A 144,179-nucleotide genomic window follows, 5' to 3' on the forward strand; every position below is an offset into this window, starting at 1 on the left:
TGTGCTGCGTCCACAGCCAGCCTGATTAAATCTGGGTCCCTCGCTGGCTCTCTCCATGGTGCTAAAAGAACCCTCTATCAGATTACAGGCAGCCAGAATAGGACCTCAGCTAATCCATTACAATAATTGATTGACAATGCATTGAAGGTGGCTATGTAGTGAGCACCAATTACAGTCATGTCCTGTTGCACTGTCAAATTGGCAAAGCACATGGAGCCAATCATTCATCTGGGAAGTACAGGAGCTTTCTGAACATGTATGGCGAGAATAGAGCTAATCCAATCTTTGGGAAACAACCAAATCCCTGGGTAACCTTATTAATGTTTGACAGAAGCATGGTGGGATGCCTGCAAAGAGAACTGAGTGAAATGCATTGAATACTGAAGGTTAACTTTTCGGTCTTTTCTCAGAATTCATGTTTCTTCCTGTAGGTGGTGCAATAAAGTAAGAACAAGACTCTAAAGCCAGAAGCTCAGAAACTGATCAGTCTTTAACATAAACTTCTACTGTTACAGTTTATCCATGCACTCAGGTTTAAATAATCATATCCGGGCTAGAATACCTTAGGAATCTTTTTTAAAGTTACTGTGGAGAAAGTAAAAAAAACAAATAGCACCATAACACATAATTTTACATAAAATGAAAAAACAATACCTATTATTTTAAACTTTAATCATATAATCTAGCAGCTATTATATTAAGAGTATTGGCTACATGCAGGAGGAATATGAGAGGAATATTATAAACGGTGCAGCAGCATGCCATAAGGTTTATGAGGCAGAAGTTGAAAGCGGCTGCAGCTGTATGCTAATGAGGCGCCTATGCTTCCCGTCCGCCAGGGCAGCACGCGCCACTGATCAAACATGCGCATGCGCCTTTATAGCCGAGACCAGCACACCGGCCCACGCGCCCCACAGAAATTATCATGGGGGAAAGAGGAACTCGTTAAAATGCCATCAAAGCTTGTAGTCCCAACAAACCACGACTAATAGATGTAGGCTACAGAGAGAAAGAAAAACAAGTAACAGCAGAGGAGGCGAACACACTCACGGAAAAAGTTTGGAGTTATATGTTAAAGTAAATTTAATTAAGTCACTGCAGCCATAAAATAAATTAAAGTGTTACAACACGTAGCAACAACTAACTACACAAAATGTTTTTTCTATACAAAAAAATGTGTTTAACTTGAATCAAAACAATGAAAAGTTGATATCTAGTTTTACGTCTATCTTTAAAACAATTTAAAAGTATTTGTTCTACTTTGTCATTTTACCTCTCCAAAATAACGGTGTGCGTTTAGGCAGGTGAGAAGGCACGGGCACACAGAGGCCTATTGAAAGAAGGCGCAGGCCTGCGGCTCAGAGCCGATTGTGTAATTATTTGACTTGGTCATACTGCAGCTTTATGCAAATGAGGGGAACAATGTACGACGATGGAGATTAATTCCTCCCTGGTCTGTGGAGTGAAAGGAAAAAGAATGCACTCTCTGCCAAGTGGCGCACTGCAGCCTACATTTAGCCATTATAACGAGAGAGAGAAAAGACAAATACACAATATATGAGGTATGCACAGAAACCATGGGGGAACTGGTAAAGAAATAGGCCACATTTGTCGAAAAAAAAGTTGTCTTTGTTAGGCAAACAGCAGACTGCATAATGAGAGCATTTTATTGAAACGGAGATTTGTTTTAATAAATTGGGAGTATAACAAACGTTTACTTTTGTATTGGATTCAATGCAAACTTTAATATTGGATCGCTTCTTTCAGCAGAAATAAGATTTCAAATCAGCAATTAACGTCCTCAAGACAGCACATATTTGCTCAAACAACAGTTCCCTCCAGCAGCAACAGCAGCTTCCCTTATGTTATGTGCAGCATTTTGCAGCACAAGCCTCGGATGCGGCCTTCTTTGTCTGCAGCTCTGATTCCGCCCAGCACGCGTCTAGCTGTTGGCCAGATTGGTCGTGAGTCCTGTTTCACAGTTAAGAGGTCAATTTGCCTTTCAAACGAAAAAAAGGAGAGACGGGGAAATCCAAGTACGGGCAGACGTGGCTATTGTGCACAGACCAGAGGGCCTTCTTATTACTTATGTATGCAGTGAGATGTCTGATTTATATATCGAGTTAAACTACGGAGACAGACACGTGCCCTAAAATAAAAGAAACACTCCGTCCATAGTGTTTATTTAAGGCATAATAAAATAAAGGTCTATAAAATCTGGCTTATCTGGTGTGTTGGAAGGCCTGCAACGTGTGCAAATGTTTTGCGCAAAAGAGGAGCATGGGTGTAACAAAAAAACAACAACAGCGAACCGAGTGGAGGTAAAAGCAACATGACATTGGGAGAATCTGGTGTTACAGTTGTGTCCATTACGTGAGTTGCGTCTTTGAAACACATCACAGCAGAAATTGAAACAACTTTTGGTTTGCATTTAACCAAGCTTGTCTTATCCCCGTCTTAATTCTAAATTGTGATGATTGTGGTAGTGACGGACATTTCCTTTTGGCAGCTCCGGGGCCCTCAAAGGAGAGCCACAAAGCCGTGGCACGTGTGCATTTGTATAGGGGCCCATCAGACCGTAAAAGGAGGAGGGTCCCGGCGTGTGCCTCTGTCGGGGAGGGGCTGAGCGCACACATTAATGTAATAAACCGCCAGTACATCTGCTAAGCTATCTGCACATCCTCCAACGAAATCCACCAAACCCAGGCTGTAAGCCCTCCCACATCAAATCCACTGGGATGTTGGTTTCATCCGATTGGTCGGGGATGCTGCAACAGGGGGGGCGAGAACAATAGCATCATTCCGGCATAAAAAGAGTGGAGCTATGCCTTGGAGACGAAAACATTTCAGCAACAGAAGAATCGATATACAGGGGAGATAAAGTCCCAGAAGCTTCTAGTGTTGCCATATTTTTAACAAACCTGGATACTCGAGACTTCACCCACCTCCCCGAAGTGCCTTTCCTCTCATACTCGCCAAGATGCCCAAAGGATTCCTGGTAAAAAGAAACAAGAAATCTGCACATGTTTCCTACAGGACTCGGTCGGACGAAGATGACATACAGGAGCATCCCACCCCAGCTGCCTTGCCGAGTTATGTGGACCCCTCCCCGCCTATGTCCGTGGCGTCCAGTCCGGACCGCGCGGCAGCCTCTCCGGATTTCACAGCAGCTTTCGCACCGGTGCCAAGACTGGAGAAGCCGGTGCAGTTCGGCAACCCAGAGGCGGTGTGCCAAGCGATCTACAGCCCCACCCGGCCCATCAGCAAGGAGCACGACAGGGGATATTTCGAGCGAAGTTTCAATCTCGGCTCGCCTATTTCTGCCGAGTCATTCCCTACACCTGCCTCCCTCTCCGGCCTGGACCAGCTCATGTTCGCCCCGGTCGACTTGAAGATCGGTACCAGCAACAGCAGCCGCATCGGCACAACCAGCAGCCTCCCGGCACCAAGCAACCGTGTCGCCACCAAAAGACCCGCAGCTGACGGTACCGAACGTAAATCTAAACCCGCCTCCAAGAAACCCAAAGCCATCAGAAAACTCAACTTCGAAGACGAGATGACGACTTCTCCCGTGCTTGGTCTCAAAATCAAAGAGGGGCCGTTGGAGATTAAGCCGAGGGCGCAGTCTGCCGGGGGGAACAAGCCTCTGGGGGAGTTTGTGTGTCAGCTGTGCAAGGAGGCGTACGCGGATCCATTCTCTCTTGCTCAGCACAAGTGCTCCCGCATCGTCAGGGTCGAGTACCGGTGTCCCGAGTGCGATAAGATGTTCAGCTGCCCGGCTAACCTCGCCTCTCACCGCCGCTGGCACAAACCCCGGACCACCGGCGCACCTGCGATGCCACAGGGACAAGCCACCAAACATGAAACGGCCAAAATGCCACCAATGGGTGTCAAGTCAGTCTCCGACGAAGCCAAAGACATGAGTGACAGAGACACCCCGAGTCCAGGTCTGTCCGAGTCGGGCTCTGAAGATGGTACATATGACTGCCAGTACTGCGGGAAGAGGTTTAAGCGACAGGCATACCTAAGAAAACACATCTTGGCACATCAGGCCTTGCAAAAGACAGTGCTGGAGGAGCACGGGTTTCAAACCGGCGACCGCCCGGCAGAGCAAGCTCCGGTCTTATCCTCCTCTTCAGCATCATCATCATTATCATCATCATCCTCATCCTCATCATCATCCTCAGAGGAAGCCTCAAACCAAAGCCCCCTCAACCTGAGCCCGGTGGACTGCCTGCTGTGCCCGGTGTGCGGGGAGAGTTTCACCAGCAGAGCCGGCCAGGAGAGACACCTGCGCCTCATGCACTCCTCCCAGATTTACCCGTGCAAATACTGCCCCGCCACTCTCTACAGCTCGCCGGGGCTCACCAGGCACATAAACAAGTGCCACCCCTCGGAGAACAGACAGGTGATCCTGCTCCAAATGCCGGTGCGCCCTGCCTGTTAGAGACAACACTAAACTTGTGCCTTTGATGGGGGGGATAACTTAAAAAAGGAGAAACAAAAAAAAAGTGGCTTTGGGGTTAAAAAAGTAAGAGTTTGTGACACTCACTGCCATAACTTTAGGCCAATGAAAGGCAGCCGATTTGATGTTTAAGTGGTGTTTAATGAGGTGTCTTTTCCATGCCAATCAGTGATTGTTGAATGCTTCTCTCTATATTTGAACTACATATAGGCCTATTTTGAGATTTTCTTTCTCAACTTAGTTTATCAAGAAGAAAAAAAAGAATACAAAGCGTTAGTTTGACTGTTAAAGGGTATTTTTCTAGGACAGCACATGTGTTCAATTATAGCTTATAGACCTAAGAAATGTCTTACAATTCTCAGAAATCCTTTTTCCCCATCAAAGCCTTTTGAATTCACTATCAATGTAGCTTTACGCTAGTTTGTGAATTACTTAGTATTGGTGGGAAAAAGAGAGTGACTGAGGCATTCCCTGTTTAGTAGAACCACAAATGCCTTTAGTAAACCTAGTCCGACATAGCCTACATACACATCCAAATCCCGCTGTATAACTGCCTTAAAAAAAAGTCAACATAGACTGATTTAATTTTGAATGCTGGCACATATTTTATTATTATTATTATGGAAGATTGTTGCAATATTTTTCATCATATGTTTATTTATTTATTTATTCTAATTATTTTATGTAACTTATTATTGTGTTTGTTGTGATCTCTTCTGTGAATCGTTCTGGCAGTTTACATGTCGTATAGCCAAAATGTTTTTGTTTTTTTGTTTGTTTTTGTTTTTGGGGTCAAATTCATGAGTTGTGATAATTGTCGTGGGTCGGGTTTTAATCCTCAATCCCCACAGCTCTTGTAAAAAAAACAAAAAAAAACGTAAAGCTCTTACCTTAGATGCAATCTTTTTTAAGGACAAGTTATTTTTCTTAAATGTTGGCTTTTATAGCGCTTTGATTGTATGTGTACATCGTTGTTGTCTATCGAAATAAAATATTTTCAAAAGGACACGTGTCTCAAGGTGGTTGAACTTTTTCAAATAGAGTTGAAATAAGTATACGCTGGTAATTAACTTTAACGAATACTCAACACTTCTGGAGGGAATTTGGTTTTGCTAATATAATGAGTTGTGTGATCTTATAATAGTTTTAAGTCTGTTTGATTCTAGTGTTGGTTGGGTTTCTTTTTTCCGGAAGTCCGGAAATGATTTCTCAATTCTAAGATTATTATGGATATGAATACAGGTAGAAAAGATAAACGTATTAAACGAAACGTACTTTTCTGAGATGTTGTAAAAAGCCTTTCTGATTTTCTGGAGATTTTTCGAGAAATGCACAAATTATTCTGCTTATATGGCCGATCAGGTGGTTAAAGAGGATTTCCAAAGCAGGGTGCCAAAAGTTATGAAGCAAGATAATTACCAGTATAATTTGACATCCTAAAACTTTTAACAATGTCACGGTTTAAATTCTCATTTCTTTTCTGCAACATCCCTCTCACATCGGGTCCCACTCCGAGACGGTGCGATCGTGCTTACTCGTCCCTAACAAGGAAACCAAACCTCAGGAGCCCCTCTGCCAAACCTTTGCCTTCGATTCCCCGTTTATCATCCTGATTCGCAGTAAATCATAGCTCCAGTGGCTCAATAGATGCCGTTTCGCTGCCACAGAGAAGCACTTAGGGCCTAATCATAAATCCCCTCCTTAATACCATGTCAGAACATGACAGGAGGACAAAGACGTGGCGGATTAAACTCACCTCTGGAGCAGTAAAACATCTGTCTTCTCTGGAAGACTCATATGCAGCTCGATGTGTGCTGATTTAGGGACACATCCGGGCTCAGTGGGCTTCATATCTGACCTCCAGAACCTGTAAGGCATTAATTCAGTGGTAATTTAGCACAAAGCCTCCTCTTCAGACGTACAGAGACATACTGCCAGCATGGAGTTCACCTCAGAGCATCATGGCATAACTTTTCTAATTTGTTTAAAAGACACAACATAAATAAAATTACAAAAAAGTTTTTCCTACTCATTAAAACTCTACAGCCATCTAAGGCTAAACAGGAATAAAAGCCTTTTTAAATGACTGTCACCCCCCCTTAGGGTATCAGTGACAATATGTCCAGACAGAAATATACTGTATTTGAAGTGTGAAAATAGACTACAGTCAGCAGTGTAACACATGAAATAAGACAATCTAGTAGTAATAATCAGCCTGGGACACCTAGACCCTGCTTCATAAACTCTCTCGGGGTCAATGACTGAGGCAAACAGCGCTGAGCATGGTGAAAATGAGCTAACATTATCAGCTTCTTTCTCACCCTTTCACTCACACAGTTTTAGGGCTCCAATTACGGTCAAGTGCTTTTCTGGAGTCTTAATGTGACCCAGGCGAGGCAGGGCTCCAGTCTAGGTGCTGCAACCGATGCACCTGTACCTCCTGGTGAGCCTCCATTATGCCGGCCTGGCTGAGCAGCAGGGGAGACAGATGGGAGGAGGGTCAGGTTACCCCTGCTGCTGCTAGCACGCCTGGGCCAGGGTCAGAGAGCCCATGGTAACAGCACCATCATGTCAGCACACATACACACTCTGGCCCACTTCACAAAATCCGAGGTTATCCCATTATTTGACGTGTTGTTGAGAGGGGGAAAAATGAACAAAGATACGTAGAATTTCAAATTGATTTAATGAAATGTTTCAATTTTCACATTTCTAATAAAGATAGCAGGACTTCGGTCGTTAAAAACAGTTTGATATGTTGACAAGTAATGATGAAATCTTCAAGCTTTTTTTCCTCTTTCTCTTATACAAAGATTATATTACAGGCATTCATATATTTATATTCAGAAGGCGCTCAAGCCTTCAAATTTGACACAATGTACAAGGATTTTTCTAAAACGAGAAGAAAGAGAGAAAAAAACGTACTAGGGCTAACACTAGTTCATTTTCTTCACGTATATAAGACACACAATCCTTATCTTGGTCCAAAACTAACATCTCCAGCCAACTAAGCCACCAAAGGGGGAGCACAGACCCCTTTCTAAAGACATCTGCTAATAAACTACAATCTTTAAGATCAGCATTCTGGGCGGTTCCTTCAAGTGTGGAGGGGGGGGGGGGGGGGAAATAACAAAAAGATAGATGTGATCCAGGCCTATATTTATACATTCTTCCAAAAAAACGATTTAATACAAACAAAAGGAGGCGACGTGTGAGGTTAGGAAGGACAACAGACAGGAGAGCGATGGGGTCGGGGGGTAAGGCATAGTAGTGCAACAGATGGGGATAGTGTTACAGCTTGGGTGGAGCCCTCTGAGGGTGTGAGTGTGTGTGTGTATGTGGAACACCTGGCTGCCATGACTACCCCGAGCATGCAGGTTGGAGAAGTGAGCGTCGGCCCGGCTGTTGCTAGGAAGGCTGCTAGAGTTCAGCTCAGGCATGCCACCTAAACCCAGAGCACCCACCCCTCTCTCAGGAGGTGACGTTAGGGGCGAGGCTCATGGGAAAGAGGAGGTGCCTACTTGATTCCTTTTCAGGGACGGAGCATTGCACCACCTGCAATGAAGACTAAAAGAGAGAACCCCACAGATCCATCTGCTGTTGTTTTTGTTGTGGGAAGCACAAGACGTTGACCTTTAGAGACACATAGAGGGAGGGGTTGGGGGGCTTTGTTTAAGACTGATAACTAACGATGGAGAAGTGATGCAGGGTGTCTATGGGTTGTGTCACACTATGAAGAAGAGAAACCAAAATGTGATTACGGGGAGGAGAGCTGGTGTCGGACAGCATGTTAGAGGACAGACATAACACAGGCACTGTGAGAAGCGCTCTCTCACACACACACACACACACACACACACACACACACACACACACACACACACACACACACACACACACACACACACACACACACACACACACACACACACACACACACACACACACACACACACACACACACACACACACACACACACACACACACACACACACACACACACCAGTGCATGGACTTAAGATTCACCTGAGGCTCTGGCGGCATATATCCTCTACAACAGCACATGAATAGATAATACAATACAACATCAAATAGTCCTTTTCTAATATTAATCTAGCGAATAAAATTTAAAGCAATTTACATCCAAGAACGAAGAGAAACATTCAAATGCTAGGGAAATCAATGACAGTGCAAAAAAACAAACGTTGGAATGTCGATGCCTTAGTTTCACAGGACAGGGGAAACTGATAGCGGAGGAAAGAGACAGGAGGAACTTATTCAATTACCGGACATGAGCCCAAGTTAACGACATCAGAAAACAATTACAAACGCAGTCTTTTCTCGTTTCAGCAGAGTTGCATAAATCAAATCATGACACAATCCATCGGAATTCATTTAAAAATGAAAATTAGACGAGTAAAAAAAACAACACAACCCCAAACAAATTTCTATTAAGCTCCAGTTAGAAAAGACGTCATTGATTGTCCACTCTGGGTTGAAGACAATTAAAAATCGTCCTGACTGCACGTACTGCAGGGACTCAGGGGCCCAGAAAGTATGTGTAGTAGTGCAGGGAGTACGGATAGGGCTGGGGAGGTTGTCCCCATGCATCATTTTCCTTTTTCAGTGTATGGAAGTCCATGAACATGGTCCAAACCGGTGCTAAAGAGCAACTTCCTGTCCCCAGTGGCTATCTTTGACACAGCAGAGAGGTTGCGGCAGGAGGTAAAAAAAGAAATTTATAAATGGATCCCAACATCTGTGCAGTTTTAGCATGATTTACAGCGGTGTCCTTCAGTGCTTTGTCACCTTAAGTGTCGAGACAGTTGAGATGCAGAAACAGGGTGAAGCGGTCTCCCTTTCCCTTACTATAGTAAGAACTCTCCAGTGCATAGAGACAACACTAGAAACATGAGAATAAAAATGACATTTCTTTTCATCACAGGTTCCTTTCAAGACTTCTCAGTCAAGTCTTCCTATGCCGCTGATCCTTATGCTGAAACCACCAGGGTGAACATAAATAGCTTCACATGTCCATCTCGATTAAGCAGTCAAACACCACAACAAATAGAAATGTATCAGTGAAAATCAATGATTGCCACTTAAATTAAAAAATTGCAATATGCTCCAGTTACATGTTCATATGACACAAAATAAAACAAAGAAAAACAGTACACGCCAAGAGAAAACTTGCAGTCACGGCTGGGTGTGCGAGGTTCTTTGAGAGAAAGATTAAAGGCTGCACTCGGGTGGGGAAAAGAGGACGGAATGAAGAGCTCAGTTGGAGGATTTGCTTATAGCGCTGGCTGATCTGCGGAGCTTTCCGGACACTCGGTTCTTCGTGGCGCGGGGCATTGTGGGAGAAACCTGGTCGACAGGGTCCGTAGTTCCTGCGTTGTTTCCGGATTCTGTGCTCGTGCTGCCGGTGAAGGAGCCTGGGAGAGGGATGGAGGGAGGGTTTGTGGAAGGAAAGAAAATAGAAGGAGAGTTAGACATGGCAGTGGGGTTCATCAGTTTTTGTGTGATTGCCGTTTATCCCAGCATGCTTTGTCATGCATTTTGGCTGCTCCCACAAACAAGATCACCTAGCATTTTTCACCGACATTCACAAAAACGTACAATTAAAAATGTCAGAGTGCTGAGATTTGAGTTTTCACCCCTTAAGCCATTAGAATTAAGATACGAGAGAGTGAAATTGAAAATATTTCAGAGATAACATGCTTCTTTCACATGCTGTGGAAAAGCAAAGCTTGTTAAAAGAGAAGCCGCCTTTCTTCCAAATACAGAGCTTCCAGATGCTTAAATGATGTAAAACCTTTGTAACCAAGGGTAAAAAAAAAAAAAGTATTCAGTTCACAGTATGACAGCAAAATGCTTTGAATGGAAATAAAATTGCACATTATGCTCTTGTTGTGAACATGTGGAGCCTTCCCTTTGTTAAGTATTGTCCTTTTTATAGAAAACTTCACAGAGAAGGGGACAGCAAGAAGTAATAGGCCGGGAGGTGGGCATGGAACGCTGGTGGGGACAATCAAGTATTGTGAACGTCACCAGGACTTCTTCAGTGTGCCCCTGACCAAACCCAGACCTGCTGCCTCCCCCCCCCCCCGCCCTCCTCCTCGGCCCCCATGCCTCGAGTTTAAACAACTTTTCTGCTTTGTCGAGGTGGCATCTGGTTGCCTATTTTCTTTCCTATCCTTTTATTTCCTGCCATTTTTCAGGGGCATCTCAAGTTGCAGCGGCTAAAAGGAATGGCAGATGGCTGGAGTAACAGACACTCAGCAGCACAGTGGCCACCGGCAGCATCCAGGGCCGCGGCTCACTGGGAGAGGAGGGCTGGGCTATGGATGAAACATAGGGTGTGTGTATTGTGAAGGGCTAGAGGGGAGGCGAGGGGGGTCCGAACATGGATTCTCAAATCTGCATATGAATATAAAAAAAGGGACTGGCTTGGCAGGAAAAAAGAAACAAAGTAGGCTGGCCTGATGGACAGAATAATTCCTGCATTCCCGTATTCTTCCACTCATTCCTACAGTAAACACTTTGCTTTGTGGGCTTAACTCCATCTGCATGTGCTGCGAGTACATATGATAGACAGGAGGAAGGCCACCACCTATTACAGCTAATACACACTGACAATAGTGCGGTACAGTTCACCACCCACTCAACAGACTTCCCTTTTCGTTTAGCGGCCATTAAAACATGCTGCACTAAACAGTCATCACTCCCACTGTGGCACTTAATGACTGTGGCTGCATCAGTTTTTAATTGATGTTCTTCACTGTATGGCTTTATGTAAGAATTCATTTCATAAGATACCGCTTAAAAAAAACAACCCAGATAAAGAAGAGGCTAATGTATCATTATCGTCATTTTAACTCAGCATTTCCGCTCCTTGCTCAGCCCAATCTGCCTTACAGTGAGGTGAGTTTCACATGGGAGGAACAAGGGAGAGAGAGAGAAAGAAAACAAAGAGGGTCTTTAAATGGCCCTACTATCCCATTGGTCCCCTCTGCAGCAGTTCAAACAAGGCTTTGGATGACAAAGACATCTTCCAGTGCAGCAGGTGTTAGTCTCAGAGTCTGCCCCAGGCAAACAGGCACACTCCAGCAGGAGGAAATAAGGGAGGTGGAGGGATTGGGGGTAAAGAAAGGAAAGAGAAAATTGTTTGCTGGGGGAAGAGATAAAGGCGCGCCACATGCAGAAGCGAGGGCCAGAAGTGTAGCCATATTGTTCATGCTGCTACTTAGTCAGGTGCTAATTGTCCCCACCGTGCATCACTTTCAATTACCAGCCTGGCCTTAGCAGTAGGACACCCCCCAAAAAAACAGCCTGGTTTCTCTGTCCCTTTACCCCTTTGTCAGAGCACTCAGTAAATAAAGCTTGGTTAGTGCTGGATGAAAAAAAAGAAGAGTGGGAGGGGAGAAACAGCCAGGATGAGTGATCGAGCGAAGGAGTAGGTAGGCCGCTGGACGGAAACGAGCTTCAGGTCTGACTCGTTGCTTACCTGCGCCATAAACAGTTTTTGGACCTTTATATTTTTAATCTAAAAGGAAAAACAGAGTAAAGCATCATGTGAGACACCATACCACAGTGCAGCAGAACACAACACAACGCTGCTGAGAGTCAGTGATCTGAGGGACACTCAGACAGCTTGTGTGGCGTTGAGGTTAGTCGTCACTGGAAGGTTTAAACAGTCAGACAAGGTTAAAGGTTTTTACGACGATTAGTTCATCAACAAGTTTTTCTGAAGACACCTTCAAGGACATTTTCTGCTGGTGCCTGTTAAATCTGTCCAATTCACATATTTCAAAATCAAGATAATTTTGAAATAAAAAACATGAATGGTGGGCAGTTCACATGGCAACAACGGAAACAATAAGCACCACTGTTACTGTTAAAGACGGTTAGTAGGGAGTGTAAAAATTGCTAGGGATTTTAAAGATCCAGTAGAGAGACATGTTTCTTTCTCATGTGCTCATAAAGGAAAACATGTCAAGGTTAAAACACACACAACATCACAAAACAACACGAAATGGAGCAAAGCAGTGCAGGTGGTACACAACAAGGGCAGAGCACTGTGGATAAAGTTAGTATGGCGGATGGACTAGCTCATGCAGAAAGCCATGATGCTGGTCTGAAGTTGCAGGGTAAGAGTGAGGTTGCATTCTGGGTCATGGGAAAACTGACAGGCCAAAAATGTTACGAGATGAGTAAAGGCTGGATGTTAAAATGTTTCAAATACAGCTACATTTAGCCATTAGCATGCAGATTCTGAACTTGGGCCCATCTTTCTTTCAAAAATTGGCTAAATCAAGCGCAACCCACACAGTTATTTGCGGATGGTGGGGTTCAGGATCATTTTAATGAATTAATGGATGGATGTTAGGGGGCTGTGGCTGGGCGTCATGCCTAGTGAGGAGGAAGCAGGCAGAGTCTTACAGTCCAGTTTGGCCCAGGGGTACTCCATGTCCCAAACCATCCCCGGCCAACGCCTGCACGCTGTCATGGAGCATGGATGACATGTTAGTGGCAGCAATGGGAGCAAGAGCAGGATGGACTCACAGACAGATGGATAGACACACACACACACACACACACACACACACACACACACACACACACACACACACACACACACACACACACACACACACACACACACACACACACACACACACACACACACACACACACACACACACACACACACACACACACACACACACACAGGACGGCAGTGCAGCACATTTAAGAAGAATGAGGATGAGGAGCAGTGGAAGCCAGCCATCAACTGCTACATCAAAGCTTGATCGGACACAGAGGTTGCGGTCGAATAGTCAGTTTAGCTTAGGAAGGTTCCTAACGGAGCGAAATGACCCAGAAGTACCTCAGTGGCTGTCAAGATAAGAGCTGTTCGAATACTCTAGATGAACGGAAAGGAGCTTTGAAACTTCCTTTAGCTTAGGAAACACTGGACCTCCCTTTTTGAAAGGAAAGGAGAAAATGCCGTCCCACAATGCCTTGCGGCTGCAACATTTACCGTGACACAGCATCCGGTCATTCACGGAAACAACCATGAATCGTGACGGAGAAATGCGTTTCAAGTCCCGGTGCTTATTAAGCAATTTAAAACGTATGCCGTAACTTGCTTTAGTGCTTTGTTTTGAACGTTCAGCACTGTATTAATCAAAAGGAGAAATATTAATGTTCCTTTTTTTACTGAAATGATCAAATAAAGTCCACATTCCACAGTGTTTACTGAGCTGTGTGGGGTTTCTGAAACGTTTAAAAACACATTTGAATTGTGATATACAAATTGATAGGTTAAGGCATATCTAGTATATAATAAATACATTTGTATTTATTTTTAAATATCTCATAAAATCATATGTATTGGGATTCATGTGGATTAATGTGTGCACTGGAGGGTGAGGGTGACAAGCATAAGTTTCACTTTCCTTTTTTATTTAAATTCCAACCTAGGTAATGAAGAATATATGTCTCTGTTGTCCACGTTCATAAGGCATAAAACAACACCATCAGAGAGCACGGTGCAAAGTAGATTCACTTTCAGTAGTCCGCTTTATATAAACTGTAGTTCCCCCCAGCAGATGCACATTAATAACGTCCGCTGGCGCATCATACATTTACGTGGGATAGTGCAAGTGCAGTCGGATTCTAAAAGCACCGAAGTCTCTTTTCCTAAATCCTTTTGAATTCTCCTATCCACTATTCCGTAACGTTTCACGCAAAGACCAAAGCGCTTTACAATACATATTACACATATTAGACATGTAACACATCAATACTGTGGACAATAGAAGTGCTGTGAGTTTTACTTACTGATGTCACTATGTCATGTCGAGGCATTTCAGACCAGGGGATTTTAGCCTTTGCAGACCATTTACATGCACACAAAACTATATTACAGCCAACAGGAAAGGAACAGAATACCAGCAAAAGCATTATAGGGCCTTTTTAACACCTTTGGGGTGAAAATAATAAATGATTCGGTACAGCCTTTGTAGTCACGCTTGGTATGTTTGTATTTTTTTTTACAAACATACAAAGTTTAACTTAAATGCTTGATTTGTTTTTGGTCAAAGTGGCCACATACACATTCTCTACCTTTATCCCCCATAGTGTCCCCATTTCATTCAGATAAAATCTAGGAATGTTATATTGTAATTAATTTTCAGTGCTTAGAATAATAACAGTTCACAGCTCTTCTCCCAACAGCACAGGGTATTCCAAAACAAGCAAGTTGACAATACGTAAACAACTGTTTGACGTCAAAATGTGACTTTAGGAACTACTGCTAGCTAATTTCGTTACAAAAAAAGATGGCACAATGCCCAGGACCCACTGCATTTGGTCTTGTTTGTTTGCAGTGTGGTCTTCAATATTGAGAGATCATAACTGTTGGCAGATAGGACTACATCATTTAAAGTGAGGCTTATAGAGAACCAATCTAAATACAGATGGTAAAGCAAACTTAATATCGATCATTTAAAAAAAAAGTCTAAAGGCACTTTAAATGTTGTTTCATTTAAAATAAAGTGACTGTTACATTATTTTCTGAAGTAAGACTCTTGAATAAAATATGAATGGACAGACACACACACCCTGACATTAATCTAGTAATCTATTTACACACGTTGATTCCGGAGAAAAACAAATGGCCGTTCAGAACGAGTTTCCGCAGCAGCGAGGGTGACACATCAGCCTTACGGACCTCATTATGTCATGGCCTCTCACATTAGCCACAGCATCTAAGTGTATGTCCCATGCTGTGAACGTTTATTCCCAAGCCTGGCTAACATCACTAACCTCTCTCTGGCCAGACACAAAGGAACCCATGGTCAGCTAGATTTTCTTCCACTCACACACTTGCTCTCCCTGCCTCTATATTCCTCTGAATCTAAATTATATTTTCCCTCCGTCCTTCCCTTTAGAGTGGTGGGGATGAGACGAGGTGACAAGAGGTCAGTCGGGGAGATTTTACACCTCTCCCAGAAAGATGGGCAAATTCTATGATAATATAGCTGACTACATTTTGCCTGCTTTCAACAGCCTGAATATCACACTTGCCGTCTCAGAATCTGAAGTCCTACACACACAGACAGGCACACAGTCTCGGAAATCCAGAAATGTAATTCTCACATGCCAGCATACAGGGTAAAAATATTACGTACACGTTGAACAACCCTTGAAACTGAGAAAATGTGAAAATGACACGACATCTATGGTGTGGTACTGTGGAGTGCTTTCCTTGTCAAAACAGAATGTGTGTTGGGATCCGATAGAGTGGAAAAGTGCAATCCCGTATTGATTTCAGTGCTGTGGCAGATCGATCATAGCTGGCACAAGTAGGAAGAACAAGATAAGACACGTTTTCCATTCTATTCATCACGGACTGATAAGGGCGCTGTGCTGACATCCGCGGGCTGCTGTTTGCCGGTCGGCTCTTCTAAGTGTTGGTGAATGAGCTCATGAAGACGCAAACACACACACATACACACACACACATACAAGCATGCACTTTGCGGTCGCCATTTAACAAGGCTGCTTATATTCATAGGAAAGTAATTGCACGGAAAAGATGCAGTTTGGAAACAAGAAGGGATGAAAAAAGTAGTGTGAGTGGGGCTTGAGGAAGTGGAGAAAGCGGAGTGTTTGAAGTCAGTCGGATGGCATGAAGAGGCCGGGCCCGTCGTTTGATATTCATCAGCGCGCGTAGGCGAGGAGGAACATTGGAGAGAATGAGGGGAGGGTGGAGGAGGCAAGGGTGGAAAACAGGTGTGTAGTGGAGGAGAAAATAAAAGAGATAATGAAGAAAGGCAAAAGAAGGGATAACGCACAAATGTGGGATGGAGAACCTGATGGAAGGGGGCAAAAAACATGAGGAAAAGATTTAAGGAAAGACAAAGGTACAGAATGGGTAGTTTCTCACCTGTCCCACTCATTGGATAGCCAGGCGACGGGGAGAAGACCTGTGAGGCATAATCTTCAAAGGTCATGACCTCTCTATGGTTCTGAACAATGGCCTCCAGGTAGAGCGCCCGCTCCTCATAGCTGGTTAGTTCTCGTTAAGGATCAAAACATGATGGCATGTTGGAGAAGAAAAAGCTAGCAATGTAGAGATAGCAATTCAAAGTATTCAAACATCACATTTCAGAACATCATTCTGTACATTGCACATCTTTTCAGTTATCATAGCCACGGTTACACATCATATATTTTTAGTGGAGCGCTGCATATACATGTGCTGTGAGAGTGGGAGGCAGGGCAGCTCCACCATCAACAACCCAGCCAGAAGCAAAGAGGGAACAATCAGCCATGCCACACAGCCCCAAATGAGAATGCAGTCTCCAAAATAATCATAAAAAAAGAAAGAAAGAATACATGACTGCTGGCCCGATGCTCCAAACCTCTCCTCTCCCCCCTCTCGTGCCTCTTCTCTCTAATAGAACCCCTGCTGCAGGCAGCATGTCTAGGACCTCCCTCCCCGATGTGCTGCCTGCCACTTCTCCGTGCCATCAGGGGGAAAATTGGAGCCATTTGAAATTCAGAGTGACAAGCAGTGACTGGAGCCTGGGCAGCCAGCATGCAGGATGGATGACCGGATTTGAAATGGGAAAGCTTAAATTAATAAATAAATAAATATAGGCCTTCAAAATGCCTGCCGGATGAGGGTGGAAAACATTCGGATGGCCATTATCATATCATTATCATAGATTAATCGTAATTCTGTTGTGGAATGGAGGCAAGTGCTGGGTAAAATATGTTGCAGGGAACTACTGGAGGGAAAAGGTCTGTTTGATGGCATAATGATAGTAAGCACATATTGTGTGTGTGTGTGTGTGTTTGACAATGAGTCGGATTACTCTCACGGCTGTCTGTTGTGTACGTTTTTCTTTGATAGAAGACACCTCACAAATTGCTTGTCAATCACATGCATACTCAGTCTCACACATCTCAAGTCGCTCTACACAGAGGCCCCCTCCCCCTCATCTCATTACCACTGCCAGGGTGGAGTGGCACTGGGCGGTTGCTGACGCCAAGGCTGAACCAGGCTGAGCTGAGATAGGCTGGACTGGGCCGAGGGGCTCTGGTCTGGGTTAGATAGATAGGACGCGACAGTGACTGGGCGAGGGGCCTGCTGTGGGCACATGCCGCCACAGCAGGGGCCAAAGCAGCCATGACCAATGGCTTTGAGGGAACCGTGGCAAAGGCAGGATGACGGGCACCTGAGCCGGGAGGCACCAGAGGGGACGCTGGCCAAGCTGCTCACAGGGACAGACAGGGATGGACAGAGGGCAGTCCGAGACAAAGGATGGGGAAAATAGGGAGCAGGATGAATTTGTACTCGTGTAAATGAAAGTGATGTCCCGCACCACATCCTATGAACCGAATAATTACCAATATCCAAAAACTGATAGATGCATATCAAATTTTTGGTGTCGATAACGCTAGGTCTTTGATTGTTGTATGAGCAGTCTTGACCAATCCAATCTAGTTGAAAAGAGCAGGATGCATTGTCCAAGGTTTGGGAACACGATTAAAAATGTACTGAAAGTAAACTGCCAACAATTTCTTTTGTAAGCGTCGTCTTTCAACTTGACCCCCGGAACCTAACCAGAAACATTGTTTGTTGCCCAAGAAGCTTAATCAGCATAAGATAAACAGCCGAGGGGTCCCAAGGTAAGAATAAGTAAATAAATCTTTTTAAAACTAATATAGTCTTTTTATTGTCCTTTTCTTTTAAATGGGAAAAACAAGCATTTTTTACCAAAGAAAGTAAACGGAGACAAATACAAGCGAGGGTAAGAAAACAGAAAGTGAAGTATTTCAGTTTTTCCTTTCCATGTTGAAGCTTTGTGGAACTATACTCTTTTTTTCAAATTCAGATTTTATGGATTAAAGAAAAACATTTGGATGCTTGTCAGGACAGAACTCCAAAAAATCCATTAAAATAAAAAGCTCATATTTCATGCCTTAAGTAGGGAGAAGAGGAATGGAAAGACCTGGCCAGGATCTCCATTTAAGAGGTGTAGAGCAGCATGATTTTGAGTAAAAGCCTTTTCGAGCTCTATATCTGGCTTCCGGTCACAGCCAGACAAGCAACGTCACTGTTTTCTGTCACTTGCTGGAAACAGTATTGGACAAGAGTGGGCATCCCGGTCTCTGCTGCCATGGTAACTTGGGTCAAAGCTGTGTGGTGGGTCATATTCAGGCTTTTATGGATGACAGACGCAGAGAAGAGATGTTTGTAAAAAAATAACAAAATGTGCCCAAATAGGCGATGAATGGAAGACAAAATATAGTAAGACTTAATGAAAAGAAATGACAAGTTAGAAGTTAGTGGGTAAATGAAAGACAAGGGAGGACGAGGAGAGAGAGAGAGAGAAAGAGAGAGAACCTCGGCACAGCGTGGGTCAACATGGCCATATGGCTGTCCATTATCAGAGATGCAGATGACTGGAGGCCTGTTATTGAGATTCCTAAAGCAAATATTGACTCCAGCTGGAGCAGACGCTCTCGCTGACTCTGACACACGCCTCTCCTCCACTACTTCCTTCCGCTGCCCTCCATCCAAGTCAGACAAATAGATTATAGTGGGTGAGAAATAATACAAAAAACGTCATAGAATAAAATCAAGGGAGAAAGTGTAGAATTATGAAGAGACGAGAGAAAATATAGGACAGGCTGCTGGGAAGAGAAAGACAGGCGGTTAGGGAGACTAATAAAAGGTATTTTGGAGACGAGTGAAAGAGAGAGCCATAATCAGCTCACTTAAGTAAATGTACGGAGCTATCTGTGAGTAAAAGAAAAAAATTGCTGCACAGAAATCAGAGCTGATGCACAGTGAGGGGTAATCTTGCCTCCCGCACTCCCTCACCTTTCTGCTCATCTCTAATTACTAAGCCACAGGCACAGTTTGTTCCCCTGCATATGCACAGATGCGGCTGCCTCTGCGCAGTAACTTAATCAACAGACAGTCCAGAACAGTGACGCAAAGACTATGCCCATGTCATGGACACCAAACCTGCTGACACTGACCTAGTTTTGGGGGGAAAAAGCTGCAGCTATAATGGTGGTCAGCTTCATGTTGGACACAAGCTTCTCTGAAAATCACAAAATACAAAATGTTAGCCTTTTTTGGATCGCACTATTCACTATATCGCATCAAGCTGTATTTGTGCTATAAAAATCCTCATAAAGCTGGGGATGAAATGTATAAAGAGGAGAATGCAGACAGTTCTACATTTCCACAGATGGACTGCAACTCAAGTCACCCGTGACATAACTGTCATTTACAGCTGAACTGGGCGGACAAGCAAGACAAGCCTGAGTGTTGGAGGAGAGCGTGTTGCACCACTTTGGGAATTTCCAAGGAACCCCTACGTTCCAAGTCGCTGCATTCCTATTAGGGAGAAGAGAGGGAAACCAATGTAATGCCTATGGAGCGTGGCAAACATTGGGATAGTAACAAGAAAAATACCCCATCAGAGTTAATGTGAAACAACTTTAGTTAGGGGATTTAGGTCTAGAGACATGGAGGATGAGGATATGGCTTTGAGAGTAGGGAGGGGGGTGTTAAGCGTTTAAAGAAAAGCACAAACCTACTGTTTTAGCAACAACATTTACAGAATTTGGATACTTTGTTTTAGTGGTCATTTGACGCCATTTCCCCTGCTTGCCCTCTCTTTTTTCGCATGTTGTTCTTTAGTGTAGATGTGTATGAGTTATGCACAAACACACACAAGGCAGTTTAAAATGGTGTAAAATAAAAAGGTGTTATATTGCTGAACAAGCACCAACAGAATCAGAATCCAACAACATGAAACCTGTGAAAGCATATGTGCACGTGTATCTGAGTTAGCCTACGTGTACATGCATATGTATCTGTGGGTGTGTGCACGTATGTATACATATGCATGCATGCTATCCAGATGGCAAGGCGTTGGGGGGGTTCTTTTGGGGAAGGGTGGGGGTCAAGCATCTTTGTGGATCAAAGCCAAGGTCAGGGCAGCTGCAATGGCCCATGTTCAAGGTGAATGGAGGCCTCAGATGGCTCTTCATTAGCAGGCTGCTCCATCCCTGCTGGACCATCATGCAACGCACGAGCCATCATCATGCTCCTTTTTCTCTCCGTCCACAGGACCTCCTGAAAACAATGGCTAACTGGAATCACATGTGTAGTTGTAAACCCGACATGCCGCGTGGAATGTAACCATGCTCACACTAGCATGAGATTTTTGATACAATACCATGATATCTTTATCCCTCAACAGGTATAAATAGTAAATTGTATGCTTATGTTTAGACCTCATCAATAAAATAATGTATGAATATGTACCAGCAGCAACTCCTCCATCCAACTGTCTGTCTTGTAGAAACTTCCTGACTATGCTCTTCATCTGTTTCTGACACAGTTCAGGGTTGCTGTACATAAAGGCTGGGTTCAGACAAGTTAATTGTCTAACAATCGGAAACTTCAAAGGGCTCCTCTCCTGAATCTTCTGGACCATTTTGGATAGACACTCCATGCATTGGTTTTGAAAATGTAGGATGGAAAGTTCCTCTGAGGATTTACTCCGCTGTTGGAGTTCCTAAGGATGAATAAGGACTAGCTGAAGTGAACTGTCCCTGATTACAACACAACTGTTTACAACACAACTCTCCTTGCTCTTTCCCTTTAACCACCAAATTGCAATTTTGTGAAACGCCTACTTGTCGGCCATGATTATTTCCAGAATACCTTTATGGCAGTCTCTGCACCAATGCCGATGTCCACTGCCTTTGGATGCACCCTCGACTGCTTGTCAGTGACATCAAGCCGTACCAAGTGCTGAGGTGTGACATCAGTCAGTAGCTCTCGCTTGATGAATCGCCTCAGCAAATTCTACAAAACAGGGAAAACATATCCGAGAATGAAAATGTCTTTGGGACACAGTAGCATCATTGTCACAATACACTTGAGCTATTTGAAATTGATTATATAGATGTAGTCTGTGGTCACATATTGGCCCAAATCAACCAGCAGTAGTCTTATTGTAATGAAAAGAGATGATGTTAAATAAAAAGACATATATTCACACAGATTCACTTAAAAGATTCAGCTTACCTTCAGTAATTCAGCCAAGTCATTGGCAAAGAATGGAAGCATAGGTTCATCCGTTTGATACTTTGTCAAGAAGGGTGTCACACTTCGTGAAACTGCCATGAAAAAATGCAGCTTTGCCAAAATAAGAGGGTCTTTGGTTGCCACCTCGATGGTGTCATAAGAAGACGTTCCAGGGTTTGGGAGCTTCTTGGTTGTAACAGCATCAACATATTTCTTCATGTCAGGCCAGATCTCAATGGCTCTCTGCACTACTGGGAGGTTCTCGATCCAGCGGTGACCACAGAAAGGCAAAGCAAAGGTTTTGGACTTTGTAAGATTGCAAAAATCCTCCCTTCTTGCTGGCACATTGTGAAAAATAGTATGAAGAGCTCTTAAGAACTTCTCCATATGCCACTCAGTGAATCCACATTTGACAGCATTATGTAGAGTGTGTAGCCCACAACTTCCCACTACAACCAACTGGGCACCCCCAAAATGCTCAGCATGCTCCGTCTGCAGCATCTCAAGAAAACGCCAATTGACGTTGGGTCCGTCCATGGACAAAGAGACCATCCTCCTCAAATCAAGGTCACGTAAACACTCCTACAAGAAATATCAGAAACAAAATTCAAACACCTTTGCAGTATTCTGTCATACAATATAAAAGTGCTCTATAACCATTTGTATCATGCTTTGGGTAGGGGAATATTGGATTGAACAAGTTGCTGATATAACAGTTTACACTATATACATTTTCATATGAAAGGGCAACAGATTTTTTTATTTGTTTTACATTTTGTCAGTCTTAACAGTAATAGACTACATATTACTGTGTAAGATTATAGAAGGCCTATTCATTATTCCACAGTACTGCTATTCCTGCAGTTTGTTGCCAGACTGTGTGAAAAGTTACTAACAAAACTATACTAGACAAATTGCTAATAACTTGTTCAGCTCAGTTGTTTTAAGAATCGCAATTCTTATCTAGGTAATGCACGGTAAGCAACTAAGAAAACGTGATGACTCAATATTGACAAAAACGATTTCCTCTAGATGGCAGTAGCGCATTAGCGCGGGCTCTGAAGTTAGCATGGGAATAATTGAACAGCCCTGTTTACATTTCATAAAGTAGCCTAGCTTATCTCTTGTGCAGAGCCTCACTGTAGCACGGATATGCTCTGCCTATATGGACTTTAATTTCAAAACATCCCTGTTTTACCTTTAGATTACATATTGAATTATCTTTTATTAAGTATTCTTCAGAAATGTTATCTGTAGCAACTTACCTTGAAATTACTGAGAAGGTCCACCGCCTTTGCATGGCCCATGAACTGCGAGCCAAAATATCGTGATCGAACACGGTCACCGTCCCAGTAGCGGAGATGGATGTCAAGCTGTTTGGTTTTTGTGCTTTTGTTGAGGCTTTCGTCCAACATTGGCACAAAACCAACAGCCTGGTTTACCTGCTCGGTGAGCTCCTTACTGATAAAAGGGACGAGACCGAACTTCGTAAGATACGCTGTCTTGTTGCTCCCGCATGAAAATGTTGCCGCGATTTGAGAGTCAGGGAACATGCATTTGAATACATCGGTGATGCCCTCATTGGAGGAGTAGGAGTGGTGTTCGTATACTGTCCTAAGAGTCCATATTACCTCTGCCTGCAGAGTTGGTGTTGACCCGCACAGTAACCCTGACAGTGGTACCTGCTGCAGTGGTGTAGCGCTAGCCACGGAGGTAGACTGCACTGAAGGTGGCACACAGAAAGTTGCTATCGGTGCCTGGCTCGAACGCACTTCAACCAATTTTGTGTGCTTAGCACTCTTCATATGGGAGTTCAAGGCTATATGCCCCATGGTCCCAAGTTTGAAGGTTTTTCTGCATAAAGTACACTGTGCCTCCCACACATTCCCTGGCACAGGCTGAACCCAGTTATACTTAGGGTCGTGTACCCACGACGGATTGAACCGACATTTGCCCATCTCTAGCAAATAGAGTAGCCTACTTTAATGTCAACACATTTTTTTCGGATTTCACTTCGCGCGAACTCAAAGACTGTACCAAAGAGAACACAATGCAATGCAGAGGGGGGTGTCAGCGTCTCAATCAGTTTACAATGAATCGGTACAGGTTGCCTGATATTTAGGATGTAACCTACTAAAATGCAACGTTTGGGTGTTCTAAGATTCGCTGTAACAACGAACAAAAAAATACATGTTGTGGCGCCGTATCAAATAAGGAGGTGGATGAAAATTAAGACTTTTTGAACAAAATTTAAGACCTGTGAACAAAATTCAATACCTTTTCAAGGCCTTAATTTACGAATACTAAATTTAAGACTTTTTCACGTTTTTAAGACCTCGCGGGTACCCTGAAGATAAGTAAATAAATCTTTTAAAAACTAATATAGTCTTTTTATTGTCCTTTTCTTTTAAATGGGAAAAACAAGCATTTTTTACCAAAGAAAGTAAACGGAGACAAATACAAGCGAGGGTAAGAAAACAGAAAGTGAAGTATTTCAGTTTTTCCTTTCCATGTTGAAGCTTTGTGGAACTATACTCTTTTTTTCAAATTCAGATTTTATGGATTAAAGAAAAACATTTGGATGCTTGTCAGGACAGAACTCCAAAAAATCCATTAAAATAAAAAGCTCATATTTCATGCCTTAAGTAGGGAGAAGAGGAATGGAAAGACCTGGCCAGGATCTCCATTTAAGAGGTGTAGAGCAGCATGATTTTGAGTAAAAGCCTTTTCGAGCTCTATATCTGGCTTCCGGTCACAGCCAGACAAGCAACGTCACTGTTTTCTGTCACTTGCTGGAAACAGTATTGGACAAGAGTGGGCATCCCGGTCTCTGCTGCCATGGTAACTTGGGTCAAAGCTCTGTGTGGTGGGTCATATTCAGGCTTTTATGGATGACAGACGCAGAGAAGAGATGTTTGTAAAAAAATAACAAAATGTGCCCAAATAGGCGATAAATGGAAGACAAAATATAGTAAGACTTAATGAAAAGAAATGACAAGTTAGAAGTTAGTGGGTAAATGAAAGACAAGGGAGGACGAGGAGAGAGAGAGAGAGAAAGAGAGAGAACCTCGGCACAGCGTGGGTCAACATGGCCATATGGCTGTCCATTATCAGAGATGCAGATGACTGGAGGCCTGTTATTGAGATTCCTAAAGCAAATATTGACTCCAGCTGGAGCAGACGCTCTCGCTGACTCTGACACACGCCTCTCCTCCACTACTTCCTTCCGCTGCCCTCCATCCAAGTCAGACAAATAGATTATAGTGGGTGAGAAATAATACAAAAAACGTCATAGAATAAAATCAAGGGAGAAAGTGTAGAATTATGAAGAGACGAGAGAAAATATAGGACAGGCTGCTGGGAAGAGAAAGACAGGCGGTTAGGGAGACTAATAAAAGGTATTTTGGAGACGAGTGAAAGAGAGAGCCATAATCAGCTCACTTAAGTAAATGTACGGAGCTATCTGTGAGTAAAAGAAAAAAATTGCTGCACAGAAATCAGAGCTGATGCACAGTGAGGGGTAATCTTGCCTCCCGCACTCCCTCACCTTTCTGCTCATCTCTAATTACTAAGCCACAGGCACAGTTTGTTCCCCTGCATATGCACAGATGCGGCTGCCTCTGCGCAGTAACTTAATCAACAGACAGTCCAGAACAGTGACGCAAAGACTATGCCCATGTCATGGACACCAAACCTGCTGACACTGACCTAGTTTTGGGGGGAAAAAGCTGCAGCTATAATGGTGGTCAGCTTCATGTTGGACACAAGCTTCTCTGAAAATCACAAAATACAAAATGTTAGACTGCCTTTTTTGGATCGCACTATTTCACTATATCGCATCAAGCTGTATTTTGTGCTATAAAAATCCTCATAAAGCTGGGGATGAAATGTATAAAGAGGAGAATGCAGACAGTTCTACATTTCCACAGATGGACTGCAACTCAAGTCACCCGTGACATAACTGTCATTTACAGCTGAACTGGGCAGACAAGCAAGACAAGCCTGAGTGTTGGAGGAGAGCGTGTTGCACCACTTTGGGAATTTCCAAGGAACCCCTACGTTCCAAGTCGCTGCATTCCTATTAGGGAGAAGAGAGGGAAACCAATGTAATGCCTATGGAGCGTGGCAAACATTGGGATAGTAACAAGAAAAATACCCCATCAGAGTTAATGTGAAACAACTTTAGTTAGGGGATTTTAGGTCTAGAGACATGGAGGATGAGGATATGGCTTTGAGAGTAGGGAGGGGGTGTTAAGCGTTTAAAGAAAAGCACAAACCTACTGTTTTAGCAACAACATTTACAGAATTTGGATACTTTGTTTTAGTGGTCATTTGACGCCATTTCCCCTGCTTGCCCTCTCTTTTTTCGCATGTTGTTCTTTAGTGTAGATGTGTATGAGTTATGCACAAACACACACAAGGCAGTTAAAATGGTGTAAAATAAAAAGGTGTTATATTGCTGAACAAGCACCAACAGAATCAGAATCCAACAACATGAAACCTGTGAAAGCATATGTGCACGTGTATCTGAGTTAGCCTACGTGTACATGCATATGTATCTGTGGGTGTGTGCACGTATGTATACATATGCATGCATGCTATCCAGATGGCAAGGCGTTGGGGGGGTTCTTTTGGGGAAGGGTGGGGGTCAAGCATCTTTGTGGATCAAAGCCAAGGTCAGGGCAGCTGCAATGGCCCATGTTCAAGGTGAATGGAGGCCTCAGATGGCTCTTCATTAGCAGGCTGCTCCATCCCTGCTGGACCCCATCAGCCAACCGCCACCGAGCCTCATCATCATCTGCCTCCCTTTTTCTCCCTCCGTCCACAGGGACCCGTCCTGAAAACATCCGTCCACTGGGATCCATATTGTGACGTGTGTAACCCCGCCCAGGCCGCGTGGACATGAACACATGCTCACACAGAGGCGTTTGTGCATAAGCAGGTACAACACACACTGACACTCCTCACCCCCACACACTGTTCCCCCAAAAGAGCCAATGTTGACCTCTGAACTGGAGTCTCTCTGGAGAGCAGCATCCTCCTGACCATCCAGCCTCCGTCTTTGTGTTGCTCAATCCCCCTGCTGACAAAAGGCCTCACGCCACTACTGGCCTCTGACACACACTCAACATCCCACCGAACACACACAGCCTTTAAACACACACAGCAAGCAGGGAAGTCAGTGGCTTCCTAAAAGTAAACCTTTCAGTTCATATCCAATGTTTTCTTGCCATTTTCTCCCACCACCAGCACATTGTGCGTATACTGGAGGCCAAAAAACATATGAATGTATTGTGTTTCTTACTAAAAATGTAGCTTTAAATCTGCTTTGTTAACATCCATGTAAACAAGTGTTTGAAGTCTTCTATTCCAAAAAAAATCCAAAGCGTTGCAACTCCTATTGTAACTTCCTTTACCTGCCATTCAACAGAAATGCATGAATCACCAGCAGAAATGTAATTATTTTATAAAAACAAAGTTACCTATGTTTACTATCAAACTACATCATGATTCCTTTAAACGTTATCAAGTCTAGTCTATGTCCAGTAAAAAAAAAGCGTGAACAGCAAGCAATGATACTCAAAGAGCTTCAGGCAGGCGGATAACATAGCAGACAGATTCTGGAAAACGCTTAAAAGGTCTAATTAAGAGTGAAATTGTGTTTTTAGGTACCCAAAAAGTGCTTACCACCATATATTTTGAACTAAAGATTTTTTCTAGGCTCAACACGTGGTCAGTCTCAGCAAAGGTTATGTGGGGAGGTCTCGGTCAAGAGAAGTCAAACCCACTGACTACAGCTTGACAGTCCATCTGGAGTTTGCCAAGGGGAAGTTCATGGATTCTGAGAGCATGGTGGGACAAAAGATTATTCGGTCTGGCACGTGAAGAGCAGTGCTATATCCAGTGGGGACAAGATAATGAATACCATACCCACAGTGAATTACACTGGTTGCAGCATCATGCTGTAGGGATGGCTGTCAGCAGCAGAGAATGGGAGACTGGTAGAGACTCGAGTAGGTTCATTTTGACTAGCCCAGTCAAAATCCAACTCCGGAACCCTGTTAAATGTTTTTTTCTAAATAATATTAGATTGTGTGTAGAGATGTTTGTCTATAGTATAAACCCTCACTTTCAATAATAGCAGACATGAGAAGAATGAATTAAACCGAAGCATACACACAGCTAATCTGTTGATAAGGCGGAGCAGAGGGTGAAGGTCCAGATTAGGCAATAGAGCATTAGAAGGGGTCTTAAGACGCTCTTTCCAGACATTTCACTACTTAAGCTCTGTTTCGATCTACTTGTGCAGGGGGGGGGGGGCTGTCCTTTGGTCAAATAAGTCCTTGAAGTTTTGAATAATCAATCCCTGGCAGGCCTGCTTAGAGCAGGTAAACCAGTTTACAATTGCATCTTATGATTCTGGCAGTTTTACTTGAAGAACATGTAATAAACTCAAAATGAGCTTTTCCATTCATGGGGAGGAAACAGTCGCATGCTCCTAGGGCTTCCACGGAAGCAGCCAAGGTTAATCCTGTTTATAGAAGCGCTGGAGGTAAAAGGGGCTCTTGTAGTGAAGAGGGACAGTTAAGAGATGAGGTGGAGGGTGCCTCTAGGTGCTTGACCCCCTCCTCTTTAGCCCAACATCTGCCCATTAACCTGGGCCAATCAGCTTGACCTTGGTGAGGAGCGGAGCTCAGGAGTAGCTCACAGAGCCATTGACTCCCAGCAGCCACATAATTGGCCTGTTAAGAGGAAGGGATGGGGGGGTGCTTAGTTGTGCCTGGGTGCCACTGCAAGCAGGGTAACAAAAAGGGAGATGTGGTCATTATTTTTTCTTGAATGGCATAGTGTGTCACGCCCTTATTCCACATGCTCACTCAGAGCGGAGTTGTCTGATTTGACAAAAATACTTTCCATACATAGGAGTACATTTAGGAGTTAAGTTTTCTGCTTAGATGTCGAACTAAAAGGGAAAAAAGTGTCAGACTTGAAAAAAAGACTGGTGGAAAAGACACACCTTTAAATGGAATATAGGCTGTTGTTGCCAATCATTTACAAGGGCTAACATAGGAGGTAATAGGAGCAGACCGGTGTCACATGAACGTGTTTAAATCAACAGGGGATAACAGAGTCATCTCCAGGAGGAGACTGCATACGAAGGAACTGTTACTCATTATGGAAAAGGGGGTAAGAGGCAGGAAATGGCTGGAAAATGTAAGAAGGTAATACACAGGCAAAGAGAAATGGTGGTCGCCGGAAAACAAGGGATACAGCTATGGAGAAACAAGGTGGAGTTGGAGAGGTTGGAGAGAAGGGAGAGAGTCGGGGGGAAAGAAGGATAAAGCCGGGCAGGTGTTGATTGGAGAGAGGCCAGGCGGTGAGTGCCAGCGGTACCTGTTGTCACAGCGAGGGCTGAGGTGTGAAGCCCGTCTCAGCAGAGGCCCTCAGAGGTGTGAGGTGATTATGGGAAAACGGGGAGGAAGACAGAGAGATTTAGACAGGAGGGACGCGGAGAGAAAGAAAGATAGAGACAGAGAGAGTGAATGTGGCGATAAAGCGGGCTGCTGGAATAATGGCAGAGTGGGAAGGAACAACAGATTGAGATGGATAAAGTGAGAGCGTGCATGACATAAACTAGCCAGTAGGTGATTGTATAGTGTGTGTTTGTGTTCCTGTGCATGTGTGTCCCAATCTATTTTATATGGCAGCTACTCAAACCTTGGTGTCTCATTAAACAGCTTTTTGCTGTAGACACAGCAGCAGGACAGAGGAAAAACGTCTGAATGTGTCACAGATGCATTATGATGAGTGGAGGTGTTTGTGTGTTCATTTTCTGGGTGTGCATAGACATACACAAGATCAGATGCTCCAGAGGGATAGCTGCTTTCAGAAGAGTCCTTAACAAGTAGCCTAATTAGGAGCTGGTCCAGGAAAACCGAAGCTCGGGAGTCCCTGAGGAGCCGGGTCACACAGTAAGCCCAGGTTAATGACACCTCCTGAGGGGTGAGTTTCCCCACAGCGAGAGCTTTCTAAAGCTTCAACCTCCCCACCTCTCTGCCGTCCATCTGGCATTCAGACGGCGGGATTCAAAGTTATGGCTGTGACATCACTCCTAACCTGTGACATCATCACTGCCCATCAGTGATTTCACACAGGTTTGCCAGAGTTGCAGACTAAATCTGATGTCTGCTAGCTGGCATGAGCAGGTTATTTATGATCTGATTGGAGAAAGTAGTCACCCATTTTCTCAAGTCTCTGGCGGACCACCATTCCTCTGGGAGACACTAAAAATCGATTTCTGCTCCACGACAAATCACAAGACAAGCAGCTACACCTAAGTCTATGTTGACCTCTAAACTATGTTTGGACAGACCATTGGGGGCCCCAGAATATAAATGATAATGCAACAAGTCAGCCTTTCACCACAGAGATCCACAAGACAACTGGTGACATCATAATTTGTCGTGGCGCTGTTCAGCACAACATGACTGCCATCAAAGCCCACTGGGGCTTGTGTATTCAGATGAGCTGAGTCTGTAACCAATCTCGTTTTCAAAAGGACTCTGGTCTCCATTGATGAGTCCTAACGCAGCAGCCTTAGATGTGAAACACAATGGATCGACATGATTAATCAAACACAGGCCCATTACAGGCAGACAGTCACGCAGGCCTCCAGCATGCATTAACAGAAAGTCATAATAAGATGAGCAGAGGCTCACAGGGAGGAAGATGAACAGATACAGTTCTGTGACTGGCCGGGTGAGAGTTCTCTCTGAAGGTCTCCTTTGTCAGTGACGATGGCCAGAGTGGCATGAATGCCTTCTGGAAACCTTATTAGGTCAGTACAAAGGTGTGGATCTTATTAGTTATCTGAGGTGAATGTGCGTCATATTTTATTTCCTAATATATGAATTGTTCAGAATCGAGGCAGGACAACACAACGTCCCCTATCTGATCTCAATTTGAACTTTTAATAAAAAGTCAAACATGAAAAAGAGAAGGGCATGCTGGGGCGAGACTTCCATTGAAATCCATCTGATTACTTTCATGTGGAAATTTATAGCATGATAATTATTTCCATCAGGCTACAGATTCAAACTCTACCCACCTGTATCCAGCTCAAAAACATGGCAGCAATCAAAGTAATCTGACGTTCTATAATCTGTTTGACACGTCTAGAAAAACAGTCTGACACTTAAATTGCACGAGGAGTGTGCCAACCTCTGGGTCACGCCAAATGGGCTCTGATTTTAACCCTGCGATAACACTGTTCAGACAAGCACTGATGAAATATTAAAACTCAAATGAACCGAGGCTCTTACAATTTTAATGATGCTTGTGGCATGTGCGTCCGAATAACTGTGATGCCTTAACGCCAAGCACCTCCGTCTACTTCCCCTCCAAGACGCGCCGCTCATGAAGTCTCTTGTTCCTCCATTGCCCCCTCTGAAAAAGGTTCATCGGGCCAATTAGGCTGCTTGGCCTTATGCAAAATGCCAGGCATTTAGCGGGGAATGATAATGATTAGCGCCGGGATACAGCTGTGGTGAATGCACAGGGCAGAGAGGGTTGGTTACTGGAGCCAAGAGTGATTTCATTTGCCCTCATATTTGCATTTTGGACATTTTTCAATGAATTCTATTGTGATTACAACAAGGAGTCTTATCTTTAGTACCATATGAAGACCAGTCAGGCCAAATCTAACATACTTCTAAAATAGTTCTAAGGTCTTCTTGTTGGTGTTAATGTGCTATGTAGCTAAGGGCCTCAATGACAGTCAGGAAAAAGGGCCCCAGCCTGAATTGGGAGATGTATATATGTATAGACACATAAGCATTGACACACAGAGAAACCCACACACTAAACCTTGGGCAAAGAAAGAAAATGGACTTCTGTGTTGGCAACAGCTTTTTCCTAATCCTCGCCCCTGGGCTATATTGTGCAGTCAAGCAGGCTATTACATGGCAACAATTAGGGGGGCTGGAGCCCAACACCTGGTCGTCTCCTATTCGGGCCCTTCAGTGGCAGCTGACTGTACAGTCTCACAGCCAGGTGGCCCTCCTTCAATGACATTAGCTAGTCACTCCAGGGTTAATCAGGAGCCTGCCATCATCCAGTGGGCATGCATAGAGCTCCATTCACACTGGGAACTTTTATAGGGGGGAAAGGGATGATGCAGACAATGTTGTTATAAAAACTTCAACTGAAGAACTCTGAGAGCGCCAGATAATCAAAATTAACTTGAGGGAGGGGTTGGGGCCTCTTGGATTTGTGGCCTAACTTCAGCGCACTGCCTTGATTGGCTCAAGCGGAGCTCGCCGCACATCAACTGCGCATCCTGCGGATTATAATGGACCTTTTCATGGGTGGACAAAAACAGATGGAGGAGCGGGAAGTGCTATACATCCATGCAGACGGGTGATGATGTGGGGGGAGGGAAACTGGATTTTGTCAATGTCGGCAGATACAAAAACAAGTGGGTGTAGCTGCAGCAGCCCGGTCTCTATCTGCCTGCACAAAGCCCCATTCCGAAGCCCCCTGGCTTGGAGATCTGAGGGTAAATAACACTCATTAGAATAACAAAAGCTATAGATTTGTACCCAAATCAGCTAGAGTCTCATCAATAGTAATTAGAGGCTATACATAACTAATGAAGATGTGTACACTAGATGAAACAAAGGTACCGAGAGCTGTTGTGTATCTAACCATAGAGTGTTGGATAAGTGGATGTCTGTAGCACAAAGCTTTTCTTACATTCTATAACAACCATGGCTACTATCAGTAGCTAATGTTACTAATGTTATGCCGTGTGACAAAGATGTGATTTTGCTGTTAAGATAAGGGGATCCCACTATTAGAATGTGTGCCTGTGTCTGCAACAAACAATACCTTCTCTTTGTTCGAAAACCCCCTCAATATTATCTCAGCCTGTTGCAGTGCAGGGACACATGAAGATGTGGCCACTATTACGCAGCGCTTCTCTTTCTGCCACATCCACCACTTGACAATGAATTTCAGAATATCAGTATTAACACATCAAAGGCTGCTCTGTGTAAGAAGAAGCAGACAATGCACAGCGATACATACTTAATTGTTTTGTTTGTGTGTTATTGCTTTTGTTTGCCTTGCCTTGGCTGTCAATGCAGAAAATTCCATTTAGTGCTAAAATGCAAATCCTGCGAGGCACAAGGACATCCTCAAAGAGAGAACAATGGCCAGAGGCCAGCAGAGGAGCAGACACTGCCTTTGAACCAAATAAGGAGGCATTAATGTGCAACTTATAAATAATCAACTAATTCCTTCTTATAAAACAGCCAATTAGGTCTGTGACATTAAAAGCGACGCAGCCTTATGAAGAAAGAAAAAGAGCAAACCAAGAGAATCAAAAATGTGACGGCCATTTAGGGACAAAGACACCCAATAATGTCACAAGGTGTCCTCACAGGAGTCCTTAAAAACCCAGGACCACACCAGAGACAGAGATTCCAGCGAAGAACGATGAGTGACATTTCAGTGACATTTCCCTGCAGCATTCATTGCAAGGCTGTATCAAGACGGCGTCAGAAATATCTATGGATGTGCTTGCGTGTGACACAGGCGTTAAGGGATGCGGGTTCTTTCAGGGGACGCCTGAGCTCTGGGGCCGGTGATGAGGAGCCTGGACCCTGGGAGATTGAATGGTAATCACTGGAGCACAGATAATGGATGATTGAAGGCTCTTTCTACGCCGCTGTTGGATTTCAATATCAGAGAGGCCCTAGAATTGGGATTCTTATCAGGGGCGGTGTGTCAAACAAAGGAGAGCGGAGCGTGAAATATGGGGTCCAACTCAGGCACACGACCATGGCGATTAGCACAAGGATAAAAAAGGCCGCACAAACAAAAGAGGGCAGCTTTAGCTGGACAAAGGGCTGTCCACTGCCTTGTAACAAGAGACACGGAAGGAAGAAGGGACATAAAAGAAGGGAGAGAGTACTTGGTGGTAAAAGGAGGACAGGACAAGAGTTTTGCTGAGATGGCTGAAAGATGAATAGTGACGCACACAACTGTTAAAGAGTGTTCCAGATTCTCTGCTTCAGAGGAGGAATAATGGAACAGCGGGGATGAAATGCAATGCACCCCGGCCTCAGAGCCATTTATACACATCCAAACAAACACACATCCTCATTCACGTACACACTCCTGACACACAAACACACATGGTGGCACGAGGCTTCACATCCCTGCCAAGCCCCATCACAAAAAAAACACAAAACAAAAAAAAAACAACAAAATTATTCCCATTTATCCCTGGATTCCAAGCGCTACAGCTTGCCAGGAAAGCTCATTAACCCTCCCTTCAAGAACCCTGAGACAAAAGAGGGGGAAAACAAAACATAACTAATCAATGAGAACGCACCCATTGAGGAGGGGTGGGGGGGAGAGGGGACAAGAACACGCATCCATTTGGATAACCTGAGAGGGCTAACAGCTTTTGCTTTAGTGTTGCGCTGGCTGGCAACGGGGCGGAGAAAGAAAGTTCATTAATTAAACAGGGCTAGGGGGAACAGATGGAATGGCTAGCTGGATGCTTATCACTTAAAGCAGACGGACAGGTTTTTACACCCGCGCAAGAAGCCGCTCCACACATCAATCACAATGAACATGGATCTGCAGTCCGTACCAGTCCAACGGCGATACTGGGGTCAGGCTTTTGTGGCTGAGGGACACTGACCTATCAGCACGACAGTCATTAAAGCAGTTTCATTTTTGGTTGATATTTAGCGATGACATTGGAAGACTTTTTGGCAGTCTTTGCAAGGGTATGGTCTCGATGTGTGTTAACATGCAAACCCACACCGCCAGTCATTCCTTTACACATTAGGAGCCAATTTCAGATGATTACTCACTTTGAAGCTTCATGTTCAAGTGTATGCAAAATATAATAAAAGCAATGGAAGTCATGCCTTCCTCTTTACCCGTTCAATCTGTGGGAATTTACTCTATTGAGCCTGAAATTAGCAGAACTAGGAGGCCTTTTTTAAGCAGCAGCACTGTTACACCACAGTAACTTTAATATGTAAAATCAAACCAAATTTAAAATGGTTGTCATTTCTCAGATTTGATCAGTTACATTAAAAAAAAAAAAATACATTCAATTTTCATTCAATAACATATGTGTAGTACATTCATTTCTTGTGTTGCCATGCTTCGAAACTTTCTTTGAAATATAAGACGAAAAAAGACAACTAGTTGTAATTTCTATAACAAATGTTTTTTTCCTATTTAATTGTAAACATACTAAAATGCCCTTATATTGAAACAGGGCAAACCGTTGTCAAATATACGTAAATCATTTTCATAAATTGTGATTTTCTTGTTTATTTTTTTCTTCCTGATACCCTAAGCCTGGGTTGGGACAGGGATACGACCCCACAAAAAACTGGCAGTGTTGCTGGCTTTCACTTTGCCGCTCACAAACACACAGATGTCAGACATGAATGCATAACAGACGGAGAGAGAAGGGGAGGGGCGCTAGGGTGGGGGGTTCAAGTTTAAAAATACACAGAGCATGACACTTTTTGTGTTACACTAGGCAATGCAGTTTCTACAAGTGCCAGTTTAAAAGTAATATTATTTTATTCGTTATATAAAATAATGTTATTTTGTCTGCTGAAAGCTGCCTGGCACTACAACACGGATCATTTTTAGCAAGTCGAGGAAAAAAAATCTAAATGTGGAAGAAGTTAAATTAACCCCCTGGACTCAAATGATTTGAAATTAGTATGTTTAAAAAAAACAAAAAAACAACTCTTCTTTGTCATACAGGTTGCATTTAGAAAACTAAAGGACACATGGTGCTTCAATATGCATAACCACAGAAAGCCGGATGGTTTTAGAATACTAGAGGCGTTACAAAATAAAAAGCAGATAGCGTAAAGGTACAAACACAAACGAACTACCAGGCACAACAGTTTGACACCAGCAGTGTGTGTACGCTACCCGAGGCGGGGCTCTGGGTCCCTGCTGTTGGCCGTCTGGTTCCACGCCTGTTCTACCTGTCTTTAAAAGGGGCGGGCCCCATGAAGCCTCAGCAGAGTGCAGGCTGGGCTGGGCTGGGCCCCCAGGGCTTTCAGGGTGTGGGTGCCATGTATCGGACGCCTTTTGTTACAGGCTGGGTGGCAAGAGGAGGAGGAACTAATGTGGGGGGAACGGAGGGAGAAAGAAAAAAAAAAAGAGTAATGCTATGAGTCATTCTGCATTAGCAGCAGGGGAGGGAGACAGGGAGAGGGGGGGCTGGATGAGGGGGGGCTGGATGAGGGGAGGGGGCAAAAGGAGAGAATACTTTTGCATGTTGTATGAAGCTAGACGCCATATGCCATCCGAGCCGGGCTGCCTCCTGAGTCAGGGCTCTTGGTTTGACAGGCCTGTGCTTGCCCCCTCCTCACCCCAAAGCTTCCCCCTTCTCCCCTAACTAACACCCTCCTCCCTCTAGGCCTTCCTGGGCTCCAGCAATGGGCTAGCCAATTGCTTCGGTTGTGCATGGACTGCGTCGTGTGTATGTGTTTGTGTGTGTGTGATGGAGGAGTTGAGGGTGGGTGGGTGGGGGGGTACTCAGTGATCTGAACACATCGGACATTGTCGTGAGTCCCGGCAGGAACAGCTGGTCAGCTGGAGAGAAGGGTGGGAGGGGGCAGGGATAAGGAGGGGGAAGAGATGGGAGGCAGTGCGCTACACTGATAATGGGATTAGGTTAAAACATTCAGTGGGGGAGAGACCCCTCCTCTCGGTGTAGCCCCCCAAATACTGCATAAACTCTCAACCGCTCTATCAAAGCCAATGCCAGCCTCTGCCCAAACTGCCCGTGCCAGTTCCAAGCAGGGACACTTCAACTCAGAAATGGACCCCACTACCCAACCAACAACAGCCAACTGACTCCAAATATAGGCTTGCATCCAGTAATACCTGATATACAATGCACGACAAGTCAAGCTCATTTCTAATTTTACTGTACATCACAAATTACTTCCGGCAACTTGAAAAAGCTTTTAGTTGGTTAGCCTTGTTTTCCATAAACAGGAAGTTGGCTGGTTACACTCACTTCAGCCCAGACGATGACATGAACCCAGCAAGTAATGACTAGCCCGGCGTCTCACTGTGCCCAGTCAAGCACTGTGTTCCACAGCGATATAGACTGCTGAGTATTATCTATGAGACTGCCGACAGTTATGGCACAACAGCTGGCAAATTAGACCTATCAACGATGCTAAATAATTCATGTGAGACAACACTAACATGGCAGATCCTATTCATGACATCCCATCATGCATACAGGCGCACTTTCATCTCCGCTAGGTGAGGAATCTTAAAGTATACAAAAGAACGCACTGCCGTTGGACAAAGACACAGCGAGAGTGGGACAATAACTTGCTCAGAAGGGGTGTGAGAATATGTCATTGCCAATGCATCGACTGTAGTAATTATGATGGCACCTTGGGGGGTGCAGCAACAGCACACAAAGAAGTGCGTACGGGATATCATATCCATTATGTTTTCAGTATACATCCATTGAAATGATGTACATCTCGTTTTGGCTTTCAGGGAGCTGGAGGACTGTAGATATGCTCACAGGAGCCAGTGGGGGAACATGACAGACTCCAGCAGCATTCTGGGATCAAGCCTCCCTCTCTGCACACAGATAAACACACACACACCCCAGCTAAAAGCCTGGCTCGCATGACTGACGATGGGCAGAAACAGATTATGGTTATTGATCGCTGCCTGGATATGGATCTGTGTGTATGTGTGTGTTTGTGAGTGTGTGTTTGTCAGAGCAGAGGATGGGGACTAAGGGCAGTGTGCAAAAACTATTGATTCAGTCCAGTAGGGAGGCTATGTCTCTGAATCAAGGTCAGTTCAGCACTGTCTCACCTATTAGAAACTTGCCGTTTCCTCAAAACACACACACACACACACACACACACACACACACACACACACACACACACACACACACACACACACACACACACACACACACACACACACACACACACACACACACACACACACACACACACACACACACACACACACACACACACACACACACACACACACACACACACACACACACACACACACACACACACACACACACACACACACACACACACACACACACACACACACACACACACACACACACACAAAGAGTGATGGACGGCACATCAAACTCAAGTGCTTGTTGAAGAGGGAAATGAATCCCAGCTCCTGGATGGAGACATTATTCCACAGTGACAGTATGAAGGATCTTCACCAAACAGACAATGGCAGCAGACAGCAAAACCATTCAGAGAAAGCCTGAGTCCATGTGACGCAAACACACTTATCGCATCTTCTATTCCGGTCCGTCATACACTGTACCATTAATGCAGGAACAGAATTACATCTACATGTTCTACTCTACTACCCCAAAAACTGTTAGTTTTCTAAAAAGTTAGGCCCATTTTGTGTTGTCAATTTCAAATGTGGAGTGTAGACTAGTTGCAGACAATACACTTAGAACACACAAAGCCAGACCAGCTGCATTTTCCATCAGGCGTATAAATAATAGATGATACATTATGAGTTGTCTGTGAGAGGCTTGTGATATGGTGTCTATGAGGCCAAGGTTTTGTCTTGACTGAAGAAATTGACACATATTGTAACTGACAATGGGAGAGTACAAAAAAACAACTACACAGATTTCACAAATCCTCACAGCTCAGCGCTGGAGGAAAGGGATGCGATGAGGAAGTAAGGAAGACAGCAAGGGGGGAGTATTTGAAAAACGCTCTGACAGACTGTCTGTGTATTTTCTGAAAATGTTGCTGGTGGTCATTTTTTTAACATCAAATCCTATTAGCCTGAGAGATCCTGTGAGCGTTGCGGCAGACTGCTGGAGTCCTCTCGAATCCTTGTGACAGAGCGAGAGAGGGGGCCGCAGCGCCACACTGGCCTTTTATCTGGACACACAGGGGTCATATAGCTTCTCTTTGAAGAAATATTCAACTAATTACCTTGGAGAGTGGCCTCACAGGCAGAGAGCAGACTGTGCATTGTTAAGGCATTGTGAAGGGGTAAATCAAGGATGAGGATTTTCCATCTTGTACCAAAAAAAGGAAAAACACAACCGAGACAAAAAAAATAAAGGGAGGGTCATTGTTCCGACCTGCGGTAGATAAAGAGACGCATAACCCGAGAAGATGGAAGAGGGACGGCTGGAGAGGGAGAAGTGCAAAAGGTTGGTGTAATACAACAGCACATCCAGTGATGGAAGCATTTTAAAGATTAGCTGGTTATCGCTTTTTGTTGTTCAGGACTTAACAATCTCAAACTTGGACATCACATTCTGGCTGTGCTTTGCCTCTGTCCTCACAAGTTCTCAGGCTATGCATTCAAACAGCAGTACAAACAGACATGCAGATACTCGTGCTGGCAGTGTGTGTTGCCTGGCACATCCATTCATCTCCTCTGTCGGAGTGTGTGAGGCCTGGCAGCCGATCAGTGCCAGAGCTCCAGAGGCAGCGCTTATCTCCTCTCATAGATGACGCTGCCTGCTCCTCTGCTAAGGAATGCCAGGTAAAGCTTTTGTGGCCCAGCTCAGGCCCGGTACTGTCCCCCCTACCCCCCACACACCCCTTGAGGCTCGCAGAGGCCTGTGGCTGCCCACCCCCTGGCACTGAGTGTCACACTGGGCTAATTTACTTGGCGTCGGGTAACAGACATCTGTCACTCAGGATTCCCCCGGGGACACACAGACAAGGCCTGATAAAGGGGTGGGGTAGGGGGGAGGCCAGGGGATGTGATGCACTGTGAAATGCATACAGGCAGACGCATACTTACACACACCCGACTGTAAACAACACACGCAGCTGCGTTGTAGGGAAGACAAAACGTCTTTTTTTTGTAAATGACTGTGATACAATGACTTCAGAATAATTAAAAAAAGCAGCAAATACGTCAATGTCTAAAAAACAAAAGAAAGTAGTCTTCCACCCACATGAAACATCCTCAGGGGAGGTTTCTATAGCAACCGCCAGAGGGGCAGCGTGGTTCTGGTGAGGCGGTGCTGTACATGCTGTCCGAGGAGGAGCGGGGTGTTGAGGGAGATCAGGTTTCCCCCTCCAGGGGCCATCCCGACTCTGCTCCCCGTCTCACCCCCCAACTCTGTGCTGCTGGCATTCACATGCTAATTCATCTCCATTGGTGATTACACTCCCTTTAAACCAACTGACAACTACAGCTGGAGTCAGGCTCTTAACGGCACACTGTTGGCTGGATGGGTGGAGGGATGACAGCGAGTGTGAGTGTGTGTGTGTGTGTGTGTGTCATTTGCTGAGGGTGCTCTTATTTCGGCTCTCCTCGTGCTCCATAAAACGGTAGTGAAAGATGATGACACATTATCTGAGCTCCTGCCCAAAACAACCCCAAACAACCTCCCATGCTGCTCCAGGCTGCGAAACAGCCCTGGCCTAATAGCTGTATGTAAATCAGCCAGCCCATAAAGATCAGTGTCAGCACTCAGCTGTGTACGTTAGCTGACGTGACAAGCACGCCACATGTCTCAATGAATTTACCCAAATGGGCCACTGGTGGTGTCATGAAATCATTCTAAAAAGCAATAGCTGCTCACAACCGTCGATATCTTGGCTGTATGGGTCATCAACAGCTCTGTTCTTAGGAATTGTTGGATTTCTCTGTGAAGAATAAATGAAGCACACGAGGAGTCAAGGATACAAGCTCTGGTAGAGAGTCAGCCGGGACTTGACAGCTCTGCTGGCATTGATACATGTGGCCCGCACCAAGCTGGGCAGAAGCGTCCCTGTGATGATGGCGCCATTGAACAAAGGCCCAAAGAAAGGAACCTGGGGGAGTAAAGAAAGAAAAAGAGACATCAAACGCTCAACAATAATCCAAACTTAACTCACCCGGCATTCTCTCCTTAAATAAGTGATCTCCCAAAATGTAGGAAAAGGTTAATTAAACCTCTTTTTGTTCTTCTCTTTTTAACCGTTTCTCCATCTGTTTAGGGCAAGGGTTCAAGTTGAAATTGGATTTTTTACCTAACTTTGCATGACAACCACACATATCTAATGCGAATCAATGTTAGGCAAATGAAATTAAAATGACAATCAATACTAAACAAAGGCCTCATATTGAGCTACTGAGCAAATACAAAGGGGCAATATGCATTTTAGGGGCAGCGTGTGAGTGTGTGGGTACACGCGTCTGTTCATGCATATTGGAAGGGGGCCCTTAATCACTGAAGCTCAATGGTCGTTGACCTGGAAGTTGACGTGAATGTCAAAGTCTCCAAAAGGTCCTGCTGTCTTCAATTTGGTAGTTCAGCACATATAATAACCCAACAAATTATACAATAAATGGATTTTAACATGAAATTAGACAGACTAATTAACCTAATACTCACATGCAAGAAAACTGGGGTGACATTTGGTGAGCTAAAATCAGAAACCTGAGTAGATTACTTTACAGGTTCTTGGAGTCGGGGCAGTTTAAATGAGAGAATTTTAGAGAACTTTTACAGCCTCTCACAGGTCTTAATGAATGCAGATGTTGTACTATTTAGATCATATTGATCATCACAAAGATTTATATTGGCAATAAAGAAAGAGATATTTAAAAGAGTTAATAACTGATAAATATTTGAGAAGAAAAAATGGTAACACAGAAATACAGCCCCGGAAAAAATGAAGAGACCACTTCAGCATTATCATTTTCTCCTGTTTTATTATTTATAGGTTTGGGTTTGAGTTAAATTATATATATATATATATGTTTTGATTATATTCTATAAATTACTGACAATTTTTCTCTGTGTTTAATTTCAACAACTGCAATGGCTGCCATACATGTAGCGATAAAGATTGAAAAATTTGGAGTGGTCTCTTATTTTTTTCCGGAGCTGTATATAACAGAACATTCTCAAGATGGCTGAGCTATGACTGTCAAACCCAAGCCCCATTTAAAGCTAATGTTTGTAGTGGCCAAACAGCAGTACTACAACATCCAAGTCAGTCTGTGATGTCAATGGGGCCAAAAAGACTTTTTCCTGTTGACTAACATTGGGAAAGAAATGTCTCTAAATAAGCAAATATAAAAAAAACCAACTAAATCAACCTCCCAGTAAGAACACTTTTATAGCCCATAATTAAATCATTAGGTTCCAAAAGTTGTGAAATGCGATAAAAACTGAATCCAGATTCCTTTTCTCTCTTTATTCATTTGGCTGAACTGAGAGCAGGAGACCGGAGGCGGAGATTAAGCAAAGCGCAAGCGTGTACTCTGGAAATTAAACATTGTTTAATAATACAGGCAGATGAACCTATTATTGAATAAGTCCTAAAGTGCTTCCAATGTTTTCACATCTATAGGATACTATACAGTGTATCTGGTACTTGTTGGAACAAATGAATCATATTAACATATGTTTAGCTTGGAATCAGAAACTTCCTATATGAAATTAACTTTTAAGGTCCAACAATACAGTGCAGTCTTCAGACCAAAAATAGCTGTAGCAAAATTGGGTGCACCCTCAGAAGACATACCCAATGTAGTAATTAATGCCCTATGCTGCATAAAACGGCCTGTAGAACCATACCTGACCAAACAATCCTTGCAAGCCCGGAAGGGGTATTAGGGCGCATTTTCCCAAGCAGAAATTCAGTATCAGTCAGGTTTTTCCTAGTTTGGCTGGACATTTCTTTCAAAAAAAAAAGCATTTTAAATGTTAAAAACGATCATTCCCATTTACCTGCCTCTTGAATTACCTGCGTGGATTTTGTGGTTTCTTCATTGATCTGGAAAAATACATGGGTCTTCACTTGTGACTGATAGATCATTCCGTTCCAAAATCCTCGGTACCAGAGGAATTCCTGTGGCCCCTCAACTTTACACAAGTTTCCCAGGTACCGTAGCTGCCACAACACCAAACATTAATAGATCCTCCACCAAATTTTATACAAGTGGAACAAGATACTTCATTGAATGCTGTAGTATTTTAGCATGTACCGGCTACAGTATGACACAAACCAATCGTCCATTGAGTCAATGAGATTTGTGTTCAAAAATGCTTTCGCTGACAGATAGATGTGCCTTTTGCTTTACACGTCATCAGAATCATTATTTGATTTAATCAGATGGACTTTTTGTGACATCACGCTTAAAGCATATTCCAGGGTGGAAGTAAGGGGGACTAAAAACACAATCTAGCGCAGATTTAGATTGTATTTCTATAGTTCATGTGACTTAATCAGGACCATTTCTCAAAGCAATCATTCACCTGTGCCTTCCCCTAGATTATTTGTTCCCTTACCACATTATTACCCTCAACGCGGACAGTTACCGATGCTTCAATTTACAATAATTCGACTGTGAGAGGAAAGACAGCTTTCCCTTCCAAATAATTAGATCAACAGCCCTTATTCTCTACAAGTGTAGATCACTATTCTTAGCTTTTCGGGTATCATGGACGAGTATGCTTTGAGGATCCCATCTTGCCACTTCCTAAGAAAGAACTAGCCAGGCACACCAGCTATTACCTATGTTAATAGCCTTTTCATGATTGGTTCCACCTGTCTTTGTAATTGAAGTCTAATGAGCTAATCAAAGCAATTTTGTGCAGCAACCTGTCAGCTATAAATCCGTACAGGTGTTGAAATGAATGCTATTTATAAGGGTGCCCAAACTTTTGCACATCCCATTTTTTGCATTTTATTTATTATAATAAAACTATGTAATGCTACCCTAAGAATTTTGGTCTGGAAAACACTAAAACGTCTACATCTTTGTAGGAAAACAAATGTTGTTGCTGTGATCTTCTATTATAAAGGAAAAGCAAATTGTCATGAAATCTCAGAGGGGTGCCCAAACTTTTGCATACCACTGTATGTCCTCTGGAGCTGTTGTTATTCTGTCATTATAAAGCTAAAACTAGATGATATTATTTCTTGCATTAGGTCATGGATCTCGGAAATGGTACTTGTTTGAAAGAAACAAGTGATGAATCATATTCATATAGAAAATGTTGTGGATGCATCTGAACATCAGAAGGCAGCCCTTCCCTGAAAGAGACATTTCACTATCCTCTGGAAGGCCACACATCGAGTGCAGTACTTCAGAGTGGCCAAGATGAAAGCTAGGCAGGAAAGGAGTGCAACCATCTCCGAGAGCACATACCCACAGTGTGGGTAATAATGCACAGCTGGAGTATGAAGAACTGAGAGCCTTCAGATAGAAACCATAACAGGGGAAATAGGACCGAAAAATTCATGGCAAAGTCTGAGAAGGAAGCGGAGCAGGGACTGCTTTAACTCAAAGCATGGAAATTAGTGCAGTGATGAAAATAGCCAGAGTGCTTTTCTAGCTTTTTGTGGCTGGCACTTTGTCATGTTAGCATAAAAGGAAAAAAGGCATATTTTAAAAATGTTAAAAAGTAATTTCCCATTTCTGACGACTCTTAATAAAAACCTGCAGTGGTTTACCTGTGGTTTCTTCATGATCTGGATGAAATACATGTGGTTCTTCATGGGGTAGATGATGATCAGCACGTCTCCAAAGTCAGTCGGGATGATGCCACGCCGGTAGTCCCTGCTGTGCTCCGACCACACTATGTGCACCTCATCGTTTCCCAGGTGACGTAGCTGCCAACAAACAAAATCAGTCTAATCAAGTGCCTGGCAAGTGCACGTAATTTTCATCCCTAAGGTGATGATGACAAGAACACACATTTAGCGAGATTTAGAGCATGTCACCGGGCTCAGCCAGCACGTAGCTGCAGGGCAACACCTCGTACAGGGTGAGGAGTGCAATGAGATTTAAGGGGTGTGTAGAAGGGGATAATAAAACTAAATTCACCGCTGACAGATCAGCAAATGTGCCTTTACTGGCTTTTATCACTGTATACAGTAATACATTATTGAATGTGTTATTCTGTTGTACTTTTGTTGGATCTTAAAGATAAAGCATAATTCCAGCAGGTGTGAGAGTAAGGTTACTATAAAAACAATGGCTTAAGCGGGAGTCTTAGATTTGCCTCTTTTTATAGCTTTTTTCATTACAAATTTAAATTGCCAACACAAAATTGAGCATTTCAAAAGCAAATAATTCAAATCCAATTGACCTTCCCCCATCAGAGATTAAATTGCTTCCCATTTCCACTTATTCACGAAGCCAAATCAAACTGGGCAGGACAAGAACGTATGCTTAAATGACAGGAAATTGACTGATGCTAGATGGAAATAGGTAAACAGCTTTCCTCTTTCCCAAAGTTAAATAGAAGCACACAGCCTCATTATGTTCTCTGACAAGTGTAGATCACTTATTAGCCGGTAGCCCAGTGATGTTTTCTGGGGTGGGGAATCATGGACACTGAAAAGTGAGCCTTTGCTCAGAAGAAAACATCTGCCAATGTACTGTGGGCCTAATGAGCCATTAAGAAACATGCCCTCCCCACCAAAAATGCAATTAGCACATTCTATGATAAGCCCTTAATTATGGTAATACGGTAATCTTAAACAAATCCACGGCATGCTGATTACTGGAGCTCGCCAGTTCAGTCTGTCTGTCCAAGGATCAGCAGGTACCAACCAGGTCAGTCACTGGGACAATTTCAGAGAAAATGTTGAATATGCATTTGCGGCAGACAATTAACACTGGGATGTTAATTTGGGTTAAGATATTAGCATTTGGATGAGCTTAATCACAAGTTTAATGAGGATGCTTATGCTCTAGTCAATCATCTGCTGCACCATCCTATTTACTCCCTAGTTAATCACATCCAAATGTTTGAGACTTCTTTTTATAAAAATGTAATTCAAGTCAAAGGCTCTTGTCCAATTAGCCTTCTTTGACCTTCCACTCAGCCAATGGGCTTCACACACATGGATACAGCAGACCAGAGGACCCCAGAACACAAGAGGCTCCTTATAAAAACAACCTGCAGCAGCCCGGTTAAGCTGCTGTGCCTAGGGGTGAATGTGATAGCTATGGCACTTGTCTATTTCCCTCTATCTCACAGACACACACACATATACACACACGCGGTCTACATGGCCTGACCCCAACCCTGCAGGTCGCTCTTCTAACCGCATTACTGAAGCCAGCTGCTACTGCTGCAGTGTGCACTGCCCCAAAACCCACAATTGGATTGAGGAATTCATGGTCTTCCCTCTTTTCTTTTTGGTTTAGCTGGGGGTTTTTTTCTCCCCTCAACGTTCTTCAAACAGGCAATCTGCCCAGCGAGAGCTCCCCCATCCGTCACTCCCCTACAGTATGCCTCTATGGTTGCAGGCAGTAAAGCGAGTGACTGCTGGACTAAAAGTGTTATTTTTAAATTGACAGGGAAACATCCTACTTGGACACAGACTAAGCGCTTTCCTCATTCCAATTCTTCGTACCACTTCCTCTTCTCCCTGCCATCTTTTTCCCCGACACATCCATGCAAGCGGCCAGCCTGCCAATTTCTGTGCAGCCCGTAGCTGGTGTTGAGATCTTTGCAAGGTGAGCGTGAGCAATTACAGAGGTTTCCCGTGAAATGAATGGAAGAAGAGGGGTAGCACACTCCGCTCTGGGCCCGGCCGCCCCTGTAGCGCCTCACTCTGGCCAACCAAAGTCAAAATCTTTACTCAGGCTAATTAATTGTTTGTGGTCACTAAGCACAGGTTCAGGACGGTTTTGTATAAGTAGGGGGTCATTGGTGAAACAGAGAGGGGGAAGGTCTGTGGAGGACTATAGGGAGGTGGACATAAGGAGAGCCTGATGAATTTCCCTTCTCAGCAGGGTACTGTATGAGAAGATTGGCAGCACGGGCAGGGGCCTTGCGGCTCATTTCTTCGTGCTAACTGCAACTGGTGCACTACAGCTCAGAATCCCACTGCAGAACCCAATCGATTGCTCCTGTGGCGGCAGCAGGAATTGGATAAAAGGATCCTGCCGGCATCCGGCCGGCGCCTGCCCTAGCAGGGAGAGCTAATGGCTGAATCCAGGCCCTGGTCACAGCACACAGGGAGGGGGGCAGGGGCTAGCAGAATCATAGTCATTACCGCAGCGGCACATGCCCTCTCTTCACTCACGCGCCTGCGACTCTCTACTCCTCAGGCCTGCCTGGCCAGGGTCGCTAATCAATGCCCGCACTCTGGAGTCACACCTCCTGATCACAGCTTAACACAGAGCTGAAGGCTACAACAACATACTGCTATGGGCAGGCAGGCCTGTGTAGCCATTTCACATCAAACAGGCAAGCATTTTCTCCTTTTCCCTACATACTCTTGGCTTGAGGAGTGCAAAAATGACAATGATCAAACATCAAACAATGATAAAATACATTAATCCAAATGTCACAGACAGGAAGGACCTGTCAAAGTTGATCATTACACAGGTTAAAAAAAGATAATTAACACAAACAAGACACTAATTTTACCTTTTTGGTAAGGCAGTCAGAGTCAGACGGCATGCGAGTGGAGACGTGGAAGATGGCTTCCACGGTGGAGGTAGCATAATAAGGAGCTGTTAGACCCGTGCTGCCATTCCTCTGGAGGCCTCCCATAAAGCCGCAGTGCGTGGCCAGGTCCACCTGGGGGAACCATGTACAATTTAGAGTGAGTGTGTGCATATTCAGGCAGTGTGCGTGGATACATAAGATGTGTTGATTTGAGTGTGTGGTTTTTGGCACCTCCCATCCCAGTCCTGACACAAAGTCCTCGTAGGCCTGGCTGCCCGCGCTGTTAGACAGGATGGAGCACTTGTCCTCTTGGCCCTCTCCGATGTAGAACACAGCGATCTTGTGTGTTTCTCGACTACAAAACAGAACGTGGATAATAAAAGAACAACCACAACACAACAGAGATTTTTTTCTACAACAGAACTTGAAAAGCTTCTCACTCCTGCGGCCACTTCAGATGATTGATGCTTTGTAAGTAAAAAAAAAGGACTTATTGAGGTAAATTGTGTGCAAGTCTAATTGAGTATAAAATCAGTAGAGCAGAATGAGCATTTCTTTCCCACTATCTCTGCAGCTCTAACCTGATTTTTAAAACAGGATGGCAGCAGAGGCCCCCTTTCCCTACTTTCCCTGTTGCCATGGCAGTACATCATGCTGGGGTAGATTTAGGGCACTTTGCATGCTTGCGCACAGGTTGTTATTGCCCAACCAAGGCTGGCCATCTGGGAGAATAAAGTCCAGTCCAGAGGGAAATCTTTAATAAGCTCTTGTCATTAGCAAAGTGTGGTGTACTTAATGATCAGTCTAAGAGAGACAGAGTTATTGTGGGAGACTTCCAGGGCTGTGATCAACAGGAGATGGTACAAATTAGAAAGATCTTTGGGGAGGAAGTGAGGGAGTGAAGGGAAGGGGAAATATATGCAGCTCGGAGCAACTGTAATATTTCTCATTTGCGTTAATTTCACTTATGTGCACACAGGCTTACCGTAGGACTATATCATGATTAGCAGAGATATATGAATACAAACGATATATATTATGTCAGACTAAATATATACAAGTATTACCATTGCCTGGAATCCAAGTTCTTCAATTCCCTTAAAAGTTTGGAGTTTTTCTTCAGCAAATGGAAACTTTTCCTGTTTGATAAAAAAAAGAGTCTTGATTGAATGTTCAATTCTGAATATAAAACTCTGGTAACAACAATTAACCGCTGTTGGATAAAGGGGCATAATCTATTAGAAAATTGTGAAAAGAATGGAGTTTTGTTTTGTAGACAAGATTAACAGAGGGGACCAAAAAAGGCACAGGTGCGAACAGCAATCTCCTTCTTGCTGTGGACACGTTGCACCGTCACCATTAAGAGGTGTAAGCTTTTAATTTACGGGAAAGCACGTCAAAGATGTGGCTCTGCGAGGTGGACCTTAGTGAAAACAGCTGGGCACTTTCACCCTGTAGAGAGGAGATTAAGACTCTCTAGACTCCGCAGTGCTTTTAACTGTGCTCTTTCTCTCCCTGAGTAACAAGCCAGCAGCCGAGTTAGTTAAGGGAAGTAGTCCAACTAGTTAAGGATGAAGGAAGTAACTCTGGTTCGTTCTGCTTTAATTTGATATGAGAGCAGAGAGAATCCAAATGAGTTACATCAAAACAAATAATCAACAGGCTATAGAATGTCTTCCTACAACCCTGCCTCATGTTTGCGTCTTTCTTCTTCTACAGTGCAAACCTGGTAGCCAGTTTCAGTTGGTAGCGTACCTGCGGTCCCAAGAGTTCATGCCAAGGTCATTAAGCAGCAGCCGGCAGAAGTAGAAAGGCGCTTTTGATTCCTGGTGGGCCGGTTCACTCTGGCAGGCGGCTTTAAAGCTCAAGTCAGCATCCCACCTCCTGACCTGCTCCTCCTCCTGCTGCATCTGGCGTAGGATTGCCTCCATGATGGCGCTCTCTTGTTCTAAGTTCATGCCATGCGGTGAGGGTGCTGGCTGGTTTAGCCTGAGCTGTGGTCCGGGCAGGCATTCTGGGCTGCTGTGGCCCAGGTCCTCCAAAAGCATGTCCAATATATCTACCTGTTCCTCCTCGCAACAGTCTGATAGCGAGTCCGAGACGGAGCAATGATTTTTGTACGGCCCATTTGTCGGAGTGTTGGGCTGGTTTCTGTTGTGAAGGACATGAGAGGTGGTGGAAAGAGGGCGATCCACTGCATTAAAAACACCTGCATCATCACAGTCGTCCTGGTTGGTGCAGTAGAGGATTGCACCATCCCACGAGTACTTCCCCGAGATGTCCCGGACGATGACACGCACTTGGGATGAAGATTTTGGGGGCTGTCCGACGGCGGGGGTCTCGGCGGGGATCTGCAGGTAGGACACCAGCGTGCTGTCGTTGAACACAAACAGCTGGAGGTTGGGGCTTTTGAAAACCTCCGACGACAGCTCGGATGACTCCACATACGGGTTGTCGTGGTTCTCGCTCACGAGGCTGTGGAGGAGGGCCGGGCCGCCGCTCAGTGGATGGTGGCCCAGATGGTTCACCAGGTGGGTCATGACCATCCGTGCTGTCAGGGGAATCAGCTCCATGTTCCGACGACGCTTTTCTGGGGGGGTGGGGGAATTATGGCAGGAAGATAAAAATACTTAGACAGTGTCTGAAGGAAAACAAACGTAACAAATTGTGGTTGACTTTAGTTACTGACTCCGCTGCGAATATTCCATGCCAAAACTATTTGTACCAACGGTGATGCTAATTTGGGACAGAAGCATTATTGGTTTGGATCGACGCAGTGAGAAGAAAAACCAACCATCATATTTGCCCAGAATAGTTGATAGCCGAAGCTACTATAATGTTAAGTTAATTTGCTTCCCCCTGGCAAACAGTTATACAGTAAATCACAGCTTTTGTTATTGTGAAAGGTGAGAACAACAGGAAAGGATCTGCTATATGCTACCTTCGTCAAAGTGGACATGAGTAATAAAGTTACCTGTCATGATTTGGACAATGTAATTGGTCAAAGCCTTTATTCGGAATCTTAAATCTACAATCTTTATTTGTCTCATACTGTCTGTGCTGCAGCACCTCTTTTCACCCTCTGTCTGAAACCAGAGCCCAGTCTGCTCTGATTGGTAAGCTGACCAGCTCTGTTATGATTGGTCAACCGCTTCCAGATGTCCTGCCCCTTAGCCTATCACGTAGAATGCGTTGGAGCGTTAGACAATAAAAGCGTGAGAATTACAGAGTGATGTCAATATGTTACGGATGTTAACAACTGGAGTCCAATGGAGGTGTTTCAGGCAGGGGGGGAAACTCTCTTTGGAGGGAACTTCGGGAGTTTAGCTTTGCAGACCATTTACATGCACAAAAACCTACAGTATATGAACACAATACTGGATAGGAAAGACTCCAAAGAGCATGAAAGGGACCCTTTAAAGTACTAATGACAATTCGAGCACTAATTAAATCGCCTATTAAATAATGAAATGCACACTTTGCTAACCGTATCCCAAAAGCCTCACGTTTGTGTGTAGACAAGCTATCATCTCAGTTAGCTCGTTTTTACACAAAGCCAAATCTCATTTATGATTACTAATAGGTTTACTTTATTCATTTCTCACAATAGCGTGGCCGGCACACCTCTAAGTAGGTAGCATCTAATCATAAGAGACAACTTTGAAAAGCCCATTGAGTCTTCTTAGAATGGACAAGCGTTGAGACTGGCTGAGTGCTAATGAGAACCACCATCTTTGCAGGCTGCTCAATAGGACTCTACTTAGTGAATTGCATTTATGTAAATGCCCAGGTTTTACTCCCAAGCGAAAGGCATGCGGTGTTTTATTCTGCAGTGATGTGGGAAAAAACAAGGAGATGCACTCTTACATTGTGACAGTGCTATCAATACCATCATCCCCCATCAAAGTGGAGAAAGCTCTTTAGAGAGCAGGCCAAGCTGCATTAGAGATGCACTGGCCCTTTGATGTGACTTGATCAATATGAGGTGGGGGACATGAATATAACCAGGCCGGCTCTCTTTGGTTTGCCCTTTTGATAGTGTTTTGTTATTTCTACTAAGAACCTGGGGTGCCAGAAACAGAGAGGTGTGGTGACATTTTTTCAGGCAAAAGCTCCTGTTCAAAATTCTTACATTGTTTCAGTACACTGCATTTTGTATTTGAGCTCTAAATACTTTTCAGAAGTTGAGGACGTAGGGCAGAAAGGAATACATTGCCTAATGGAATCACAAGGTCACAAAAAAAGAAGAAAAAAACCCATAATGGGTCTTCTCTCTAGGGCTGAGTACTAATGTGAACATTCCCTGTGATGGTTGATTTCCTTTTGATACTTTTAATAAGATATTGACATTTAATGGAGAGGCTCCAAATGGATGGGCTTTTCAGAGTTTGCTTTTCCCTCGAATCCTTTTTGGGGGATTTTTTTTCTGTGGTCACAAGCACAGTATTAGGAATGGAAATGAACGAGTGTGTCCAAAACATTTACCAGAGATAGTCCTCTAAGCAACGCTGTGACAGATCACACACACACACACACACACACACACACACACACACACACACACACACACACACACACACACACACACACACACACACACACACACACACACACACACACACACACACACACACACACACACACACACACACACACACACACACACACACACACACACACACACACACACACACACACACACACACACACACACACACACACACACACACACACACACACACAATAAACTGTCATTGTCGTTTTATCTGCCGGCCCAATGCAATCTCGTGTAACAGCGGGGAGGTAAAAAGGGGGAATCAGGAAGGCTCCATTTCCTTACCCTCAGCTACTGTGAGCAGGTTGCCGAAGTCCGCTGCGTTTGTCTGGGAGGGTGGTGGCTCGAAGCTCTTAACCTGACCCAACATGAGGTCATAGTCGGGCGACAGGTCTGACAGACTGAGGAGATAGTGGCTCTGCTGGGTGTGCAGGGTGGAGCCGGACACACAGCAGTGCAGTACCTGAGGAAGAGCAGAAAAGGGGTAAGGATTCTGATGGAGTTCGCTAACATCTCTCATCTCCTGCTACATTATAAACCACCCAGAACCCTCGGGTCTTCTGGGAGAGGTCTGCTTTCTGTCCCCAGAATCAGAACTAAAGATTTCCAAAGGAGTTCCAAATATCTGGAACAAACTCCAACAAACCTGCAGGTCTGCTGCTATTTTTAAATCCAGGTTCAGGCTGAGACTTTACTTTTTGCTGCTGCTTTTTATTGAACTATTCATAGGTTACTGTAACTTTATGTATGTATTTTATGCCTGTGTTATTCTATATTAGCTTGCTGTATGTTCATTTTTTTCTCTTTTCTTTTCAACAACAGTTTTTAAATGCCATTTTATAATGTGTTTCCGCTGCACATTTCTTAATGCTTTTCATTTTTGTAAATTGCCTTCTGTTGAAAGGTGCTATATAAATAACCTTGCCTTGCCTGGGTAGTTTTTCTACAGTGGGACAGTGATACGCGATGACTGAACTTGAACTTAGATGTGTAAAGACACCGAAATTGAGTGTGTGTGTGTGTGTGTGTTGTGAGACGATGCACAGTGACACTCCTGCAGGCCTGCTCCAGAGTGACATGATCCAGGAGCATGAAAGGGGAATATAAGGTGCATTTACATCATAAGGCGACGGAAGGAGGGACGAAGGGAGGGGGGGAAAAGAGAGAAGAGAGGGGTCTTTATTGCCACTAATCCATTTCTCCTGTGATGTGTGAGTGTATCGATCTACATAACAGATGGCAGAGCATCCGTTGGCAGGGCTAGATAAGGCGCACTGGGGCAGTTGATTACAGCCATTGGACAGGTTTACACTGTTTGATTTAATTAAGACTTTATCCCTGTGCTCAGCTCCCACCACAAACATGCACACACACACACAAACACACCTGTATACTGTATAATCCGAGTGGAGGTGAGGTGCCGCGTATGAGAGGGTGAAACATATGCCTAGTGTATGTAAATGAGGGGGGCCTCTCATTCAGAGTAGAGCAACCTGGGTAAAGCCATGCAAGGGCTAATCCCATTCAGAACACACATACGCTCCATCTTGGCTGAGAGACGCTGTGAGAGGCTGCCTGGCCCTGCCATCTGAAACAGTATTGTGTGGGGCAATGTAGACAGTATGTGGATGATTCTGCCGAACAGACCTCTGGGTGCATGGGCGGGAGGGGGGAGAGGGATTGTGAGGCTTGAGGCTGAAAAGACCTGAACCAAACAGCTGCTACACCAAAGCCCCAAAGAGCTTCCTCTGTGGAGAGGCAGAGAGACAGAAAAGGGAGGAGGTTGGTGAGGGTGGGGGGGAACCCACAGCTGTGCTTGACAACTAAGTGACTGCACTTTCGCATAGCAACAGTTCCTGGAAAGTAACGTGCGCAGTGCATTCTGTAGCTGAGGAGGCACGTATGGATGCACGAGTATACGCCACACATACATCCAATCATAAAAATGCAGAGACATACAGGTGTGCACGTGGACAAATGGACCTGTTCTTTACACACACACACACACACACGTAGTGCAGCTGGCTGCCGGGGAAGCTAAAAGAGCAGATGGAGAAGCTAGAGCAGAACTCCAATGAGTTCTAATGCAATGTTGCTTTTCACACAGTTCTGCATGTTGTTCAAAACATTTTCTCACTTCATCTCAGAACCAATAGCCTGACAACCTTTTCATTAGCTGGTCTTGTGCTTGATGCGTTTGGTATTTAACAAAAGGGTTTTTTTTTCTTTTATTTATCTGAAATTGTAATTAAAGGAAGGTGAAGCATGAAAAGCCCTCCCTGCTCCTTCTCAGTGACACTAGCCAGTGATGCAATAAAAGGGAGATGTTTCCAATTAGGGAAGCTATTCTTCGCTCGCTAAAGAGAATAATCAGCAGCCGAGGTATCTGCGGAGAAGTATAGATTTCAGTCCTGACATTGCATTAATATTGTCACACCTTGCCATGCCCTTGCCTAATATATTATTTCCAATGAAACCCAGAGGGGGCCGTTGTCTTTTGTGCTGCTGATAGACAACCAATCACGCCTAATTGTCTTTGCTTTCATAGCAGCTGCAGTCGCTCTCATATTAAGACATATTCCATTCAAATCTCCAGGACAAGCGTTTATAGCCCGAGCTTATCAACTGGACAATGGGTCCTGTTTGAATAATTGGACCATTTCTTATCAGGGGTGACATCCTTACAAAGATCTGCCGTTGACCGCATCTGCCCAGACAGGAGGGAATGAATAATACCTCCTTCATTTGTGCCTGAAGCTTGGCCCCTTCTTCCTCAGGGTCAGACCATAAAATAAAAGGCTAGTGGGACAGATACACTAGAGTAACTACAGTAGATACTGCATATTTTTAAATTCATAATATAACTCAGATTTGTAAATGCAGTATGTATTACAACAAAGCCAGTTGGAAGGGTTTCCTGCTTATGATAAATGCAGACAGCGTGTGTCGGCTATGGCGGTTGCTCTTATGCTGTTGTGCCACTATAATGTTAAATGAGGCATAATCATGTGGAGGTGAGTCTAATTAAAGTGGCGAGCCCATTTGATGGGTGGGTGGGTAGGTGGGTTTCAAAGCTGGAGTTATTGTGTTTGCGGATGAAGACTATGTATTATTCAGAAGTTATCAGAAATCAGCAACAAGCTAAAGTGGCCGTTCTTCAGGTTTGCAAAATGTTTTTTCCCAGCTGACAGGGAGGCAACCCACCCTGTAGATGTAGTCCAGCAGCGGGGCCTTGTGGGATGTGCGGTCCTCCGGCGAAGGCATGGTGATGGGTTCCAGCAGCAGACTCAAAGGAACAGCCATGCACCAGTCCAAGAGGCAGAGCAGCAAGGAAACCATCAACTGAGGAAGTGAGAATCCCATTTTGGTCATCAAACTAAACAAAAACAAGTGTATATAGCAGAAAAGGAGCTGTGCAGTTACTGACAAACACAAGGTAATAGAGGAGAGCGGCAACAAAATAAAGAGCTAGAGAGATATAAAGAAACATTCCTCTGCAAATGCTCCATTCCAACATGATTGATCAATGGCCTTTAGATCTCAGCTGTGTCCCTTTTTTCAAACATGTACCTTTTTGTCTGCCTCCACTGTTGAGTGCTCTGCGCTCGGCAACAAAAAGGCTATTGTGGCCACAAAGATCTGTGTTGGGACAAAACACGGAGGAAGATAATTGGATGACACACTCCTATTCATCAGCTGAGTTAGGGCTGTCTGCCGAAATGGATGTGAAGCCCAGGGATGTGGAGCATGCATATGTTTTAGAAAGACTTTTGAATCCTATGTGACGTGATAGGAATGTATTACTTATGAATATACATGTCCTCACAGGCCTCTAATGGATACTGACGATTACACTGGGTGTGTGTGTGTGTGTTACCTCAATGATTTTCTTAGGTAGAGTGGGCTCCAACCTCTGGAGATGTTCCCAGTGAGAGATGAGCAGCTGGAACACGTCACAGGCTACTTGAGCCACTGCTTTGTTTCCAAACTGCACAAACAAACAAGTAACGGACATGACACAAACTGGTCAACGATCCACAGCTCATTTTATAATAAGCAGCATTAACACATGGAACAGTTTTGATGTTTAACAAGTCTTTCTATGCCATACATGTACATTCTCAGGACAGGGGAATGCTTGTTTTTGCAACGGCCTTGACATTTTTGCCCTGGCACTATATACATTCAAAATAAATCATAGATTTCTATCAGATTTCATATACAAGTAAGCATAACGTGTGTGTCCAAAATATATACTAAATAAAAAACACTGGAACCTCTTACAATGCTCATAATCTGTAAAATCAGATTCAAATCATCTAAACAGAAAAAGCTACTTTAAAAAGCTCAAATTGCTTAAATTTGACTGGCAAGTTCAATTAGAAATCATTTTCAGTCATTTCTTATATGTACGTTAAGCTATTAATAAGTCAAAGTTAGTAAATACATTTTATGACATCTCTGTCATATCATACAGGGAAAACATTTTTGAAACTGGACAGACCTTCATATTTACGCATAAGCACAAAGTCAAAGGGGCCCTATTATGGATTTTAACAGTTTTTTATTTCCTGTAGTGTGTTATATAGGTTTCTGTGCATGTAAATGGTCTGCAAAGACTAAAATCCCAAAGTTCCCTTTGAGAGTTTCTCTCCCACACCCAAAAGTTGTAAATAGGAAAAGAAATTGGTTGGACATGGCTGGTTGAAGAAGGTAAAAGTTTTAGGCACACACTGACTGTGACAACAATCTGAGTAATGTACCTTCTATGTAATTTTTCACTTACATGTTTATACTTAGCATAATTGAATTTCCCCTCCAATCTATGACTTATTTTCTTCTGACTGATTGCAGTAAAGAATTGAGCTGTTGACAATTTTCTTTTAAAATGTGAATTTCTTCAGTGATTTGAAATTCTTTGTGGAGAAATATGATTTCCCATTTCTTCCGGCTGAATGCCTTTCAACATGTAACAAGGGCAGACAATGTGGGGAGTGCAGAAATGGCCAAACACAAAAAGGGGGCCCTGAGAGTTCAGCACCTGCTTTTAGAAAAGAGACTCTCAGTGCCACTCTTCCCCATAGATCCCCCACCCAGCCTATACCCTCTATTTTGGGGCTGGCGGAGTCTGTGTGTCAAGTTGTACAAGGGAGTGATTACTGCTCCATTAGAGAAGGGGGGGAGGGGGTTGCTCGAGCAGGAAGCTGGGAGATGTAGCTGCTTAAATTGGCCCACATCTACTGAGAGCGAGCAGCCTGGAAATTACACCACCGCCCAAAACACTATTCCATGCAGGAAAAAAGACCAGCCACGAGTGATTCTGTGCATCTCTTGATGCGTCACATCACTGAACATGTTCTATTCTCACACTTTCTGTCCACTCACTATGTTGAAATTGTTTTGCAGTCCTTTTATGTAATCAACTATCATTTCTGCTAGAGCTAAACACTCCAGGACTTCTGTGGTAAAGCGAAAAAATACTGAGATGAAATCAGGGCTTTGTGCATCAACTTGTTTAAAGACACTGCAGCAGGAAGTGATTCATCCTACTTAGGATTTCTGCCACGGTTAAAACTGTCAACAGTGCGCATGTATGTTAGAAATCCAACTGGACACATAAGTTACACGATGGAATGAATACATGACGTGATGTGGACTGACCTTTAGTGTTACTCCCAGGACATTGATGGCGTCTTTGACCTGGTGGTGGATGTTCTTCTGTGTCAGCTCCTCACATACCCACAGACCCAGACTGCACACAGCAATGCACCTGAATGACAGAAGATAGAGACAGAGTAAAAAAAACTAAAACGATTCAACTTCTAAAAACTCAAATTTGTGTTTGTTTTTATCTGACTTTGTCAGGCAACAGTACACTGCCTCACACCAGAGTGTCATACTGTTGCATTACTTCAACCAACATAGCCTCAATTCCCATTGCGTTGCTTCATTTGACATTGCAATTAGAAAGCGATTTAATAGACACTTAGTTACAACTATTACTATTACTATATATACTAAGGACACAAATGATGTTTTTGTTAAATAGGCTTGAAAATCCCTTTTCCGTATTGTTTATGATGCAAGTCAATAATCTGAATTAATGCGCATTTGAATAGTAAACGTAAGTAAAAACACATCGCCCTTCGCTAACAAAATAAAAAGTCAATGTCATCTTATATAAAATATTGCATTGCCAATATTTCTGATCATACCTGGCCCCTTCACAGTGTTCCTTTGTTGCCATCTCTAGAAGGATGTTGACCAGGTAATCCTGAACAGTAGAGAAAACATGCTACGTTGACATATTCTCAAAAGGAATGACCTTAATTAACGTATTAATTGTGAAGATCTGATATAGGAAACAAACAGTATCATGCTTAATGTTCGCATTTTAGGAGAAATGCATGAGACTAATCCTTTAGCAGTTATGTCTGTAAATATCATTACCACATGTTGAACACTAACCTTTATATCCTCATTTCCTACGATGATGTCATCAGAGCCAGGCACACGTTGCAGTACAGGAATCTGGAGGTAGAGGTTGGGGAAACACACCAGGGAGCCCAGGATTGTCTGAGCCTCCATCCTCGGAGCCTGGAAGGGATGGGGAAGAAAAAAACAAAACAACAGGCTATCATTCATTCCCTAAAGCTACAAGAAAAGAACCCAGTTCCAGGAAGCACAAAGGTGGCTATCCGGGGAAAAAAGATTGGAGGGATCCTGGAGAATTAATTGCGTCTTTATTCATGATTCTGCTGAAGCTCAACAGAGTCTCTTGACACATGGTAGGCGTTGGACAACAAAATGACTGATTAAATGCGCGAAGGATGCTGCCCGTAAGCAGATTCAGCTTCTTTTTGTTTATTTCTGGCAGCCAAAACAGAAGCAAACAACATATAACTGTCTGGAAATCATTGAGAGACGTAAGAGATAGTCAACAATCTGGCAATTTTATCTAATTTGTCTGTCAATAAAGCACCCTTTCAAATCTTCCTTGTACTTTTCTGAATGATCTGAATCAAAAGTAAAAGCTAGAAACCTCCCAGACAAAAACAGGTGGTCAATTATTTTGGGATGTTAAGAACTTTTTGACCTTCATAAGAAGTTCTGGCAGGCTATTGACCGTTTCCCCCCAAAAAGAAAGAACGAAACAACAGTATTCTTTGGTAGAACTAGGGAAAAGGAGGAGACCTTATGCTTATTTGAAAATTGGAACAATTACCAACAGTACCTACCTAACAGTCAGATTGAAAAAAAATGGTACAATATTAATTCCAACATTTTCAACTATTTTACGAGAACATAAAAGGCAGCGGATGGGAGAGCAATGCCACGTTAAACTCAACAAAGTGCAGCCTTTTTGTCTTCTGTGTTTTGGTCGTGATTGTTTACTTTGCTGTTGCTTGCTTCATGTTGTTTGTTAGTTCTTTGGAGTTGCATGGAAACTATTGCTGTTCTGTATGATATTCGTTTGGATTGCAAACACATAATCAATACAATACAAAAAGAATACAAATAATTCAAGGGGTTAAAACAAAGAAATGCAGTGGCAGCAGTATAGGCTATAAAGGCATTTGTTTTTGTTTAATATGTATAGTACAATCAGAAATGTCCTTTGCAATATAGGTCAACTGATGAATACTATATTTCAATATAAAGCAAGTTATATTTTTGGTATTCATTTTAGTCAAAGTTGCAAATTCCAACAAATAAGAAGAAGGGAAGATTACGTTTTTATCCAATTTATAATTACTAAGATTCACTTTGTCAAAAAGCTGCACAATTCAAGAAAATGATTACAGACCCATCAGACACAAGAGACTGGATGAATCAATGACACATTTATCCAAGACCACCATGTATGAGGAGGAATTCTGGTTTCCTTTTTTTCCCCTGAAAACATTTACCTAGACATAATATTTAACATTTTCTCTTCTTGGTTCCTGAAAACATTTGTAAGGTTGCATTTGAATGCATGTGTGTACCTCTGCGGAGTCAGATCTGAGGACGCGGGCAGCGGCAGAGATGAAATCTCCCACGAGCATGGTGAAGCCTGGCAGGCCGAGGAAGAAGAATCGTGGAGAGCAGGAACGGATGATGGTGTTCAAAACATCCTGATGATATGCATACACAAATACTATTAATATGAGGCACACTATATTCTGGTATGAATATTTATGATAATACCCATCCAAAATTGACTTAACATGCTACAGGAATAAACAGCTATCGGCACGTTTTTTTACAGTCAACAGGATTTTGTGAATTTGGTATGAGCACATGGTCTTCTTTCTGTGGGGGAGGGAAGCAGAAATATTTGGCAAATGGGCCACCGTGTGAGAGGGAGAAAGCTTTTTCCTCCGACAGGTAGGATAAGCATTTTAAATGTGTTGAGGAGAGTAAGGTACTCAGCAGCACATGTCTGTAAAGGACAGAAGGAAAAAAAACAGAGAGCGAGGGGCAGCAGATGGATCGTTCACAGAGGATAAGAGAAAGAACAAAAGAAGGCAACTTTGGTCAGTCCTATGTATATACACACAGGCAAACCTGTAATTAAAGCAGGAGACAAGGTATTGTTTCGCAGAGGTACATGCGGCTCTGTGGCAGATGGGTGCTCTTACGACACTTACATATGTTGCGCTGCAGAGGGCTCTGCACAAAGTGCACAAGTATGTACAGTGCAATACCATGCCGGAGTGCGGAGAGCTCTTAACAGGTTTTCCATGATATATATATAGAACGGGAATGGTTCTCTTTACTCTGCATTGACACTCTACAACACAAAAACATATTGGTATCAGAATGCACCTTATCAGAGAGGCAGAGAGATTGTTCCCTCTCTTATCTGAGACGTGTGCATGTGTGTACAAAGGCAAGGTCCAGGCTGGAAACACCTGCTGTCTTGGCCATAAAGTTGTGTAAATCGGACAGTTCAAACATCAGCCTGTTTCTCGCTGAACCCTAGGGCACCTTAGCAAACACAGTCTCTTGCACACACACACTGTACCAGCTCTATCTGGGACATTAATCACCTGAAGCTTTGGTAAACAGGGAATGCAGGTGAACAAAAGAGGAAAAGAATAAAAACGCAGAGGCAATCCAACATGGTGCACCGCATGTGGAAAATTGGTGGGTAGAGCTTTAGGAATTGAGGGCCCATTTTCCCCTTATTTTGTTGGTAATTGACCTTTGAAACATAATGTGCACTGCAGACAGATGTAATTAGCATGCAACAAACTGATGCTTGATTGCCTGAAATGAGCATTTTAGGAGGAAGCCACAGAGGCAGAATGCAAAGTGTTTTCTATTGTATGTGTAAGTAGGGGGAACCTGATTTGAGGTGTGTGTATAGAAATGGGATTTTGAGTCCCACATGTAGCCCTGTGCTGGCAGCAGGAACGTCCCCTTGTGTCAACAAAAGGTGCATTAACATGACTCTGAATAGAGCCACCTCAGGCCTTTTCATTTGGTCTTCATCCTCTAAGAAAATCACGCTCTGTCCACCTGCCCGCCCTTGAGGTGACGGGGTTCAATCCGGTATCTAGTATGTAAGGTTTGCTGAAATACAAGACACTTCCAGTAAAGTATGGGCCAGATTCCCTGTTGCAATTGCTATCATCAGTATGAATATGGGGGGTTTCCCTACGCAAGCTGTTAGGAAGGGATATATAACCCACCTGCAACTACAAGGCTAGCGGTTTAATCAACAACCACTTTGTGGCTAACGGGGTCAACTGGCACATTTTAATCTCCCAGTGTTTTAACGATACAGAACCTCTTTAAATCGCTTTAAAAAGGCCCTTTTATGCTTTCTGGGGTTTTCTTTTTCCTTTCCTGTAGTGTGTTATATAGGTTGTGTGCATGTAAATAGTCTGAAAAGGACCCCCTGACTGAAACACCTCCATTGGATCCCTTTGTTCACATCTCCTTCTATTAACTAGTGCTAATGTGATAGGCTAAGGGGCGATACATCTTTAAGCGTTTGAACCATCGCAACAGAGCGGCCAGCTGACCAATCAGAGCAGACTGGGCTCTGGTTTCAGACAGAGGGTGAAAGAGGGGCTGCAGCACAGGGGCACAAGAATAAAGAGCTTTTTAAACATTAAAGCATGGAGACATGTCCCAGTAGAGGAACTAAATATAAATATGAACATGACAATATGCAATATATGGTCGCTTTAAGAACATTTGGTCTGAAAACCCAGGTGAGGAAGTAATTGCTTCAACTAATACCTGGCGTTTGGTTCGAGTTAGATTACCTGGTGTTTTCAGTACATATCAATATGATTTCTTTCATATAATTTTTGATTGGATACGACCACACCTCACACAAAAAGCTGTTGACTATTGCAGTCCAGACAGTAGACCTATTAGATAGATTACTGCCTTTGTGCTATGGCCATGCTTTTGTGAGCCCCTGACCAGAGGATGACAGCCAGGACAATAGCCCTGACCTTGGCACTCTGTCAGATGGAGGCAGAATCCCTCCAAAGGAAGCTGTCATCTCTCTCTAAGCTTAGGTGAATTTAATGTTGAGGATTGACACTGGGCTTCCCCCTGTTGTCTGTAAAACAAAGGCTGTTTAAAGCACCTTTTGATTTCTTGATAGACAGGTACACTCAAAATGATACTGGAGCCGTAAGCTGTATTTTAAAACAAACATGTACAGAACCCACTGGAGATTTTCTGTTTATTTGCGGTATCATACAAGGTGATGTCCAGAGCAGTCCGTACTGCTGGCTACTTTTATGCAAGCTAATTAAAATAAGAGTGCATGAAAAATAAATATTATTACGTGTATGAAGGATTTGGAAATGTATATGTTTTTTTTCCTGCTTTTTTTTTATTTGGGTGGGGGGGTTTCGGGTGAAGGCGGAGAGGAAAGAGGAGGGGGAGAGTAAGAGCCACTTTCTTATGTTAAGCAGGCGTGCGGCTGTCCTCTATTGTGTGGCGTGAGGACTCTTTTCTCCGGCCAATTTGAGCATGCTTCAGTGGCCAGCCTGGCTCTGGCCCCCCCGACGCATTATACAGAGCCACAACAAAAGCTGGAGAATGTAGCCTCGTCCCTCAATGTGGCCCCCTCATTGCTCTACTCTGCACTACGTTCCCTAGGCTCTCCCCTCCCGCTCCTTCACACACATGCGTACACACAGGCAGGCAGGCAGGCCGGCCTACTCCGGGCCCCTGGCCGACGTGTCAGTCCAACGGAGCGCGACAGACGTCAATCCTTAATTAATCACGTATACGCGGCAGGGGCTCAAAACATTATTTAACGACATGGAAAACATTCTAATAAGCTTGTCGCACTGCCAAGGCGCAACAGAAACCAAGCCAGGAGGGCATTTATACTCAAACACACTTGCATCCAAAATACCCCCCCACCCACACACACTTTTATCCCCATCCTTTGTTTAGGGGGGGGGGGGGGGGGGGGGGGGACGACACTCCATTCATCTCCACTCAGCTTCGTCTGGGAGGAATGGAGCAGCGCCAGATTTAAATACAAGGAAGGGTGTGGCTAGAGGAGGAGGAAGATGCCAAAACACTGAAGCATTCTTCATCACCACTGGTTGGCACGCTGTTTTCAAAATCAACTGCTGAACAGTAGTTTAATTGCAGAGGACCTATATGACCCCTCAATCCTGTGAGGTACAGTCTGGCACAAGTCATATATTTTTTGTGGATGGTAATCTGAGGGCTACCTGATTTACACCAACAAATAACAGAGCATAGGGAGTCATTCCACACAGGAAAAAGTAAAGAGCAAATTGGGACTTTAAACCTTAATTGTACAGTTTTTAAAAACAGGAGCAATGCACATTTTGTTTGACTGGTGTGCCATCTTGTGGTGAATTAAAGCACAACTGGCAGCCATACTGTGGGCCCCCCCCTGGTGGCGTTACCTGGTCGTGGCTGGTGATGCCTTTATGCATGGTGTGGTAGAGGTGCACCAAGAAGTCACTGTTGGGGAGAACATCCTGGTGCCGGGTCATCATCTCACAGATCAGCTTGTACGCCTGCAGCTTCCCGGGCGTGTACTCAGCTGGCAGCATGGTGGCCTGTAGAGGGGGGTAATGAGGTCAGTGTTATCATGGGGAGCTGAAAACTGTTAAATGTATCTGATGGAGGGTTCGAGATGTTAATCAATTTTGTTCAATTATTTAAACACTGCAGTCACTTTTCTCCATTAATGTGGCAACACTTTTGCTTGAATATCACATAACATTTCTGTTTGTTTTGTTTCTAAGGAAACAGAACGATAAGTTAACCCTAATTAAAACATTTGCAGTCAGTGTCTGTCCCGTCCTGTTTATAACTTGTTGCTGCTAATCAAATCGCCTTCTGAGCATTTGAGCACTTTCCCCAACAACACACACATCAGCACACATGCAGCATATTGTACTTAAATGATAAAGACATATTAATAAGGTTAGAAAACATGTAATAACTATAGCCATCAATGAGAATACTTGGGATTATGGACATGACAATCTGGATCTGGCTATCTGGTAATATCAAAACGTTCTCTAAACTTTTTTGCAATTGTTTTTCTTTATGCCTCAAAGTATTCCACTATTGTCGTCATATTTGTTGTTTTGTGAATACTGTCTGCTGTGCCTGTGTGTTGTTGATACCCTAAAGAGCCAGGAAGCCAGCATTCGAAGAGGAGGAATGTAGTCGGGCTGGGGAGGAGACGACTGGTTGTCCACACTAATCCCGAGGTTGTCCCGGATCTGTAAGCACACAGTCACTTTCAGTCAATTAATCCAACCAGTGGGAGCACTCTTTGTGTGAGAAAGTAAGTGTTAAAATCTAATTTCAACATTATTACATCAAATAAAAAGGCACCATATCATCAACATAATCTTTTGTTATTGGAAATGTTTATTTCCCTTTGCGACAGCTGACAGGAAGTAAAAAAGAAAACCAAGCATGGCTTAACGTTTGTTGTCCTCTCTGCTTTACCTTGGCCAGCTTATGCCACAGCTCATAAAGGCAGTAGAAGACCTTGGCATGGATTTTTGGGCAGCGGATGCAGTTGACATCTCCAAGGATACCCAAAATCCTCCTCCACAGGACAAAGGCCGAGTCAGCATGCCATCCAGTCAGGGTCCCACCCGCAATTATGCTGACGTCATCAGCCAGACACTCACTACTGTCTGCATGGTCAGAGAGAGTTCGGGGTGGAAATACATTATTAGGTAACATTTGCAGCTGACAGTAACTAATACAAAGTTACTCACAATACATTTTAAAGAGGTAATGGGATTCACTCTATATTTGCACAGCACCTTTTATGAAAGCATTTTAAATTGAGATACTTGTCTGTAATACATAAAAGAATTGAACGTTCAAAGGCGTCCTGTTATTGTTTGGGGAAGTTGTTGACAAAATCCTCTCTCCCTCAGCAAAAATACTCAGTTATTTGCCCAATGAAACAGATTCAAGGACTGAAACACTTCTGGGAAACAGACAGGAGTCACATGCATCATCCAAGTGAAGTCAGGTTGAATTGTGTGAAGACAGCGCCACCAAGTGGGCAACAGAAGACCGATGGGAAGGGAAGGGGAGTACAGGCCAGGAAGGAGACACAACAAGTGAAAGTGTGTGTAGAATACCTGAAGTGATTATTAAACGAAAGCTGTCAACTCTTTGAGGCCCAATCAAAGTTGGACTTTGAAAAGTGCAAAAAAAGTAGTTTTGTGCATTCAAAGTGAACAAAACCACATGGATAAGTAAGTGTAATGTAAGTGAAGGAAGTAAAGGTAAGGCTGGAACAAATGTAGTGCATGGTGAGTCAATGGTTAATGAGTCTATATGATGAGTAGCAGCTAGGAAGCAGTACCCAGGTGGTGTGGCATGTGTAAGACAGACTGATGCATGGTGTCGTCCATGGGGCAGTCCCGCGGGCACTCTGTGTGCACCAGCAGGGCCGGGGAGGCGGGCGGGTGCTGGGGATTTTGGTAGTGGTTGTGGAAGGACGGGGGTGCAGAGTGGGGAGGGAGGAGACACTCGGGACCTAAAAAGGACAAGGGGGAAGGGATCAAATTGGGTGCGGAGCACAGGGAGAAATGAAGAGTGACAACTTCATGATGATCACAATGTGGGACAACACAGACACTTGTTCACATGCAAGGGGGAGGGCGGAGGGGCAAACACAATCTCAACACCAATAAGGATGGAGGGGTGGGTAAATAGAAAATGAAAGAGTTTCAGGGATTTCATTATTGTCCGATCAAAATAAAACAAAAATACTTCAGTAAGCCGCTGACCACTGAGCCTTCACAAGTGTCACAATACACACTCTGTCAGCAGCTCTGAAAGATTAAATGACGCAGCCAGAGAGGCACTGCAGCAGATACTGATGATCAAGTTTCCTCCGCGGGTCACTCTACCTGGCTAATGCTAATCCATTGTCGCCTCCAGTGAGGTAACTGGAGGCAGCTGGATGGGACACACCTCAGATGAACTCGCAGAACTGCTGAACTCTTTCAACTAATTTTTCATTATTGAACATGCATGGCTAACAGCTAATCCGGGGTTTGGTTGTTTAAATTCTAAACAGGGTAACTCTACAGCTGTAATGCTAACCCTGTTTTCACCTCTTCCACAGCCAAACTTACTGTCCTTGTAGCAGTTTCAGTTTTAAAGCTAGGGTTAGGGTATCTAAAACTAAATAACCCAAGTAATTCATTAGTACCAATCCTGTCACGCTAGCTTGTCTGGATAGAGACTCAATATTGCTCCTAAGAGAGGGACACATCGTCATTGCTATATTTGCATCAAAATACATATCTGATGGAAAATGGTTTCTCTGGATAACCACAATTAAATGCCCAATTACGTGAATTCCATGCAATTTGGGGCAAAAACCCTGCCTTTTATTTGCGTTCCGTACGATGTGTTTACAATGGTTTCTGAGTGTTACTAAAGTTTTGGAATTACATAAATTGGGTATGTCTGGAAATCTGACAGTTTTGTGAATCTACTAATCTCAGTTGTATTTATGTTTGATGATGTTACTCCCCACTGAAGCTATTTCATTGTAGTGATTTTTGGTATTTTAAACTTACTGTATAATCACAACTATATGTAACTTTATAACCACAAACTAAATATTGAGGGAATTCAAGTAAATTAACAAGAGGGGGGTTTACCAGCAGTTTCCAGAACACATTTGCGTGCAATCCAAATGCCCAAAAGAAATTCTTGCAGAAATCTAAACATTTAAAAGTTTGCAGCTCAAATTTAAGTGTGTGGTTTCCAGGTGTTGGTTTCTTAAAGTGGTATTTTGAAGGGATTATTGCTCCTTTTATGAAAATGTTTTCAAAAATTGATAAAAAGTAGCAACGAATCTATGAAAGCGTCAACCAAAAGATTGCCACAACAACTTACGGCACATAATAGAGACTGAGAGGGCCATCGTAATATCCTAAGCCTTTATGAACTCAACATTTTAAATATTTGAATAGAACCAAATTGGTTTATGGTTTATGGTACAGAGAGATGGAGTGAAATAGGTTAACCTTGCTCTCTATCATTGTCATTTTATTCAAACAGATTGTAGTTGATGAACATCGAGAATAAATTCAAGACACAAATCTGTTCTCTTTGCACTCAAGGTGAGTTCTTATCCGTCCCAATACCTGCTAGAGCCTCATTATGGCTGAGCAGCAGACTCCCCTGGCTCTGTGGATCGGCTGTCACATCCATGTGTGCCGACTGTGTGGACTGAGTGTCCGCTTCCTCATCAAACGCCTGCCAGGTGACCTCAACTTCATTGAGATAGCCGTTGGACGTCTCACTGCTCACACTCTCACCTTTGTGGGGTAGGAGAATGAGGTGGATAAAGGACATAAATAAGTTTAACAGGGAGCAGAAGGAAGGCATTGGCTGTGTGAGGACTAACTCATTAGTACATGCAAAGAAGGCCTCCGTTTGATAATTTCATGTTTGATTTGACTGATTAAAACACAGCGATTATCATATTAGAGCAATAATTAATTATCTAATCTCTCACTTTTCTCTCTGAGCTTGTGTCTTGCTTGATTTGTTTGTCCCTCAGCGTTGACCTCTGTCTCCGTTGGACTGCTGCTGCGCTGGATGAGGATCTAGGAAAACGGGATGAGGAAGAGATGCTTTTATTGATAAAAGTGATTTCCTTACTTTAACCAAAGCCTGAGGTACAGGATGATTCTTCTCACCACTGGTGGCTCGTTGCCCTCTCTCTTCCCCTCAGACGTCCTGCTATCAGAGCCACAGGAAGTAGGGGAGCTTTCTCTCTTCTGGGCTGGAGTATGACAGGGTTATTTATAAATAGGCGCAATAATACACAATTAAGTTATCTTAAAAGTTTATATTGCTTTACTACTATCTTTATGTCCTCGACTTTAATTTGATAGTCAAAAATGTGATCCTTTTAACATCCAGGGATGGACTATGAATGGTAATGGTTTTACTCAATTTATCATTAATACATTAATTGAATTAGTTCCTTTTTACAAAAACCCCTACATGGTACACTTCTATATCAGGGTATTGTCTAAACCGGGTAACAGGGGTGCTGCAACCTCATACCAAAATGCAAAAATTATCCCAGAAAACAGTATTTCTGTTGGTCAAAAAGGTATAGTAACTCCAATATTTTGACAATCATGTCAAATCGACCGTCAGACGGCAGAGACAGCTTTGTTTTTACAGAGCTCCCAATAATTGGGTGATCGATGAGCGGTCGGTCTGCCGGTGGACGAGTGGCAGGCAGCAGGCTTACACTGAAACTATGATTTCTGAATTAGATTGTTTCTTTTCATGTCCTTTTTCCTAGAGGAACTAAAGAAACCATAACTTGGGATTTATTTTGTTGTTTGAGGCGCATTATATGACTCAGCAGCTTTAAGACATGAAGAAACTATATTTTCCACTTCGCTCCGATGCATTCTTTTTTGCCGGAAAGTGGGTGGGGCCATAATTTTGGCTGGAATTGACGTGAGCGCCCTCATGCTATATTTTTCTAGAAAAAACCCTGTATCTGATGTCATGCAGTACTTACCAGTAGTAGAACAGTAAAAAGCAATCGCAGCAACACTAACTGCCTTATTGTACACTGTGAAATGGGCCAGTAATAATAATAATAATAAAGTACTTTTTTTTAACATTAGCTACATCTTGCTGATAAATTATTAATTTTAATTTCTGTACTTTAACTTAAGTAACATTTTGATCTCATGACTTTTACTTGTAAAAAAGTAATTTCAGACTGTTATCTTTTTAGGTTTAGTTGGGTTAAGGATCTGAGTTTCTTAACAACTGCGGAAATATACTTAACATTAAAGGCTTAACAACTATTCATTTAAGTCAACAGATTGGATTGAATTAAATGTAAGGGGTTGTAATTAATTATAGAGCAACTTCACTGGCAAATGACTTTTTCCCTTTAAGTTAACCAATGGCTTGCAGGTAGTTCAGCTAAATCACTTCTTAATCCAATCCCAGTCCGAGGCCAAAGTTTTCATTTCAGAGGTGAAACGTGTAGGGAATCCAAATCAAGTGAGCTTTTGTATGTACCTGGTAAAGTGTCAGAGAGCTGTTGGGTGATGTCGGAGGTGCTACTGCTGCGTGGCAGAGGGCTTTCCCCGCCTCCCAGCTCATCCTCTCCCCCACACTCTGACAGCTGACCCTCATCCACGTCTGACACACAGGGGAACAGAAGAAAGGAAGTTAGGCAGAGCTAAGAGAACCAAACAGCATGCACAACACACACCTTCACATGTAATTGTTTGTCGTTAAGGATTTAAAACACAGTAAAGAAGAACATTTAACACATTCATGAAAACATTGGATAGTAATTATGACATGCGATCATGCAGTGGTGACGCAGACTGTATTTCTACTTCGATACTAGAGGTTTTACACACTTGAGATAAGTAAGCACCAGGGAAGTTCCTGTTCAAACATAAACCTCTCAGTTACAGCTGACGTGGAAACTGACAGCGTATAACAGATAGTGACAGATGGATTGAAAGGAAGGGCGGACGTCACACACACATCAACACATGCAGCTCTCAGAACACACTTTACCTGAGAGTCTGTGAGAGCAAGCAGAGTTACCAGAAGAGATACCAGGCAAGAAAGAGCTCACAGTGTGAAGAAGCATGGGAACACTTTTAGCATTGGGCAAAGCCTCGTACAGATGAACACAGTTGCTGATGGACTGGCTTCGCTTAGCTTCCATCACGGAAAAAGAAAAGGAGAGGAAGAAGAAAGGCAGTGGAAACAGAAAAAAGGTGAAGGGAAGGAGACAGAATTCAATAACAGCAGAGTAAAGAGCGAGTAAATAAAGCACAGCAGATACAGACTTTGACCTACATACTGTATGGTCATACACAGAAATACATTACTGTTTATGGAGGTAAATTATAAATAAGATTCATACCAAAAGGAAAATAAATGGAGTTACTGTTGTTGTCCAAGTCATTTTTTTTAATGCATTTTCATTCTAAGCATATTAACTCTTGAGCAATGGGCAAACATGTCTTAGTTTCATGTCCCTATGGAATAAAAATAATTAAATTCAATGTAATAAGAACAACAAAATGAATAATTTATCTGAATATAACATATATATATACATTTTATAATTCACAATTGAGCTCAAGGTAAACATGATAACCACCCCCACGCTGGCAGATCGAGAATGGGTTTAACTGGGTCATTGTAACAGTGGCAGCATAATGAGGTCCATAATGAAATGACCAGCCCTCTCCCTATTATCAAGACACGATCTCTGAACAATATTAGTTTGAATTTGCATGCAGAAGTAGAGCCAAGTTTTGACAGTTGTCAATGCTGAGGCATTGCCCTTGTGTGTGGATAGCACTTCAGGCTTTATCTCAAAGAGAGCAATGAAAGAGGACAGCTCTATTCTCCGCTTTCAGCACACTTTAATTACGCCTTTCAGTAAGAGAGATACATCGTCTCCGCTGCAGCCCGCTACTGCTTCCCATTTATGCATATTAATGAGCATTAATTACACTCTTAATGAAACTATCAAAAACTGCCATGCAATTGATGTGTGGGCCCTCTCTTGAGGAGTGGGGAGGAGGGCTGCGGGCCTTTGAAGATCAATGTGGGAGAAATCCAATTAGGCCGAAGAAAGGGAAGGGAATTTGAAGCGGTAGTGTTTAATGTCCATCTTTGCGAGATACAAATAAACAGAATAGGTGCATAAACATGCACATGAGACACATAATAGATGTGTCAGCACACACACAAACACACACACAACACCCTTCTAAGACTTCATCCTTCAGGCACAAATACATCTGCTCCTAGCTCAACAAGCTCGTCAATTTAGAACGCCGGTGGTAATTGGGAAGGCGGAAGGCCAAGAAAGGAAAAGGCATCGTCTCCGTCTTTTATCCTCCAAATTAAGATTCTGTCTAGACAAAATTAAGACGAGCAAGACAGGCACTGCAGCTAGTTACTACTCTACTGCCTCCCAGCTCAACTTATAATTAGCCTGCCACACTCCCATCAGATAAGAAGTGTTTGCTGTGTCTGAATTGAGGTAATGACAATAAGTGTCCAAAGCTGGCCTTTGACATGCTGTTGGGGGGGTGCTGTACACTCGCAATCGAGCTGACATGGAAACATGTTGACATTGGCCGGTGACATGTGATGGGGAACAATGGGGGCCATCTGCTGGCCTCTTTGTCTTTGTTGTTGCGCCTTTCAGCGACACCTGGGCCACGTATACACGGACCTGTCTGAAGTCTTTCACACGCAGTCAATACGTCAGATAAAACCTGACACTGCGCTTCGGAGGCTTATCAGTGCTGCTGTAGGCCCACACAAAGCCAGAGGACTCAAACAGAATCATACGTACAGAGGCTTTTATAAAAGCTTTCATGGTGTATCATATAACACAATACTAAGGCTATCACTAATATCCCAGGTACTTACCGGAGGCCTTCTGTCGGACGTTGTAAAGGGCTTTCTCTACACCGGGGGCTCCTGATGTAGTTGCGGAGCGAATCCTCATGGGCTCCTGGCCCCCCGGCACACCCTGCTCCCCTTGGTTTCTCCGACTCAGGGAAAAGGAACGCGCCACTGCTGCGGCCTTCTGGGAGTCCTGGAGCACACCTGCAGGCAGAGAACAACACTTGCTGAGTTCTGAGGAGTCAGTGTACATTCTTTAAATGTATATTCAGCTTGTAGTTGGATGTAGCACCAACAACATCTACTGGCATGCAAAACAAAGGACTATAGTGATTATGGTTTCATAGATAAATAAAACACTTGAGTAATAACACCCCACACTATGATGTAGTAGCTGATGTCTGTTTGCCCATTTTCCTAGAGTTCTTGTAGCTGTATCTGGAATAGCATGAGCTCATTGTCAAATCCACACTTTGCAACATTAATGACTTTGGTATCCTGTTGTAACTTGTGTATTCATGTGTTTAAATATGCTTTTTGTGTCTGAAGCTGTGTGTCTAAGTCTCTGTATGTTCTACCTGGCTTCAAGACAAACTTCCCGTGGAAGAGGAAAGGCCACATCCATCTGAACCTTTTATATACATATAGATATGTAGCATGTTCAGTGCACTTTATTCTAAAGATGTCATAAGGGGATTTTTGACAAACTTGGGAAATTTAACCCTTTCTTTTCATTGTAATAGAACATTGTGACAATACTTAACAGACATTTTTCCTGTTGAAATTGTGGAATAAAAACAACCACCCTAATGTGAATTGTATGACAAAACAGAGCTGTAAAGTAACCAGCATTACCTTCCCAAAAGTCAGTTTTCAAAACAAATTCTACCACTCCCAATTCCCATTCCCCCACCCCTCACCACGTCCTCTCTGCTTCTTCTCCTTCTGCTCGCTGAGTTTGTCCAGAGGCAGGCTGGCCATGTCCAGGCCGTAAACAGAGCGCGCCAGCACAGCCGTCAGCGAGTCCATGATGCTGGCCCACTCCGTCACCAGCTCCTCCCAGCAGGTGAGAGAGGACAGCACTGCCAGCAGCTCGTCCCACAGCTCCCGGGAGATAAATACGCACAGGTTGGCCCGCACCCACGCCACGATGATGGTCTGAGTGTGAGACGAGGACAGATGTATTAGCATGGTCAGACAGCTCTGAATCCAATCCCCTGTTAAGATGTGACAGCAGAGTCATTACACCGATGCATCTAATTTGGTAAAGTGCCTCTTTGGCTTTTTGTCAATCCAACCAGGAGACAACCAGTGCATATAGGTTTTTGAGTAGCAAATCATAATCGAAAAGGAAATAGCATAGAATTATGTACATTCAATGTTCTATATATTGAACTACAGTGAGGGAGTACTCACTGTAGCAAGAACAAATACATTACCACACTAAGACTCATCCATTTGTGAACATACCCTAAAAAGTATAGATGCCAAACTTTCAGCAAAGTTGTCTTTTCTTTGGTTTTCCTGTGGCCTCTTCATCACTGCCTCTGTGATCCTCAGCAGTACCTGCAGCATCTGCTCCCTGTAGAACAAAGTCAATCAACACCCAAAGGTAAATTGATCATGAAAATAACATTCAAGAATCACAAAGGGACAACTGTATCAGAGTATCTCACTGACCAAGTTTGTGTGTTCATCGTGTGCTCCATGATCATGTGCCGGTAGATACTGAGAACACCCTTGCACACCTCCACCTGGTTATCCAGTAGTTTTGCTACATCTTGGCATGGCTCCAGCAGGAAAACATTGGAGGAGTTGGTCAGGAACACCTACACACATAGAGGTTAAGCAAAAGGCAAGATGATGTAGGTCAAAGTGGAAAAAGAATGAACATTTCAGATTCCAGTTCCCTAATGCTGGTGTCTTCAGGGAGACGGACCTGTAGTGTGGGCTGGATGCCAGCCTTGACGTCCCTATTCTGCGCCTCAGTGAAGAAGCCCCGGCTGATAGCGCTGCTGAAAGAGTAAGTCCTCCCCCAGCTGGACGAGCGCCTGTGGCCGTGACTCTCCGCCGACTAGTTTAAGAGAAAGAAGACCAGACAATTGGTCAGAAGGCAGAGGTAAAGACGTTTTCAGAGCTTGAACTTAAGCTAAAGTAACAAAACAACAGTTAAAAAAGTAAAAGCAAACTTCTCATTTAGCTGATGCATAATTTCAAAATCATATACATTACATTACTGGATATTTATTCATTTATGTTTTCCTCTTTCTGATGTTTAAACTGGGAAAGGTTGGGCTGATTTAAATTCCTCTATTAACTGCTGGATATTTAAATCTGCATTATATCGCACATTGTTCATTGGTATATTTTGATATGGAAATATCTTTGTTATATTATTATAAATAATCTCAATCTGCAAAGTGTTAAAAGATCCATTTAGAGAAGTGCAATTCTACTCTGAAATGTGATGGAGTAGAAATATACAGTAGTAAAAAGTAACACACATTGTACTAGGGTAAAGTATTGGAGTAAATAAACTTAGTTACTTTCACAACTGTCAGTAGGCATTAAATAATATATTAAGAGAAATCCTTTACTAGATAGTAAAGACCTCGGATGTTTGTTGGTATAAATATCTTATGGTCATAGCTTGGTTATCTATGCTGCTTTGAGACCACCGTAGTGTGTTTTATTTTAAGCTTTTATCAGTCAAATGGAAGCAAAATCACACATGGCATCACTACCAATCCTTTTGGAGCTTTGTAACAATATAATAACCCATCACAAGTATACCCATATGGGATGCTACGTTATTTTATTTGGCTTTCTGTACCTGTACGTGCATGCTGTTAGCCTCTGAGCTGAGTATCTGTTCAGGTCGACCATCAATCTCTTCTCCTGGAGTCGGTACCTCAGGCTCCGTCATGAAGCTGGGCTTATCCTGCAGGATCCACTTCCTGTACACTTTAATCACCTTCCTGGTTGCTGATGCCTCACAAGACGGCAGCAGGAAGGCCTTAGGGGAAAAACATAGACTTTTAATTTGAACCGTTAAAGAATTATGAATGGTTTTGAAAAAGGTTGTTAGTAGTACAAGGGATCTTTTAGCTATGCTATCAAGTGGCCAGCAGAGGGCGACATAGTACATGTAATCACCGTGTCTGACCCAAAACAATATCTGCAATTTTATTCATTATGCAACATCAAATCAGGACATATTTCTTGTTGAACCTGTACCTGGTGGAAGACCTCGTTGACAAAATTCACATTGTCCCTGGTGGATAGAAGGATGGCGTGCACCATGTCATAGACATAGCGGTGCTCCTCCTCGATGCTACACAAACTGGAGTCGCTGTGCCGGCGGTCTGACAGCGTGCTGCTGTTCGAGTGGCTCTTTTCTGGCTCCCCCGCTGGCCCGTTAGTATCCCCGTCTGACATCTTATCCTTCTCCTTCTCCTGGCTGCTACTGCCCGCAGTGACAGTCTGGGCACCACAGAGACAAAGGGAGAAATTAGAGTCCCTCAGCTTGCTGCTGCTGCTGCTGCTTCTGAACGGTTCAGTAATTGGACGCTAGACTCTCATTGACTAAAATTCCCTTTGTCTATTAAAAGTGTTCTATGGTCTTTTCTGAGAATGAGCTACTGTATTGGTCATTACTGTTAAAAGGTCTCTCACCTTCATGCATATCAAATAATAAATGTTGGATTTAATTCCTCTCTTTCCTTCCCCATAAAACTGTAACTCAATTTAATGTGTAAAGGCATAATGCCAATATCACCGTCAACGTGTACACATTTGACTTATGTTCAATTTGAGCACATTTTGAGATGTTTATATTTACAGTTCATGTTTGTTTATTTTTTACTCTTTCATTTTCACATTGTGTACAATGTCTTGTTTACATGCTGCTGCGACAAAAACATTTACTAAACTGGGATCAAATGTAGTAAATCGTATCTTATTTTACGTTCTAAAAAGTATTTTACTTAAATCACACAGTATTATTCTAATACTTGTCAGGACTTCAAGGAGTTATGGGCAGTAATGCTACCACTGTGTGTGTTGTTTCATTTTTAGATCCTTGCTTTTGTGAGGGCTAAAAAATATTTAACAAAAGAAATTCAGCAAGCAATTATTCTAGAAGTTTGCCACTGTCATTACATACATTCACAAATTAATATAAACGCAAAAGAAACCTTTTTGGTGTTGTATAGTATCTTAAAAGGCGTTTGCAACTCTTGAAACTATTTTCTTTGTGATTTCTTTGAGTCTTTGTGCCCAGGTGTCATGCAGCTCGTGCTCAGGGGTTTTGCTACAACAACACCTTTATAACGGCCTCCCTCCTCAGTGACAGGATGAGAAATAAACAGGATGTTACTCTGGTGCTCACCTGGATGAGTTTGGGAATGACCTCGGTGCCGTTCTTGGCGCTCTGCGCCGCAGCAGCACTGCTCACATACTTCTTCTCCAGGAAGAAGGTGACCAGCCAGGTGATGAAGGCCACGCGGGGGGACAGGTACTGGTCCCTGGTGCAGAAGGTGCTCTCATTGTTCCGCGTCACTGGCACATACAAGGGTTTGGGTCTGTGGTGGGGGAGGTCTAATCGAGCAATAAGGTAGAGTGAAGAGTGAGGGATGGTAACAGAGGGAGGGGAAAGACAAGGACAAAATGAGAAGAGCAAAAGAGTTTTACTTGTTTAATACAAATTATAATACTATTAATAACAACACCACTACTACCACTACCACTAATACTAATATTAATAATAGAAACAGTGGAATTGAACAAGAAGCATTTTAAATAGGTTAATCACAACCCAACATACTATATTTATCATTATTTTCAAATGAGTCCTAAATTAGTCTTCCATATTGTTATGTGTTCCTGCATGTAATGATCTAATAACATAATGGTAAAGATACAAATATATAACAGTGTTAATATTATGATAAAGATTTCATGCTACATATGTCTGTCATTTTACACTTACTGTTTCCATGTGCTACAGTTCCTTTTCTACTTTTACTAATGCTCATTGAACTAGACACAATATAAATGGCTGCTCTTGAGTTTAACTACAGTGTGTATTTTGCAGTGATTACATATTAACTTTAAGCAGGCTTCAGCACAAACACAGTGTACAGCATGTGAACTGTATGGCAGCTTACCTAATAAAGGCTTGTAGAGATTTGTGAGCTTGGTGAAGGAGGGGAAGAGATGTGGAAGGTAGTACTTCTTGAACAGGCTGAAGAGAAACCTGAAGCCCGTGTCCTGGTTCTCTTTGTTCCTCCATTCTAAACTGGATGCCTGGCAGACAGAGCACAGAAGGCACACAAGGTCAGGCTACAAGGAGAGGAGAGGAGATGGCTCCAGCATCACTCAGAGAGCCGCAGTGCATTGTTTGCAACACAATACTGTGAAGGTTCCTCTGACAAACAGTACACAGAAGGGAAAATGGTTTGACCGAGGCACAACATTCAGAGACTTGAACTTAACGCACTTAACAACTGATATCATATTTAGCTTTTTAATCTTATTGTACAAGAAAGGGATGACAAACAACCTCGCATTACTCCATGCTCATGACGACACACACTGTGTAAGCATAGTAAACAGGTGATGTTTTATTTGACATATGCAGGTGCAATACAGATGCATTATTGTAAGGCTTATTTTTCCATGTAAGTCCTTGCTTGCTGGAAACAATGTAGGAGACCCATCCAACCAGGGTACTTTACAATTTAAATGGTAGTGCCCTTAAATCATGTAAACTATGTCACAACATAAGTACATAATGTGGAAACTCAAAATAAAAGCTGTCAAAGATTTAAGGCTTTTTTGACATATGCACAGTAGCTAAAGTACAGCAGTCTAAACTCCATATGCAAGCCCTTTTCCCTCTAAATTCCTGAAATGATCATGCTGGTATGATCATCTGCATCCAACAGTTATTGTAGTAATATAAAGATATATTGTGTATCACAAAAAAATGATCTAAAAAGATAAATCCAACTTATGTAGGCCCATTATGCATCACGCCTATACCTGACAACCTAAGCGCTGATCAAATAGAACCATGAGCCACAAACGTATGTCCCTCCCATGGTATACGCAGCCCTTCACTACAATATTACCTGTGCCACTGAAGTCACCCTGCTGTGACAACAATATTTAAGAAACACACACCGATAGTCTGGCAAAAAGAGATACAGAGAAGGAAATCAGTGTTTGATCCCCTGTCGATTTTGTAAGTCTGTACTTTTCAAAGTAGGTTTGTTTTAACAGTGAGAGACAGAATATCAAAAAGAAAATCTAGAAATGTACATAAAAAAAAAGATATACATTTATTTGCATTTAATTGGGGGAAATAAGTATTTGATCCCCTTATAACCAACAAGAATTCTGGCTCCCACAGACCGGTTGCATAAGTCTTCTCGCTTTAAGAAAGTACTCCTGATGTCAACTCGTTACCTGGATAAAAGACACCTGTCCACAGTCAATAAATCAGATTACAACCTCTCCATCGAGGGCAAGACCACAGACAGGTCTTGTGATCATGGTGGAACTAATGTCTAAGGACATCAGGGACAAGATTGTAGACCTGCACAAGGCTAGAATAGACTACAAGATCATCAGCCAGCAGCTTGGTGAGAAAGAGACAACTGGTTTGATTATGAGAAGAAGGAAGAAGCACAAAATGACCAATCGCCCTCAATCTTGGGCTCAACGATCTAAGATCTCGCCTCTTGGGTCTCAGTCTCCGGACCTAGAAAATCTGTGGATAGAGCTGAAGCTTCCAGTTACCAAGCATCAGCCTCCAAACCTTAAGGATTCTGAGAGAATCTGCAGAGAGGAGAGGACCAAAATCCCTCCTGAGATGTCAGCAAATCTGGTGACCAACTACACGAAACATCTGACCTCTGTGCTGTCCAACTAGGCGTTCTCCACCAAGAACTAAGGCATGTTTTGCAAGGAGATCAAATACTTATTTCCCTAAATGCAAATTAATTTGTATGTTTTTTTTTAATGTACATTTCTGGATTGTTTTTGTTGATATTCTGTCTCTGAAAGTATAGAGAGTTCAGGTCTTTGTAAGAGGGCAAACTAACACAATCGGCAGGGGATCAAATACTTATTTCCTTTACTGTCTTTTCCTAGCATAATTAGTTCTTACCTGGATGACCATGTACTTGAGCAGAGTCTCAAGGATATAACAGGTCTGATCATCTGCAACTTTTTCTCCAACCACAGCCGGAACCAGCGGAGTAATCTCCTCAGGAACCACTTTGGCTGCTCAGATGGACACATTCAAAGACATGACTTAAGTGTAGGAAACAGGAGTTAGCAATTAAAAGGAACATGCACGATCCAATATCAGTTAGTATCTCATTATTAATTCAAACATGTAGGAATACTCATATACGTACCATCAGCGGGGTTGGAGAAGGGGTTGTAAATGATGGTGTCAAGGGTGCAGGGCCCTCTAGAGGAGGGCACAGCGGGGAATCCCGGCACCAGACAGGCGAAGATAAGGAACTGCTCCTCGGCACAGTTGTCCCTCAGGGCCTGCAGCCACAGCAGGAAGAGCCGGATCCCCTCGCAGCGGATCTACACGGAAGAAGGTTGGGACGTATTAACTGATACACGAAAGAGAAGTGGAGTAGGGCATCATGTGGAGATGAAAACAGCACTTACCTTGAAGGAATTTCCAGTGTGTAGAAGCTTTTTCAGAATAGAACCTGGAAGAAAGAGAAATAAACATGAATTGTACGGCCTGTGCATGTTCCTGTGTGTCCGTCCCTTGTTACTGAGCCTTTAAGTCCAGGACTCTTTAGCACTACAGCAGCCTTGGTGCCATTAATGACTCATTTCCTAATTTTTACTGTTGTTATACTGACATTTTTCTTATTGTCCCCCCTTTCTTTCTTTCTTTCTTTTCCATATTATAATGTATTCTTTTTTGCAACAAATTGAATTTGTATTTAAATCATTTCTTTTTTTATTACCTTTACTACAGAACGATCATTTTATTTCTTGTGGAAGGGGCCTGCGGGATGGGGTGTAACCATGGTGGATAATGTTGTTTAAAGAAACTAATAAACTGATTGCACAAAAGTCTACACGCCATCAGAAACACAACAACCAGTACAAAGCTTATGGAGGACCCGCTTGTAATCTCCACTGTGGCAAATTGACCTTGATGGCTGATCCTGACAAACCAGAGAGAGTGGCAAGGCTTCAGATTTCCCTGATGAAAATTAACATCAGTTGGCAGCGACATGCATTCATGAAGGCAATCTGGTTCCACTGTAATCACATGAGACACTGCTCTGATTGCTAAATACCTTGAGCGGAAGAGGTTTCTGTGTGTGTGAGTAATGACATGCTCTTGACAGCCTGCAGACAGCCCTGTACATGAGGTCTCTGTACGCTGTGGAGATTTCACTAAAGGACTAAATGGCTTTATGTTAGGGCAGTGGTGTGTTCAAACGCACAGTATGTTATTTCTGACTTTGATGCAATGTAAAGAAGCGTGGGATCATGGGAAAAATAAATACCAGCATTGCCATGAAATCTGATTTTACTCAAGAAAATGTCATGTTTAGGGACAAGTGTAGGTATAAACATTTTGATTCTCAACAAGTAGTCGTTTCATTCTAAGGATTAAGCCGCAAGTAACATTAGCTAAAGTAACGTTGCATTGCTAACTAACCATTGGAAAGATGGCCACACATACAGCTAATGTATCTAGCATTATGTGGCCAATTCAAGCATCCACGAAAGCAGCTCAGAGCTGATATCCACGCTAGCTGACACTGGATATAGATTTCTGTGCGTTTCTCCTACTGGAAATGTTTTGGGCTCTTGTTAGGCATTTGTCCCTGAAATTGAAATATTGTAGCATAAAAAAGTATCTTCTGGATATTCAACTTCCTTCCTCGCTCTCTGGTGTTTCCCTCCTTTCCCATGACCAACTATAGGAGGGGGGGGGGCAAGGGGATGTGACTGTTATTTCCAAATAAAACTCAACGTTACCTTGATAAAATGACAGCCATATCTGGAAGTGTTGGGATAATGCAATTGCACAAACCCTGTATAAGTAGGTTGGGTCCTTTTCATTGCAGAAATGTTACATCTTATACCTTTAAGTCTTGTTCAAGAAGGTCTTCAATTGAGGGATTTGACGCCGACATGAACAAGTGGTGGAGTTATTTTAAAAGCATAGCAATGCCTATTGAGGGTGTTTGTCTGGTGCTTTTATTGTTCCCCTCTCATCTGAATCAATAACTAACATTTCTCTGGTGGCCACATAAAGACAACACTGGGCTCAGGAGAGAAGGAACTAGACGTAAGAATGATGGTAAAAGGTGTCTTCTAATGGTCTGTGTCAAACATCTGCGACCTTGGAAATCCTCGGATAAAAGGACAAAGTCATTAATGTCATTCCTCACCTACCACAAGGAGTTTGTACAAGAGCTCTGAAATACTTTCAGCAGTGCGAGTGGATGTATAAAGTGATTAAAAACATGATGTGGGAAAAAAAAAATCAATTCTAATCAAACTCAGGTATGGCAGGAAGCTATCCAGCCTCCATTGCTGAAGTACACAATAAAAGAAGAGCATCTTGACCAGTGACCCCTGAAAATATTCTATGCGAGTTCATGAAAAACCCAAGAGGCAGCTTTACACCTGTGATAATTTGCTGTCCAATGACTGACAAGGGGGTGAATTTGTCGGGGGCATCAGACCTCAGATGAGTCTTGATCTTTGGAATTAAAGCCTGAAGGGGAAGGCCGATCTACAACGGTTAGATGCCGGCGGCTTAAAAACAACAGTTATAATTGGGGTTATCGCTCCTTGCAAGGATTTTCTTTTTCTTTTTTGTAAGGGACTGAAATCACGGCGGCATAATTCAATTACCTATTTGCATTTCAAATGAAGTGCTCATTTGCATTTCCCATTTACATCTCCTCCTAAGACTGATTATTTTCTCTTTACTATGAAAGGCTTAGGCATGGCTGTGGGGAGGTAACATAAGAAGGAGCAAAGAAGCACACACAGTAGCATCTATCGGTCAGGTGTAACAGAGAGACAAAGATGCAAAAAGAAAAAATGCCAGCAATACATACCTATACTGTGAAACTGCCATCTGTTGTAGATCTTCTCGGGCAGATGTTGCAGAATTTTCTGATGAACAAGAAAAAGAAAGTTAGGATTACGGTTTGTGAGTAGAGTTTGGCACATCACTAGCACAAAGGCTGCTTTAGGTCACACTGTAGGGTCTTTTTCCTTAACTATTCAATTACTACACAAAGATTTTCTTTCAGGGATGAAACTCTTACTGTTAGTTAATTAATATTCAATGAATTTATTAACAGAGAATGTGTTATTTCATGCAAAAACAGCAAAGATCCACTGTTAAACGGGTCTAAAATGAAACTATTTTTTGTTCTTATGTTATAGTATATTTTATATCTTTGGATTTTGGACGGTTGGTCCAACAAAGACAAGTCATGTCTCCATGGGAACATGTGATGGATAACCGTACTTTTTACTAAGGATGTAAGAAATTATAAATACTTTAAAGTATGCTGTTTAGGACAGGCTAAAGGGTGGAATATCTCTCAGTGGTTGACCAATCACAACAGAGCCGGCCAGCTAACCAATCAGAGCAGACTGGGCTCTGGTTTCAGAAAGAGGGTGAAAAGAGGTGCTGCAGCACAGGCAGTATGAGACAAATATAGAGCTTTCCGAACATTAAAGCATGGAGATATGTTACCGTAGGTACAAAAAACAAATATGAACCTGAAATTAGCTTAACAGGGCCCTTTTAATATTGGTATTTTTTTATGTATGACATTCAATGGACCAGGTACTTAATACATTCTTCAAGAAGATAATCGACAGATTACGAAATAAAGGAAACAAGTGTTAGCGGCAGCCATATTTTCAGAATTTGATTCCAAACTATAGAGAGGACACAACAACGGCCTTTGTTTTGCCAAAGCAGGATTACACTTAAGGAATGGCGTCCTCGCCCTTTCCGTCCACTCTGCCCAGCGTGTGTCAGATCCCTGTGACACAGAGAAATGTCATCACCTCGCCAACAACCGCTTTACAACTCAATTAGAGCTCCCTAACCTTTCAGCAGCCTATCATTATTCTTAAATGCAGCGACAGGTTAACTGGGTCCCTCAGGAGAGAAGAAAAAGAGGGGCAGGGGTTGCAGGAGAGTGTGTGTGTGTGTGTGTGTGTGTGTGTGTGTGTGTGTACGTGGTTAGTTAATAGTCGGTGCACTGTGAGCAACTGATGCCCCGATGGCTCACTTCTCATCAAATCCTAATCGCTGACCCAATAAGACTTCATGATTGCACCGAGGAGGTCAAGTCTATCCTTTACTGCTTTACGTATGCAGCTCTGACCCACTCAACCACACAAGCAACTGTGGCCGGCATGATAAAAAGCTCTTCTGCCTGGAGAGGGACACGCAGGAACGCAACGGAGACAGAGCGTGACACAAGATGAGAATGGAGTCCTTTACCAGACACAAATGCTAAGTGCTACAGCAGCAGCAAAAAGAAGGATGAAGAAGTACGGGAGGAAGCTTATGTGACTAATACAGCTTCATATTATAGTACTTGAGACCATGAAAATGTCAAGCGACGGCTACTATAAGCACAATATATATACATTTTTTTAGTGTGATACACTTATTTAAATTAGTGAAACTTAGTGAGTACAAGTGTTCGGTCTTCTTAAAATAAGACATTTGTCATTTTCAAATGAAACTCCTTAAAATGGGCCTCAAGCAGCAACATTTGTTGACACAAAATGCCTCATAAAAATAAAAATGCAACAACAAATTCAAAGCATTTCAATCAGGTACTGTAAAATAAACTACAATAAAGTAAACATGTTATTTTCTAGAGCATCATCTTCCAAGGAGACATCACTCTTAACTTAACTGGGATCGAAGGACCAATTGCATTTCTCTAATAATCCAATCTTTACAATTCCTCTTAAGCATATAGTAAGCTTACTTTAACCAAATTATTACTCTATTCTCTTTAAGGTTCCTCACATTTAAAACATGCAGTATGTTTCTTTGCATTACACGAACAAATGTTGTACTATGAAAACTATCATGTTTTTCTTAGCTTGGTAGGCGTGCTCTCTGGTAAGATTTTTCTCTGAAGACAATGGGTTATAAGCTTATAACAAAATAAAGTCGTAGATCGGAACAAAAACAATGCATTTTTTATTGCTTCTGGCATGTTGTCATTTTTTACATGATAAGATGTAAGTATGAGCGTGTTTCTACTGTTTTAGACGACCCAATGATCATCACCTGTTGTAAAGTCTTAATATAGAATGCAATAGAACGCTCTGAAAGACAGTATGTGGATAGTTTTCGCCCTGTGCTTTGTTACATATCGTTGAGAGCGGTGGTGGTCCAGCAGACATCTCATGTTTGAGTGTCTGAGTTTGTCTACAGCGTCCTCCTTCTCTCATCATCCTCCATCTCTAACTTTCCCTTCTTGTCCTCTGAGTAAATCCCTGTCATTATCAGAGACAGCGGAGATGTTGAAAGACACACATCGCTCAAAGGAGGCGCTGGATGTCTATCTGTGCTGTTCAATTTCTCTCTGATCCACGGACGTGATGGTATGCGTGTACAGGCGTGTTGATGCACCTCACGCTTGATCCCGTATGGGATTACTACATCTCCGTGAAGGCTTCGTAGCGGCCTCCTTCACTCGTCTCCTTGGGGCAGCACATGCATTATGCTAGGCGCTAACACAGCAGGGTAGCCTGCTTAAGCCCTTCCCTGTGTGTGTGTCTGTGTGTGCAAGCAGACACAATAACAGAGTCTTTCTCTCTCCTTACAGAGCAACCAGGATGGGAGAGTGGGAATGAGATGGAGAAGCCAGCTCAGAAAGACTCCCTGCGGAGCGGGAATGGTGGCCGCCACAATGAGGACTTTACTGGCTGATATGAGGCGAATGGAGAGTCTGCCGGCCTGAAGGTTGGTGGAGTTACTCTAATCTGCAGCCGTACTCCAGCATAAAGATGGGGGCATTACTGCGGAACAACTACAGCTTTAACACATTTACATGATCCGCACTTAGATTTCCAGTCGCAGGCCCTGAACATGACGCAGAATACACTTCTGTGAGAGGTGGCCTGCAAGGGCTTTCTGATGGCATAAACAGACCTGCAGTACTTCAGGTCAAATGCCTTCTAGGTATTGTTTTTTGAAGCAACTTGTGTGTTATTATACCATATAAGAACAATGAACTCTCCGCGGAGACACAAAGAAAAAACCTACTAATCAAAAATAAGCACTGTATTAATCACATAACAAAAGCTAGGCAGCTCCGGATTGATAAACACAGTAAACAGTGTAGGGATTAAAGTAAAACATCCCTAATAAATATAATCTTTGCATGATACAATACACATTTTATATTTTAGCCTATGATAGAAACTTGTTATTTACACTTTAAGGCCTCATGCATGTGGAAGGAAAGACCTCAGATTGTTGATAAAGGTCTGGGCACATTCAAGCTGATGTATCCCATATGAACCTAAAATATAATAAAGTCTAAAAGCCTGAAGCATTTTTTCCCCGAGTTTTATAATGGAACAATTTACAAAAATACAATGAACTACGAGCAGCCTTTTTAAAATAGATGCCATTCTCCTGTATGACCAGTAGGTGGCAGCAGCAGCGTGCAGTCACACAGCTCCGTGTTTCCTCTTTGCTCTATTTGAACCAACAGCACCCTTCCTCTAGGACCAATTTCAAACAGTTTTATGGAGGAAGAAATCTAAATACCATGTCTACAAAGCCACACATTTATAAACATGCATGCACAAAATGTTCATAAATCAGTGCTTACATGTGACAACAATCATCAGCTGACATGCCAATAAATTAAATTAAATCTTTGCATCTTGAATCTCAGTAGCTATCTGTGAAATGTGTGGCTGAACCTTAAATCGCTTTCTGTTTGAAGGGTAAGCACAGGTTAAAATCAGTGCTTCATCAAGATTCATTTACTCAGTCTGCTCCGAGTGCAGAGGCAAGCTACACTTAGTGAATTACCATTTATGCATTAACCAATAACCCCCTGCTGGTGGACTGTCAGTCAGAGCTGGGTCTACATAAAGAGGAAACCGGGAGTAAAAGGAATCACTTAGCTCAATGGCCCTGGGTTAATTTTCAGCAACATGTAGGAGAGTTTCATTGATTTATGGCTTTTCTTCAACTAAAGGAATTCTCAGTCAACTAACACTAAGATCATTTAGTTGATTATTCCATTAGTAATCGAAAGATCAAGCCCCAATCTTGTATTTCCTAGAAATATAATCTTAAGTTTATTCGTAGAAAAGTAATGCAGCATTAAAACAGACTTATAAAAAGGCTCATAAACTAAAGAAATCTTTGTCTAATTGGACAAAACTGACATATTAGTCTACAAACGTACTATGACTTGGCAGCTCTGGAGTTATTAAACATATAACGTGCATAAAGACAGATATGAAGCCATTCCACCTGACACAAAAAGAGGCTTGATGGGTTGCTCTGTATTACTAATTACTTCCCATTTACATACGCAGTGGTTAATTGGTTGATTAAGGTTTGGTAATCAATCCTCTGTTTCCGAAAGGACAACGGTATGCTTCATTGCTCCTTTATTGGTCTATATTTGTGAAACTTCAACTTATTTGGGCAAATGCAATTGTTTTGATTAGTTTAGGGCTTCTTTTGTTTTTATTCTCATAAAAAAAGCTACATATAATAATCAGAAATACCCATAAAAGGCAACTCAACAAGTTAAGTATCAAGCCTGGATGAGGGGCTTTTACAGAGGATGACGAGGGAATTCAGAATGCTGAGTCAGGTCCGGAGAACGGACGACGGGTCATGTTGAGGTCACATCCTGGAGAGAAAGTGGGTATGAACAGACTTCCCTCTGAGTTTTGTTGGTCCCACGGCGCTCCTTTAACCTGTCTCACAACCTCAAATGAACCAGGCTCTGCTTTCAGACGGTAAGAGGTCATTTTTAGTCATACAACAGCGTAAACAAAGTGCAGTCCCTTAAGCCATTAAGCAAGGTCTGGTTTTAAAAATCTGGTTTCATTCCTGGAATTAGACGTAAATACACCTGCTGCATGCATAATTGATGCCAGCTTTTCAGTGCCTTTCTCACTACCTACTTGCATTTGCACTTATCTGCACAGCAGCAAGAGAAGACATGAGATAAGATAACAGCAATGCGTTTTGACTCCAAACTGTATTATATGAATGGCTGCCAAAGCAAGACAGACATTATCCAACTGACAAGGACGTTGTCTCACACACCTGCCGAAGACGACACTCCAAAACTTTGCAAACAAAGACCTGAATAGCAAGCTCAAGCATCAAGCCCTGACAAGCTTCATGGGACAAAGGCCTGACACATTTTCAATCAGGCTGAAGTCTAAAAGAAAAAGAAAAAACAAATCAAGTATTTTGTTTAACATTTAGCATTTCTAAGTTATCTCTACCTTTACAAGCTCCCTGTTGCTATTGGTGGCTCCCTGTTATTATCCATCCTTCACTGACACTCAGTTTCCCAAAAGACAATATCATAGTCTGAGGATCATGCCTTGATCAGTTTCTTTTAAATGTTCTTTTGATTAGCATAGTAGCTGAATGTGTTTTATTTTCTACCGTATTCAACGGTAGCTATTGGGAAGTGAGTGCCCAGCAGTTCCATGTACAATGGTATTTAAAAAACATACAGTTATGTCACACCTTCTTTACACACTGCTCTCCACTGAACTGGTTGTGCGGCTTATTAAAACAATTAGCAGCATTAGCAACGATTTAGGTGTGTCACAGTAAAGGGGGGTACATACTTTAGCCATGCAGTATTCTCACATCGGGTCATTGAGACAGAAGATCTTTTTAAAGAGGTCCTGTTATGCTTTTGGGGTTTTGTCTTTTCCTGTAGTGTTCTATATAAGTTTCTGTGCATGTAAACTGTCCAAATAGGAAGTAGTTTCTCTACATTTTATTGGACATTTCTTATTGTTATATATTTAAATCCATCTTTCATTGCAAATTTTTACTTCTTATCTTTATATCTGTCACAAATAATTTTTTTCTCAGGGATAATTGAACTATTTCTGATTCTGATTGCTGTCTCTCCTCTCTGTCAGGTCTGGTGCTGCATCTCAAACTGCCACGGTGGATGCCTTCTTAGCACGAGACACAAAGGACCCTGGACAGAAATGGCAATGGCGGCTGGTGGCGGTGGGGGTGGGGTGTTCCAGCAGAGTTTAAGGTGGCGAGACAAAAGATTACCCCCTCTAGATGTCCATTACTCAAACAAGAGGGATCATGCACCCCCACAGCAAACCAAGAAAAAAAAGGGGTCACCACATAGCCAGCTCAATGCAGGCACACACACACCGGAGACGTGTACTGTATAGGTCAGCCACATTGGCATGCAAGAGGGACTCAGGTGATGAGGAGCACATGGGACTGCATTTCCTTTGTTCCTGGAGAAATGACGACATAACTGCAGCTTTCCAGGAAAACTCTTACACAGGTAGAGATCGTACAGCATTAAGTGGCGAAGCACAGAGCCACAAAACAGCTTTGTCTCAGCTGTTGTCTATTCAAAACCCTACACTCTGAGGCTTTCTGGACAAAGACCAAAGACCAAAGACCACTGTGACCAAAACATGTGATATACATTTAGACCAACTGGGTTTAAGAGTTAAAAACAAATCCATACATCCATAAATGAGCATAAGCGGTCCGGATGCACCGCCTCAAAACACTGTTAATCTTTCACCGCATATGTCCCGTCTCTGTGTTACGCAATATAACCTCTGTGACAACATGGGACATTAGTAGGGCATGCTTGTCAGCAAAACGTATGCATTTATATGATATTCACCAGCACATAGATCCAACATGCATAATCTAATGTGGCGTCAGGAGGAAGTATGCAGAGTGCTGCAGAGCTCCGGATCAAAGCCACCCTGTATCTGTCCTGTACACACCACTCACAGCAGGCTTATCTGCTCAGGGCACGGGTGGAAGCACACGTTGTCTCAGGCAGGGGCTAAAAGGGGACAAATGAGGGTTAAGCTGCTTTCAATATTAGTTTTTTTCCCTAGTACTATTAATACGTATTAGGCATGAATCCGGGCTTTATTTACAGGTTGGGTGATTGGATGTGTGCGAACAGAAAGTCATGCTGAGCGGAGCAGAAACCGGAGGGCCATCTTGTGAGTCCTTTATTTTAAAGAGATGGGAAGCTCGGATCTTAATGATCATTTTCATCAATAATTAAAAACTCCTTCCAAACAGAGAGCTAGGCAAGCCATAAACTACAAACCTGAACACTCGAGTTTTACATCAGCATAAAAAAGAATAAGTAATCATATCCATAACATGAAAACACATGTTGTTGTACTAGAGGCCTGACAAGCAAACTAGGAATCCATATCTAAAGACTGACAACAGACAAATAGTCAGTGGGCCTGAATCCAAAGCTAAAAACCCTCTGTGCTATTCTGAACTGGAATTGCTTGGTCTTTGTTAGACTTTTACAAGAAACTCTGCCACACAGTGCTCCCAGGTGATCAGAAAAACTAGGACAACGACGTACTGTACAAAGAGGGACACACCATTATTATTTTCTCATCTGCTGCCATCCTACCGGCCCTGCCCTGAGCAAATGTAACTGGAGAGCTGGCTGTTTGTGTTGGAAACTCGAGCTGCCTTTGCAGTCAGGTGGGAAAACAAGGTAGGGGACTTTAACCTGCATGGGCAACATAAGAGTGTTCAGAAAACAGGGGGAGGGGCACGTAAAAACCAACAATGCCTTGCACACTCGGACACAAAACATACCTCCTCTGATTTGCATACACAACTTGAAAACAAGAAATAGACTGAAAGCTCAAACTTTGCAATTGATTGATTTTTTTTTTTTTATCTGTACAATCTTAAAATTATTTCCAGGTTATTTGAGGAAAATTCAGGAAGTAGCCAGAGTTGCATGGCACCATGGAAACAATGGTCCCGCCCCTGAGTTGAACAGTAAACAGGTTGAGGCTGTAGCAGTGAAAATCCGACGGGGAGACAGTAACAAAGAAAAACATGGATGACTTACTTCAAAAATAAAGAGGATAGAGTCCAGCTCCTCCCTTTGTGATTTGTTCCCTGGAAAACAAGGAAAGTACTTAGGATTTTAAACACATAGCCGGGAGGTAGACAGCATTAGCCTCATCAATAATGCATCGATAACGCAGGCCAAGTTGTGTTAACATGAGGGCGTACTCCCAGTGGGAATTAACCCCATTACTCCCAATAGAGTGTAGAGTTTAGTAGAATTAGTTTAGCTGGACATAACCAGACAGTGCTTCCCTATGCTAATTTCTCTGTAAATGTAGGGCAGAGCAACACAAACCCTTGTTGTAATGCATACCATAAAGAGCAGGGAGGGTGTTCATTATTGAACCATCATCCAGGGTGTTGGTCAACTCGTGAGTGTGCAGTAAACAATAACAGAAAAAGGAAAAAATGTGCAATTACCTTTTAGTTTTAAGTTGCTTTCCAGTGTAATGAAATTTTCATAGAAGATAAAATATATCTGAGAACAGTTGCTTTCGAAGAACGGCTTCAGTTCACTCTTGTCAATGATGTCTGTGGAGAAAAGGAAAACAACGTCAAGAACATCTTCAATTAAGAGAGAAATTTGAACTCTAGCGTTATACATTGATCCTTAAATGTGGATGTGGGCATAACTTGATGCACCTTCAAATGAGTTAAGTGCAGAATTAATACTATTGGGGGATTCCTTTCATTTGTATTCATGGCAGCAATAGAGTAAATTATACCATACAATAATCCAAACTGAATTAAATGATGCTACCTCAGGTTTTTTTTCAAGAAATATAGTATCAGGGCAGTAACGTCACTTCTGGGCACAATTATTGCCCCGCCCACTTCCGGAAAAAACCGGCATCAGACCAAAGTGGAAAATAATAGTTTCTTCATGTCTTAAAGCTGCTGAGTCATAAATTGCACATCAAACAACAAATAGATCCAGAGTTTCTTTACTTCCTCTACAGAAAAAAGGACAAAAAAGAAACCACTCATCTAAGAAATCACAGTTTCAGTGTAAGCCTCGTCCACCGGCAGACCGACCGGTCATCCATCCCCTAAATATTCGGAGCTCTGTAAAAACACAGCCGTCTCTGCCGTCTGATCGTTGATTTGACACGATTTTCATATTTTTGGCTAAGAAATGTTATTGTCTGGCATCTCTTTGTAAACTCTTGTTTGGTCACAATAAACATTTTCACTTGATTCAGAATTTATGGATTATCTTCTGAACCAACAGTAATAGAAAACGTTATGTCGCGTTGAGGCTCATTTAGAGACCAATGTTTGATTTTGTCAGCATTTCTCAAGGTTAAACCAAACTGCCGCCACAGATCTGTTTCCAACCGATTTTCAGAGTACTTCAGAGCCGTCATGTGAGAGTATTTCTCTTATTTCAAGGTGTTCTGCGACCTGCTGTCTCTTTAATTCAAAAGTGACACGGTCAAACATCACTTCTGCACACGTGACTTTCTAATGGAACTGCAGACTAGAACTGTTTTACATGAAGGCAAATTACTTCACTTCCTTATCCTGCTCAACTTCAACCTCCCCTAACCTGGTACCATTAGAGAAATTGCGACAGGCTTTTTGGAGGTGTTAGGAAATAACTTTGCCTCCTAAGGTGATCATTTTGCATTCCCTGAATAAGTGCCTATATATCCAACATTTCTGCAGATGATGCAAACTAGGGATGTCCCGATCCAGGTTTTTGCACTTCCGATCCGATACCGATATTGTATTTGCATTTCCGATCCGATACCGATACCGGCCGATACCGATACCGGCCTATCCAAGCATGTATTAAAGTTTAAAGTTATTTAGCCTACTAACTTAGTTGTCAGACTCATGTTGAAAAGAGTTTTCCTGTTTATTCAGGGATAAACACAACATTGACAAAATTATAAATAACAAACAGAAATGGCATCAATTAACAGTAAAAAGTGCAAATAATACTGTAAACTGTACACAGTTCACTCACACTCTTAGAGTACAGTATACAAACACCCGCACCCTGCAACACTCAAACACAAACTCAAACACAAACAGTCACACAGACGTGCACTTCCAGTGTAAAGTGCAAATGCACGTTCACAAATACAGTGAAAGACATGTACGTTGGGTGCCTGTACTTATGTGACGAGATAAATGATCTCAGAGAGGTACACAGGCTGAACTCACAAAAGGGACAGCACATACAAATACAAGCATACACCAAAGGGACAGAGCACAGACACACACATTTGCTGTCCCTGTACATAAAATGTGTGATGTAGTGACACTGTAATGACAGGTTTGGGTCTGAAAGAGTGTGGGCACCAATTAGCCAAATCAGTGAATTAGTGTGGAGACAGAGAGAGAAAAGGGACATAAAAGAGGCTCATTAGCAGTCTCCATTTACATTACAAATAATACTGTAAACTGTATTAAGAAAGCAAATCACACAAACAACCTGAGTAGAAAATAGTCTAGTAACTCAGCATCAGTACTCTGCTCTTGAACAAGTGTAAACCAAGGCTTTAAAAACAATCAGTGCAAATAATATTGTGAACTATTTAAAAACAAAAATGACTTCTACTCCCCAATCTCCTCCACACTTTGCTGCTCCATCTCAATCTACACACTCCCTTCAACTGTATGCCCTGGCTGCAGTCCGAGCATGATGGGGAGATTCTTTTTTACAAAGACGTTGCCTTTTTCATATTGGCCGCGTTATCTCTTTGAATTACATGGACCTTCTTTTTGTCAATCTTCCAAGCACGTAGCATATGTTCCATTGCGTCTGTGATGGCATTCGCTGTGTGTGAGCCTCTAAACTCGCGCGCATGTAAAACAGCTCTCTTTGGGGTGAAATCCGGCCCAATCCAATGTGCAGTTAAACTTAATAAAGACAAAGGACGGTGATCACAGCTCCATATATCAGTTGTGAAACTCAAATAATTTGCACTCTCTATCTGTTTGGTAATGTAATCTGTAACATCTTTGTGAATCAGGGGGATCGTTTTTTCAAGGATGTAATGACGGCTGGGCATGTTGTACCGTGGTTCCAGGTGCTGGATGGTGCGTCTAAATCCCACTTTACTCACGAGAGATAATGGCTCGTCATCCAGAATGATTTCCTCGGCAATGACTCGTGTTATTCCCTGGGCTTTAGCACTGTTCAGTGGCAGTATGTCACGCTTTGCAAACGTTTGTGCAAGAGTAAGTTGTGTTGGACCTTTCTTTTTCTTTTCTTCTGTTTTCTTTAAAAACTCCTCATGCTGTTTATGGTGGTATTTCGCCAAATGCTTAATAAGATTAGTTGTATTAAAATGCCTTACAACTCTACCACCACGCTTGACTTTATTGTGGCAAGTTTTGCACTCCACCTCTTCATCTTTTTCGTCTTTTAGGGTAAAGTAATCCCACACAGCCGACATCTTTACCGGTAACTTCAAATGGCCGTCTTAATGGTTAGGACACCTGTGCATAGACATAATATTATTATTATGTCTATGCACCTGTGGGTTAGGAGATGCGCTCGTGTGTTGGTGTGCTGGAAAATGCGGAGCGGATATTAGGGAACAACACAGAAAAAAGTGGAATGGATTATTTAAATCGGTGCGCTGGAAAACACGGACCGGACTTTTTAAAAAAAAAACTGGATCGGCATTTTTCCATGCCGGCCGATACGCATTTTTTTGCAAATATCGGCGGCCGATCCGATCCAAATATCGGATCGGGACAACCCTAATGCAAACACAATATAAATAGATTTCACCTAAATGTTTACTGATTTAGGTGAAAACCGGACGGTCGCACTTTCAGGACATGTACAAATATGAGCATTGTTGAACAGGATCTCACATTAATGTGCTACTAAACTTATTTTCATCTCTCATATTTGGGTTATTTTGCTTTCTGGAGCAGATGTATAGGCTCTACAATATGTTCACCAGTGATGAGGAGTGTGTCACATTACAAGGATTCTCTTCACTTTTAGCCGAAAGCCAAAGCATGACTGAAGATACACATTTGCAGGACAACTTTTTCTCAAAACGCTTTGCATCACCATTTAGTGAGTAAGTTTACCATCTCAGTGTGGAATATTTCATGTGCTCTGGATAGAGGCCAGGCTAAGATATGTAGATGGCCACACGAGCTCCGGCTGCAACAGTTAATGAGGCAAATAGGTGGTACAGTCACAAACAGACTGGCACAGACTAAACCCCCAATTCTCCATGAAATGAAGCCCTATCTTTTGCCATGCTTATTCAACTGTGGTAATGAGATAGGCCTGGTCTGAATAATCAAATATAGGCCAGGAGGAGTGCTGGCACAATAACAGCAATTAAGGTTCACCTTCTGTTGCGATTCTCGCTCAACCACATGGCAAACTGGAAGACTCCCAGAAGCAGTCAGGCTCGTGGGGAGTGCTGGAATTATGCAGTGTGTGACAAAGACTGAGATGACTAATCTTTGCCCTGAGATTAAAGAGAAGGTAATGTAGACGCATGATGGGAAGATCAAGTCAAAGGCATTGCATTTCTGCCTTGATGTAGAAAAAGCAAGGCATTATCCGAGGATGCCAAGAAGGCGACTGGCTCTTGATCTAATACGAAACTAGGAGCCGGATAAAAGCAATCAATACCATCTTAAAAGTGTTCTTACTGTACATTCACAGTTAGCCAAAGACAGATTCTACATAAAAAATACTACTAAAACGCATTTTTTCATCTGTCATTTCAACATCTCAATGTTCAAACCTCAGCAACACCTCTTTAAATGCTCCTTGTTCCTAGCATTAGCGAATCACATCTGCTAAATTGAAGCATAATCACCTACACACATCAGTACACACTCAAGCACACACTTAGGAACTTTAAGCACAACAGTGGGAGTAATTATCGTCCATGTAATGGCTTAATCTTAGACCCAGGTAAACGTGCACACAGCATTTTTCCCAGGCTCTTGAACTGCAAAAGCCAACAACAGAGGCTGTGGGTGTAGGCTATGTGTTTGTCCGTGGTGAAGCAACACCGCTGCTGGGACTAATATTTTGTACCTCGCAGACAAATACGCAATGCATACTCCATTTATATGGTGTTTTGTTACAGTAACATTTCCTATAACTGGTTTCTTCTCACTGCTGTTAGTTTTATTGCTGGTTTCTTTGTGTGTATCTTTGAGCTGGCAGCATCAGCTTACCTAGCTAGCTTTTGCTAGGCTAGCTGGAGGGTTGCAGTAATTTGTGGAGACTATATGGCACATACCCTAACAAACACCTAAAAGACATAAATGCTACTTAAATGTTTACCTTGGCTAAGAAGATTGGAACTTTGAAAAAAGGTACAATTAGATTTTTTTGCTGCTATATATATTTCCCCATCACATGGTTCAATATTTTAACACTGTTTATTCTGTTTTGGTTTCCTGTCGAAAGCATTCTAGTATGCAAGCTTGGGAAAACAGCGCAGGGGAAGCACAGGAAGGTTTGGAGGGCGCGAGGGTCAGTGTGTGTTGTTGAGACAGCATTAGCATGTTTATCATGCGTGTCAGAGAGTGGGCTGCTTTTGAGCCAAATTACAGCTGACTTGGTTAATACTTTCACATTCATCAGCAAAATCCCTCAGACAACAGACCGAGAGTTCATTTGGCCCATGTTCTCTAGTTAGACCCGTCTGTCTCGAAGGAAAACCAGACAGCACTATTATCAATCAAGATTTGTTTAATTAAACATTTTTTGACATCTTATGGGTCGTATTTGGGCAAATGGTGTACCTGTGTGCTCAAAAAAGATAGAGAAAGCACAGAGAGGAAGTCTGTATTATAATAGTGCAGCTCTAATTTGAATATTGTTGCATACGTGAGGAGTTGCTGGGCGTGGGTCAATTTCATTTGTCAAGCTGCATGTCATGGGGCCATCATGTTGAGCTCTCCAGCCTTCAGACTCCCTGCTACCCATCTGCTCAAATAGCCCTAACCAGCCAGCAGAGCATGACGGATGGAGGGAAAGCCCTTAAGGGGAAAAAAGGAAATGTTAAGCGAGCAAGAATCTGAGATGGAAGCTAACCATGTTTGAAAAGGCTGACAGCCGATCAACCTCCCAGTAGTGCCCTTTCGACAAAGATGGTCAGACACGTTAAAATTCAAGCAGGATGTGCATTGACAGGTTTCTGTCCACGCTGCATAAAGTATGTCAGAGAGTCAAAGGTGAGCATTAATCCTCATGCATAAGCAAAGCTATCGGCTTGTGTTTATACAGGCAATATACCAAACAAGACCAAGTTAAAACAACCTCTTCCTCCTTTGTAACCAATTGCTTCAAAATGTCAAATATTTCAGAGTTCTTGTATTCATTGTGTATGCTCAAATATTGGATAACAACATAAAAAATACACTATCCCTGCAAATAAGTTAGTCGTTAGCTCGGATTCACAGAAGATGTCCAAACAAGTGCCATGCGACCTCTTCAGCTAATTCCGAAAGCAGCAGCTTGTCTGGTTTTAAACCTACCTAAAGGTCTCTCACACTACACCACTCCATTGCTACCTTGACTGGCTGCCAGTGGCTGCCCAAATCTGCTTCAAGAGACTGTGTCTGGTCTACCGTGCTGTGAAGGGAATGAATACAGTCCTGCCTACATCCAGGACATGGTTAAACCATACACTCAACCTCATGCAATTCTCTCTGCATCGGCCTATGGGCTTGCTACTCCCTCACGGCAAGATGGACCCAGGTAACCCTAAACAAAAACACGCCTGTTTGCTCTCCGGGTTTCAAAATGTTGGAAAAAGCTCACAATTGATATTACGACCGCAGAAAGTCTAAACATCTTCCGTTGCAGACTGACAACCCGCCTGTAATGCTTGTACCTTGGCCATTAATAATAATAATTGACCTACTTTAAGGATTTTGTCGTTTGAAATTAATGGACCAGCACTTGCAATGGTTTTGCTTTTTTGAACTCACTGTACTTGCATGTTTCCTGTTGTTCTGACTTTGTATCTTCATGATTTTTGTACCAATTGTAAGTGGCTTTGGATAGAAGGGTCCGCTGAATGGAGTGTAATGGGTAATGTGAAAGCATTAACTGTCACAACCTTACGCCAGCAAGAACCAAAGGACTAAACTGTCTGTTAGTAATGACATGCTGTGGCAGTACATAAACACATTTCAATGCATCCCCAGCTATCTCTGGTTGAAGTCAATGTTTTTGTGAAACGAAACATTTGGCTGGAAGGATGAAGTTGTCAACATTGTTAACTGTATCCATCCAGGCCCTTTGCTCAATGGGCTTCAACATCTTCTCAGGTAACAGCATGGGGGACCGAGAGGGACAAAACCTGTTCTCTGGGCTCTGGGAATGCAGGGGATGACACTGTATCCTCTGAGACCAATAAGATAACTGTGTCCTTCTATTGACACCCCTCCTGTGTCTGCAGGACTCATATGTCAAAGAGGAGAGGAGGGTGCTGGATGACCAGCAGCTGTGGAGAGCTGTGATCACACAGGGCTGTTACGGAGGGAGGAAACTGTGTGTCTTCTTAACACAGAGGACTGGAGCTGGATGAGCGGATGGCTTGTGTTTGAGGAAGCTAATGCCAACACTCAGTGATGTGATTCACGCTTAATAGCACTTATTTTAGAAAGAAGAGTGCTGAAGAACAATAAAAAGGGAAGAGGGATGCTGAAAAAAGGAAAAAAGCCAAGATCGGAAACAATCTAAGGGTTCATTGACGCCACAAATGCTATACTTTTATTGACACGAGCTAAATAGTCTACTTCCCATCAGCTGCCAAAATGACAGTAAACTGAAAGGACTATTCGACAAGGGGATTATTAAGTCAGTCTTATTATTAACCGACCAAAGACTGTACGATATAACAATGGCCTAGATATTGCTGACAGTGATGACTTAATGATGCACAGACCTGCAATCTTCTCTAGTGGGATTAATAAACACATGCCAAACAGGGCAGCCATGGCAGCTCTGAGTTGGCTGACACTGTTCTCCATTGTGATACGTTTCCTGTTAACTGTCAGCGACGGGCAGATGTTCCAACCCCTGTGTTAGAGGACCAGCTGGAAAATAATAGCGTGCAGCGGAGGGCAAACATTTGATATTGTGATGGGCACACCAGCACAGCATCTTCTCCAAAAGTTCTATGAAAGGAGATATTAAAAATGAAATCCATGGAAAGATATCCCACTCAGTGCCAAGATTATGACTTTATTTTTCAACCCCTGGATTGATAAACAGAATTAAGATATTTTAGATGTCACCACGTCATTACGGGCCTCACTGTGACTCCTGGGGCCAAGGGTGGATTGAACTGCTGATTCAAAAAATACAATTTAATGGCATGCCTTTAGTGCAAAATAATTTCCACATGGTAAGAAGGATAAATTATTCTGGTGGGCAGCATAGGCTTAAGCTTTAACTGAATAATTAGTGTCTCTATTTCTACTTTAATGAACTCATGCTAAACTGGGTTTGCCCAGCAAGCAGCGAGGGAGTGCACACAGCAGTGTACACATCGGGCCAGTGAGCCAAACGGGTGAAGGTCATTCGTCAGCTGAAGCCTATGGTATATTTACACAAAACCAAACTCTGCCCACAGCTCCCTGTTCAAACTTGATCAGCATACAACACATATCATATTAAGTGCTCACATTAACTGTTCAAAAGGTAGTGTCAAACCATATTTAACCCCCTGGGCAACTTACAATGTATGCCATTTATACCACTGAAGCGGATCATTTATATGCCACATGAGACAACTCTCAAACTACTCCCAACCTTTGATCAGTCATGCACTCATTTGCATTAGCTCTGGGCTAGCTTACACTGCAGGTGCACCGTATTCCTGCCAGAGAGGAGATGAGGAGAGAGAGAAGATTGATATGTGTCTTTGGCAGTGCGCTCAGATCAGACACAGAGGACTCTTTAAGAGTCTGGACAGAGGGGGGCCTGGAGGCTGCCAACACATAGTAGAAGAGACACGGGGGAGGTAGCTAATATGGAAGCTGAAGGATGCACCATAGATGGCACTTTCCTCTTTAGATAGTCCTCTAGAAACAAAGAAGGACCAACTTTAAAGGGACTTCTAGAGCTTGATCAATCCAAAGATTATAGAGCAGTGTTCTTTTGGGGTTTTCTTTTTGGCAATCCTACATTGTATTCTTCATAATTTCTGTCGCCTCTTTTTATGAAAGAGGAGGAACACATTAAGAAGCTTCTCAAACTAAATACATAGTTGTAGCTACATGCTATCCTTTAGAGTTTTATCATTTTTACCTTAACATGTTCAAATACAGTGAATAAATTAAATGTGTATTATAAGATAACATGTACTTTACTGATCCCAAATTGGGAAATGTTTTCATTGCAGCAGCATACAAAACAAGGCTTTGCACATAAGTAGAAATAAAAGAGTAGAAATAAACAATTATAAAATGTAAAAAACATTACTAAATAGAAATAAAACAGCATTACAATTTGACCTTGAAGATAAACATTTTTTTAAGTATCAGACAAATAAAACACTATTGAAGGCCAATTTTCAGTAAACATTACATAGAGCATGATACTATTTACATTGAGTATGCAAAGAGTGCAATATTAAATGAAATACAAATGTACACTGTGAAGTTGAAGTCCAGTTAACCAAAGAGAAGCTATGTTATGGACACTATATTGTATATGTGCTTTTAGAGGCCACAATAGGAAACAGATCAGCTTCATACAGCGCTTTATGACCGTTGGCAAGGTGGTTGACATCTGACCGTAGTAAAAGAAGTTTAATCATAAACCTTTCAAAACCAGCTGAGGGTGGCAAGTCTGTCACATGGTTCCGTTTACAGAGTTACTACAGTTAGCACGCTGTACGAGCCTCGTTTGTGATAATAAACAGCTGCTCCTGATGATGTTAAGCATGCTGCAGGCTGTGCCAGTCTGGAGATGTCGATCATAATTCAGCCCTCACTGGGACAAATTGATGATCCCTATCAGGGGGTCGATTGGAGCTCATTCATTTTTATTTTTTTTATCAGTGTTCACAACAGACTCATCTGCCAGAGAATGGTCTACAGTGATGTGGATAGCTTTTCCATGTAGTGAGTTCCCCAGACCCACAGCTGGTCACATGAGAGGGTACCGTAGGAAATCTAGTGGGTTTGCAATTAAATGTTGTTTTATTCACAAACTGTGGTGTCAGCCTGGGTGTTATATTAGTAGAATAAGGCTATATTGATGTATGTTAAAATGTATCTGAAATTTAGAAAGAATGAACATTTAAAGCTGTTTTTTTCTCAAATAATGTGAATACATATGAAATTACTTGAAAAATGTATTAAAAACATGAAACTTGAAAACATGAAAGCCTTTTAGTCGAAAAAGAAGCCCCCAACAGTAGAAAAACAACTACAATGCCACAAGAAAGCTTGTATGTTGGCAGTACTACCATGTGACTATACACACAAACACACACCTTTGATATGAATCGGTGCATGATTATCAGGATGAATAGGGTGTGATGGTGAGGTATCTGCGTCCTCTGTGGATTTAATGCGTCAGACAGGCAGGATGAGTACCTATCTACACCGCTGTGTTTAGCTTCTAAAGCTTTCAGTTAGCTGCATAGCTGATTTGTTGATTCTGACAAACAGCCATGTGAGACTGTAGTGGTCTCGCTGCTTTAGAGGCGCCATAGCTGGTCAGGAGAAAATATTTATAACTGGCTGGTCCATGCAATGCATCATCCTCCCTGACAAATGTATCCACAGAGAGTGATTTACATGCTGCCAGGCTAAAGTAACGGAGCAAAGCACGCAGCTCTCTCCGAGTTGAACGAGTCACAGCATGGGTTATAACTCAACAGAAGTATGACAGGTGGTAATACTTTATTTAAAATGAATAACAGACTGCTCTAAAGCAGGAATAACAACCTGAGGATAAATGCTACAGCAGAGCAGCTTCATCAGAGGTTTTTGACTCAGGGTTCAGAATGTTTACAAAGGGCATTTCTCACGATCACAACACTTATGCTGCTCATAATGAAATGATGATGCCACTGTGCCAAACTCTCCATGAAGGCCTCTCCACTTGCAGCCTGTCTCGCTGTGTGACAGATTGGGGACTTTGGGTGTGCACTGAGCACAGTGTGAAGGAGTCATGGTAGAACTGGCAAAGCCTGACCTTCTCCCAGTCTGATCTCACACAGCAGAGAGGGGCTTATCTCCAGCGCTTAGCACTGAAGAGCTGCTGAACTGACAACTTTCACTCTTCCTCTTCAGGTAGCACTGAAACCCTTATCTTGAACAACAACAGGGGTTACATTTGTTACACTGTGAAATGAGCCCTTTGATCATTGCTCTTACTCAAATTGAGGTGGGAAATCACTAGTTAAAGATGGACACTAACCAATTTGGTTTCAATGTACACAGGAGAAATATCTTCCTTGTTCCCTTATTTATCTTCCATTCCAGCAAAGGTGAAATTCAAAATTCACCATAAGGCAAGGTCACATGGACACAAAGAAATCCACCTACATATTATTCTGATGTTTAATTTTGAACATAAACATTACAGTAGCTGAATCTTGCTTGTGTTAAAAAGCAAACAGGTGATCGTTAAAGTAAGTGGGGCCTGAAGCATTAAACATCTAAACTCTGTTATTGATGGCATAGCTCAGTAATAAGTCCTTTTTCTCAGGAAACATTATGCTTTACTATCATGAATGATTTCCAACTGTCCGGAGAAACATTTAAATCATGGAAGACCAAGTCGTAATGCACAAATGAAAGACATTTTTTATGAGTCTTGATGGCCATTCAACTTCAGCCAATCCCTCACTTTTAAAAGGCCTCATATAGTTACTAGAGGCTGACAGAAAGGAAACATTAACGAAAGACAGAATTGTTCACTGGAAAAATGTTTCAAAAGACTATAATTTTTTCATCAGCCAGTATTCGACTAGCCGTCCTGAATTTTGCCCTTTAACATCTGCGTAGCATTCTCCTAACACTATAAACTATAAGCCAAAGCTAAGTGTTTATTTATTTTTTTGGCTCTAAACCTGGAAATCCGTAACAGATTAGCAGAAGCTTGGACATTCAGAAAGGCAACATGAAATAAAATCCACTTTGAGATCAAATCTTGATAACAGTGGTCTCGGGCTAGACTTGGCTATTATAAAAGCAGGACAGGTAAACAGAGAACCAGACAAACTGGTTTCCATGTAAAATCGCACAGATCCTCCGCAGCGGAACACAGAGGGCTGGTGTTCTCCTATCTCTAGCTCTCTGGCAGGCAAGCAGATAAAAGAAAAAAGCCATTCATTCAACACCATGTGATAAAATCATATCTGAAAAGTGTTTTAAGGAAGCTCTGGAACACATAACAGTACAACCACAGACTGAAAACAGAAACCTCTTCTAAAGCTTTTTAGAAATACAAAAACGTCCTTAGGTTAACTAAATGTTTTTAAGTCATGTGCCTAGCAGCCAAAATAAATCTTTAACTATTTAGCTACAAACCCCCCTTTCGAAATAGTGGTTTGCAGGAAGAAAGAAATATAGGTAAAACTATTTATGAGTTAACTAATAGGTAATGATTACTTAACACACATTAAGTAGAAAATGAGGATATAAACGAGGCATTTAAATAGACTTCATATTTATGTCATGCAAGCTCCAGAACATTACAGTCTGCTTTTTGATGGAGGCTGGTAATAATAGGCCCTCTCTTGCTTTCATAACAAATACCAAAGGAACCCATAACTCAAAGTGACAAACCTGCAAGACGTGTTAACTAATCAGATCTTTTACTCATTTGATAAATAGCCATCACTGTTACAGGAACACGCTGCAGCTTTTACGCAACACCAGTCACATACCAGCAGACACAGTGAGGTGGGGGAAGTTAGCACTAATAGTTAAATGTACTATGCTATAACTTCTTCTTTGTTTTGATCATGGCAGTTTGCTATTGTTATGGCCCATGAATTGCAGCAGAGGACTTTTACACTGCATGATGCTTATCTTGACAGTGGCCCCATGAGGAAGCTTCACATATGCTTCCTCAGTAGCAGGCCTCATAAAAGGAGGAGAGGAATTGAACTTAGATATAAAACCGTTAGTGTTGCCTTTTCGTTCCAAACACCTTGCCGAACCAGTTATCCAAACAGGTTTATTAATCTGATTGAAAAAAGTCATAAAAAACGCCCTAATGTCCAAGACTACATTTACCGTACCTACTTTTAAACTCGATCAAATCCACTTTCATGACAAGTTTATGTAGCAAATATCACCTGTTTTCTGACAAGAATACACAACAGAGGTGCCTGGCAACTGTCCATTTACAATACTTTTCTCATAAAAGGGATCTCTATCATCCGAGGCTTTTAATTTTGAGCAGCAGACTTATTTTGTGAACAACAAACACCACAAAAATGTGCCATGTGTAAAAGGTTCATGAGCTGTAGGTGTGAATGTTGAAAAATACATCCTGAGTTTCTTTATCCAATGTCTCATTTCAGGCTGAGTAGGAGAAATCAAGCTTTGTATTTAGGAACTTTGTGTCTAATTTATTGTGTTCAGTCGTTTTTATTTCTTCCAACTCATTTTAAGCCGTCTGAAAAAACTGAAAGAACAATTAAGGAGCGTATTCAATATTAAGGTGCAAGTAGAGGTTCACTGACATAGGCAGTAGTATATTACCAGTGTATCACAGTTTGGGACTGGGTGGTACACTTGGTAAGGGAAATATTTCTCTATAGTTAATTACAATCCAAGCTAAACTTGTGCAACCTTCATTACTCTGTTATTCAACAGCTGATTCTGCGGCTCATAGGTGATTTTCCTTTTTCAAATCTCCTTCGTAAGCAGCTCTACAGACCTCGTAGGACAACGAGCTAAGATGCTAAAAGCCTGGGCGCCAATGACAGAAACTGTTATGGTGATAGACAAACACCTGGTAATGGCTGTCTAGTGCTGCCATCAACAGCCAACAATCTCACCTCAATAGCTTTCAACAGTGTCATAACAAATGTCTTAATTATAACTGTTTTGCCCTCACAACAATATAACACTGCTTCAAATTATGTTTATGAGCAGAATGTATTTCTATGCCACCCAATGGTGTAGTTTGGTTGTCCTAATGATAAATAGGTTTTATAGGCCCTGTACTTGTTTTGTGAAAAAGAACACTAGAACCCAAACTTCAGTTATCTGATAGCTTGTAATGAAAAAGAGAAAAAAGGTAATAAAAGCCATTTGTGATTGCCTAGTCTGGTGGTTATAACACTTAAGAGTTGACACCATGTCTACAAAGTGTTGGATAAAAGACCATAAGAGGCTGAAGTCGTTCACAAGTCTAACCTGAGTGGGTTACAAAAGGGGAGAATCAGAAGTCGAGTGATCTCAGCCTTTACTTCAGCCACACAGAGGACCTTGTTGAGAGCACTTCCAGTGTTGTGCTCATTGTTTCCTCAGATGCTTCACCTTGTGATTTCCTTCTATGCGAGCAGCACTGTTGGTTCACCTAGACCTCAGCAACAATTGGAGTAATGACACTATATTTATTTCCATCTAAAAATGAGTGCAGCACTTCCTTTAAAAAAACCCATTAACTTTGGCAACTAACTCACACACATACACTCTTAGACAAACACGCCTGACTGTTATCACTGACAACACTTGCACACATGCACTGTTGTTCCCATGCAGATCAACAACAGGTCTGAGGTGAGCTTGTTTACAGCAGTTGAAGAGAACAAAGGGACACAAACAATACCCCCTTAGGATATAGCTTGTTCTATTGTGTTGATCAGGGGTGGAAGTTATTTGTCCTACAAACAGAGGGCTAATGCACAACAATCATGATAGTAAAGCACACAGACTCTACTTTCTCCAGCAGCACGGACTAGTTGCTGACCTGGCACTCTGACCTCTCTCTAAAAGTTAAATATCCTCCTGGAATCAATGGGAATTCCCCCAGACAAACCCTCCTGTGTACAATCAAATTAATAGGAATTTTTTAGGGTAATTGGGGTAGGCGTATGCAATAACGAATGCAGAATGAGTTTTGGGACTGAGTTTGAGAGTGACTTGCAGCAGTAAACATTCAGAGGAATAGCAGTTTGGGCCTCCGTTGAGAGCAGCAGTGAGAGATCAGGTGGTTTGCTGCGCGGCTGTAATTAACAACCTCAGCCAAATCCAGCCAAGCATGACCGGCAAATTAACATGCAGCAGCTTTCACACTCTATTCCACAGATCTGCTCAGTGAGCAGAAAACCAATACAGGCCAGCTCTGAAAATAGCCCAGACCATGGATTGCCCTTTAAACTCCAATACCACTATGACTGGTCTCCACAAGCTGGTTGAACAGCTTTCTGCTAATGTTGGTACAAAACGCCACAATAAGGACACAACTTTCACAATATTTGAAGAGAAATGTGTGTAGCCTAACGGACGCTGAATGTGGAGTGTCTACTGCCAATAACTCGAGTTTTGTAAAAATATTGGTGCACAATTTCAGAGCCCCTATACATTTACCCTGGCAGCAGTGCCATATAAAGCCTTTTTTGTGCCTGTAGCAGGAGAATAAGTTGTGGTTTATTGTTACTGAAACACACTATAGCTGTTGACAGTTTACAATCATAATATGGGGGATGTCAGACAGCTTTCCTTTTCATCTGGTGTAAATGCTTCTCTTACATATATGGAAATAGCAAAATACCAAACACTGCGTGCAACTAAGTGGGGTCAGCTATATTTCCTCAAGTCCCTGTCGTGTCTTCCACAGCAGTCCCATCTCTCATCACTGTTTCCTGTTCACACAGGAAGCAGCAGCACCAGGAGGAAGTCCTTCCTTAGCTGAAAGCACGTGAAATCAGGGAGGCAGGGTGACATTAACACGTTGGCCCTTCTATCAGCTACTGGACAAACAGACCCGCTTTATCTTTAACTGCACATGAGGGAAAGAAAAACAGAGAGGACATGCAGCGCTCGGTATTGACCTCTACTCTGGTTGTACTAGTCTTGACATTGAAGGTGTGATATGATAGCAAAGAGATCTTCCTATGTCAACTTCAAAAATGTTGATACTGGCTGTCACAGCTGTGCCACTTTGCAGGAAAATCAATAAAACAGCAAACACAACACTATGACTGATGCATGCTGGTCTAGTGCTAGCATGCATCAGTCAAAACAAATGGTTTAAACCCTAAACTTTTAAAAAGGTACCATATTGCAAGAGTGATTCTTAGTTTCCGCAGACTTCCCCTGCAAACATACCTTCAATGTCACAATTTGAAGATAAATTTAAGTTAAATGTTATCAAAATCCATCACAGTGAGGAATATTAAAGGGTAAGGATGAATATTTAGTTAATAACAGTGAACAATGCTGTTCCTGAATAAATATATATAAAACAAAGTCACAAGTTAGTTTAATAGTTACAGAGCATTATTTTTCCAAGCTATACTCCATTATTGTTTATGTACAAATATATAAAAGGTGTTTAAATCTACATATCAAACTGCATTACCTAGACTATGAACCTTACGAGATAGAAACTCTACGGTACAAAACCTGACCTACAACAGATAGAAAGCACTTTATACAAACAGTGGGTTGCACTTATAAAGAAACTATATCTCACAATTCCCCCCTGACAACTTTTTTTCCTCTCCACACTTTTCCAAAGTACCCTGACCCAGTTTTATCTGTGGGACAATGAGAATAGCAGAAGTGTGTACATACAAATGCTGCAGTACAGTACTATAAATGTGCTGTTTGTAACAGTCTTACTATGCAATGAAACATAAACATCTTCAGTCCTCACAGACAACAACTGTTATGCTTTAGAGTTCTAGATACCTCTCTGAATTGTCTATACTCTTTTTGATTTCATGTTGACTTATTTCAGCAAAGAATGGACTTATTTCAGCATGGCTTCTGCCCTCTACTTAGATGTTTTGCAAAGTGGATTTGGCATTGAGACTCATAGTAGTATAGTAATACTCTACATGGACTCTAGGAGCATCATGATCATAGATCAATGAATGAAACCATGAAGGTGGATGGGAAATTGTCTCCATTATGTGTAACAGAAAACTCTGATGGCAGCACTAGAGAGCACATTCATGTCTCTTTCCATTATAATAGTGAAGGATGACAGGGTTGGAACAAGAGCCACACATCAGTCTGTTTTATGACTGTCATAACATACTGCACTTCCTTGTCTAATGAAAAAAGCATTTGACATTTCCAGTTTGCTTTCTTTACATTACATTTTTACAAATTAAATACCTACAGGATGGGTAACTTCCCAGCAGCTTAGGAATACAGCTAGCGAAAAGCTATATGGTCATTTAATTCTAAAGTATAACACGTGTAATGTGTTTGTGATGTGTGGAGCCACACAGGGTCACTTACTACGTTTTTAAATCAACAAGAGAGACATTGGACTAAAATGACAACAAAGACTGTAGTGGGTATCTGCTTCTAAATGATGCCCTGACAAGGCAGCGTTAGCATTGGCTGGCTAGTTAGCAGCTAGCTCACAGCAGCTAGCATCCATGCCTTATCACAGTGCGACTTGCGCAATATTAGTACGTAAGAAAATCAATGAAAACATGTGGTGAGTGGCAAACACTTCAAATTGGGACGGTTGTTTTTGCTGCCAGTTGAAATTAAATGTCAGGTAGCCTCCATTAGTAACCGTAGTGACAGCCAGTCAGCTAACCTGACGCCTTGTTTGACGTTAGCTGTCGGCTAGCTAGCACGACTAGCTAAGCCTCGGCGATGCAGCATCAAAAGCACGGTGACATTTCGCTCACCTAACAGTGACCGCAGGTGTTTGAGCCGGGTCAGTACATCCTTCTTTGGGTCCAGAACTTTCTGTGTAGATTTCTTGACGTCTCCATGCCCCCTTCGAGTGAACATTCCGCTGTAAAATGCAACCGTGAAGGCTGAAATCACCTGTGCTTCACCATACACCGAGCCTCCAGTGTGACTGTCACTTTCCTCACCACCACTCTATGCCTGCTCGGTAAACATTCGTCCGACGGCCGCTAGTGTCCTGTTTTCTGTGGGTGTGTAAACACGGAAGAGCAGCCTGACAGAGAGGAGTGGTCACATTATATAAATACGCCTCCTTGTTTATACCCGTTGCACCTTGCACTAGGGGGGGCTTGTTCTTGTGCATTTTAAGAAGTCATTTCACCTTTCAATTTAGGCTGCTTTACATATAGTTTCGGTTTATTCTCAAGCTATTGCATTGTTAAATGCATTGCGTGACACACTATTGCCTCTTGAAAAATAAGCTTGCACTGTCATGCAGTTAACTTTAGGTTGAACACTGGCGCCCATCTTTAGTCTTAAACCGGGACATCGATTCCAATTTCTTCCTTGATAAGAGGATGTTGGGGTCTAGTTGTAAATATAGATCCCAAGCGCCCTCTGGTGTTTGACATAGTAAAACACAAATCGCACGGAACAACCATATTTAAATGCATGGAAAGGACACTTGCAAAGATGACTTTCAATGGAAATTGCCTTGCACACATGTTTTTTTTTAATACTAGGAATAGCTCTGCACAATATTATTTTCATTATTGACTAATGTGCATATTATTTTTTTCTTTTTGGGGGGTCAAATATTATACTTTTTATTTCAACTTTATTTGACAGGACTTTTTTTTTTTTACAAACCAAACAACTGAACAAATAATGGAGGAAATACTTAGCTTTTTAATTCATATTGAAACTAGTTATACGATTATTTTAGAGCATCACAATATTAAAATGGCTTTTGATTTTGAATGCAATATTTCAACTTGAAGTGTAGTATTAGTGTGGTATCAAAACGTTTCATGAAGTAAAGGATGTGAATACTCTCTCCACCAGTGGTGTGTATAACTAGGCACTATTAAAGTTATATTAATAGTAGGTCTAGGTGTTCTATCTGATACAATATTCTGTAGTGTGAGGGTAGAACGATCACTTAGGTCATGCTGTTTTTCATGCAGTATAAATGCACATCAATGTCTATGTATTCACTACACCTTACTGTATTTAACTCTAGTCAAAGCCTTTATTAAACTGACTGAGTGTGTGGGACTATTATCCAAAGCTGAAAGCACCAATTGCTACAATGCACTTATGAATGAACCAGGAACCTAACTACCAGATGAAAGAAAACTGTAGTTTTTGATATCACCACTCCACTATGGTGACTCTTACAAAGAGAAAAAAGGTAGAACAGCTTCACTGCTCACTCAAGCCGCTGCCACTTGACACTTTAAACTGGAGGTTTTGATGAATTAAAACAAGAATACAAGCTCTTCTTTTACATAGCAGAGCTCTCCTGAAGTTATAGTAAACGTGGAGCTTTGGGAAATTGAACAGAGTTCAGTATGCTCATGACTTTAATGGATTTTCAAATTAATTTGTTTTACATGGTTGTGCAGACAGCAAATTCCATCTTGGGAATGGAAAAAGGCATTTACGTTCTGAGATGAATCTTAAAATTGAAGAAATTGGATGCATCTGTTAATCAACCCCAAACAAGCTGACATTTGGTGCAATCTCACACTCTCGCTTGTCTGAACCTATCTGTCTTATTTTAGAGGCAATTAATTTTGAAGCTAAGCTGGGGAAAATCATTTTATTTACACATTATACACACATCCCATTAAAGACAGAGCTTAGACTACAGAGTTGAACTTCGTGACTGAGAAATATTTTCAGACTTAAACTAATACAGAGAAATAAACATATACTTTTAACCCCCTATCAAATATCACATTATGCAATCCAGTATTTTTTTAAATACTTCATTTACTTCCTTTAAAATATAATACACTGTAGTTTGCCATTTATTGTCATAGATTCATTGTCCTGAGTTTCATTTCATTCATTTGTTTAAGCTTTTAAGGTTCTTTCATATTTAAATTTGGTGTAAATACTTGTCTTTATTCTTTTTTAGTGCTAAATATTTTCTTTAAAATAATTATTTGTATTATCTTTATATATTTGACCTACTATTGCAACTTATTTTCTTGTAATTTTTAAACCAAAGCAAATTCCTTGTACTGTATGTGTAAACGTAGCTGGCAATTAACCTGATTCTGATTCTGATAAGATAAGATAACGTCTTTATATATAAAGGAATAGCTATTTTATGTAATGTTCTCACAAAAACTCAACTTGGGGTTCTGGGATGTCCAAATCTACCAGGAGATGGCGCCTAAACCATTGATTATATGAGGCAGATAAACATACCATTAAAAGCTTTGAGCATTGAGTGTCTGAATATTTGTATTATTAAAAAATGCATATGCAGGCCTGAAAAAACGGGTATGAAAGTGAATTCAAATGGCAATAAAATAAAATATCATCAGACATCTAAGGATAATAAAGATGTAGGGTTTGTTTGAATAAGTCAACTGTGAAAGTTAAATAAAAGCAACAATGTCAGTGTTTAGTAGTCGTAGAAAGTTATACCCTCAACAAAGAAGCCAGACTGTATTTTATTCCATTTACCACCCCCACGTATTGAGACACTGACAATGTTGTGTGTCTCTTCCTTTTTCAAGGTTCTGCACAATGTTTGTCTTGAATGATAGGAGAGCGAACAGAGGGTAGTGAGAACGGAGGCCAAAGAGGAGGAGTAAAAAGAGGAGTTAAAATCAGCCTTTGCCCTGCAGTTTGGTATGACACTCATTATCTGAAGTGGGCCATTCTGAGAAAGGAGGAGGTTGCCTGTCACAACAGATGTTGATTACACAAAACAGGGTAGTTTGGAAGGATGCATGAATAAAACACAAGCCGCCCCCCCCCACAACACACACACACAAACACACAGACACAGGGTTATTGTTGGTGCTTTGTCATGAGTCTTAATTGATTGTTATAACCGTTCCTTCTTGGCAAAAGCTCCCCTGTTCTTGAAATGCAGGTTATTGCTCATTATCTAAAATGGCATAGACCTACGATAATCTATCAACAATAACAATGGAAGTACGTTTTTTTCTCCTCTCTCTAATCCTGCACCTGGAAGTATTTTCAGGGTTCAGCCCATTTCTGAAATAATACACCATAAGCTGCGACAATTCAACTTTATAGCTCACCGTAGAGGCCATACGCTGCTTTCTCTAAGATACTTCAGTGCCCAATAAGACAATTACGGTGCCAACTGTGACATTATTTCTGAATGAGATCATTTAATTCAAAATGGGATTTCAAGTGTAAGAACCAGTATAATTCATTCTTTTTTTTTCATGCAGGCCTAGAATTGCCCAATTCCAGGGCCTGGCAGATAAGAGAAGCCCTCATCATGACCAAATGGTGGCACTGCAGCCTCACAAATGCAGACCCTCTTTCTCATGGCCAGGCTGTCGGACTGATTCCAATCCAAGGTTTGAAAAGCACTTGTCTGCTCTAAATTGTTCTTATAAAGAGCTTGGAAATACTTGACTTTTCTCCTTATGTGGTTATGGATTTCCTTTTTGTGCAATTAAGTGCCATTAAAAGCTAATGTATCCTGTTAAACCACATTAAGGTGTTGGGGTGGACAGTGGCACAGTTCCGAATATTGTGAATAGGAGCCCCACTCTCTGAGAATTAAAAAAAAAGAAATCTATATTGGACCATTCAGAAACTGCAGGATGAAAAGGATCAAAAGGGGAAATGTCCACAGGGATGCTGATTTTCCTGGCTGTGAGGCCACCCACAGCTGCTTGACATAGATGAGTTACAGAGCAATGAAACAGTGAAACAAAACCAATCTGTGTTTGACTCAACCGGGCACACAGGCGTATAGCATCTAACACGGCAAGCTATATTATTACGTTCACAATTATTTGTACGAGTTTAAAAATTCGAAATATATATTGATTGATTACAATAAATTAACGCCATTAATGATATATATTTTGGCCCCATTGTAATGTAACGGTAAAAAAATATTAATTAAAAATAAATAAATCCCATTTATTTAAAGCGTTTTCCACAAATACAACACAAACAAGAGGCTGCCATTTGATTTACGCTCCCACCAGGGGTCGTCATGGTGCCCTTAGCCACCAAGGTTATCTCACAATTAACAAGTTCAAAGCACTATATTTTTTATTTTGGAGCCGAAAACAGTGCATGTTTTTCCAAACAGCAAAGTGAGAAAATACTATTGTGTTCTTGAACAAAATTCTTGCCTTTTATTTTTTCAAACGCTACAATTATAAAGCTCTGTATATGGATACAAGTGATTTCTGAATCTAGTGTTTGTAATGCACACTGTAGTTTGGAGCACATCTCCATGGAGGTTAATGAGGGGGCACTCTGAAGTAATTAAAACAAGAGCATTATAAGGCAGCAGTTTCACATAAGGCACTCATGGCAGCATAACCCATACTTAATTAAAACTTTGCTGACAGCATTCTGTATCTTCTCAGGTAATCTGCTGTGAAATTAATAAGGAGGGAGAATTAAATGGCTAATGTTGGCAAAGAAAAGGCAATTTTTTTCTTCTTCCAGCAGTATGCATGACAGGGGTCTCTATCTGGAATGCGTGATCCTTATTGTGCTAGAAAATACTTCTTCAGGTTCTCGCCGTAATCTGATTCCAATTTCACTTGTAGTGTGACACTGTAGCGACAAGCCAGGGGGACGTTTAATTGAAATGTCCGTGCTTTTAATTGGATTCTGTTAAGATGTGAAATTACCTCCTAAATTACAGTCTTGTACCTTTAAATGCTGATACAGAACGGTTTCCAGCGGTGATCAGTTAAGGAGCTGAAATAATGCCTCCATTCAGCGGGGCGCGTCGCTGTGCCGAGGCAAAGGAACATTCTTGAGTTTAGAGACAACCTGCATTTCAAAGGCAGACATTTATCTTGTGAAATTAATTGTTTTTCTAACAGGGTAGCGCTCGAAAGACAATGCAATACTTGAGCATGCTTCTGTAGACTGGGATTGAAGGTTTTCTTTCTGGTGTGAATTTTGTATCAAACTCCAGCACTCTGCAGTCATGGTATACACTGCTTTCTGATACTGTATTTAGACCCACTAACGCCTATTACCAATCGTACAGTGGCTGCCAGATATCCATTTCAAGGCGAGTGAACCGGGCATTCATGATATCATAGTTAAGCTGAAGGTGTTCAGGTGATGTGTGGGTGGTAGGCAGCACAGCTTCCTTTACCTCCTCGAGGGTTGTGCTCTCCCAACCTCCTACATTGAGATTGGTGAATTTACCCATTCTGGGACCCATGTCACCCCGCTGTGGCTGCGCAAAACATCCCTGCCGCCCCCACCTACATCCATGACCCCCTCCGATAAGCTTGGAGTTCATCCCTTTCACTGATTAGTTTGCTGGCGGATTGAATGTCCATGTCTACAGCACCGTGTCACCCGGCTGGCTCTACCTGTGTGTGGCTGGATCAGCAGGTGGCTGGCACACTGTCCAGCGTGATACTGAAACCATTATTTATACAGAACAGTTCCCTGTCTGTGTGCTCAGCAAAGCCATGTTTCCCCTTCCTTGGGAAACAACCACCTTTTCATAATTCCAGAAAAATAATAGATTATGACTAGATTTTTGCTAGAAATGCAGCGTCTTTGGAATAACTTGCAAAAATGTTCTTTGGATTTATAAAATGTCAGGTCATTAGTATCTTATCTGCCCAAATCCCCTCTTTTCAGTATGCTGTGTGTGTGGTTGGGTTTGCGTGAATTCACAAGTGTTTGTTTGTTTACCGTGCCACGGCTTGCCCAAGTCGGAGCCACAGGAGTGTGAAATAACAAGCACAAGAGGGATTTCACGCCTTTACAGAGCTGAAAAGGTGTGTTTTTTTGTCAGACAACACAGTCCATTTCCATCCCTGACAAACTTTGTTTACTTCCCACTAGTCACTGCCTATCTATGTCCTTTAAAAAAAACCATACAATTAAGCATTATATATGGGTTCCCACGGGTCTAGTGTGTCCAGGTTTGCTTATTCTACACCTCTGGCCTGTTTTATCGCTGTTATCAGAGGCACACGGTGCATCATTAGAAAAAGACAAACAGCCCAGTTTCTTTTTGGGGGGAAGACAAGCTGACGGAAAATCAATGCTCGGTTTCCCATGAGCACCTAATTAGCCGGACACTTGTGCACTGTTGAAACACGGGCCGGATCTCTTTGTCTGCCGAGTCGATCAGGTGAAATGCATGAGAGACACCTTCACAGCTGATAAAGTGTCAGAGAGCTGAGGAGTAAACACATAAGTGACACTTATGGTCTAGCATGCCTCACACCCACTATATGCTTTGGCAGGCTGGATCTGAACTTTATCATCCACGATGCCACCGAAGCATTTCACACCAAGGGGGGGATATTTGTTTATCAAGCAAGCTTCCTTATCTCAAAAAGTCCTCCAATGATATTTGTAAAAGTCAGTTGGCTATGACACAGGGTCAGGAAACAAGTGCTGAGCACAGAATAAAAATAGAGTACCATGCAGAAGGCAGTGTTCCTGCATGGCTTCTACTCAATTGGTCTCTCACTGGAAATTCTAAACATTCAATAAAAAAGGGAAGAGGCAGGTAAAAAAAAAAAGCAGTCCAATCCATTCTATAACCTGTCAGAGTGACACTTGCAAATTTCCACTATGGACGAGGTGGCAGTACAAACGCAGATAGACGAAGGGGAATAAAAGGGCCTTCTCATGACAAACTTTCTGGAAATGTCAGCCTTTCATGCTTTTGAGAAGACCTATTTCATATCTATTACAGCAGGCATTCTGTGTCCGATATTTCAGATTTCAGTCCTCCCCGCGCTGCAAATCCTCTGCCAATCTTCCGCCCTTAAGAATCTCTGCCAGCCCCGATGCATTATTCCCCCCGCCTCCTCTCTCCCCCCTTTTGATGTGACAGAACAAACCGCGACCTATTAGGATTAAGGCTTTGAAAAGATCTTTGAAGCCGCTCAAGGTTCCTTTAAACTGGGGAATGACAATATGAGCTGTGTGGCAGCAGATGCTGAATGGAGTGATTGCTAGTCCTCCTCAGCGAGGTCTGCTGTCACACACGTACAAACACTCACACATACGCACGCACAAGAGTGCACGCACACACAAACAACGTGCAGCATCCACCCTCTACCCAAAGCTCTGCAGTTGCAGTATTGTGCTCACAAATGCAGATTTGTTTCAGCACTTTCCCTTTTTTTTGTGAATTGTCAGAGCTGAGTTTGGCTGCGAGCCTTTGCTGTATCTGAACTCCTGCCCAAGATGAAAACAAACAAACGTGACAAAACCTTGCATTTTCTCCTTTAATGATCTGTAGGACACATTCATGTCAAAAACATCAGCAGGATGCAGAAATGTGAAGGATGGAGGGTAGACAGGGAATGGGATGCTGGAAACAGACATAAAAGAGAAAAGCCGTAACCCACTTGTGTGTGCTAATGACGTCTGTACAAGTGCATGCGAATGACAGTTTTGTGTCTACTTAAAAACATAATGTCGTGCTGTGGAAGTCTTTGTCTGGCTGAAAATTACAGGAGTTCAAGGTGTCCAGCTTTTCAGCGCGAAGATTCTCAAAAGCAAAGAAGCCTCAACACTGACAGTGCATCTGATGAAGCTGGAATGATGGAATGCCGCACTGATGCAAAGGAGAGCAAATTAAGTAAAAATGACATCCTCAATGCTACCTGTACACTTTACTTCAGTCACACAGACATGGCAGAGTGCAAATACCATCTACCGCAATCAAAAAAAAGAATTTAGCCTTTTTTTTATCTAATCACTTCTCTAAATATCCCTTATCATACCTGCCTCGCCCCCTGAGGTAGCAAAGGACAGATGCTATATAAAATATTCAAAATTCCTGTAGAGATTAATCGAGGAACATTTCACGGGTGATCCTATTTAGATATTCACTGCCTGTTCTGCGTGGTGTCTGAGGTTAAACATGCCCCGGTGTGGGATGTCACTGAGAGACAGTCACTACAGATAGCTGGTCTGTGCTGAAATGAAGCCATGGGACACAGAGGGTAAAGGCTTCTCAGTGCAACAGTCAGGGAGACAAGTTCTCAGGGAGCTGCCACCATAGAGCACATATTGATCTGCCATTGCATCTTATCTGTGTGACTCTAGATTAAAATGCTCAACATTGGCTCTCCCTCTCTCTCTGCCAGGCTGAAGGCCTTTCTATATCCCTGAGTGGAGGAGCTCTAATCTCCCCATGAAGTAGTGGGAGCCTATCACTGGCAGAAAAACGCGCAGTTCTCACTGCAGAAAAAGGGGAGCTCAGAAATTAACCGGCTTAAAATACTCCTATCTAAAGACTAACTTGAATGACAATCGGGTTTGATCTGCGCCTTTTTTATGCCGCTGGTTGTTTTTCTTTAACACATTTTTTTTTTGTTTGAGATTCCTGACTTTTCTCCTCCCCCTTCACTCCTTTTCTGCTCTTTCTTCTTCTCCAGGCGCTGTTATCATAATCCAAACAATTGGCAGTTGTAACTGTATGTATTCCTCTTGTGGGAAATGGCTGGGAATCAGATCCTCTTGGGTCTTGTTTAATGTCCTGTCCAAATGAGCGGGATGGAAGCCCTGACAAAAAACAGGCAGGAATAAAGGGCAGAAAGCCTGGGCAGACAGACGGATGAGCCCCAGTCTCCAGGGCTTTGACTTTGGCCAAACAAACGTTTGTTTTTCAAAGTGTTTTTATAGTAGGATGGATTAAGGCGGATGTAGACCAAAAACCCCCACCTCCCCTGCCCATCTTCTTGTCAAACGGTGCATTGAGAAGAGGGGGCGCACCTGTTAGGGCAGCCCAGAGGAGCAGGACCAGGATGATATTGAGCAGGGCTTTGTTGGTATCAGAGTCAAAACAAAGCGGTCAGCCAGGGCTCATTCATCTTTGATGTTCATTGATGAGGAAACTGGTGGGCCTCAACACGGCATTGTTTCCTCTAAGTGGTGCCCATTGATAGCCAGAAAGCCACGTTTGTTTTTACTCTCTGACGGGTGGAGCTCATTTTAAAAGGCTTAATGGTGCATTTAACCAGTCCAAAACATTGTGCTTTGGAGCCCTCCTTGCACCATTGGCTCGATGCTGTCTTCCTGCTTCCTAAATGGCCCATAAACAATAATAGAATGCTAATCACGTGTGAATAGCCAACACCGGTGGGCATGCATGTATTGTCAAGCCCCAGGCTCTTCTAAAGGCCTGCTGTGACAAATCAAGATCCAGAATCGAGGGGCATTTCACTGCCATCGTGTCTGCTTCCTGGCCCATTCTCCAACCTCTCCACTCTCTTTGTCGTAAAAACCTGGATAGCCTTCATAAAGTGCATTTCTCATGCTATTGTTCAGCTAATCATATCCTCTCCAACAATTTCAGGATGTGACAAGATAAGATAGGGAATATTAATGCCATATCGCCTCATCTCAAATTATGAAAATGTGTGGATGGGGGAGAGCATCTTTGGGGGAAATAGAAATCAATTTGTGGCGCTTCCATTTTGTATATTGCCTTGAAAAGAAAACAGTAATTTTCCATGTTATCTACCTCAAATCCTATTAGAACCAGGTTAATTTGGTGCCAGCAATTTCAGGATGTTATCACGTCGTCCTATCGGATGATGTCTTTGAGTGCTCTCTGTTTGTTAGGTGTATCTGTTCAAATTGAATATAATGTCAGATACCGTATCTGACTGATGCATGATCTTGGTTATCACTTGCTGAATGGTGAATGCAGGAACACCATATTAATTAAATTCTCAATAGCAATAAGCTATTGGGTCCACCTTTGAATGAAGTGAATGTACCTGCACTGCAGATCCAAACCCTTTCCTTCCGCTATGATAAAATGTTTATCGCTCACCTCTTTGCTTGACCCCAAATGCCTTGTTTTTATCTTTCTTGGTATTCACATTTCTCTATTCTACATCTTTCTATAAGGGCACATCCCATTTAATAAATGAGAAATCTCACCTTGCCCATTCTATAAATCTCCGATATAACATGTATTCTTTGTATTACTGTTACCAGCATGAATACTCTTTGCAAGTTTCAAACGTTCTACATTGAAGATGCATGCTCATAATTTACCACTATAGATCCTGAATTCATGAATATGAATGCTTCCTCCTCAAGAGCTGGCTCCTATTGTTGGCAGGAAAAAATCAAGGACTCTAGCCTTGCTTCAGTGCAGAGGTGTATCAAGGATGCACAGCCACATCTTACCTTAAATAAGGGTCTCGCTTTACACCTTCAAAGCACTGGAAGAAGACACTCACAGAGTTTCTTTCCCTCTCCCTCCTGATTGTTTGCAAGCTTGATTCGCTTGGATTCTTAAATGATAGGCTCATATAGAGTCCCAGACTTTATTTATGTTGCCGTGCATTGGCTGGCTGCCTCCTTAAGCGTGAGGAGATATGCAAGAGCAATCAAATATTTCTATGGCTTGTATAAATGATGGTGGATGGGAGATGAAGTTTGAATGTTTCACTCCTCATTTGTGGTTCAATTGCCAGAGTGTGTATTGCCTGTTTTCCGGAAAGAAAATAGATGGCTTTGTCACTCAGTATGCATAAACCGTTGGGTCGTGTTTGTTGTACGCTGTCAACGGAAATGATAGCAATTCTATTTTTCTTATGAGAAAAGGCATTGTTACAAAGTCTGAATAGCAGTTTTCATGAAAGGGATTGTTTGTCCATTCTGAAAGTTATTTTCGTCAGACATTATATGACATATCTTCATGGACTCTTTCAAACTCCAAATCCCCTGTCACAATGTGATATGTTAAGAGAAGAGAGATTTTTTTTGCCTTCACCTCAGAGAACACAGTTTAACTTGCTGTGCTCTTATCCCTGCACATAGTGTGTAGAATTCAAATGTAGTATCAAGTGAAAACTTTATAAAAGTGCCGGTAATTATGAGCTACTCTTCCCACTCTAATAATACATCACACAGTTTGCAAATTCCCTCTTTATATAAAATGATAGACTGTCATACATGCAGCCCGTCCACATCTATCTCGTGGACTCATATTATTCAGCACTTGAACCAAACATATATTTCTATCAAGGCGCAGGAGAATAGCATCCTCCGTTTGGCGCAGAGGAGGTGTGTCCCCTTCTATCTTCACGAGAGAGGGAGAGAGAAACACAGGGGGAGAGAGCGGGTACCTCTCTTTTGTCCACTCCCCTCTCTAACTGGTAGTGTTTGACTTCCCCCAGTCAGGAGTGGGTAATTCTGGAGCCCTGTGTGAGGTTGTTAGATCACTGAGGCCCAAGACAGCACCATTCTTTGCAGACCCTTGACAGCAAATATGTGGTAATGATATTGTCTCCTGCTGGGTAATAACACACAATTCAGACTGCCACATACTGCAGTCGCCGGGGAAAGAATGGAGGGGAGAGAAAAAAAGAATTACACTGAAGTACTGGAGGAAAATGACAGGAGAAATGTCTTCAACCTGAAGTGCTATATTGAAAAAAATTCACTCCTGCAGGACACTGCAGTCGGACTGACTGTTTTATTCCCCTCTTCTCAGAGTGATGTGTCCACTGCTATCTGTATAGCCTGTTCCAATACATATATACGTCTGAAAAGTAATGCACTGTAATTCATCAATATATATCCCACAAAATCAATGCAAATGTAATCCACGTAATTGTGAACCACAAAGTTTAAAGAGTGAAAAGTGTGTAAGGGGGCTATTGGAGGGGAAAGGTGTGTCCAAAAACTATTTAATTTCATCCAAGAGGTCGCTGTTTGTGGATTGTGTGTAACCAGAATTGCTCTAAGTGTCATTTTACTTCTGTACCTTAGGCCCTATTATGCTTTTGGGTTTTTCTCTTTCCTGTACTGTGTTTTTATAGATTTATGTGCATGTAAATGGTCTGCAAAGGCTAAAATCCCCAAATTCCCTCCATAGGGGATTTCTCTCCCACACATACCCTGCTCGACACGCCTCCACTCCTTTGTTTACTTCTGTAACATAGCGACATCAATGTGTTACACTTGCGATTCTATTGGCTGGAACTCCAACACATTGTACCTTATAGGCTAAGGGGTGGGATATCCCTAAGTGGTTGACCAATCACAACAGAGCCGGCCAGCTAAACAATCAGAGCAGACTGGGCTCTGGTTTCAGACAGAGGGTGAAAAGAGGTGCTGCAGCACAGGCAGTATGAGAACAATAAATGCCTTTTTGAGCATCAAAGCATGGAAACATGTTGAAGTAGAAGCAAAAAATGTAATTATGAAACCTGGAAATTAGCGTAATAGGGCCCCTTTAATGTCGCTTATTACTGACTCAAACGATTACCTGCACATCACACAACTTTCTCACTTGCATTGTTTAACCCTAATACTGACTTCTTCGTCATGTCACTTTCCCATTTTTATAGTTATTTTAATTCTGTTGCCTTATATGTCACATCAATTGTTCTACCCAAACGATGACTTATTTGTGATGTAAACAGGCCTCTTCTATATTTATTTTAACCCAAACTACAACAATTTCCTAAAGTTGTTTGCTGTTCAGACTGTAGTTGTCTAATGAGCAGCTAATGACACTTGTGGCTCGACATTTGTAGGAGAAAACAAAGAAAATGAAGAACAACTTTCTGTCAGACATAATACAAAACATTGTACAAGACTACTTGGATCTGTGAGGTTGTTTCTTCATGCAAATGCCCATTTATGAGTTTAGTTGTCTTTTTAAATGGGACTCTTTAATTATCACTATGTTTCCCCCTTGGGCATTTTAGGCAGTCCAGTCCCTGAATGCTAAACACTGTGGTTAGCAACTCTGGCTGTTTGACAAAAACCACGGCTTCAAATGACTAAAGCCCTTTGTGCCCATACAACACACTGCATAGTTAGTGTTTAGTATAAACAGCATTTTCCTACTATGGAGACCTTCCATTGTTAAGCAGACCACACTGGCAGCTTCAACCTTGACCTTTGTGTTGCTCCACTTGGTACTCGGCTTGTAATTGTCAACACCATCCATCACCAGCCTATTGGGGGCTGGGATGGGGGCCCGTCCTCCTGCTGTACTGTGAAATTGTGGCATGTGATCCTTAATGTGCGTGAAGTAGACAAGGCCTTGACACAATGCATCAAGCTTCAGGGGGGCTCCTCTGGTCGAGTCTATTAGTCCCCCACTGTTCCCCTGGCTGCCTGGACTTCTTCCTACGGGATACGTTGGAATAATAGTGTCATGTCTGCATGCTTCCAAGACACTGGCTTTTGCCTTCCTCAGGAACCAGGGCCGAATGTCAATCAAAACACCTGACCAATGTGACAGTACAGCATATCTGCCAGCACTTAAATTAAGAGTTAAAAACAGATTTGCCACGACTAATATGGAGGATTTTTTGGTACCCTCAGCTCTGGGTAAACCCTCTTCTCAAAAATGAACTTCTCTGGTCTCTGCTAGTGTCCATGATCTTAGATTCAGACCTTGCCTCGCTGCAGAGTATGAGAGTGAGCACAAGAGGGGGAGAGAGAGGGTGAGTCCCTCTTCTTATTCATACATTTGACTGCTAGGGAAGCATTGTGCACTGGGCTAAAATAAATGAGAGCACCATGTAAAAAGGTAGCCTTGATACCACGCTACTGGGTGAAAAAGGGAGACACATTGAAACGGAAGAATTCATCTTTTCTATCAGCCCCTCCGCTCACGAGTTGAACCAGGTATTCAAATGGGTTCAATCTCAGCCGCTCAGATTTGCATAACACAGACAGATGAACTCAAGTGATTGAATTGGGCTAGGTGGAGTGAAAAAAAGACAGAAAAGAAAATGAATTTCCATGTGAATTAGGAAATGATGAAAAACGGCAAAGGGTACATTATTTATTTTTCCCACTGAAATAATTACGGAATTAACCTTTCCTTCCAATGTGACAGCCCTTTAAATCCTCTTTATCACTCTGAATTTGATGTACTGGACTCTATTGGAAAAATGTTTGACTCTTTTCGACGAATAAAACTGAATTATCTCACCGCAATGCCTGCGTCTGTTTTACCACTGGTCGAGTCCGGTCAGCTGATCTGCATTGCTCGCCCAAGCTCCACCCGGATGACATGTTTGTTGTCTCAGTGAGTGTTACAACACTTATGCCTGTGCACCTTCCTCGTGACTGGCAGTGACTACTATAGAGTCAAAACACTGCAGGAGGGGAAAAAGCAATTTCATGGTTCACTCTGTGGTTAATGTGCTGCTGTAATCTTTAGAGAGGCCTGTCCTTTTTGTTTAAGTTTCACAGAATAAAGGGCCGGACTATCGTAAGCTCAGGCCAATTAATCACTGGGCTAAAAGGTGGCTGGAAGCCATCCACTGGGAATCGGCCATGGTGAGAGTGTGTGTGTGTGTGGTTGAGCGAATAAGTTCTTTCAAAAGGATCAGCTGGTGTGTATGTATTTACCTGAGTGGGCAGTATGTGCTTTTTCAAAGGAGGGGAATACTTTGCAGAGTGTACCTTGTGTGTGTGTGTTAGCGTGCTGTGCTCACACAGTCAGGTAAGCCTCTCTAATTGCTGCGAGGTGCATTAGCACTCAGCCACCTCTGTCTCTCCCTGTGTCTTTGTTTTTCCTCTCAGTGCCAGTCTGCAGGCCAGAAGACAATCAGACCAGAAGGGTCATTTTCTGCAAGAGCTCACCTCCCTCCTCCAAGCCTCGCTGCTGACAGGCTCACGCTCGGCAGGAACCCTAAATTAACACTTGACGTCTGCGAGGCTCAGCCCTGATGAGGCCGCAGAGAGACAAAATGTCACAAAACAAACACTCGATCATTTTTGCTTCATTTCCTTCCATCGCTGGAGAAACACACTCACCTGGAGGGCCGAGGTGACATTCACTCCCATATATGTTGCCGTGGATAAGGTCTGGTTCCTATGTGCAGAGGTGGAGACACAAATGGTGGGATGCTGAGTAGAAACTGTTAATTAAGTACTTAAGAAGAAACCGAAGGGATAACTGAGTTGAGTTACACCTGTTGGGTTCAGATCAATTAGCCATTCTCTCTATTTCATTGGATTTTGACATAAAACTATCACTTGATCAAGTTTGTGTCAAGTCCATGGCACAAATACAACCCGTTTGAATTTTCTTTGCTAAAAATTAATGTCTTATTTCCCTGTGTTGTTCATCTCCGTTCTGTCATTACAAAGTAAATGATTTGTTTTCCTGAGCGCATCAACAACAACCCTTGTAATTATTCCTCACTGGGGATGTGCACAACACTAGGACTCAACACCGCAGAGTAGTATGATACTATTTGAAGCCTACTTCAAACACAGTGCCCCCAGCGAGTTCCGATAGCGCCAGTGTCTATTTTATTATTTGCTTTATCTCTTGCGTGAGAGTTTATTTGTTTACATGAGAGGGATTGGAGGTTTGGTGATCTGAGCAAATTGCAGCAGAAAGTACTTCAGATGGGAATGACTGTAATTAGCATGCTCTTAAATATGGAACGCTCTCCTAATGTTTTTGTTTACGTGGGGCAGCTGATCTGTGACCTGGTGCGGGGGCGGCCCCCAGGCAGGTTAAAATCACTTGTCATGCCAGAGATCATCATTATGAGCTTACAATTGGTCAGTGTTGAGGAACAATCAATGCAGCGCCAGCCAGACACTCAGCCTATGCACCGAGATGCTGTGTGTCATTTTGTATTTATAGTTGTGTTTTCCAGAGTGGATAATTTGAAAGTACGAGTGCGTTTATGTGTGTATGTTTTTATGAGGTGATGTTTATATGTTTTGGCCGGTACTTTTTTTTAACGAAGTTTACCAATCTGCCTTCCCCTAATCTCTCCCTGCATCTTCTCTGAAGAATCTGTTCCATGACACTCATTAAGAGTCAATTAAGAATGTGCTGGTGTGCCCAGTTATTCAGGCAGTGATTATATTTCACTGGAGGATAATATCCAGGTAAATTAAGATTTCCATTTAATTCAGCCCTGGTTGTCGCTGCATCTCCATTTCACATCATGGAACAATTGAGATCTTATCATGGATTAAAGTGGGGGATATTACACCTAATTTAAAATATGCACATCTACAACTGCACGCAAAGCTTAAGCATGCGCCATGATATTGTGTGTGTGTGTGTGTGTGTGTGTGTGGGGGGGGGGGGGTGAGCGAAACAATTAAGCGTCTTACACCCAAAACTCAAAAGACTCTGTGAGATACAATTCATCAAATTGGCAGAGGGATTGAGGGTGGAAACACTGCCTTGAAGTGTTCTTGAGAAAGATGAGGAGAAGGAAACACGAGAGAAGCAAAGAAGAGACAGGAAGTTGGGGAACATTCAAAAGGGGGTTCCATGGTAGTCAGGTGACAAAGTTGTGCTTGTTTAAAATGTTCCCAGACTTCCTCCCTGTTGCTCTCTCTCCCTCCCTCAACCGTCTGAGAGCCCAGTGCGAACGCTAAGCTCCGGCATCTGAAGTGGCAACACTTGAGATGGTGAAAGTGACAACATCTTAACATAAGCTGAGGGGCTAAAGTGAAAGTCAGTGTGAACACCCAACCAACCTCTCTTTCCACCCACATCCTTCACCCCTGCTCCGTCATCCCTCTTAACCCCCCCACACACACGCACGACGCATGGGCAACACAGTTCTGCCACTGCTTGGACTTCCATCCTGCCTTCAACAACCAGGAAGTTGCAGGAAAATAGCCGAGATGAGACTACCCATGATTCAAAAAGCTGAAACTGAAGGTGAAAGGTTGGGAAGAATGGAGAAATCTCTCTACGTCTCCTCTCTTTCTATGTTTCACTGTCATCCTTGCTCCTTCCTTCCACTTCTAGTCACAGGTGCCTCCAAACAGAACTGGAAGCATGTAATCCGCCCAAATCCAGCCTCTTCCGAGGAGTGTAAAACCAGGAATGTTCTGTGGGGGTCACTGGATTAGACAGAATTCATGGTGGTAGCTTGGCTTGAGAGGCGGAATTAGCAGAGTAGGGGAAAAAAGGGAGAGGAGACCAAACTGGTTTTGTATTAAAATGAGCTTACCAGGTGGTCTCCCTCCCAAAAGTGGACACAGTGTGTCAAGTAATCTGAAAAGCCCCCGGGTGTTTGTTGCTCATTGGCCAGAGGCCTGGTAAAAAGAGAGAGCGAGGGACTGAGAGAAAGCGACAGAAAGAAAGGGGGGGTGGCTAGGGAGGTGGCACTGATGTGGCCATTGAGGCCTCAGTGAAATGTCTGTCAGGCTTGGTTTACCACAACCACAGCAGTGATTAGGCCTCTTTTGATGACAGGTTTAGTTTTCTGTCCATTGGCAAGAAAGTGAGAATGGACAAGAGGGAGGGGTAGGGGAGCGGGGTTGGGTTGCATTGGGAGACTTTGGGGGTGGGCGTTTACGCACTGTTGCAGGAAAACGGGAGGAGGTGGGGTGTGGGGGGTGTATATTAATGTCTTGCACCGGGGAGCTCCTACGTAATTTCCCAGCGGGTCGTGGGGTCAGGTTTGTATTTAGTTAGTGGTAATGATCTCGTTAGGGATCTGAATGGACCACCGTCTAAGCCCATTGAGGACAGCGAGTGTGCCTCCCCATCCCCCACCTCTGCCTGCCTTGTGTGGGCTTACACAGCCCGTGAACTGTGATTAATGGACTTCCAGGGCTTAATAACTTGCAAAACAGTATTAAACAAGGGAGGCCCCGGGACAATCGGAGAGGCTACCCAGGCGGAGTAGGAGGTGGCTGTAAACAGTGCCCGGCAACAATTGCAATGCATGGAATTAATTGAGATGGGCCACTCACAATGCTACAGCTGGCTAGTGGCAGGGAGCCAGGCCTGGGAGAAAAAAGCTTCACTGGTGCTTCCAGGTGGCCCAGACCAGGCCAGGCCTTTTCAGTTTTGTAAGTGTTAAAAAATAGAAGGGGAGAAAGGCTACATTTGTGATGGGGAGACAGTGAGAGGAAGCCATTGAGGAGAGACAAGAAAGAGATTAAAGAGTATAGAGGGTGATAAGCAGATAATGGGGGGGCACATTCAATGGAACAAGTAATCCTTGACATGCAAGCACAAATATGGAGCCTTTTGTCTCTTGTGTCTAATTCAAGCCAGAATGCGTAAAGTGGCAAAGCGACAATGGTGATCCACATTAACACAGTACACACAGACAGATAAAACACACTCATCTGTCCAAGTGCGCACACATACACAAACATTTCATCACAACGTCCCTTCCCCGCCCTTCCCACATCTCCCGGCCGCCTTATACTCTTTCTTTCCCACCCTTGTGCCCTCTTGTCTGGAAACAAATGATCCCAGCATGGAGTCATGAGTACTGATGTGTTCAGACCACCCTCCACTCTGTCACAGAGCTCGTCTTTTCTCCCAATCCTTGGTGTGCATTTTATGCCGGTATAATGCTTCTCAAATTTGTAAATATAAGCAATGGGGTCCACTTGTGCCAAGGGAAAAGCACTTTTTAATGGACATGGGAACTACGCTGGTGTATATTTGGAGAATGCTTTTTTGTTGAATGAATGAATTTTTAATAGACTAGTTTGCGCTCAGTGACGGATGTACTTTTTGAAATATATTTTTTGTATTTTCCAGAAAATCATTTGTCAAATTACATTTGAAAATGAAAACCATGAGATTACAGTGATTGCTATTGCAGAGACAAATATAATGCCAGCATGGTTTGTGTAAACAGAGAAATATGGCATAATACAGCAAAATTGCACAGTGTGTTTTCAATTATAGGTAATTATGAAACAATTTGGAATGCATTGGATTAAAATATCATAGGTAGTTTGTCCCATCATGACGCATGTGAGTGCAAATGTTGCACATTGTTTAGATTTAGATTAAATGACAATATTAAACTTTAACAAAACATCATGTTCAAATATAAATACAATTTCATTACATAAGGAATTGGTTTCCTATATTCTGTCTTGCTCCAATGAAAATCTAACTAAACTACAAAAAGAAAAATTGTTATTTACCACGGTTGTCTTTGGTTATATAAGAGGGAACAATGGAATAATTACATGTAACAAAAAAGCAGCAAATAGAGGAGGCTTAGCTGCTGCTGCTGTTTGACATTCTCTCCAGTGTATTTGGCTTTTCTCAACAGTGACTCATCTCCAAATGAGTGACACTGGGGTCATCCTAATCTGCTTTTCCTGCAGATCAGAGACGAGTTGGACAAAAGCTCACTTTTCTATTCACTCGAGTGTAGAAGTCCAATATCTCTCTAAAGTATTTGCCCAAACCCTTTACTTAATCAGCGGCTGAGAGGTTATTCAAAACCACAGTCTGATGCTACGTCCAAGTTTGTGTGTGAACGTGTGTGTGTATGTGAGCATAATGATTTAAAAACACTTTAATAGCCGTTTTTTGATATTAATTAATTAATTTTAGATCACACCATAGTTTATCTTTAAATACGTTCTACAAATTGTACTATACAAAGTTTTACACGTTTGTTTACAATGACATTTAATATGCGTGTGTGTGTGGGAATACACACTGTTGCATTATCTCTATCTCCCTCTCTCACCTACCAGCTGTCGCCCTTGCTCCCCCACCCACCTCACCCTCTCTTGCGTCAGGGTGTGGGTGCGGCGGGTGCGGCGGGGGCCTTGGCCCTGACGAGACCGAGAAGGGATCCACTGCTGTGCTAAGCCTCTGGCTCCCTGCTCCCTCCCCATCTCCTTGTATCATGAATAATGGATCAGGGAAATACATTTATCTTTTAATAGCCCCGGCCCCCTGGCTGAGACTGTTCAGTCTGCCCCAAACCGCCGCACAGGGCCGAGGTTTCTGAACACCACCCGTGATTGTCTCTGCTCCTTTTGAAGTTGGGTGCTTCTTAGTGTCCTAGAGATGGGTAATCAGGCTTGATTCTGGAAGGGTCAGGCCATCTTTTGAAGGGGCGGTCATCCTCCAAGTTCGACCAAGGAGCTCATGCTCTGTGTAAGAATGACTGTAATTTCATTGGACGAATTCACTGCCCAGTTTTGAATTTAATAGACTGCAAATGAAGAGATGAAGAGAGCATTTTGGTCGTGCTAGGAATAAAGTAGCAGGATTGTGTAAGAGTATTGTGTAATGCAAATTGCCAGCTGTGTGATAATTGTAAGGTAGAAATATTGTGTTTGGTTTATCCACAAGGGTTCTGTAATTGATGAATTTGTGAAAAAATAATAAAATAAATACAAAATAATTAGAAATGTGGGTTCAAACAGTATTTAATGATGCAATACACATTTGTCTTTTGAGCTCCTGTCTCAAAATTAAATACTGAATAAATTAAACAATACATATTTACCTTTCCCTATATTTTCTTTTTTTTTATTATAATGCTGAATTTTAAATAAACACAAAGGCACTAAAAAGATGCCATGAGCATAAATCAGCTTCTTAATGCGCTACGTATCGGTGCACCTTAATGTGGGAACAACAGCGTCTTTCTGTGTTTAACTAGGATCAGGAGGATTTCAGTCCAGCCTCCTCGTCCTCATTGCTCACACATCTGTATGTGTGGGCTCAGGGGAAGACAAGTATAGCTGTATACCTTAACCCTCTGTTTGTCTACGCTGATTTAAGGCTCAAGCAGCCCTCGATGCGACACCTGCAGTAACAGAAACAGGAGAGGGACTGATTCAACCCGCAGTGCAGAGAATCATCAGTGTAGTTCATTTGTAAAACAATTCACACGTTATATTTTTTATATTTATCAGTTATTTTTGCTTTTGTGCTTCAGTGTTACACAGGTTTGTTACATGAAGGCATAATTTAAGATATATATATATATATATGTGTTGGCAAATTATGTTTATTTCTGACTGTATCTGGTGATGCCCTCATATTTTAATGTGTATCTGTCATTGGTCACCTTCTGGTTGTTATGTTTTCTATGTTATTTATTGTTTATTTTATGTGTGGTATGTCTTATATTTATACATTTGTATTGTGTGTGTCTGTAAGTTTCTGTATTGAAAATGTATCATTTATGTAGTGGTTGTGCTTTATGTTGGGGACCCCCAAGAAAACAAGATGGTGCAGCTAAAATTTTAGATAAATATAATATAATATATGTGTTATATAACACAAAAAATTGGGATTATAACATAATATTTATTTTATATTTTATTTACATGCACACATAATTGTACAAATTACATTTTAGTTTTGGATCGTTTAATTTTGAAGTGTTTTAATAAAAGAAATAGAAGTGCATGTTTTGTGTCAAACATCACATGATTTCTGAATTATTCTGAAAGGGCTTTTTGTGCTATTTAAACACTAATTATATTTCATATGTCAGTGCCATGAGTAAAAAGACAACAACAATATTTTATAAACAAAAATGTATTACCCCATAACTTAGTGGCCAACATTTTTTTAATCTAAATTTTTTTTCAGGATTGTTGGTTCAATAGATGTTTATACAATACCAAGGCATAATTTGAGAGATTTTTAGATCAGATATTTAATATGACCAATTTATAATCAGATTATCACAATAACTGAAAAATATAGAGAACAAAACACACTCGAGTCACACTGAGGCTGACATCACTTTTTCAGCCAACAATAACAAGTTCAAGCACACACTTCTTCCCAACATGCGCCCTCCTCCATACACGCACACATACACACAACGTAACACACACTAACCTAAATCTCTACTCTCCATATCCGCACACACACCCATCCCCTCTTACCCACCAATCCCCTGCACCCAGAGCCTTGAAGCCGCCCGGGCTTTTTATGTAGTTTTGCGTGAGTTGCCCGGCGTTGGGGATGAGGCCTTGCTAGCGGCTGTATCTGGGTCCTAGCCAGCACCTCCTCAGCTCCCTGCTCTGCTCTATGGAAGGCAGAGAAGCTGAAAGCACCATTTATCATCACTTGTGTGGGCAGCATCACCACGGCAACGCTCAGGCTGGCAAATGCCACTGCTGTGAATACTAATGAGGCTCTTGGCAGGCCTGCGTTGGCGTCAATGGGGCCAGGGTTGTACTCTACGTGTTTGTGTGTGTGTGCGTGCGAGCCAGTGCTGGGCTCTAGGAGGGCTGCAGTAGAGGTAAACAGTCCAAAGGAAATCAATTAAGTGTTTCCACAGTGTTTGGCAAGCGCTCTAATCTTCCGCAGCACATTTAAAAATAAGGGCAGAATCTGCCTTTAATACCTCCTCTGCTTTCTGCATGACAATAAACAAGCAGGCAACAATAAACAGCCGAGCACAGCCGAGCTTGACTAAGTCCTCCAGTCTGTACTTTGAGAAAACACAAGTGAAGTCATTATTCCAGAGTTCTTTAGCTTTCTTCCCCATGCAGCATGTCTGTTTTTACCACAGACAAATTGTGTCATGAAAGGAAATGACAGCAATTATTTCCTCAAGGTTTCATATTCTAGGAACATAATGTTTATTAGGGAAACAATCTCAGATGATTTAAAGTTGTGTTGTGCCTCCCTGAATGGAGGCTGCAAGGCATTTGAGCTAATGTAATGAGTGGTGAATTGGGGCACACCTGCCTTTCTGCTATTGACACTAGCTTTTAGTTTCAGAGGGGCCTTCACATTGTCACCTGTCAGAGATGCTCTCTCTCCCTCTCTGTGTTTCTTGGTGACTCTTATGTTAGAGTGACGCTGTGAATAAATTGGGCTGGAGCATGCCTGCTTCGCTCTTTATTGATTCAGGCACTTTGATTGAGCAGGGATCTAATCAATTCTTCAGTAGTGAGACGCCAGAGTAAAATTATTCTTAGGCAAACCCTTCAAACGACTGTCATTAATTTGCCTCTTTACTGGCACTTGTTTGCTGGGAACGAGATGCGTTTTGGGCTTCCTCTGTCTATTAGCGGGGTTGTGCTCCTGGGATTTTCATGGGCTGCTAAGCTTAGGGGGAGGGAGAGAATGTGTGTGTTTGTGTTTGTGTGTATGAATCTGTTTATGTGTATGTGAAAGGGGGGAGAGGTTGGGCACACTATGCTTGCTCATCCTTACAGAGTGACTTATTAGTGCTAATTGGGAAGGACAGTTCAAACAAGCACAGAGGAGTGGTTGTCACACAAGCGTGACATGAGTGTAGAGAGGCAGGCAGTGCCGGGTGCTCTTCCCAGCTTCAGCCCTCCTTTTTCCCAAAGCCAGCCCTCCCTGTGTCTCCTCCTCTGTAGTCCCCCCCCCCCCCCCCCCCCCCGCACCCACCTCCTGGCTGTCCCTGGCCCCCGGCCTGGCCCTGCAGAGTGGCCACAGAGTGGGCTCTTTGTCTGGACACGGCCATTAGCAGTCAGCGGACTTCAGAAATGTGAGCGGGACAAGGCAGTGGACAGAGGCGCAGACAGAAACACGGCTGTCTGAGACACTTAGGAAGTCAACAGCTGACGGAAGGGCCAACACAAAGGAGGTGCTGCTGAACCACAGGAGCGTGATCTGCATCCAATATAGACCTCCCTCCTTTTGCTTGTCGCACACGCAAACAGCTACACTAACCCACGCACACAAATAATGCACTTAACATAGCCTGATGTGCTACCGAGGAAGGCAAAGGAACACACAAGACTGCACACAGATGTGAATGTGCTACATCAGCTCCTCCATTAGCTGGTAGAGAAGATGCACTGACACCACAATATGATTGGATAGGCATCCCTTCTGCCCTAACCCTCTGGTTAATGATGAATCAACCGGTGGTGCATCGACACTAAGACCTCTTTCCTGGAAAATGCTCCATACTTCTATTTAGCGTGGTTTTTGCTAAAAGATGCTAATTCCAATGATTATTTAGTACCATAATAGCTGCAATTATATTCCGCACAAACTGATATAAGGTGTAAGCACCAATTAGTAACTGGTCATTATCTTAAGCATTTAGTGCAGGGAGAGTAAAGTAATAGGCAACCATTCAGTAACCCTTGCTCAGAAAAATGACTGCATAGTGCCTCGGTAATTAGCTGAGCCTGTTTGCCTTTAGTCTTGAAAGTGGGTTGTATATTCACTAACCTGCATTACTGCTTATTGCTAGCAGTCACATGTCCCTATAATAGAGACAGCCTTGCTATTAATGGGCGGTGTGAGGACTGTGTCATATTTTAATTATTCTCTATTTGGATTTGACAAGAGGACACTTTCAATGAAGTGGCCCTTTCTATGGAAATACATTTTCATGTACCTGTATGTGTTATTTAAAAAAATGAACACATGAAATGAAACCAAATATTGCTATAAAGATGGTATCAAAGGGCGCCTAATAAGCCACATTTCCATACAAAAATGCGTTTAATGCCCAGTTGAAAAAAGGCGGCTTCATGACAATAATAAAGGAAAATTGTAGAATATATAAAAAGCCCTGTGTGTTCAAATGGTATGTAATGGTGATGGCCTGGGCTCTGTGCTGTGTGTGTTTGCTTTCTCAAAGCCACGCCAGCGAGGATCACAAGAGCTGTATCAAAGCACTCGGCCACCATGCGAAATGTCTTCTCGCAGCAGGGGGTTGTGGGATTGTTGTCGGCATCCCAACTCTCTTTGAATGTCAGCCTCACTAACAGGGCAGTTGGCCTACACGGCACTGCTGACAACACAGCTACTTTCAACTTTTATTCTTTAATTCCCCCCCCTTTTTTTTGCCCACAGCGCCTCTCAATGGCAAAGAAGAAGACAGACGCATAAACTATTCTGTATTCACTCTAGTGAAGACACATCGTGTGTGTAGGTGAACATGTGTTGAGGTGAACACGGGGTCAGTGTGTTTTATTTCGGGCGACGTATGCCGTGTGATTTTTTTGTTCGTACTGACACATACTGGACTTTTGGAGCATATTCGCTTAAGAGTATCCAGACAGCTGAGCACAACAGCTTTGCACATAAATCAAGCACACCCCAACACACTGGGCCTGCCTAATAGATGTTTAACTAAACCCCCTCATTTCAAACAGTTTGACCCCGCCTCGCTAAAACACAATGTGAGAACTCCCCGAGGATTAGGCCCTGACCTCGCAGGGAATGGAGGGAATGGCCCACACTGGCTATAAAGGAGCCTGCCATTGTGCTGTCCAGGCATGGGGGAGGACAGTGTGAGGCAGATACATGCCAGTGGGTGGAGATAGCCTTGTTGTAACGACATCTTGATGGAGCATCTTTCCCACCCACCGGAGCAGTGCCGGCTCTGTATGTATTTTAATGAGGCTTTGTGTCTGCCCACATATAGCCCCTCTACTGACAGGGAACGTGTTAGCAACATGCTCACCCTTTGTCACGGCACCCAATCACATAATCGACTGCTCGGCTAGATTTATTCTCTTGACTCTACGTGTGTGTGTGTGTGTGTGTGTGTGTGTGTGTGTGTGTGTGTGTGTGTGTGTGTGTGTGTGTGTGTGTGTGTGTGTGTGTGTGTGTGTGTGTGTGTCTATATGTGCAGGGATGTAAATAGTAAGAGTGACCTTTTACAGACACAGCACTGCATAGTTGGCATGGCTTGTAAAGCTCCTGGGGTGAACTACAAAAAACCCCTGGAGCTTTGTGAGTGTCTTTATAGATCCTTGCATGTGTGTGTGTGCACAGGCATGGTAGGGACTAAATAGGAAACTTTAACAAATCCATCATTTAAAAAGCGTCACCGTGACAACAAAAGTTCTTTTACAGATGCTTGTCCTGAAGATGAATTTCCCTTTTATATTGAAAAATCAAAATGATAATTTTTACTTGTGAAGCGCAGTCTTTCATTCCAAAGTGCCCTCAGTGAGAACTCAGTAAAATGCGTTCATCATGTTGGGCGGGGGTGACGAAAAGGGGGTTAATTTTATTTTCTTAAGCTGGGATATGGTAGGTCTGGAGGATCCAATTGTGTGGCAGGATGGAATTCTGAATTTATTTTCTTAGTTACTGACCTTGATCAGGGAGCTGCAGGGTCAGAGCCTCTCCAGTCTCTATTGTGGGCTCCAATAGAATGTTAATGAATTGGTGCACTGAAAATGAATATTAAAACGCAGACCCCCTTTTCAGCGCCCAGTCAGACTGCTGTGGCATGTTGAGTGTTTTGGTGGCTGGATATGTGGAGTCTTCCAGTAGAAATTCTGGGTGGGAAAACCATTGGGTCTATTTGTAGCAGGGAGATGTTTTTGTCCAACCACACCAATCAGGAGAGGGAGGGAGGCTTGAAGATAAACGTGAGATTTGTAGGTGTGTATGGAGGAGTGTCACTTGGCCCACAATTGAGCTCTGTGTGATCCTGAAGGTTTTTCTTGGGGAGCACAATGGCCCATTTAGGGTGCACCCAGTGCGGCCCCGGAAGTGCTTCATTTTGTTTGGGAGGACAGCTGCACAGCTCTGTTTGTCTTCCCCTGCCTTTTGATTGGCCTGGCATGCTTAAGAGGGGCATGAGTACTGATTGTTTCAAACAGAACCTGGCATGCTATCAGCTGGGAGGATTGTTTACTTGGGGGGGTGAGCGGGACAAAGTCAACAAAGAGAGCCAGGAGCCAACAGTGGCTCTGGAAGCTTCCAGAGCCGGTCTACAAAGGAAACGCGCTTCTATACAGCACCTCCAAGCCACCGTGAATATTACAAATAGCAACACAATACTCATCTCTCTAGTGCCATCGCAATCAATGGCTTTTGTAGTCAAGTATAAACCCCACTGAGCCAGAATGGGCTCCATAACATCAGCAGCCACCGGAGGACGGATCACATGTTGAGAAGTATGAATATTAATTATTACATAAGAAGAGGCAGTCAATCAGGGATGGTGGAGGGCTGCAGTCATGACTAGGGGGCACAAGGTCCTCAGCATCATTCATACACATAGTAAGTAGCAATACAAATGGATGCTTTCTCATGCATTGTTTATCAAGGATATTTATCAGTGTATTTACAAAAAAAAGATAGAAACCAAAATTCTACATTCTGCAAACAAGATAGATAAATATATCTTAAAGAATGTAAGAGTGGTGATCTGAGAAGAACTCTGAACTAAAAGAGTGCCTCCAATTCAACCATGATTTGAATAAATCTAATTACTAGTTAGAAGCTAAAGTTACGATTGCATTTATTTACCTATCAAAGGAAGCGGCATATTTAATGTCGTCTAGCTGAAAGGTTGAGCTGAGTTTCACCTTGCATTTGGTGTCTAAATGGGAAAAAAAAGGGTTATGCTTTTTGAGTTTCGGCTGAATAGAACTAGATCCCAGAATTAATTTAGCCACGTCTATTTTTCTTTCACGGCCCGCCGCTGAGTCCCTCTATACAAGGATGAGTGAGTTGTGGCCTTGTGCTAGCCTCCATCTCCCTGAAAGAGGGAAGGGAGAAAAAAGGCAGTAAATAAAAAAAACGTGTCTTGGAGTTGCTTTTCGGTGCCTCTCCATCTTCCTCATTTTGAAGCAGCTGTGCAAAAAATGTCAAAAATTCAGAGTGTCCTCTTTTATATACCTTTCTGTCAAGTATTTCTTTTTTCCCTCAGGTTCAGATGGAAACCAATGTCTGATGACACATCTGAGGTACTCTAAAACGACCCGGAGAGAAAGGGAGAGAAGTTAAAAAAAAAAAGAGGAAAGAAATTAGTGTGTCTTTGTGCTTCCCTCTGCGTGTATGTGTCTGTTTTTGTGCGTTTGCTGAACACACACGGTGCAGATGTCCATGCTGTGGATGGTATTGCACACTGTTCAACATGCCTAAAAAAAAAGGGGATTTTCCCTCTTTGTTTCAAATTTCACAGGCCGTCCAAATGGGCACAGACATCCTTCCAAAATAAATAAATAAACGGATGTATCAGTGGCCAACATCTGCAGATTATGATTAGCATTTGGAAATTGCGTCCTTGAATGAGATTTGGATGTCAGTCTTCTTTTATGCGCGTGGCTCCTATTCCGGGGAACTAGAGGGTAGCGCTTTGTCCTTAAATTGGCTACAATTTGGAGGGAGAAAGAAATCCTCTTCTCTCTCTTCCCCTCTGCCTGTTATGATGTGCCGTCTGAACAAGAAAGAGACACTATTAATTGTGTTGAATATGAATAGCTGTATTTGGTTAACCAGTTTCAAAGGAAATTGGCCCAAAGGAACTTCTTTCCCTCTTCTTCCCCATACTGTCTGTCCCTGCTTTTTTCTTCTCTCTTTATCAAGATTTTTTTCTTCCCTCTCTAATTTTACACTGAGCGCGCTGGCTGCTTTAGTGCGGCTGCATTATCTTATGTATTCAGCTTTCAGCTCCTCTCCCTCTCCCGATGAGGCGAGGCTTAATTGGGCTCCGGCTTTAAAGTCTGTAGAGCTCTCCACTTGCTCATAGAAACACATTCAGGGGCTGCTCATTCACTTCGAGTATGTGTTAGATGTACAAATATTATTTACTTTTATACTCCAAATCAAAAGGCACACACTTCCTGCCTCTCTACACACAGTCCGTGCAGGAGAATTCACAGTTCAATTCACTTCATGTTTTTTTTTTCTTCTTCTCTGCCTCCTTCGTCGACCGTATTACAAGACTGTGCTGCTGCTTGACGACAAAAGTATTATTTAAAAGGGCTGTTTCATTACAATGTAGTGGTATTGTTGATAAGGAAATATTAACAACGCTTGTAAAAGACGGTAATTATTACACTGCCTTGCGGTGGCATGGAAACTGGAGAAGCTACCATTTGTAACTCTTATAAGGAAATACAACTATTTTTACTTCTATTCAAACAATTTAATTCCACTTTTGTAAGCCATAATAATGTGTTTCTCATTCAAATGTCATACTATTTCAACATAGTGTTTATAATGCACGAAACAACAGAGAAATATTATTGTGAAATCCAATTAAAGGATGAATAAATGAAATGAAAACAAAGTTGAAAAGGAAGGTTTCAGCTCTTATAGATCAGGCAAAAGGGGAGCGGCTTTGTGCACACACACTCCTCCATTCCTCACAGCTAAACAACCTGAGCAATTAGCTGCACCATTAGAGCCTGGAGAAGGAGGAAAGGAGATGATAAGAGAAAGATTTTGCAGAGAGAGGAGGCGAGAGGGAAAGTCACACACAGAGGAACTTGGTGGTTCTTGTTCTGCGGCGAGCCCCCTGTGCTGTTATGTGGAGTGCATCGATGTTGAGGCCATTTCGGGCGGGACCTGATGAACTGCCGATGAACAATTTTGCACTTCCCTCAGACCTGAGCTTACATACAAACTCCTCCTCATTAGTTTTGTCACTTGTGCCAGGCACAGGAATAAATGAGACCACTATCAGCTGCTGCCTTGATAAGCTGCCTTATCTCATTAGGTTCCACATCAAAGTTAATCAGAGATGGGAATAGTAATTGGCCGACTAGACAATGCCACAGATCATGGGGGCTTTTGTAGTGTATGTCATCTCCAAAACATCAGCGGGCTGGGGCTGGAAGATAGGGTGCATCTGTTGGAGAGAGAAGGAGAGAGAAGTGTGTGTGTAAGGGGGAGAGTGGGAGTGAGAGCTGGGAGTGAGTGTGCATGATGAAGAGCAGGGGGTGAGAGAGAGCGCAAGAGAGGGAAAGGGGATGAGAGGGGAAAGGAGTAATGGCAGAGGCATAACAAGCAAGCTGCTCAGAATTAATGAGCTTACCCAATAAGAAAAGAATAACCAATCAGTGTGTGTTGGGCAAATATAATTTGGGAATAATTGCTTGATTGCTTTTCTATAGTAGGCTGATTTGACCACACACAAGAACTGAGAATTAAGATGTCAAGACAAGAATTAATTTGGCAAGCGAGGGCACACAAATGTTCCTCTCGCTCCCCACTCAGGCGGCTTGGGAGGCAGCAGAGCCGCGAGTTGGAGCGCACTAATGATGAAAACACAGTGGTAGATTGCGTATTCATTTCCCTGTCTCTATTTTACATAAAAAGAGCCACGGCTAATGCCACAGATGTTGGGATATCATACAAAAAAAAAAACCTGTGCGTATGCTAACACATTTAATTGGCATTTTTGCATATTCCACTCCATTGTTGATGGCTAGTTGCAGCTGATTGTTCAGTTTGTGTCCTCATTGATTTCAGTGCCTTTTTTTTTTTGAGGGGTAACTGTCTGGGGATGGTAATTGGTGCGTTTTGACGCTTCCCACCCCCAAACAGTGCTTATCCTGAAGTCTTCTCCCCTCTCTCGGTCGCCAATTCGTGAAGGCTTAGAGTGTGTCTTTCATTACTCGCTACCTGCTTTGAGAAATCAGTCTCGACCTCACTCACACACACTTGTGTGAGAGGCAATGAGGAAATGTTTTTGTCCTCTAACAAAGTGCCGGTGGTCGGAGTAACACATTAGAGAATAACCGACTAGAATACAGTGAGGAGAAGAGCAAAACAACACCCACCCTAGGACCCTAATGGCCAGCTGCACCCTGCTAATGATACACACACATACACGCACACGTATGCGCACACACTAACACAACCCCGATGCTCCATTTCCATTACATGGCACTGTATAGGGTCTACCGATGTATACATGGCAGGAGCTTATTAATAGTAATCACAGGGCATGATGCAGGAAATAATCTAACATTAGAGCCACATTTGGACTGGATTCAGCCGACCCCCATTCAATTTAGATTTGAATAAGAAATATATCCCAACCTGACCACATGCATATGAATCACCACATATATTTGCTCCCACATGTGTCTGGTACTTAGTTCCAATTAGGCTGAAAACAGTGCTGCTGTGTCGGAGGCTGCTCACACCGTCTCAGTTATCACCTCTCTGCAGGTTCCGCGGCTGAGGCTATTCATTTTCCAATGTGTGTGTGTCAGCGTGTCAGGGTGTGTATGTCCGTGTGCATGTGTGCATTGACATTATTTGAGCGGTGAGGTAAGTAAAGGGAATAAATAAGCAGGCAGAGGTCCTGTCATGATGATGTTATTGCCGCCCTGGGTTTGCTTGCGGCATTATGAGGACAGGCACACTGCCATATCCCTCACTGTCACATGCACACACACACAAACACACACACACACACACACACACACACACACACACACACACACACACACACACACATACACTCAAACACACACATGCCTGCGTGCTGGGGATCTAGGGCACATGCTCTAGGTAAATTTGCTTTGATCCGCATTGCACCTAATTGAGTCACAGGCAATGTCTCTATTCCCACATCAAGGAATTTGAAAATGTTAGATTATTTGGCTGGGGGATTAAACCTCATTTTCGTGTGTTACGCATTAACCTATTAGGCTGGTTCATCTGCATTGCTAATGCCCCGATGCAGACAGCTGTCACTGCCCTGGAAAAAAAACATGATCATGCAATCCTTGAATGAGTGATCCCTGCACCGATTAGTGGCAGTGAACTTCGCTGAGCCCAAGTGATAAGGCTGCAAAATTCCCAAGTTGCCAATAGCTCCGAAAATTATCAGACTGTAGGCAAAGGAGAAATTGTGCCTTCCGGCTCAGGGGCTTCAATCCAGGGTTTGCCCAGATTGACATTATTTAAAGCTATGGAAATGGGCTCTGGCTATCTGGAGGATTGCTAGAATAAGAAATTTCCCAGCAACATTTATGAATACGCTGACAGGAGGGGATAGGGGCAAAAAGAAAAATACGTATATATATAAATATACTGTGTGCATTCTCGAAAAAGCAATTTTAGGGTAATTTCATGATTTTATGATCTAATCTAGGTAAATAAATAAACAGATATGTGTGGAGGGAAAACCCATATGGCTGTAATATTCTTAAACGACCTCAGCCATCTTTACTGAGAAGCTACTTTAACAGGAATCACTGTGTACTCTATGTTTGGACAGAGTGCATTGTTTTCTAACCTGATGCAGCAGAAATGGAAACAAAATCCCTTCAAAAGCCTCCCGTTGTTTTGCCAGGACATATTGGAAGTGCAATGGTCTGAATGTTGGGCTACATGGAGATTGTATTAAATGTGTTGGTCAGTAAAATGAATCTCTTAGTAGTTTCAGCTTGGGTGCATATTTTGTAACACCCCTGCAACGATGCCTCCATAGTGGACAAACACGCGCACTGCTGGAACATCAGCCCTTTTTAGCATGCACAAGCACTAGTGAAGTGTGAATGTGGCCATTTTGCATAGCTTAACACAAGTGTGCACACTGGTCGACAAAAGCATCGCGCGTTGTAGGAGATGATGTGCGCATGTGAACACAACACGTTTATTTATCTGTCTTCGAGTGTGTACGCGTCCGTGAATGGATGAGTGTGTTATCGTCACCTATGAAAATGCTGAACGTAGGGTGGAACACTGCCCCTGAGTGCCTATTCAAATGAACACAAACATCAATCGCTGGCCGGCCCCTCGTGTTCCCAGCCTTGGAGGGTGACACTGTAGTAGTCACGCACATGCTCCACCCAGGATGCTTCTGTGCTGTTTTAATGAGAAGCAGAACATTAATCCTGTCCCGCTGTTTATTGTGTGTTTTTTTTAATTATGTTTTTTTTTCCAGTTTTGTTTAAGCGCTATGCAAATGAGGTATATGCATGTATGTGTGTGTGTGTGTGTGTGTGTGTGTGTGTGTGTGTGTGTGTGTGTGTGTGTGTGTGAGAGTCTCAGGGCTGTGTGAATGCGGTACTGGACACTTCAGCGTGCCTAATGGATGCAACTTCATTGGATACGGTCATTATCATGGATGTTCAAGAGCATTGTGACCTCACATTATCACAATAGATCCCCTACTATTCTCATCCTCCGTCTAATTATGTATGGGTGTTGGGCACAGTGCACTATACCCGCAACATCCACCTCGCCAAGGTCTGATTTTTATCATGGCCGTTTTTGTATGCTTATTCCAAATCTGTGACTGAGGCATCAGCCTAAATATTGTAGTTTATGGTATGGGTAATTCCGAAGTGAAATATAAGTCTTAACCTCAAAATTCAGATTCTAGCGAGTATAAAAGCTAGTGTTGCGCCAACTCTACATATTGCCTATCGGTAACCCAGCGGCTGCAGCCTGCATGTGGGGAGTCCCGGAGCACAAAGGCTAATCAATGTCAGGGTGGAAGCGGAGAATCCCCTGGCCCACCCTAGTCTTTGTGTACATTGTAATGAGCGCTGACATAATCCTGCGGATTTTCCTGGAGGCCAAACCTTTGCCACCCCCATCAGGCCTGGGGTCTCTGCTCCGATCAGGAGGCTGCCCGAGGGGAAAAAGGCAGAACCACAATGCCCCCCGACCCCCATGAGACACTTACATTTAGGGAGGGTTTGAAGCTCTATGTGATTGAGCTAGTAACCCATTTTAATCCTATTAACACTAGCCAACAAAAGCTAAATCTGCTGCAGGACAGGCAGGGCTGGGGCAGGGAGGCTGTGCTGCGGAGAGAAACTGGGGGCTGGGAATATAGCAGAAGATACTGTGGAAATATAGAAATTGTGCAGCAAAAAGAAATACAAAAATGCAGAATTGAAAAGCCTGCCCTTAAGGGTATTTCTTTTATTGTAGGAAAATACATGGGGAAGCACGAAACAAAGGACAACAAGAAGAACACAAGGAAGAGACAGAAAAGAACAGGAACAAAAAGCCTCTTTGTGCCAACACAGCCTCAAAGAGGTGGACCACCAATAGCCACTGTCAAAGATACACAAGGTTAACTCATTCAGCAAACATCCATCTTGCAGCTTGAAGGACATGTTTTTGGCAGAACAGGGTAATAAATGTAGAGCAAAGAGCAGAACAGGAAGTGAGTCCAGTGCCTTGTGGGTGTTGGTACCTCGAGGTTGAGGGAACAAAATCCGGGGAGAATCTCAATGCACTTTTGTTTTGGGTGCATCATGGGGCAGAGGGGCCAAGTATGCTGGTGGTCCTTGCCCTAGCCCCATCAGAATGGGAAGGGTTTTACACATCTAGTGTGGCAGCTTAAAACCCCCCATTGTAAGAAACAAGAGGGGAGTGACAGGGCCCATACAGACAGAAAGTGTTCTTTAGCCAAACAGGGCAGGATATGACTCTTTAAGGGGCAGGGGGGTGAATGAACAATAACTTGCGTGAAGAATGAAACCCTGTGTAAGGAACACTGATACTGCGATTCCTCACTAGGTGTCTTCTGTCATCGCTCATCGCTGCGCTCTGTGCTCCGAGATATTCCCCTGCTCCACTCCCCAGCTCCTTCTCCTGCCGCCACGGCTCCCATCACCATTTCAATTTGTCATACTATTGGCCTGATGTGGCAGCAAAAGCTATATATGTATGATTATAATTGTCAGTGTGGGGTCTAAATGATGAGGTATGATATGTCATTACGGCAGTGCGGGGTAGTCTTTGACATGGGTCATTAGAGACAGGAGCCTTAACCAGAGAGGCGTTAGGCCATGAACCAAAACTCCAAGGGGAATAGCGGGCACCCCTGTTCATGGATCCAACATCATTATTTAGAAACAACAACGCATAAAAACCCCTCTCCCAGTGGAGTATCTCCGGTGCGGTCTGGGAAGTGTGCATAATCAGCGAAGTGAGACACTGGATTGGCCGACTGGTGGAGACAGACAGTGAGCTCCTGTGAACCTCCTGTGAGGTCTGCCCTTCTCTCCTCCCAGGGCGAGGGCCTTTAAGCATCCTGAGATCCTTCTCTGAGACGGGCCACGCTCTCCGTAGCCCGCTATACATTTATGTATGGGTCTGACCTTTCCTATAATGAGTTCACATCATAACCATTGACCTAAAACAAATTCACAAATGTTCTCCAGTGCTGAGGTTAAGAAAAAAAGCGTAAGTGTGAGAAAGGAGAAAGTAAAAAAGAAAACGAAAGAGCATGCAGAGAGTGCGATTTACCATGTTTTTGTGTAAAAGTCCCATTTTACATGCATGTTAGCTTGGGGCTAACTAGAACAGCTCATCTGCGTGACTTTGATGTATGATGAAGATACACTAACTTACTTGTAATGTTTACATTGCATTAGGTTAACACATGGAGGCCATAAGTACATGATCACTTGAAATACTATATATTTTATATTTTACTTACCCTGTATGTGTGAAGTAACTGTTTTGTTTCGATAGAAAACGTTTGTAAATAACACAACTATTACTAAAAATGCATTATTCAAGAAGGTATGTCGGAAAAATGTTGATTTTCTAACCTTGGTTTTGACAAAAACCTTTTAATCAGTCAGGTTTTTGTTCAGTTATTGGCTTTTGTTAGAAGGTATATATAAAAAATCAAGTTTTATCATTGTTTTAATAAAAAATGCAGGTAAGATTGGGTATTTAAAATTGTTCTAATGTCTTTGTGAGAGCAATTAAGGCGAATAAAAATTAGATTTGACGTTAAACTTGGAACCATTAAGAAAGCTATAATACTAATTTTATGGGTCAGAATAAAAAACGAATAAATCCCAAATAATTAAAGTTTTTTTTAATGATTTCAGTATGCATAGTTTTAGCGTTAATTTTTTTAATGACTTTTATAATTGTGATTTTACTCTTTTTGGCAAAACATTTGTTACCTATCAAGAAATTCGATTGATTTTTTTTTACCCAAGTTAATGTTCCTTCAAAATGCCACATTTTATATTATTATACATTAAGCCAAGATGCCACATAGTCCACTAAGTAATAATATGATTACATCTTGTGGACACACAGGCTTTATGATATCAAATAGTCATATCTGAAAATGATTCCAGTAAATCAAAAATGGTGTCTAAAATAATGTGTGCTTGTGTGAGGTTATGTGTGTGTGAGAGAATAGGAGAGACACAGAATAAATATCCTCTGTGGACCAGAGTGAATGTGGGCCTCTGAGAGAATACCTTGACAACCTAGTGTGTGCCCTGCTCACAATAGAAGAGGCCACCCCATCAGTTACTATTGCAAATTCAACCAGGGGAAGTGAGCTTGGAGGAATTGCTTGGCTATATTGGATATCACCTCCTGGCTACAGGTATATGATAAGCACTTATCTGTTTGCACTAACGGAGCACAGGCATTCAGAGGCTTCGTTCCTTCCTACTGGAGGATTTTTTCCATGTGCACCCTCCAACACACACAGGCACACACACACAGGCACACACACACACACACACACACACACACACACACACACACACACACACACACACACACACACACACACACACACACACACACACACACACACACACACACACACACACACACACACACACACACACACACACACACACAAATGTAGCACAAATGTTTACATCCCAGATAATATAATAATATCTCCACACAATGGAAAGAAAGGCAGCAAAATAAGTAGCTGCCAACCCTGCTCCTCACCCCGGCTCATCCTTCTCATAATTAGCTCTCTTGTGCCGTTGTGCGCCGCACACAGTCGTCACAAAACAAGTGCTTCATGGGAGGAGGCATTTATCAACATTTCAATTTACTGTGTACAAAAAGGACATAAGCTGCACATTCTCCTCTGTTCATGGACAAACTCTTTTAATTCAGCGAGGAAGCAAGCAGGTTTTCAGCACACGCGGCCAGACAAGCGTATCACAAATAGTGCCAGGCAGGC

General features: G+C 42.6%; 3 protein-coding genes across 8 annotated transcripts; 1 reads left to right on the forward strand and 2 right to left on the reverse strand.

Annotated features, from left to right (window-relative positions):
• Nucleotides 1-2,692: 2,692 nt before the first annotated feature.
• On the forward strand, nucleotides 2,693-5,425 carry insm1b (insulinoma-associated 1b). Its single transcript, XM_063909621.1, has one exon. It carries the CDS (start codon nucleotides 2,981-2,983, stop codon nucleotides 4,445-4,447), a length of 1,467 nt encoding a protein of 488 aa, XP_063765691.1. The 5' UTR covers nucleotides 2,693-2,980; the 3' UTR covers nucleotides 4,448-5,425.
• A 1,707-nt stretch (nucleotides 5,426-7,132) lies between these two features.
• On the reverse strand, nucleotides 7,133-107,830 carry ralgapa2 (Ral GTPase activating protein catalytic subunit alpha 2). Of its 6 annotated transcripts, XM_063908671.1 has the most exons (42): nucleotides 107,577-107,830; nucleotides 90,181-90,291; nucleotides 89,759-89,808; nucleotides 81,710-81,767; nucleotides 79,275-79,318; nucleotides 79,007-79,187; nucleotides 78,754-78,869; nucleotides 76,748-76,886; nucleotides 75,970-76,178; nucleotides 74,817-75,062; nucleotides 74,413-74,595; nucleotides 73,519-73,653; nucleotides 73,260-73,408; nucleotides 73,050-73,161; nucleotides 72,500-72,737; nucleotides 71,604-71,783; nucleotides 69,207-69,329; nucleotides 67,847-67,932; nucleotides 67,663-67,753; nucleotides 67,289-67,462; nucleotides 65,488-65,661; nucleotides 64,608-64,801; nucleotides 64,277-64,375; nucleotides 63,545-63,700; nucleotides 59,627-59,755; nucleotides 58,107-58,235; nucleotides 57,854-57,912; nucleotides 57,300-57,408; nucleotides 55,516-55,626; nucleotides 55,209-55,277; nucleotides 54,843-54,980; nucleotides 51,924-52,101; nucleotides 48,839-49,673; nucleotides 48,151-48,222; nucleotides 47,315-47,438; nucleotides 47,063-47,215; nucleotides 44,127-44,285; nucleotides 40,363-40,490; nucleotides 16,423-16,544; nucleotides 12,909-12,968; nucleotides 11,974-12,012; nucleotides 7,133-9,901 (listed from the first exon to the last, which is right to left on the reverse strand). In XM_063908671.1, the coding sequence occupies exons 1-41, from the start codon at nucleotides 107,680-107,682 to the stop codon at nucleotides 12,008-12,010; spliced, it is 5,934 nt and encodes a 1,977-aa protein (XP_063764741.1). In that variant the 5' UTR covers nucleotides 107,683-107,830; the 3' UTR covers nucleotides 7,133-9,901; nucleotides 11,974-12,007. The 6 variants fall into 6 exon arrangements, with proteins under 6 accessions (XP_063764741.1, XP_063764742.1, XP_063764738.1 ...); XM_063908672.1 differs by lacking the exon at nucleotides 12,909-12,968; XM_063908668.1 differs by lacking the exons at nucleotides 11,974-12,012; nucleotides 12,909-12,968.
• On the reverse strand, nucleotides 17,488-23,927 carry LOC134881626 (uncharacterized). Its single transcript, XM_063909119.1, has 5 exons — nucleotides 22,866-23,927; nucleotides 21,601-22,182; nucleotides 21,235-21,378; nucleotides 20,790-21,085; nucleotides 17,488-17,755 (listed from the first exon to the last, which is right to left on the reverse strand). Exons 1-5 carry the CDS (start codon nucleotides 23,556-23,558, stop codon nucleotides 17,488-17,490), a joined length of 1,983 nt encoding a protein of 660 aa, XP_063765189.1. The 5' UTR covers nucleotides 23,559-23,927.
• Nucleotides 107,831-144,179: the final 36,349 nt, after the last annotated feature.

Source organism: Eleginops maclovinus, chromosome 19 (genome assembly GCF_036324505.1).
Source record: "Eleginops maclovinus isolate JMC-PN-2008 ecotype Puerto Natales chromosome 19, JC_Emac_rtc_rv5, whole genome shotgun sequence".
Taxonomy (NCBI): domain Eukaryota; kingdom Metazoa; phylum Chordata; class Actinopteri; order Perciformes; family Eleginopidae; genus Eleginops; species Eleginops maclovinus.

Coding starts and splice junctions, on each gene's coding strand:
- insm1b (XM_063909621.1), top strand. CDS start 2,981: ATGCCCAAAGGATTCCTGGTAAAAAGAAACAAGAAATCTGCACATGTT.
- ralgapa2 (XM_063908668.1), bottom strand. CDS start 107,682: ATGTTCACTCGAAGGGGGCATGGAGACGTCAAGAAATCTACACAGAAA. Junction 59,756..63,544: donor GCATCACCAGCCACGACCAG/GTAACGCCACCA, acceptor GCATATCATCAG/GATGTTTTGAACACCATCAT. Junction 47,216..47,314: donor TGTCAGGACTGGGATGGGAG/GTGCCAAAAACC, acceptor TGGTTCCCCCAG/GTGGACCTGGCCACGCACTG.
- LOC134881626 (XM_063909119.1), bottom strand. CDS start 23,558: ATGGGCAAATGTCGGTTCAATCCGTCGTGGGTACACGACCCTAAGTAT. Junction 22,183..22,865: donor ACCTTCTCAGTAATTTCAAG/GTAAGTTGCTAC, acceptor TATTTCTTGTAG/GAGTGTTTACGTGACCTTGA. Junction 17,756..20,789: donor TTGATGAGGTCTAAACATAA/GCATACAATTTA, acceptor CCCTGTGAGCAG/CTTGGCCAGCGTCCCCTCTG.